General features: G+C 36.7%; 5 protein-coding genes, 1 long non-coding RNA gene and 1 pseudogene across 7 annotated transcripts; 4 read left to right on the forward strand and 3 right to left on the reverse strand.

The window, feature by feature from the left end:
- The first annotated feature begins 2,564 nt into the window (after positions 1 to 2,564).
- LOC133867024 (G-type lectin S-receptor-like serine/threonine-protein kinase LECRK1) lies at positions 2,565 to 5,290 on the forward strand. The gene has a single exon (XM_062303695.1). It carries the CDS (start codon positions 2,745 to 2,747, stop codon positions 5,097 to 5,099), a length of 2,355 nt encoding a protein of 784 aa, XP_062159679.1. The 5' UTR covers positions 2,565 to 2,744; the 3' UTR covers positions 5,100 to 5,290.
- A 1,494-nt stretch (positions 5,291 to 6,784) lies between these two features.
- On the forward strand, positions 6,785 to 11,233 carry LOC133866068 (G-type lectin S-receptor-like serine/threonine-protein kinase LECRK2; annotated as a pseudogene).
- Positions 11,234 to 13,130: 1,897 nt separating this feature from the next.
- On the forward strand, positions 13,131 to 30,768 carry LOC133866699 (RNA-binding protein 2-like). The gene is made up of 7 exons (XM_062303317.1): positions 13,131 to 13,300; positions 13,386 to 13,476; positions 28,394 to 28,530; positions 28,620 to 28,911; positions 29,039 to 29,100; positions 29,223 to 29,304; positions 30,379 to 30,768. The coding sequence occupies exons 2-7, from the start codon at positions 13,395 to 13,397 to the stop codon at positions 30,480 to 30,482; spliced, it is 759 nt and encodes a 252-aa protein (XP_062159301.1). The 5' UTR covers positions 13,131 to 13,300; positions 13,386 to 13,394; the 3' UTR covers positions 30,483 to 30,768.
- A 6,048-nt stretch (positions 30,769 to 36,816) lies between these two features.
- LOC133865537 (uncharacterized) lies at positions 36,817 to 37,369 on the reverse strand. The gene is made up of 2 exons (XR_009899767.1): positions 37,153 to 37,369; positions 36,817 to 36,999 (listed from the first exon to the last, which is right to left on the reverse strand). It is a non-coding gene; the product is annotated as an uncharacterized LOC133865537 (long non-coding RNA).
- Positions 37,370 to 44,804: 7,435 nt separating this feature from the next.
- Positions 44,805 to 47,098, forward strand: LOC133865670 (extensin-1-like). Its single transcript, XM_062302100.1, has 2 exons — positions 44,805 to 46,646; positions 46,831 to 47,098. Exon 1 carries the CDS (start codon positions 44,846 to 44,848, stop codon positions 46,622 to 46,624), a length of 1,779 nt encoding a protein of 592 aa, XP_062158084.1. The 5' UTR covers positions 44,805 to 44,845; the 3' UTR covers positions 46,625 to 46,646; positions 46,831 to 47,098.
- Positions 47,099 to 62,359: 15,261 nt separating this feature from the next.
- On the reverse strand, positions 62,360 to 93,904 carry LOC133866008 (serine/threonine-protein kinase STY8-like). Of its 2 annotated transcripts, XM_062302557.1 has the most exons (17): positions 93,426 to 93,904; positions 92,057 to 92,171; positions 86,723 to 86,835; positions 86,440 to 86,547; positions 82,957 to 83,029; positions 82,668 to 82,778; positions 82,097 to 82,147; positions 79,498 to 79,637; positions 79,311 to 79,418; positions 76,813 to 76,886; positions 75,413 to 75,588; positions 73,828 to 73,923; positions 63,547 to 63,627; positions 63,369 to 63,419; positions 62,765 to 62,935; positions 62,602 to 62,679; positions 62,360 to 62,507 (listed from the first exon to the last, which is right to left on the reverse strand). In XM_062302557.1, the coding sequence occupies exons 1-16, from the start codon at positions 93,608 to 93,610 to the stop codon at positions 62,650 to 62,652; spliced, it is 1,683 nt and encodes a 560-aa protein (XP_062158541.1). In that variant the 5' UTR covers positions 93,611 to 93,904; the 3' UTR covers positions 62,360 to 62,507; positions 62,602 to 62,649. The 2 variants fall into 2 exon arrangements, with proteins under 2 accessions (XP_062158541.1, XP_062158540.1); XM_062302556.1 differs by having other exon boundaries at positions 62,360 to 62,679; positions 93,426 to 93,903.
- Positions 93,905 to 110,636: 16,732 nt separating this feature from the next.
- Positions 110,637 to 112,007, reverse strand: LOC133866751 (SKP1-interacting partner 15). The gene has a single exon (XM_062303381.1). The coding sequence runs from the start codon at positions 111,882 to 111,884 to the stop codon at positions 110,769 to 110,771; it is 1,116 nt and encodes a 371-aa protein (XP_062159365.1). The 5' UTR covers positions 111,885 to 112,007; the 3' UTR covers positions 110,637 to 110,768.
- Between the last annotated feature and the right edge of the window lie 7,690 nt (positions 112,008 to 119,697).

Below are 119,697 nucleotides of genomic sequence, written 5' to 3' on the forward strand. Positions count from 1 at the left end.
ATATAAGTAATTTCAATCCTAATAACTTAATTTGGAATTGTATGAATCACATTATTATTATATATGAATAATATGATTAAGTTTCATAAGTGTTATTATATCATATGAATAATGTGAATTCATACTTGCCGTAACTTACATATGTAATTTATGTACATAGTCACTGCAACTAAATATTACTAATAATTATTAAATATTTAAAATCATAAATCATACTTATTAAGTGTATGAGTGTATCTAAATACTAAACTATTATATTAATATGAATTTGTATACTATACTCAATATCAATATGACACTATGTAGCTATAATTATATATGTTACTAATATGTATATATATTTATGATTATGAATTATGAATCGTATCATATCACTTGATTTATGAGATTATCTATGAATCTATAATAAGTAATTAAGTATGATCATTATAAATTTATGAGGCATAAATTATAATTCTCAAATTTATCATAATTCATAACTACCTACTAATAATACTAATATTATATGATCATATGATTTAAGTATTATCATATGATAGTATATTTAACATATTAACATGATCTAATAATCCGTATGTAATTATTATTAAATATTTAATATAATACTCATAACATATAATAAAGTGATTACATATGTTATATTTACATGTCATATGGTAGTATGGTACAATGTTATTATATGATCATATAGTCTTATAAATTATAATCCTATTATATTACATGAATAATTTGATTAAGTATTTGGATTGTCATTATATCATATGACTAACAATTAATTATTGATATTATTCACTTTTACTATTTATATACATATGACCAATTAATATATATTGATTAATAACTATTGTTATTTGTTACTTAATCTATGCTTACATAATACACATAGTATATTATTCATTAATATAAATATAAATATATATATATATATATATATATATATATATATATATATATATATATATATATATATATATATATATATATATATATATATATATATATATATATATATATATATATATATATATTAACGAGTCGAGCCTTAATAAATGAGTCGATTCTTATACGAGCGAGTTCACGAGTTTTAGTCGAGTTGAACAGAGTTTATACAAGTTTGCATCATTTAATAATCGAGTTTGATTTTCGTGTTCACGAGTAGCTCATTTAATAATCGAGTCGAGCACGAGTCGAGTTTATTCGAGTCGATCTCGAGTAAGCTCACGAGTAGCTCAGCTCGTTTACACCCTTATATATACAAAAAAAAATTCTATTCATAAAAAATTAATCAATGATAAAAAATTCTCCGTTGCCACCAATCCACGGACCCAAATTCAGATTAGATGCACGGCTGTAGCACTCAATCGTAGCCACCACCTCATAATTAACAACAAAAAAACTCTAGCATGACAACCTTTAGAGTGTTTCCATCCAATTATATATGTCTTAATCTAAAATAATTAATTAAAACTAATTTTATCTAGTTTAGTTAATGAATTTAAAAGGCATCCTTTATTCAATTATTTAAATTTTCTTCTATTTTATTTAACTAAGCATTTTTATAATTAAATATTCTTTTAATTGTAAAAGAAGACAAAAGGTGAAAGAAAAAAGTGAAAGAAAAAAAATAAAATAATTTTAGATATGTGAATAGTGCAACTCCACATGTAGAGTTGCACTTTTCACAAATGGATGAGAAATCTATTCTAACTTTTATTTAGATAATCCAATAAAGTGGATTTTTGAGATTTTTGTTATATATTCTAGCCTAAAGGTGAAAATAGATAATCGGATGAGAATGCTCTTATTACAGATTAGTCCTTAATTATTATTATTATTATTATTTTGGTTTTTGGTTGTAAAATTGAATTGTATTGAATTGAAGACCATATATAATTAATCTAACGTGTCTCTGTCTCTCTTGTCACTATTATAAAACCTAGTCCTTGATGAATTATTATATGGAGACAGGGGGAAAGGAAAAACGGACAAGGGTATGCCAAAAAAAAAAAATCACTCAATGCAATCAAATTCCATAATTCAAAGTGAAAGTTCACGCTTCTTCAATTTTATATATGTTATACAAGAATTCAACAAACTGGAAATTTCATTATGTTAATACTAAAATAAAAGATATTTCAAGATATTTTTCTTTATGTGTATAAACTATATATATAATGAATAAAAAGGAAATCCTTGTGCCACGTGTCAACCTATGATTGGCTTAGAGGGATATCCTATCTCTATCCTTATCTTTTGTACCTAACCTCACGAGTCATGACACACTAATGGTTCATAGTATTGAACTTTTGAAATTAGAATTTAATTTTTATTTGGTGAATTTGAAATTTTACTTTTTTTAAAAAAAAAAAAAATTGAATAAAACATTATTTGTTTAGAAAAAATTGAATAAAATATGATTTATTTTTAAAAAAATTAAAAAATATATAATTTGTTTTTAAAAAAAGCAAAATCAAAATCATATTATTTTTTAGAATTATGTTATCGAACACACCATAAAACCGAGTGAATATGGTGAAGTTGCAGAAAAGTCATCTAAAAGCCAGTTCACTGTCCCGTCACCCACGCAATTCACCATTCCGCATTCTTCGCAACTATTGATTACTTCTACTTCTTCTCGCCTCTACTTCTTTTATACCAAGCGTTTGTTTTTCAAATGATAAAATATCAATCAAAAGCAGCGGTTTGGTTGCAGTAATATTGATACCACCGAGGTTCCAACAACTATGTCGATCATTGCTTCTACTATTCTTTTTCTTTCTGCGCTTTCAATAGCAACTGCTCAACCAAAAAGCCTCAACTTGACTCGAGGCTCTTCTCTCTCTCCCAGTGGCAACTCATCATCATTACTCTCGCAATCCGGCCTTTTCGCCTTTGGGTTCTTTCCTTTTGGTGATGGTTATTCAATAAGCATATGGTTTGAAGGAACTCCACAGAAAACTGTCGTCTGGACAGCCAACCGGAATGACCCTCCACTCTCCCGCAATGCCAACATTGTTTTTAAGAGCGATGGTAGGCTCATCTTGCAAGAGTTGGGAGGCCAAGAAAAATCCATTGCCAATACCACACAGCCTGCTGTGTTGGCTTCCATGCTCGATTCTGGCAACTTTGTTCTCTTTGCTTTGAATTCAACAATTATATGGCAAAGTTTTGATCACCCAACGGACACCCTTTTGCCTAGCCAACTCCTGCGAGCTAGGAGTCAGCTCGTTTCTAGCAACTCTGAAACCAATCACTCAGAGGGAATCTTCCGGATCAAGATGCAGAATGATGGGAACATTGTTCTGTATCAGTATGCAGTAGGTATTCCTATGCCTGATGCTCAAGAATATGCTTATTGGTCGGCAGTTACAAATTTTGTTGGGGCTAATGCAACGCTGACGCTGGATGAAAATGGCCGCCTATACATGCTCAATAGTACTGGTGTCAATGTAAAGAACATTACCAATGAAAAGATTCCCTCTGACGGGAAGAAGTACCGTGCAACAATTGACGCAGATGGGATTTTCCGGCTGTATTCTCATGACTTGAATGGGAATGGCAATTGGTCGATCGAGTGGCTTGAGCCAGGAGATGCATGCGCTCCTAAAGGCATATGTGGCATTAATGAGTACTGTTACCTCGAAAATCAACAAGCTGTTTGCACTTGTCCTGCAGGGTTTGTTTTCATCAACCAGGAGCAAATGAATTTGGGTTGCAACAGAAACTTCACTGCAGAAAGTTGTTCGTCCAAGAATGAAGATACCAAGTACGATATTCAAGAATACCAAAATAGTGTATTGGATGATAGCGCATACGCCTATTTGTTCTCTGCGACGAAAGAAGAATGCAAACAGGCCTGTTTAGAGGATTGCGACTGCGAAGCTGCTTTCTTTGAAAAACAAGAATGCAGAAAACTAAAGCTTCCATTGACATTTTGGAGGACTAATCTACAAGTGGGTGGCTATTCAACTGCTGCATTTGTCAAATTTGGCAGCGGTATCGACGGTATGGTCTCAAAAGATATAGAAAGTAAGAAAATATTGCGAATGGATATCTTAATCATTGGTGTTGCATGTCTAGCTTTCGCATTGATTCTCCTAGCATTTTTCGCTATTCTTATATGTAGACTTAGAATATGGACATACAAAAGGTGCCTCTCTCATGAAACCGCAACCGAAGGAATATTGATGGAGGATGTGTCTTTGCGAGCATTTACTTATAGTGAACTCGAAGTTGCAACAAATGGCTTCGTCGAACAATTGGGTAGAGGTTCTTTTGGGACTGTCTTTAAGGGAACCCTGTCAAACGGGCAGAGGACCATTGCTGTCAAGAAACTGGAGAAAGTAATGGCTGAAGGAGAAGAAGAATTCAAAAATGAGATGAGGTCCATTGGACGAACCCACCATAAAAACCTTGTCCGGTTGCTCGGTTATTGCCACGATGGTTCCAATCGGCTTTTGGTGTACGAGTACATGAGCAATGGAACACTCACGGACTACCTCTTCAAATCCCAAGTAAAGCCGAATTGGGAGGAAAGAATTAAAATCGCTTTGAATATAGCTAGAGGGATCCTATATTTACACGAGGAATGTGAGACCCAAATCATCCACTGTGACATAAATCCCAACAATATACTGATAGACGAGAGTGGATGTGCCAAAATTTCGGACTTTGGATTGGCAAAGCTATTGATGCCCGACCATTCTAAGACGCACACTGGGATAAGAGGAACAAGAGGGTATGTTGCCCCAGAATGGCTCAAGAATTTGCCCATCACTGTGAAAGCGGATGTGTATAGCTTCGGTGTCGTATTCTTGGTAACTATATGTTGCCGGAGGAGCATTGATATCAATGCTCCTCAGGATGAAGTTGTTCTTGTAGACTGGGTCTACGATTGTTTCAAGTCCAATGGATTATGTAAGCTGGTTCCCGAAGAAGTTAACGCTGAAAGCTTGGAAAGGATGGTGAGGATCGGGCTTTGGTGCATTGAAGAAGAGCCAGCAGCCCGTCCATCAATAAAGAAGGTGATTCATATGTTGGAAGGCGCCGTAGAAATACCCATTCCACCGTGCGCTCGTTCTTCAGTTGAGAATAATTAGTTCTTCCAGCAACGCCATCTTGTCATGTCCACTTTTTTCCCAATCCAGTTTAATTTGTAATTGAATTTAAATAAGTTATCAAGCTAATCTCATTCTTTTCCTTCTACTGTCGTTAATTCCCTTTTTCTTTTCCTGTTAAGCTCTCCCTTACCACTTGTAGTACTTTTCTCTTGGAAATACATTCCCAATCCCCTTGCAGGGTTATATCATTCCATTACAGAACTTCTATTTAGGTGCTAACACCATTTATATCTTTATTAAAGTGTCCAGCGCACCCACACATGTATAGCGGTAGTCAGTAGAAAAAATAAAGGGCTAAGATTTAACTTGGCCTTTATAACTCGAACTGTGTCGTTTCATTTTTAACAAACGTGATTGTCTTTTTCACCCCAATGAAAAAGTAAAAAAATAAAAAATAAAAAATAAAAAAAATAAAGGTTTTGACTCATGAGGGTGGTTGAACCATCTCTAGGCTAAATGGGAGTGGCTCAAGCCAAATGAAAGTGGTTTCGGCTACCATCATTTTGGCCCTTGGGGGTGGTTGGGCCATGGGTATGATCCGGCAATCCCCAAAATTGGCCTTGGGGGTGGCCCTTGGCCAAAATGGGGATGGCCGGCCACTCCATGTGGCCCAATTTTTTTTATATATATATATTTTTTAAAAAAAGGCTTCAAATTAAAAAAATTGAAAAAAAATTTGTAGCTACATGTTGCAATTTCAATTGTGCCACGTGTTGCTGACGTGGAAATCTGTCAGTTTTGGATGGAAAAATTGAAGGAGATATCATTTTCAACTTTTCGCATAGCACAGGTACCACGTATGAAAAAAAAAATAAAAACTAATGAAGCAAAAAAATAAAGTTTTTAAACCACAGGAGTGTGTAAGGTATTTAACCCTTTATAGTATTACTCCTAAGTTTTATGGACTCTTTATAATTTTTTTTGGTATCATCAAGTCATTTATTGTCGATTTTTTTGGCTCTCGTATCGATTGACTTCATCTAAATGATCAGGATTCTCTACAATTACTAATTTTTATTTGGTCAAGTGAGTCTTATAAGTAATCTCTCACAATTACCTGTTCGAATTCTCTTAAATTTAAACAAATAATTATAGAAAATTCTAACCTTATCTAGATATACGAAGGTATGATGATACGTGACTTTGCAATATATATATTAATAACAACTTCGGTTTTGAAAACAGCTTTTTCACATGTATTGAGAATTTGAATCTTTTTTTGCAAATCGCGCGTTGATTGTTTATGAACGCGCGGTTGAATAATCAACCCAGTAATTTGCTCTCTAAATTTTCAAAATTTAGTGCAAACGGGCCTAGATCTTCGATCTTAAATTCAATCATTCAATCAAAATGATTTGTCCAATACTTGACTGGCCGGTAAAGATCAAAACTACTCATGTCGTGTAGACTGGGGTCAACATTTTCTTTTTGAAAATTTATATAATTTATTTCTTCAAAGACTTTTAGAATCAAAAGAATAGAAGCAAGAATATTGACTGGCTCTTTCAACTGAAATCTTCTTCCCGTCACTTCCTCCTTGGATTGAGGACTTCAAAAACTGCAACGTGTCTCATCTCTTATAGCTGCTAGTTTCTTTGTTTGCTGCTATAGAAGTAGGAGTTTAGCTTATATGGTCTTCTCTGTCTGCAGCTAAGCTGCTTGAATAAATAAAATCTTAATTCATCAAGAAAAAGAAAAGTAATGAAAATGGTTGCAATATTTATTTTTCTCTTTCTAATTTCTCAATTCCCTCCTGGAATTGCGCAACAAAGAGAGTCCATCGTTAGCCTGGACTCTTCCCTTTCTCCAAACAACAAGTCATACTGGTTATCAAGTTCTGGCCAGTTTGCTTTCGGCTTCTACCAGAAAGATAATGGCTTCGCCATAGGCATCTGGTTTGAAAAAATTCAGCAGAAAACAATCATATGGACCGCAAACCGAGACGACCCACCACTTCCCAAAGATGTCGAATTGCTTCTCACTAATAATGGCAGGCTTGTCTTGCGGTCAAAGGATGGCCAACTGACTTCATTATTAAATGCTTCACTGCCCGCTTCCTCAGCTTCCATGCACAATACTGGAAACTTTGTCCTACACAGTTCTGATTTAAGGATCATATGGCAGAGTTTTGATGTTCCAACAGACACCATTTTACCCGGTCAGCGTCTCCCCCCAGGGAAGCAGCTTGTCTCCAGCATCTCTGGGACAAATCATGCGAGTGGAAATTTTCAACTGCTTATGCAGAATGATGGGAACCTGGTGCAATATCTGGTAAACGGTCCAGGGGAACAATATTATAGTTACTGGGATTCAGAAACATTCACCGCCGGTGACAATGTGACTCTAAATCTTGATGGTAATGGATGGCTTTACCTGCTCAATGCTACTGGCTTCAGTATAAAAAATTTTACTGCCCAAAGGAACTCTTCTTATATTGCTTTCTATCGTTTCACTATTGATTTTGATGGCTTATTGCGATTATATTCTCATAGCTTGAATCAAAGTGATGATTGGATAACCGAGTGGGCATCGTCTACCAATAGATGTGATCCTCTAGGCGTCTGTGGCCCAAATTCTTATTGTACTCTCCTGGATCAGGAACCTATTTGTGAATGTTCTCCTGGTTTTGATTTCGTTGACCAGAAGCAGAAGAATTTGGGCTGCAAGAGAAATTTCGTCACAGAGGGTTGCATGAGCAAGAACGGAGAATTTAACCTTCAGGAATTGGAAGCTGTTGCATGGGAAGACAATCCATATTCTACTTTTCCATCTACGAAAGCCGGTTGTAGAGAGGACTGCTTGAGATTGCAACTGTGAAGCTGCAGTGTTTAAAGACCAGCAGTGCAGTAAACAAAAACTTCCACTAAGATTTGGGAGAATACGACCAAAGGACTCATGGACAACTATAATCAAGGTGGGCAATGGGAGTTCTGAGACAAGAAAGGTAAGTAGGGGAAAGGATTTCTTGTTAGAGGATAAATCAGTAGCTCACCTCTCCTCCAGCATGAAACTCAGCAAGCAAGAGACTTCCACATTTCCTGCTGACCAGTCCCCTTACAGCACCAGCTACACTACAGGCTAAGCTCGCAATCTCTCCTGGATTCCTGCTGAATCTTGTGCTCCATGTTTTCCGGATGCTCTCTCTATGCCTCAAACTCAGCACTCACCTTTTTTTCCTCTTTTGTATTTTATTATGTTTTCTATGTTTTCTTAGGATGTAAACCTTGTATTGATATCTCTTAAAACTCATGTACATGTTACTCTATAAATAAAAGACAATTCTCTGGTTTTGGTAAGTTAACCAAACCAGTTCTTCCATCAATTCTTTCATGGTATCAGAGCAACTTTGGCTAACGCCCTGATCTTGTGTTCTTCTTCCTTTGGCTGCAGCACAGCCCATGTGAGCATGGCTCACACGGGCAGTGCCTTGAGAAAGCTCTACAAGAGCTTTTCTTACTCTGCTCTCTTTCAGAACCTTTATCAAACACCTTAGCCACAGACTCCAACACACGACCTGCATCCCCTTCTCCCAGATTTGTCCTCCTCTGTTAGATTCTCACCGCACCTCATCAAGTACTCACAATCCACCTCTTCCAGACAGATCCACCATTTCCCTCAACAAATCCCACAACAACCCAATACCCATACGGCCATACAAAACTGTCCTTTCCCTTATCTCATTTTTCTCTTCAGCCCTTTTATCAAACACGTCTAACCCATCACCTGGTTCGGCCTCTCTACTCCCACGTGCTCCTCCTTCACCTCTATTTCACCTCAAAAACAGAGCTTCATCTCAGGATCTTTCCCCAAATAACCTCTCTTTCACCTTCTCTGCCCTCTCTTGAGCCACTTTCTCCAAAATTCTCCCAAAATCTCTCCTCTTCCACTCAAAAAAAAAAAATGCTTACTGGCAGAATCCCTGGCGCACTTTTTCAGCCTCTTCGTCGCCGTCTCCGTCGGTGCCAAAAACTCCGGCAGCCATGTCAACTCAGAGTGTTGCGCTTTCTCTTCTCCTTCTCTTTATTCTTTCATGGTATAAAGTACTCTTTATCTCTTTATTTTTCACATTGGTCTACCGTCTGTATCCTTGAAGATGCAGACTTTTTATTTGCTTTGTTTTGATCTACGTGTCTAGAAGATGCTAGACTTTTCTTCATTTTTGTTTTGGTCCAGAAGCATCAGAAGATGCTAGAAGTTTATCAAAAAAAAATAAAAAATAAAAAATCAAGAAATTACTTGAGGTATCTAGTTGGCTATTGTTGGCCCAAATTTCTTGCTTGAGGTAATGTTGAAAAACCTAAGCAAATGTCCAGGCCTTTCCTTTCTATTTCTGGCTTTGTGGTACTGTTCAAAAACTCAAGCCTATTTTAATTTTTTTTTTTTTGGCTCATAGTTGGCTCAATCTTTGGCCTTGTGGTACGGTTAATATGCTCGGGCCTTTCTTTTAGCCCTTAAGTGGCTCTTTTTTTGGCCTATAGTTGGCCCTAGGTTTGGCTTTTGAGGCACAGTTTAAAGACCCAAGCCAATCCCAAAAAAAAAAAAAAAAAAAAAATTGATGATGAGAATAAAAGTCAAACTGATGGAAGTTCCTCCCATCAGTTTGCGGGGGGTGTTAGAGGATAAATCAGTAGCTCACCTCTCCTCCAGCATGAAACTCAGCAAGCAAGAGACTTCCACATTTCCTGCTGACCAGTCCCCTTACAGCACCAGCTACACTACAGGCTAAGCTCGCAATCTCTCCTGGATTCCTGCTGAATCTTGTGCTCCATGTTTTCCGGATGCTCTCTCTATGCCTCAAACTCAGCACTCACCTTTTTTTCCTCTTTTGTATTTTATTATGTTTTCTATGTTTTCTTAGGATGTAAACCTTGTATTGATATCTCTTAAAACTCATGTACATGTTACTCTATAAATAAAAGACAATTCTCTGGTTTTGGTAAGTTAACCAAACCAGTTCTTCCATCAATTCTTTCATTTCTTAATTGGCAGTTTTGCAGTCTTAGCTTTTGCATTTATTGTCCTAGCAATTAGTGGTATTCTTATTTTCAAATCTTATCGTGTTTGGAAATATAAAAAGATTACAAATCATGGGAATGATGGGTTAATTGAAGATGTCACTCTACGATCATATACATATGATGAGCTTGAAAAGGCAACAAACGGTTTCACGGATGAAGTGGGTAAAGGAGCTTTTGGGACAGTTTTTAAAGGAGTCCTATCAAATTGTGGGGGGGTAGTGGCTATCAAGAGACTAGAGACAGTGGTGGCTGAAGGCGAGAGAGAATTTCGAAATGAGATGAAATCGATTGGGAGAACTCATCACAAAAATCTGGTGAAGTTGTTTGGATACTGCCATGATGGAACTCATCGGCTCTTGGTCTATGAGTACATGAGCAATGGTTCACTAGCAGATTTCCTCTTCAAATCTGAAAGAAAGCCAAACTGGGAGGAAAAAACTGGAATAGCTTTGAATGTAGCTCGAGGCATCCTCTATTTGCATGAGGAGTGTGAGACCCAGATCATCCACTGCGACATCAAGCCTGAAAATATACTAATGGATGAGCATAAATGTACAAAAATTGCTGATTTTGGTTTGGCCAAGCTGCTGATGCCTAACCAAACCAGAACATTCACTGGGATCAGAGGAACACGGGGGTATGTTGCACCAGAGTGGCACAGAAACTTGCCCGTAACAGTGAAAGCAGATGTCTACAGTTTTGGGATCCTGTTGTTGGAGATCATATGTGGCAGAAGGAATGTGGACATGGATTGTCCAGAGGATGAAGTAGTTCTTGCAAATTGGGTCTATGATTGCTTTGCGGCTGGTGAGCTTGATAAGCTGGTGAAGGATGAAGAGGTGGACAAGAATAAGCTCCAGAGAATGGTTAGGGTTGGAATTTGGTGCATCCAGGACGAGCCATCTTTTCGCCCTTCAATGAAGAAGGTGGTACTGATGTTGGAAGGGACAGTGGAGATACCAGCCCCTCCTAGTCCTACCTCAATTATAAGTTCCATATGAATTTAATTGAGCCTTGCACCTATGAAATTGGACGACTTCCATTTCAAATGAAGTAAAGAGGATCGATTTTAAGATTTATAGTTAGTGTATTTAATAGTGTATATAATTTTATATTATTTAAAGTTTTTAAAAGACATGTTAATACTGACTTCATATACCTAGTTAAATATATCTATTTTAAATTTTGACAATGAAATGCATACTATCCATATTGAGTAATGTTACGTACTCATTTTCTATTCCTTTCATGCCATTAGGTTGATGTATCAATGCCTTTTCGGCTATTTGGACTAATATTTATCAAAAACAATGAAGAAATTCAGTAAGTAATAGACATTGCCATATCAGTCTAAATGCGAATAATATAAAAATGAAATGAGAGATGAGTATTTATAATTATTCAAAATTCTTGTCAGATACCCAAAATCACTATGATTAGTAATTATTTTAACCGATTAATAGACTAGTAAAAAATAGTTTTCTAAGAAGATTCTTATGCTTTCTTTGGTCAATGCCCTCCAAATAGCCCAAAAGGTTAAAATGATTAGTAATGAATAGAATTTGATGTTGCTATTAGAGATAATTTCTTTATTGGTGCAATTGTAGGTTATAATTCCAAAGGATCCATTATGTTTACTAGCATCGTAGTCTTTCCCTTGCAATCCGACCTTAGGAGTAGGGGTGTGCATGGGGCGGGGTGGGGCAAGTTTCCGCCTTTTTTGGCCCCGCCCCGCACCTTTGCGGGTTGAAAATTTTCAACCTGCAAACCGCACTTGATAAAGACTAACCGTGCGGGGCGTATCACTGCAGGGCGGGTTCGCGCGGGGTGGGGCGGGTATTTTGAGTGGCATTTACGTAATTTTGATTTTATTTTGTAAAAAAATAAAAATTCAAAAAAATATTGGTTTTATAAATAAAAAATTATATTCATATTTCCATTCAAGAACATTTTCTATGGAATTAGTCTTTTAAACTAAAAGCCCTATTAATTATAAGATAAAATTATAAGAAACATGATTTCTATTTTCTCCCATCAACAAAGCATAATTGAATAAATGTAAAGAATAAAAAGTTATAATATTTCACTATTCCGTTTAATCAATTTTCTTGTCTTTTTTAGAAGTAATGAAAAGATTATTTCAAATAACAATACAATAAAAATGTGTACACTTTAACATCCCATGAAATTGAACCATAAAAATTGTATTTCTCACACAATGAAATGAGCTAGTGGACCCCTTTTTTATTTCTTTATTTCTTTTTTTCTCTTTTGTGCGGTACGGGGCGGGGCGGGGTGGGGACTCGCATTTTTTAAAAGGCTAAACCCGCAACCCGTCCCGCCCCACATAAATTTCTCAAATTAAGACCCTAACCCGCAAAAAAACTTGAAAACCCGGTCCTCTGCGGGGCGGGGTAGGGCGGGTGCTGCGGGGCGGGACGGGGATTGCGGGTTTTGCACACCCCTACTTAGGAGAAGCTTCAGCAACTCTTCTAGCAGTGTCTGTAGCCCGTGATCGCCATATTGATAGTATTATCATGAAAAGAGACTCACTGCGACACAAAGACCTTATAATAAATTGAAAGATTGCTCCGTTGAATTCATATACCCTTAGAGGGTTACTTCCTTCAGGATTGCCTCAAAAGTTTATGGAAATGCGAATTTTTAAGCACGATGTGCCTCTACAACTATATTCTTTGTAGCATTTCCAATAGTATTCTCTTTTACTAGATCTTCCTCTTTTTCTTCTTTCTTTTTTTATTGAGAGGAACTAGATCTTCCTCTTTATACGGGGGAAAGAATCGTCATTGTAATTTGCACGGTTTGTAACTTTGTATGAAGTTAGAAAATCAAAGGTAAACACGCTCGCGCTTGGCCACACAATGGGATCACGTCTTTCGCACGTGATGACTACCCCTAACGTGGCGGGACACAAATGCCCTCACCATCTAGGCGAGAGTGAGGCCTACCACACTGAAGTACTGAACCCATAAACACACCGGGTGCGTTTTTGTAGAATTTTTGTTTGAATAGTAGTAAGAAGTGATTGAGCTGAAACTCGCCCCCGAAGAGCGAAAAACAAGAGAGGAGAACAGAGCAGAGAGACTGTGCTTTTGCATTTGCAGCTAGGGTTTCCGCCAATCCCTGAGTTCCACGCCAAAGGTCCTCTCAAAATTTAGGGTTTTGTTTTGGCTGATTATTTCTTTTTACACTCTCTCTCTATAAATTTGTCTCGCTGAAATTGCAGAAATACGATATGGCGGATGGGTACTGGAATCGGCAACAACCACCTCTGCTCCCCTCAGCCGGGCTGGTTAAACGACCTCGTTCTGATTATGGTTCGCCCTTTACTTCATTTGTGCTCTATTTCTTATTTTATTAGGTTTTACTACATTTTTGTTTTTTGTTATTTAATACCACCTTCGAGCTTTGGTTGCCACTGCTTATGCGAGAGCTACTCGATTAGTCTCAGTGTGGATTGTGTTCACTAGTGTGTTATCTTAAAATTAGCTTCTAATTTCTTGGACTGGTCGTGGAACCCTTAAAATATATGAGTAAAGGGGATATAATGTTTAATCGCTTTATCATTTTATTTGCAAATTTTTTACTTAATGCGTTTGGGATTGAAGTAAAACTTCTGTGCATTTGTTTACATTGGAGTCGTTAACGTGATGCAAAGGCTTCGGTTGATTTTTTCGATCCTCACTGCTAAACCATTTCTTTTCTGTGATTTGTATGCGGTTGGATTGCCAATTAGCATGATTAGATGGGTTTAAGCTGTATACGAAGTGATTATACAGCTTTGCAGCATTGTGATCTTGTCATAATCTAACCTTTTGCATCTGTACGTCCTTTGATGTCGTTCAGTCATTCCTAATGTTAGCATTTGTATTTTTTGGCATCAGAGACTAAACTTCCATTTGCGTGTTCCTTGTTCCTATTCTCCATGTTGTCTAAATAGGCACCGAATGGATGAGTTCACACCAAATTTGCTCTGCTGATACACTGAAGATTTGAATACCTATTTCTAGAGATCATGAAGTTTATTGACTGGTGAATAATTGATTTAGATTTTTTGCAGCATTTATGATAGATAACTCCATATATCAGCTGTCACTTATCAAAAAAGATAACTCCATATATCAGCTGTTAATAATTCCTTTGAATATTCAGTTTTTAGATGGTAACTAAAGTAATCTATAAGTTCTGTTGAATAAGGGCTGCCTTCAAGTTCATGTTTTTATTTTTTTGAAGTAATTAAGCTTGTTGATGTTACCTTTTTTCACCGGTAAATCCCAACACCACAGTTTAGTTTTCTGTCAGGAATTGTCAATCAGTCAATTACAACTCTTGAAGAGTAGATTTTATTATGTTTTGGGTGATGAATTTTGCTTCCAAGTATATCCTCTGATTTTTTAAGAAGATAACCAAAATCTATTTTTCTGGATGCCGGGTGTTATCTTTTATTTGTTTTGACCTATCCTTACTCCTTTTGGTTTTATCTTTGCACATAATGTTGCGTCTTTCATGCCATATTATGCTTATGCAATGTGTTATATTATGCTTATTCATCATGTTTTGGGTGATGAATGTTGTGTCTATAATTTTAGTCTTTCATGCCATTTTTCCTTAAGCTGCGTCTCTGCTTACGCTTCTTATCTTTTTATTGAGATGTATTTTGTTTCTCATTTGTCCTTTTGTTTTTTTTTTTTTTCAAAAAAAAAAAATCCCCCTTCGTATGTTTTGGGTGAAAATTTGAGTTAAACACTTATTTTATTTTTTTGGTTAGTTACAGTATGGGAGCAAAATTTAGATGTTAACATTTGACTAGGGAAAGTTTTAACTTAGAACTCAGTGGATGTTATTAAAGTTTGGTCAAGGCAGGGAGAAGTTTTCCAATGGTTGATAGTTGACTTGTTTGAATTTATTCACATCTTGTCTTTGAAGGTGGTAAGAAATCAGTGAATATTGCAAACGAGATCTCAAAGTTACAAGGAGATGGTTTCTGTTGATTGGTGCCTATGAATTCCAATTTATATGGATTGTCAATAAAGCCTCGAGTGTAGTTAGTTTTCTACTCAAATGTTTTTTAGTAATTGACATGTAGAAATTTTGTTGATGCATATGTATTTATTATGTAATAATTATCCAGTTTCTTTTTTCTTGTTTTTAATTGATTATTCTTATTCTTGCTTCTACTATTATTATGACTAGTAATACTACAGTTTGGTTTTCAAGTTACAACCTTTAAACATATCTCATTTTAAACCTAAAATCTGGAATGCATCCAGGTTATGTTAGTTGTTGTCCACTAGGGCATTTCAAGTGTCATAATTTTTTTTGTTTCATCCTACCTAGCTTGTGTACTCTTTTGAAGAATATTGATTGACATGCTTCATACTTTGTTCATTGGTAATATATACAATATTAATTGGTTAATAGGGTTTTTATAGTCTTCATGTCAATGTTAGCTTATTCAGACTTACCACCAACCTTCTTATTACTAGTCGAGTGGTACTTATTGTTTTCTTCTGTCTCTTATCTTTGTCCTCTAAGATGTCGAAGTAAAAACTTCAGAATTTTTTCTTGGAAGGACTCTTGTGGCCACCCAGGACACAATAGGTTGATGGTACGATGCACTAACTGTCGAGGAGGGACTAGGGAGGTCTGTCCAAGTTTTTCGCTATAGGCAGTTGTCAAATAGCCTGCGTGGCAGAAGGGGCGAGTGGCTCAAGGGTGCTAGAAGAGACAAATGTGTTTGTTGTGATATGTGAGCCTAGATGGCATGTTTGAGAGAAGAGTTGGACCGTGCGTATGGATGTAAGCCTGGGTCTCACTAGGTTAAGGGTTTAATTTAGCCCAATAGGGGAAGGTGTGGCGGGGCTGAAGCCTAGCCTAGCTTTGAAGGCCTTGTCTAGTGCTTTTAAACCCAAACCTTTGTTGTTGGGTCAAACAAAAGGCGAGGGTAGACTCTAAGGGATAGTTCAATCGGCCGAGGACCACGCTTTATAAAGCAGATGATAGTAGTTCGAATTTTTCCTTCCCCCTTCCCTTAGGAAAAACATATAAAAAAGGCACGGGTGATAAGGTAAGGCCCGTTAGTGGTCCATGTTAAAAGCACGACCTGGCCCAGGGTCAAACCCACCCTTAAGTGGAACTTGAAATTGCGGGCTGGGGTTTGTGCTAACTTGGGGTTGGTCTCGGGTACTGGTGTGGGTTGTGCAGGTGCAAGCCTGGGCTCCATTCGGGCTGATGTACTTCTGAGTGCTTCGCCATTATGTTCAGTGATGATGGTGTCGGCTATGTTGCCGAAGGTGTTCTATCTAAGGTCTCATCGGAGGACGCTCAATCACAGTCTCTTGTTCAATCCCTAAGATTAGATTTCGCTAGCAGTTGGGTAGCGAAGGTCTTTTTTAATGCTAAGTTCCCAGTCATGGCTTCTAATGATGAATCTTGTTGTTTGGCAAGTTTATCAGGTTTGGACAAGACTTAGATTTTGGCGCAGATTCTATCCCCAATGATAATACTTGTGGGTGGGTGGTTGGTTTGGTGATGGAAAATGAGACTTTAGTGTTGGATCCTATTAACGCACATAGTGGGCCTTTTTGTTGATGAGGTAACCCTTTAAATGCTTCTGATTCTGATTGGACAATGGAGTTAAAAGGGGTAAAAGGATCTCGTTGGGCTTGGATATGTTTCCGTTGTCATCACTTTTTGAGCAACTTCTTGTTTTGGGGGGGGGGGGGGGGGGGGGGGCTATCTTAATGTGGGTGAGGAGGTAGGTCACTCAATCTGGGTAAGGAGAGCGGGTTGGTTCCTAGGGAGGAGATGTTAGTTTTTTGGGTGTTAAAGATTCTGCCACTTTCGTTGGGCTTGATGATGGGAATCATCTACCATGTTCAGAATTGGTTTTATGCTCTTGTGGGGAACCCATTGTTTGGGAGCCTTTGATTTGTTGTCCCCTTGGTGAGAATGACAATTGTGAGTGTTCAAGGCCAACAACATTAGGTTGGGTCCTGTTGAAGGTGAAAAAATCCGCCATTATGATGGATTATCAAGTGAGTGGTTTGAAGGGGAGCTCATGGCTTTGTCAACAGTCATTGAAGTGAGTCATAACTGGGAGGAGTTGGTTTCCAACTCCAAATCAGCCAAAAAAGTAGAATTAAAAAGATTGTCTTCCATTCTCTGAGCAGTTCTTGGATTTTTCATGAAGCCTTGATTGTTATCCTAAAATCTAAGTGAGTTAAATGAGGGTGATAGGTGCCTTAGAAATTTACTCAGAGAATGGAAGGCATATCTTATTTGTCTTCAGGAAACTATACGGCTTATGTCTTGTAGTATTGTGTGTAGCTTGTGGGGTTGCCGTCATGTAAATTGGTGTTGTTTAGATTCAAGGGGTCCTTGGTGGTATTTTGCTTATGTGGGATAGGAGGGTGGTGGAAAAAATCGAAGAGTGTGTGGGGGAGTTTTTTTAAGGTGCTTGTTTTCTTTAGGGCTTTTTTAGAGAATTTGGAGAAGAAAGAGAGGAAATCAAATGGGTAAAAAACTGGAATTCATTAAAAGGATAGCATTCGAAAGCTCTAGTCTCCTGGATACAATTTAGCAACTCAGAATTCTTTTTCATATCCATTCTCCTCCTCTAGCTCGCCTTAAGTAGCCGTTGCATTCGGTTAGGAAATCTAACAGAATGTACAGCTATGATATTCCTTCTAGAAATCTAAGGAATTACATAAAATGCAATAAGGGAAAAAGATGCTAAACGACAAGCTAAAAATACTGGAAAAGAAATAACATAGATTCGGATGATGTTCTCCACCAACGTTCTAGACTATTCCTTGCCACGTGTGAATAGATGAGCTGGCTCAGTGATCCTACCACCATACTCGCCCTCTACCTCTAGCTAGGGCATTCCTCAAGTAACAGACCCATAACAGTTTTCTGTTGCTTGTTCTTTTAGAAATGTCGAAAATCAATTTTCTTGGGCTTTTGCAAGTGTTTATGGCCCTAATTACGATTGTGATAGAAGGCTTTTATGGGATAAATTAGCTAATTTGCTTAGTTGGCGGAACTTGCCTTGGTGCATTGGGGGGATTTCATCGTCACTCGTCTACCTAGTGAGAGATGGGTGAAGCTCGTCTCGGCCCAGTTGTGGTAGAGTTCTCAGATTTCATTTTTGAGTAGGGACTCATGGATATTTCTCTTATAGGAAGTTCTTTTACGTGGTCAAACAATGGGGACCGTCCCCTTTGGTCTAGAATTGATAGATTTCTTATTTCTTCTTATTCGGAAGTCCAGTTTCCTAAAGTGACCTAAAAGAGGTTGACTAGACTGTGCTCAGATCATTTCCCTATCCTTTTCAATTGTGGAGGGCTTCATGGAGTAAAATCAGAGTGTTTTCTGGATAGGGTGAAATAGTGGTGGACTTATCACTTTCAAGGTTCTTCAAGTTACATTTTGGCTCGCAAACTTATGGCATTGAAAGTTTGTTTAAGAGTTTGGAATGAGGTGTTTGGCAATGTAGAGAGAAAGAAAAAGCTTCTTTTGGATGATTTACGGGTTCTTGAGGGTTTGGAAGAAGAGTGTTAAAAGTGAGGATGAGAAAATGAGGAGGGCTATAGTGATTAATGATTTGGAGAGGATAACTCTTTTGGAGGAGGTGAGTTGGAGGCAGAAATTGAGGGCATTGTGGTTAAGAGAGGGTGACAAATGCACAAAGTTATTCCATCGAGGGGCCAATTCAAAAAGAAGGATAGTTCCATTGAACAGTTGGTTAATGGTATAGTTTCTTAAGATCATATTGAGATCAGAGAACACATTGTGCAGTCGACGGTAGCTTGTTTACCGAACGGTTCAGTTGGTGGCCTTGGTTGGATGACCATGCTTTTCATTCCATTGGAGAGGATGAGGCCATTTGGTTGGAGAGAGCTTTTGAGGAAGATAAGGTCTTTGAGGTGGTGAAAGCCCTAAACAGTGACAAGTACTCAGGCCTTGACGACTTTACTGTGATTTTTTCCAAGCTTGTTGGGATGTTCTTAAAGTTGATATCATGAATATTTTCCATGATTTTCATGCCAAAGATGTTTGAAAAAAGCCACAATGCCACTTTTATTGCTCTTATTCCAAAGAAATCAGGGGTCGTTGATATTATGGACTTTCGACCTATTAGCTTAATGGGTGGAGTTTACAAAATTATTACCAAAGTTATAGCTAATAGGTTGAAAATAGTAATGGAGAAAATCATTTCCAAGCTTCAAAATGCTTTCATCAAGGGTAGGCGGATTCTAGACTTTGTTCTCATAGCCAACAAGTACCTTGATAGCAGGATCAGATCCAGGGAACCAGATGTGATGTGTAAGTTGAAGATTGAAAAGGCTTATAATCATGTCAATTAGGATTTTTTGTTGCATATGCTGAATGGATGTGGTTTTGGGGAGAATTGGTGTAATTGGATAGCATAGTTGTATTTTTTTGTGCGCTTTTTTGTATTAGTGAACAGCACTCCGATCGGTTTTTTTAGTATTTTTCGTAGTTTGAGATAGGGAAACCTTCGTCTCCCTTGCTATTTGTTATTGTTAAGGAGGCATTAGGGTTTGGGAATGTTGGTTGCCTTTTACATTTTCCACCTTTTGTTTGCGGGCGACACTTTGATATTATGCGGGGCAAACTTAGATCATCTTTGTAACTTGCGTTGTTTGTTCTTATGCTTTGAAGCGGTCTCAGGTTTAAAGATAAATTTGGCTAAATTAGAGTTGGTTCCCATTGGCAATGTCAATAATGTTGAAGGCCTGGCTAATATTATAGGTTGCAGGGTCTCTTATTTGCCTATGAAATACCTAGGTCTTCCATTGGGAGCTTTGTTTAAGTCTAAAACCTAAACTTTAATCTGAGGAGCCAGGTGTGCTTTGCAAATTGGACTGAGGAAAAGCTTATAATCATGTTAGTTGGGATTTTCTATTGTAGATGCGAGGAGGAGCGGTTTTGGGGGAAAATGGTGTCCTTGGATAGCCCATTGTATCTCTTCAGTGCGGTTTTTTTTTTTTGTTTTGGTGAATGTCACTCTCACTGGTGTTTTTTAGTAGGTCTTGTGGCTTGAGACAGTGGGATCCTTTGTCTCCACTACTGTTTGTCATTGTGATTGAGGCTTTGGGTAAGATGATTTATGCTGCAGTGAGTGGGGGTTTGTTGTCTGGTATTTTTGGTGGGGATTGGAGACGGTGCTTTTGATATCTCTCATCTTCTGTTTACAGATGCCACTTTAATTTTTTGTGGATCAGACCTAGACTACCTCTGTCATTTGTAATGCTTGTTCTACTTGGAAAAAAAAAATTGTGATGCTTGTTCTTATGTTTTGAAGTTGTCTCAGGCTTGAAGATCAATTTGGCTAAGTCAAAGTTGGTTCCTGTAAGTTTGATCAATAACGGAGAAGGTTTGGCTAGAATTTTGGGTTGTAGGGTCTTGTCTTTGCCTATGAAGTGCCTTGGTCTTCCTTTGGCTGCCTCTTCTAAAGCCAAACCTATTTGGAATGGCATTATTTTTTATTTTTTATTGAGAAGGTGGAATGTTGTTTGGCTAGTTGGAAGCGGTTGTACTTGTCTAAAGGGGGTAGGATTACTTTAATCAGGAGCATTTTATTTAATTTCCCTACCTACTTGTCTTTGTTTTCCCTTCCGCCTGGCGTTGCTAGTTGAATTGAGAACTTGCATTGAGATTTTTTGTGGAGAGCTATGGGTGAAGAGACCAAATTCCACTTGGTGAGATGGCCCAAGGTATGTTCTTCGATCTTTGAGGGGGGTTTGGGGGTTCAAAATTTGCATATGTTCATTCGAGCCCTTTTAAGGAAGTGGTCATGGCGTTACACCTATGAGAGAAAGGCTCTCTGGAGAAGGGTAGTGGCAGTGAAATATCGTAGTCAGTGGGGTGGGGTGGGCGGTGCTCTAACGAAGTCTTTCATTCTTATGGGGTGGGTCTGTGGAAGTTCATTAGGAGGGGATGGGAGGAGTTCTCTAGATTTTCTAGATTCAAGTTGGGTGATGGCTCCAAGATTAGATTCTGGCACGACGTGTTGTGTGAGGAACGGCCCTTTAAGGCAGTGTTTCCAGAGTTGTATAGCATTGCTTGCTTTAGGGATGCGTCCATGGCTGATCATCTTCAGTTCTCTAACGGCTCTCGTCGGTGGAACATTAATTTTGTTAGACCGGTGCAAAATTTGAAGTTGGAATTCTTTATCTCGTTTTTCAACCGATGGTATTCCATTAAGTTGGTTCAAGATGGTGCTGACAAGCTTTGTTTGAACCCTTCCATGAAAGGGTTGTTTGATGTAAAATCGTTTTATAATGTCTTGATCCCCCCATGACAATCCCTTCTCATAGAGGTTTGTTTGGCAGAGGAAGGTTCCTTTGAGAGTGGCTTTCCTCATTTGGTCTGCCGCTTTAGGTAAGATACTTTCAGTGGACAATTTAAGAAAGCGAAATATTGTTGTAGTAGATTGGTGCTGCATGTGTAAGAAGTGTGGGGAAACCGTTGACAATCTTTTACTCCATTGTGAGATAGGTAGTGCCTTATAGTACTTTATCTTTGGTTTATGCAACTTAGCGGGGGTCATGCCTAGGTGGGTGAGAGATCTACTCGTTTATTGGAGAAGAAAGATTGGTAACTCTCAAAGTGAAGCTTTGTGGAAGATGATCCTGCTTTGTTTGATGTGGTACATAAGAAATGGCTGGAGCTTTGAAGACAATGAGAGGACAGTGGTGAAACTGAAGGCTTTTATTTTTATTTTATTTTTATTTTTTTAATAATACCTTGTTTCAGTGGATAGTTGCTTATGATTGTTTTCACATTTTTAGTTTTCATGACTTTTATGATCTCTTTTCTTTTTCTGTTTACTCTAGTATACTTCCTGTGTACTTGGGTGCACTAATTGGTTTCTAATGAAATCAATTTACTAATTAAAAAAACCCTTCACTTAAATCAAAATACTAATAACGAATTCAAAGGTGGATTGATGTTTTGTTAAAAAAATTCACAAATCCAGATTGGTGGTTGTATCATAAGAAACAAAATCTTTTTTATTGTTGTATTATTTATCATATTATTGTATTTTATCTCACACACAAATCCAGATTGATTGGTACATTATAAGGGGGGAAAAAAAAAATTATTGTTGTATTTATCATATTATTGTATTTTATCACACACACACAAATCTAGATTGATTGTTGTATCATAAGAAAAGAAAATCCTTTGTATTGTTGTTGTATTTATCATATTATTGTATTTTATCACTCACACACGTGTCCATTTGTGTGTCTACACGTGTTCCTACACAAGCATACTTACTGTGTGTATTTTTGTATGAATACATTACTAAATTATTGGCATAGGCTTTGACATTCAGTATTTCTTCATTGAATCACCGTACTGTCAGAATGCTAATGATGGTGTAGGAAAATATCATTTTTTTTTGACAAGTAGGTGTAGGAAAATATCATAGATAGCCTTTCCTGTTGGATTTGTTATGTAGGACAAAGGGCTTTGATGTCAAAGTGTAGGGTAGCAACAACAGAGCGAGTCCTGGATTGGTAGCAAAGTTTATAAGAAAGAATTTGGCTTTGAAGGTCTAAAGTTTTGGAAAGGTGATCTAGGGTCTACAGGTCAACTTAGGAAAAGATCAAATGTTGATGGCTTTTAAAGTGGCGGGAAAATAGGATTTAAGTCGCGTTTTAGGTTGCAGGGTTTTTTTTTGGTCAGCGGGTGTTTTAGGACATTGAAGAACTAAGGTTAGGGTTTCATGGTGGAGAAGGGTTGGCAAAAAATTTAGGGAATTTTATGCTTTTTAAGTGGATAAAGGAGATAGTAAAGTTTGAAGGAGAAACAAAGAAGAAAAGAGAAGAAAAGAACCCTTGGACAAATACAACATTTTCCAACTGGCCAAGCGACGCTCCATCTTAACCACGATACCATCCCAGATAGACTTAGCCTTGTAACACGCCCCAAGCGGCATACCAAGGTACTTCAGGGGCAGAGAGGAAGTCCTGCAGCCCAAGATGACAACCAACTCAACAGCATTATCCACGTTGCCAATAGGGACCAAGAGGGATTTGGCCAAATTGACTTTAAGCCAAAGACAGCTTCAAAGCATAATAAGAGAACACGTAGGTAGCGAAGGTGGCTAGGGTTAGCCTCATAGAAGACCAAGGTGTCATCCGCAAACAACAAGTGTGAGATGTTGCCCACGGGAAGCTGAACCCATAGAAAAGCCTGAGAGACGACCACTGTTAACAGTAACAAAAAGCATTTTGCTCAAAGCCTCCATGACAACTACAAATAGGAGGGGAGAGAGAGGATCGCCCTGTCTCAGCCCTCTAGAACTATTAAAGAAGCCAGCCGACGAACCGTTAACCAAAACTGAGAAGCACACCGAGGAAATGCAGTGTGATATCCTAGAGACCCATTTTTCCCAAAAACTGCATCTTTTTCAACATGTACAATAAGAACTTCCAGTTGATGTGGTCAAAAGCCTTCGTAATATTCAGCTTGCAAAGCACCCCAGGAATACCAAACTTGATACGGCTATCCAAACATTCGCTGGCTATGAGGACCGAATCCAAAATATGTCTACCTTAAACAAAAGCGTTCTGAGGCTTTGAGATAATCTTCTCCATAATGGGACTCATTCTATTAGCAATAACTTTAGCAATGATCTCATAAACATCACTCACGAGGCTAGTAGGCCGAAAGTCTGGGAGATCAGTTGCCCCAAGAGACTTGGGGATTAAGGCAATGAAGGAGGCGTTGAGGCTTTTCACAAATTTGCTATAAGCATGGAAATCAGAAAAGACCCCCATGATATCAGATTTGATCACGTCCTAGCAGTCTTGGAAAAAAGCTATGGGGAAGCCATCGGGACCTGGAACCTTATCTTGGTTCATACCTTTCACCACCTCTAGGACCTCCATTTCCTCAAAAGGAAGCTCCAATTGATAGGCCTCCTCCGTAGCTAAAGAGTTGAAAGCAACGCCATCCAACCTAGGCCTCCAGTTGTATTGCTAAAAAACAAAAGGACTCATAAAATTGAATAATATGTTCTCTGATGGCCAGTTGATCTAAAGTGACTGAGCCATTAACAGACAAAGATTTATGGAGTTGGATCTCCTGTTCGAGTTAGCAATCCGATGAAAGAACTTTGTGCATTTGTCACATTCTTTTAGCCAAAGGACCTTAGACTTTGCGGTGTGGGGACATGGCTCTTAAAGTAGCTTTTTCAGCTTTATTTGGTATTGCCCGTGTAAAGGACGCCACTGTTTCGGATGATTTGGAGCATTTGGGCGACTCCAACCATTGGAACGTGAGCTTCACTAGGGAGGCTTGCGATTGGGAGGTGGATGTTTTTGTTTCTTTCTTCAGAGTATTGCACTCGGTCAAAGTGAGAAGAGACGGTGAAGGCAAGTTGTGGTGGCTCTCCTCCAAAAAAGATGTGTTCAAGGTTAAGTCCTTTTACTCCTTAGCTTGCTCTGGAAGTAGCAGCTTTCCTTGGAAAAGTGTTTGGCGCACTCAAGCCCCCTCAAGGGTTGCCTTCTTTGTGTGGACCGCAGCTCTTGGCAAAATTCTTACCCTGGACAACTTTAGAAAATGGCATGTTATCGTGATAAACAAATGCTATACGTGTAAGAAGACTGAGGGGTTCATGGATCATCTCCTTCTTCACTGCAATGTGGCTTCTGCTTTGTGGAGCTCTCTTCAGTCGTTTCGGGATGTCTTGGGTTATTTCCAGACGGGTTATCGACTTGCTTGCTTGTTGGTGGTCCTCTGGAAGGCCAATGAGCGCTGTGGTTTGGCAAATGGTGCATATTTGCCTTTTTTGGTGCTTATGGAGTGAAAGAACAATAGGAGCTTTGAGAACTTGGAAAGTACATTGGAAGAGATTCTTTTCTCGTTCTACCTTTGTACTTTTGGATTACGGCTTATGTCCACTTTTTGTCCTTTTCTTTTGTTGACTTTCTCGTTTGCTTTTCTCTTTCTAACTAGGTGTTTTCTTTGTATACTTCTAGTGTACCAAGCGGCGCCTTACACTTTTTTTAATAAGATTGGTTTATTACTTATAAAAAAAAAAAAGTAAGTTTAAGGCCACTAAAGGAAAGATCTTAACTCATGACAATTTACGTAGGCGTGGTATTGTAGTGGTTTAGTGGTGTGTTATGTGTAAAAAGCATGAGGAGTCCGTTGATCACCTTCTTTTTCATTGTGATGTGGCACGGGTTGTTTGGAGTTTTTTTTATAGCTTGTTTGGGGTTGAGTGAGTTATGCCTAGTAGTGTTGTGGATTTATTGAGGGGTTGGGGCTCTTTGTTGGGTTGTGGTCCTGTTTTTCGTATTTGGAAGCAGGTTCCTTTATTTGTTTTGTGGGGCTTGTGGTGTGAGAGAAATTCTAGGTTTTTTGAGGATGTGGAGTTTTCAGTTGGGGCTATTTGTAGAAAGGTGCTTAATTTGTTATATCTTTGGGTGTCGGCGCATAGCCTGAGTAGTTTGTTGTTCGCTGACTTTTTACTTTCTTGTTCTTTTCTTTCCTCTGTTTAGGGGCACTTTTGTATACTTCCTGTGTACTAGGGTTGCGCCCCTCTGCGCTTTTTAATGAATTCTTACTTATCAAAAAAAAGAAAAGGAAATGTTATCCTTTGTAGGATTTGGGATTTTAGTTTGATTTTGTTGCATGTTTTTTCCTCTATACTCTTGTTGGATTCTTCAATTGGGTTGCTCTTTAGTTGTCTTTTTCTTTAGCTCTACTTAGGTTTCTTTGTAATTAGATACATTGTTGATAATGAAAAGTTACTCATTCATAAAAAATAAAAAAGAAGAAGAAAAGTCAAGTTTTGGGCTGCTGTTCCGGGGCACTGGAGAACAGTAAATTCAATTCTTGGGTAGTATAGAATCTACTTGATTGATGGTGATATGTTTGTTATTTTAGGATTCTTGGGTTTGAAGGGAAATAAAGTTACTGGATATCAACGAGAAGAAGATAATCTCAGTATCAGAGCATTCTTATTAGCCTCACCAAAATAGTTTTTTAGCTATTTTGGTGAGCCGATTTGTTGAAAACACTGAAAAACCACTTCCAGCAGCTTCACCATTTTAACCAAAAAAATTTGATGACTAAAATTACTCACCAAATTAGATGAGGCATTTTCATTCACCAACCCACTCACCAATTTTGTTTCACATTTCTCTCTCACATGATCAGCACACTTTTTTCCTTTTTTCTCTCATTTTCTTTTCCCATCTCCAATCTCTCACACACGATAATGTCCTTATTTCATAGACATGAAGGATTCTTTGTAAAAAGATTAAATAGAGAAAGAATAAAGAAATATTAAAAAAATATTATTTAAATAGAATAGTGATAGTAAATAGTTAAAAATGTGAGGCTGCTAGGAGAATTTTAAAAAAGTGGCTCAGCAGAATAGAGAAAAATGATTTTTAGCTACTTTGATGAGTAAAATTTGATGAGGCTATTAGGAATGCTCTCACATCTATTTTTCTCAAGCATCATGCTTAGGGTTTTTGCAGTATCACGCCTCAGAGAAGGATTGCATTACACAAATCTCAAGATCATAATTGCTGCTAAATTTTCATTATTCTCTGATTAGTTGAAGGCGTTATGGTAATATTTATAGAAAACTAAACTTAATCCTAGTAGGACTTGGACTCTATAGGTTTTGACAATTAAGTGCAAACTAAATAACTAATAGAATCCATTAATTAAAATCCTAAAACACAATAAAACCCAAGATAAGACTTGATGGACCAAAACTACAACTCATTTTCAAAGATTTAAAATTATAAAAATACCCTTGACTCTTAAAATTAAATAAAGCTAAATTTCAAGAAAACTGGCTTTTCACTTACTACATCAGTTTGATTTAGTTTAAGAATGGGGTTCAATATCAATAACCATATCATTAGCAGTACTCAGTTGAGCAGATACAAACCATTTAACCATCAGTGATTGTGCTGAAAATTCGGAGTAATGCTATAAGTCCCTATTGTATCCCTCCAATAATGATGTGGCTTTTAAAATCATTATTGAGCTTATGATTAATCATTATTGAATTTTGACCAAATAGTAATTTTGAAATCCACCTCATTTTTTTAGGGACATAATAGGAACTTTTAAAATTACTCGAAAATTCGCAATATGTGTTTAACGAATAATTCTATATGTACATTAAGTGTTTATCAAGTGTCCATAAAAAAATAATGTAGCTTTTAAAATTATCATTTGATTAATCACTCGCCCAATGGTGATTTTAAAAGTCACATCATTTTTTTATGACACTTGATGGACACTTAATGTACATGTAGAATTACTTGTGTATAACTGTATTGCATTACTCACACCTGTCTCAATTGCTTCAAGGTGCGACCTTTTGTTTCTGGATTGGCTGTGATTAGTTGTTTGTTGTTAATAGTCCAAGATGTGTTCAATATGAGTAAAAAACTTCGAAGTTAGTTCCACGGTGCTAGCTGCTCTTTGTAATGCATCTTGTACCCAATATTAGATTCCAATTTTTCTTTTCCCCAGAGCTTTTTGTTGTACCACATTGATTTTTATTGTGTGTATCATTTTTTAGTTTCAATTTTATCTGATCGTGGCTGAGAGGCATAGCACGCATCAGCTGGCAAGATTGTCAATTTTAGGTGTATTTTTGCTACTTTCAGCCAAAGCTCTCTTGAAATGAGATTGGCTCACATTTATATATATATATTTTATGATGAGGAACCCCTCTAAGGTAGGGCCACTTTCATGTACCCACCATTGACAAGTAAACCTTAGATTCGTGTAAAGCGCCCCTTTCACACAGATTAAGTAAAACTCCGGCTTCGCTGGCAGGCCGGCCCCAATGAATTGTTTGCACCCAAGGGGATTCAAACCTTGGACCTTATAGGTGATTGGCTCACATGAAGCCCACCAGATTGTCCATGACTATTTCTACTGTGTATTAGAAATATATAGATTATCTAGAGGAGATAATATCTAAAATCCTAATCAAAGCGTTAATCTTCCTGATGTTTCTAAAATCAACAAAGGGTTTCTATTTTCTTTGAATTGGTCTCTGCCATTTTCTTTTATGAATGATGTGTCTATAAATGTATCTACAAATGTCTCTACAAAATTAGTTTGAAGACTTTGGCTTGCTGCATGTCTGCATCTTGTGTCAGACAGTCCATTGAATTGAAGAACTTTCTTATCCGTAATGTGCAGATCTTGGGCCTTCTGGGATGCCTTCAGGTTATGAGGTACATGCCTATCTAGCACGAGATGATGATCGAGGTGGACCTCGGGCAGTAAAGGATACAAAAACAATTGGGTCCGCTTATGACCGCTATCTCCAGAACGCGGTAACTTCATAACCCCTAACCTGTGCTTATTTTTCTTTTCATGCATCAACCTATGTGTCCACTGAAGTGCACCATAATTGCTTTTGAAGCAACTTTCTTCTTTTACTTCTGGAGAAGCCAGTACACTTCGTGGAGTTGGTTTGGGAAGGGCCTCTGCTAGTGGAATGCCTGCTCTTCCAATAGCTGATCCTGCTGTATTGGGTCGTCCTCGGGCTGTTGCTCCTGATCTAGCTCCAAATGGTAGAAATGTTGGCCTTGGTGGTCAGCATCCACTGGATGCACCTAGGCCGGGACATGAAACACAACCTCTACCTCCAGATGCCTCCAACACTTTATATGTTGAAGGACTTCCTCCTGACAGCACGAAGAGGGAGGTAGCTCGTATCCTTTGTCATGTGGTGATCTGCTAAGATAATACACTCGTTTTTGTACCTCCATCTGGGTCTTTTAATCTGCAACCTCACTTGTTTCTGATTTAGTTGTTCACATTCCCTTTACCTCACCTTAGATATTTTCCGCCCTTTTGTGGGATACAAAGAAGTGAGACTTGTGAGCAAAGAATCCAAACACGTAAGTGAACCTTGAATTGTAATCCATTTGTGCTGTTTAGTTTGACTCGGTTTGTCACACTATCATGGCTTGTAGGAAGTGTGACTTCTTCATGCTAAACTGATGATCCATTCATAATGCAGCGTGGTGGAGATCCTCTTATCCTTTGTTTTGTGGATTTTGTAAACGCAGCCTGTGCAGCAACTGCTATGAGTGCCTTACAAGGTGATCACTTTACTTTTCTTCTTCATTCTTTACAGTACCAGTGTTGGGAAATTAAAGTTTATCTTATTATTATTGTATTTTCTTGTCAGATTCATCTGGCAATTAAGACATCAGAGTGATAGTGTCTGCTCTGTGATTCTTTGTATGTTTGTTGTGCAAAGAAGCTTATTTTTTCATAGTTTTCAGTTGCGCACCAATGACTGCTATAAATGAGTAGTTGTCTCAAAATTGCAATTCTGGATAATGATAGCTTTTTGGAGGGACCCAACAAAATGTAGGTTTAAACCCCTGCTTGATTTATTAGCCTACCTGATAACTGTTTATCTAAGTGCCTGGATACTAAAACGTATGCTGTGAGCTTCTTCATCAAGTTCTCATGATTTTAGTATTTGATTCCGTTACGTATGCTAAGCATGCAAGGTGTAAATAGGGAATTGGGGTTTGAGGGCAAAGAAGTTTAGTTTACATGTTTCCAGATTTTACTAATGAATGCGATAGATGGGGTAGTTGTGATCAAAATTATTATTGTAGATATACGAAGCATGAGAAGTGAAAATAGAGATTAATGTCATGTGTGCAAAGAAGCTTATTTTTTAATATAGTTTTGAGTTGCGCACCAATGACTGCTATAAATGAGTCATCAAAATTGCAATTCTGGATAATGATAGCTTTTTGGAGGGACCCAACAAAATGTAGGTTTAAACCCCTTGCTTGATTTATTAGCCTACCCGATAACTATTTATCCAAGTGCCTGGTTACTAAAACGTATGCTGTGAGCTTCTTCATCGAGTTCTCATGATTTTAGTATTTTATTCCGTCATGTATGCTAAGCATGCAAGGTGTAAATAGGGAATTGGGGTTTGAGGGCGAAGAAGTCTAGTTTACATGTTTCCAGATTTTACTAACGAATGCGATAGATGGGGTAGTTGTGATCAAAATTACTACTATTACTAATGATCGCTATTAGACAGGGCTAATCAAAATGTATGATTAAATTCCCAGCTTTATATATCTTAGCCATATAACTGGTTATCTCAACTGTGTAGGTGCTGACCTTATATTTGGATTGCACAGGTTATAAAATGGATGAAACAGACCCCGATTCTAATTACTTGCGGCTGCAGTTTTCACGATTCCCAGGTCCAAGGGCTGGCCCTGGATCTCGTGGTAAGAGGTGAACGGGCGTCAGTTAGGTATACCTAGGTTATGCAGATGACATTGCTAGTACATCTCCTTTAGGAAGTGTGCTTGTCCATGATTATAATGTAACGAGCAAATGGAATTTAAATTGCTCAATCCTAACCACACTAATTACAAGGACGTGAGGTGCTGATAGTCTTGAGGTGATGAGTTGAAGAGGAAATCCGTAGTTTATGCAATTGAACAACAGAATTTTGGATGTTCACGTCCATGGTTGTCTTCAGGAAAAAGTGCTATATGATTGTTGTTGGCTTCTAAACTCAAGCTCTTTGAATTTCTGTGCTTGACATTATATTAGCATCTACATACATAAGTTTGATGTTTGAATGAGTATAGTGGCATTCAAATATCATGCTGAACATATTTTGTGGTTCATTATTATGTTGCCTATTTACATGCATGCATACATTCACTCACACACAGCTGTGCGTGAGAGTGGTTGAAGGCTCATCGTGTCTGTCATTGGTGCCTAGCATCTGTTTACTGTTCGTTTCAGCCAATGACCTTAGCATTTGCCGTACCAGATCAAGATCCATTCAACTTGCCATAAAGATAAATATAAAAAAGAGACGATGACGCTTGACTTGCATTTGCTTATTGTGTTTGGTAATAGAAATGGGTTTATTCAACTTGCCATAAAAAGATCTGATGACGCTTCACTTTATTTGCTCTGTGTTTGGTATTGTTTATTTCTTATACAATAATTTTTTTTTGAAAGAAAAGAAAGGGGAGCAGGTGCGATAACCTTTGATGGATTTGTTTGGAAGTTCTAGTTTCGCTTATTTTATTTACTCCCCTTGACGGTAAAGTGGACACTACACTCAGCTATAACTCTCGGGGTCCATCTTACCAAACCTTGTGCCTCGGGTAATGTGTACTCTCTGCTGCAAGTTTGCAACTTTCAGGGCCCATGTTACCAAACCTTCTGGCTTATACAGTGTGTCCGTTTAGTTGGGGTCAGGATTTAGATTTAGGGTTATCAAAGGTCAAACAGGCTCCACTTTTGTAAAGTGGTCCCTGACTCCATGATTACTAGGGTTTTTTTTTTTTTGGTGGGAGGGAAGGTGTAGGGCTTTGGACATTTATGGAGGAAGGCGTTGCAGGACTGTCATGGTCCTCAACAAGAATAGGGGAAGGGCTACATGTGAATGTGGGCGTCGTACCAATACTACCACTAAAACTATCCTCCATTTAATACTGAAACAAAGAATAGACTTTACTGCCAATCAAAAACTCAAGCAGGTGGTAGTAATAATGTAATATATGGCAAGGGTAATGGAAAGGAAACGTATTTTTTAGAATAAGAAAAAAAATAAATAAATCAAGCTTAATGTGAATTGTACAGTCCTAATTAGGAATGCGTAGTTGCATGCTAATTCGTGCCTTAGTTGGGCTACACTTCTAGAGACTAGAGAGTAGTCTATAGTAATTGCCGCGGTTTTCGGGTGAACAGCTAGGTTTCAATTAGTGAACAGCCCTAATTGAAGAGTAATAGTGAAGGACGTCACTTCCTACTTATTAAGGCCGCTTTTGATGGAGCTTTATTTATTTTATTTTTCTTTTATGAGTGTTTAAGGTTTTTAAAAGTAGAAGTTACACTTCGTCCGATAAATCAAAGGTGTTATAGCTCTTTGCCAATTTTGTCATCAATTTTTGCTTTCGTGTAAATCAAGATTTTTATATTTTTCGTCAATTTTGCGGAGCAATTTATGTACTTTACACGGATTTTGAGGAGTTTAATCATATGTTCATATATTCTCACACACACAGAATAACTCGTTTGCAAGAGATTATGTTTATTTACACAATGCATCACAAATCGAACCGATCGATCTTTTTTTTCAAAACTTTATTATGATTCAAGAGCCCACCAGATCTGTTTCTTTTTATTTGTATTAATTGTGTTTTATTGTTGAGAGAGGCTCAATGTCTACTCTTTGTATATTTGTTTATTATTTAGATAGTTGTAATTTTTGTATATTCTTGTTCTTAGTTATAGTCTACCATTAGTAGTTGCTTTAAGTCAGAATATTTTTAACTTAATAGATAAAAATTCTGCATCTCTAATTACTGTAATGAAATACGAATAGTGGATTTAGCCTTCGAACTTTGTTTTAGCCTTATGTGTTAATGTATGACCTTTGGTCATTTGTAATCCCATTTGGACTTATTTCCATAATAATGAAGGTGCTATTTTCTTGGGTTCCAAAAAAAGAACCCACCGTAAAAATAAATGAAATAAAGAAAGAACGAAAGAAGTACGATGGTGGAAGGCCATGTAATTGACCAGAGAACGTGATTACATCGTCACAAGTCGTAACGTATCACATGCTTGAGGAGCCTCCTGTCGGTCATCAAACTGACCACTCCATGTCTGATCCTCTACGGACGTCTTAGACGTGCCCCATCAAATCATGATTTTTACACGTTGCACCCTATTATTCTCATGCAACAATATTTTTCTGTCGGTAACTTGATAACGTTAAAAAAAAATAAATAAAAAAAAAAACCAAAAATTGTGTTAGGACGAGGATAAAGAAAACGACTGATGAGAAAGCACGTGATGTCGTTTAAAGGAATGCACCAAAACACAGAGAAAACGTTAAGATAGTATTAGTAAAGCTGTAAAGCATCCCATCTTTTGTAATAATCGCCTCTGGCCCAATGATATAGTGCCGCGTATGCGTGTATCATAATTATTATAGTCACCGCACACAGGCTAATTATATGTAAAGACAAAAAGGAAAAGAATAGCGACTCGTATAGTTTGGAGGGGATCCAAAGGAAAGAGTAAAGAGTAAAGAGGCTCCTTAACATTGCCGGGGAACGAGGACTGAGAGGTCCCATCGGTGTTTATGTATATTGTCTATTTATTGACTTTAAAGGATATTATTTGTATTTTTATGGTCCTAAATGACCTCCCAAGTTATGTTGTTTCAACCTCGTGGGCTCTGTGACAAGATATTTTGAATTTCACTGTTCATGAGGAGTCCGCAAATACTTCCGCCATTGACGGGCAAATTGATGACTTTTCAATCGTTTTTGTGATCTCTAGGTGTTTTTTGCGATTCTTCGAGTCTTTGGTTTTCGATATTGTAGATCTTCTGTTTTTTTTTTTTTGTTTCAATATTGTAGATCTTAACACGTCCGTCTAATAAATTAATGGTGAAAATGAGCGTCTGAAAGGGATATCATCTCTGTGCATGACCTATACTTTTTTTATATATATAATCTTTTTGAGTACTAAATATTTTTATTAAATCAAGCTTATCTCAAAAACTTAAATCGATAGAAAAATAATAAATTTAATTATTTAATTTATATTGTAACACTCTCTCTTGTGAGAGTTCAAACTCTCTTAATAAGTAAGGTCTAATATATGGAATGTTTAATTGAAATGAGATGTAAATAACGAAGATAAGTTTCGAACTCAAGACCTTGACTCTAATCCTTTGTTAGAAACCATATAATAATAATAAAAAAAAAAAACGAAAAAGTTAAAAACTTGGGATATATAATTTGTGTGTGAATTAAATGTGTGATTATTTTATACATGGAAGATACTTTCGTAAAAGGAAGGTAATATCTTTTTTTGTTGGTGAGCGACGTAATTCTTGGCTAGAGTGCTTTCTCAATTGATTTGTGGCAGGTGAGTGGAAGTTGCTGATCTTGCTTTCCTTCTTTGCTCATATTTCCTTCGTTAACACTCTCCCTCAAGTTGGATTGTTTGAGGCCATATAATGATTTATGAACCTTGCAAACTCTGGTTTCCCCTTTCATCCGAATCCAGGCCGAAGTTGCATATAGACATCCTTACATAAATTGCCATTGTTAACGTCAAGTTGGTAAATGTGCTAACCACAAGATGCAACAATGGTAGGGATGGTGTGAACAGTAATCATTTTAACCACAGGAGCAAAAGTTTCAGTATAATCAAGACGTTTCATTTGATTGGAGCCTTTCGTCGTTAGATGAACATTATACACAGAACCATCAAGGTTGAGTTTTACTTTTGTATCCCATTTACAACCAATGAGTTTCTTTTCGAGAGGCAAATCAGTGAGAGACCATGGTGTCGATGGCAGAAGGCTTCAAAGCATCAATTTCAATGCCCATGACATCACACAACTTGGGAGCTTACACTACAAAAAAATAAAAAACTCAATTATTGATGGTTTATTTTTTACGACAGTTTTAAAAACCGTCTAGAATTAAATTTTTACTGACGATTTTTTGAAAACAATCCTTAAAAAAATAAATTACGACGATTTCAATAAAACCGTCTATAAATTTACAGACGGTTTAGATTAACCGTCTGGAAATGTAAATTTCTAAACGGTTTTAATGAAACCGTCTGCAATTTGGTTTTTAAAAAGGAGTACTCCACCCCACACACTCATTGAAAATACCACTCATCCATATTCCGAGACATCGATCCGCACCACAAAATAAAGTTCACATCTCAACTGTCTCTTTCAAATTTATCAACGACTCATAACACCGTACAATCACACAATCTCTCTTTACTTTATTCACAGAGTACTTGGCCAAAGAAGTCCCAAGAGGTCGGGCGCGCAGGTCTTGTTCTTCTTCTTCTCTCTCCGGCCGGCGAGTATTGAAGACGGGCGACGGGATTTGGACAAAATGGCTGGATCGGGACGACGAGAACAGAACGGCGGGAGAGAGTGCCAAAGATGGAGTGCTAGATCTATCAAACCCACGCCGGCGTGCGTGGGTTTCCGACCAATCTGGCGAGGTTGTCAGGTTCTCCGGCTAAAATCAGCTCTGGGTCGTTTTGGGTTGGAGCCGACGGGTTGGTAATTGAGGTGGGTTTCAGTGTTTCTCGGTTATTTTATAATTTTAATGGTTATTTAATTTGGGTTATGGAATTTTAAAATTCATTATCGATTGATTGAGGTACATCCTTTGTTTGTTTTGATTGTTTGAGGTACTATATATTTTGGTTGATTGGTGAAAGGGGGGTGTTTGGCTATGATTGTGGTTGTTGGGTTGTGCAATGAGGGAGATATGATTGCGACTTGTCTCTCCTAGTTTCTCTCGGAGTGGAAGAGAAACTGAGGAAGACTTCTAGCTTCGATGGGGGTTTGGTGCGGCTGAACGACTGGATTGTAGATGGTGGTGATCAGAGCTGATTTTTGGTGGATATTTTCAGACTCTGGTAGAACATAGAAGCTTTGAGTCTTTGACCGTTGGACCAACAAAAAAAATTATTATTATTATTATATTAAAAAATATTATAATTATAATTAAATTAAAAATTTAAAAAAAAAATAACAAATTCAGGACGGTTTGGCCCAAACCGTCCATAACTCAAATTAGCGACACATTTTCCTAGACGGTTTCAAACCGTCTGGACCTTTTTCTAGACGATTTTTTACAATTTCTAGACTATTTGAATTATTGAAATTTTTATAGTGTTACATAGCATGGGAAAAGGAATGTGGCTATTGCACAAGGGAAAGGGTAGTTGTAAAGCACGGTGAGTATGAGACAAGCGAGAATAAGATTAAGAAAAAAGGAAAATTGTACAATTGATTCCTGTGATTGGCCTAAATTACAAATAGCTCTATTTAATATCAAAATTAATTCAGAGATCATTGTAATTGACTTAATTTATAAATCGCTTCCTGGAGCTAAATTCCGTTAAAATTTTTGACAGAATTTGTTACGCGTCACACTAACGTCAATAAAATGGCGACACGTGTCGATCATAATGAAAAAATATAAATATTTGAATAATTATTTAAAAAATAAAAAACAAAAAAAAATTAAAAGAGAAAAAGGGTGGTCGTGCGCCACCCACGACACCTGGGGATGCAAGCCACCACTAGATACCTTTGGGAGTGGCCTGCGGGCCAGCCCTAGATGCCTTTGAGGGTGGGCTTCGAGTTTGCGATGTTTGCGTTCAACTAATACGTTTTGTTGTGGAGTTGAAGTGCAACTTTGATGAATGATGTCTTTATTCGATTAAAAAGAATGAATATCAAATTTGGAGTCATTATCACTACAAATGATTTAACTTTGGTTGAGAACTTGTTCTCAACAAAATAGATGAATGCCAGTAAAAGGGAACGAGTTTCTGACTTCTGGCGCATGAGATAGACCAATATGTACCGAGTGTAGTCATCAATAATAGTCAGAAAATAATAAGCCCCGATGGTAGATGGAACATGGTAACTACCACAAATATCGACATGTAATAATTAAAATGATTATGCGGTGAAAATGGAGCTTTGGGAAAAAGACGTGCGCTTGTTTAGCTAGATGCCAAACAAGGCATATGTCAAAAGATCAAGAAATTTATAGAATTTTATTAGAAAGAAGGGGTAACATTTTATTTAATTTGAGAAATGTCGTAATCAACTATGCTAGAACTAGGAGATACATATACAAAGATGTCGCCACCTGACATCTAGCGATCTCCATCTCGATGAAGCTGTATAAGCCATCTTGCTCTGTTCCCATCCCAATCATCTTCAACGAGCCAAGGTTTGAATGAGACAGAAATTAAAGGAAAAGTTAATTAGGCAATAGAGATGTTTGCATAACCGACACACTGATATTTAGTTAAAATGAAATGTTGGAATAAAAAGAACATTAGTTAATACTAAAGAGGATGAAAATTACTTGATGTTTGCATGCGACTCATCAAGTAGTAGTACTGTGTGGTTACGAACAAGGATAGAATGGATCAATGCAGTTAGATCACTGATCTGGTCAGTTCCACCACCATCGAGGATCCAATGTGTAGATGTGAAAGAAATAGATGATCAATGACAAGTTACTGCTCTAACGCATAAGGATTAAGACAACCTATTTGTGAAGAAGGATTCCATGGCCAGCTTTAGCATATGCTTTTGAGTAGTTTCATATTTGGTGTATTATTGCTTTTATTATATTCCTACCACATCATACCTTGCTCTCACATGCAATAGTTGTTCAATTATTTCAAATTCGGTACGAATTTTTTCATTTTAAATAAATAAATTAAATAAACTAACCTACCACCTGACAAAAAAAAACAAAAAAACATGCACCAGCAGGTGTGTGTCGCCTCCTGATCAATCAACCTCACTGACGCAAGAGGCCGGGGGAATTAAAGTGAGGGAATGGCAAAACTAATTGATCCTTTTAATTCATGCATCAGGAGGATCTTCTTAATTCTAAGTGAAATACATGCAAAAGAGTTATTTCATAGTAAAAAATTTGTTTTGTTGCATCTAAAATTTTAAATTTAATGTAAAATTTATTTAAAAGATAACACGTCATTTGAAATTTTTAAATAACATATAGTAATATATATATATATACCAATTTATTTGTAAAATATATTCTAACTATAGAATCACTCTTCTATATGTATTTCACTTAAATTTTATACGGACACAAGTAAAAGATTAAAGGAGGAATGGAAAAAATAAAATAAAATAATATATATATATATATAAAATTAAAGGAGAATAGAAGGGGGTAGGGGATCACTTCAAATTCTCTACCCTTCCACGCCCACCAGAGTACTGAACTGATGGCGACAGTCGAAAGAGAAAAAGAGAAGTTTTTTTTTTTTTTTTTAACCCCTCGTTGAACGTACGTACCTATGCTCGAAAAAATCATTGTATATGTCATCAGTCTTCCGGACTAATGACTTTTTCAGAAATGAATGTGAGCCTAATGCGATTTCATATAATTTAAGTTTTTTTTTTTTTTTTTTTTTTCTTTGGTAATCAATAATAAAAGATTGTTCTTTGTTCTTTCTTTTTTGGGGTGTAATGTTAGCTATTGAATTCTTTTGCATTCTAATCAATTGTTGAATCAAAATTCTAGCGTACGATCTCCAATGATATATGTTACATGTCTCTCTGTATTATTTCTTTCTTTTCTACTTCTTCTTCTCTCACTCAATCAGAAGTCAAAGTAAATCCTGAAACTGGTCAATATATGGTAGCACAATCCTACTTTTATGATTTTTTATTTTTTAATATTTTGTATGCTTGCGCAATGCAGTGGTAATTATATATTAGAGTATACTGAAAGTTCAAAAATCTAAGTTACAGTTGAAGATTGTAGCATAACTACAATTGAAAACTATCACATAGTCAGATCGAGTTAAAAACTATCATCTAGTCGTAGTTAAAGCTTATTTGTATTATTTCATTTTCTTGTAACAGTAAAATCTATAACTAGCTAGGTGATAGTCCTTAACTTTGACTAAGTGATAAGCTTCGATTGTAACTATGTCACAGTCTTTAACTGTATTAGGTTATAGTCTTCAATTGTGATAGTCTTCAATTATACCTTGAATTCTTAAATTCTTGATATATTCTAACATCTCTATCACTATAAACTCCGGATATACTCTACCCGAAGGTCATTATATTGGGAATTTCCGTTTGAGAAGGCAAATAACTAAAGAAATTCTACGTTTTGACTGGTGGCAATTCAATCTAAAAAAAGTATTCTTTCGTATTTAGCAAGTGTCTCTTTGCGAGGACATCGATCATCATTAATATTCTTCAAGCATATTTGACTTTTAACTATTAATTAGGCCGTATCTTCAGAATTTACATTCGCGGTGGTATATATTGATTGCACTTTCACACGTACACCTTCTGATGAAGTTTCGTAACATTTGGGAGATCTTTTGTTTTCGTTTATATTAATTGTTGTTTCTTTTGTTATTAATTTATATAATTTTTTTATTTATTTATAGATGTTAATTTATATAATTGATTGTCTATCACTCTCTTCTGTTGACTTGGGATACCATGTTCATGCACTCGCTACTTTTTGGTGTTGAGAAAAGTAAAAGGAGGCCAACATCTTGATTACTGATTAGTCCGCTGGTCCCCATGAGCAGTAGTATTCATCCACCTTTCAATCTTTGCATGGCATCTTCAAAAGCATATGCCTAAGTTCCTAACCCTATTATTCTATGTTATCTCAAATCTCAATTGTGGACTAGAAAAAAAGGAACTGTTTTTCTCAGTCGTGAAAATTTCTGGGCCAAACAGAAATTAAACTAGTGAAATTTTATTTTGCATATAATTAATTAATTGCCTCGCCACCTACTGGTAGACTAGTCATCTAATATTTTTGAAATGTAAAGATAAAGTCGTATATATATATATATATGTGCAGTCTCTGTCAACAATAATGTCATCAGATAATGTTTGGTAGCTCTCAGACCCAAAAGTTTTCAGGGAAAAGACAGACACCGAGACACACACGGATTTAAAAAAAAAGAAAAAAAAGAAAAGGAAATGAGCAGTATTCATTGATGATTATTATGTACTTTTTTTCCTTTTTCTTTTTATCGGCTTGATGATTACGTTCTTGACTGTATGCCGTATGCATTCGCTTGCGGTGCAAACTCATTTCTCAGCCAATGGTTATTTTTGTTGGGAAAATTGCTGAAAATATTTATGGTGCACAATAAATATATTATTTTTATTTTATTGTGTTTGTGATAGTGTATTTATTGTGCATCATAAATGCATGTATCATTCTCTTATTTAAATGAATAACAATATTTCTCTTTATATTCATTTATTATATTTATTTTATATTAACTAACGTAAAAAAAAAACAAAAAACAAAAAACTTAAATTAACATGAAAAATCATTTAAAACATATTACGTCAGCCAAATGTGTAATGAGTACGAAGAATAATGTCAAAAAATAAAAATAAATAAGTAAAATAACAAATGTAATATATTTTGATTTGAAAAGTGGATAGTTAAAAAAAAAAAAAAAACTTTATTTAAAATTTAGCTAAACTTTTTTATCGGCCAAATACGAATGTTCAAATGCTTGCAAGTTGCAACTATATATATGTTGTATCCAAGAGAGTGCCACCTGTTCGACCATCACTATACGTCCTAACGCCATCTATATCCCTGTCACGCTATCCTTTTCTGGTTGTCTAACTTGTCTCTATGAATATTTTCCTGACACAAAAAAAAATAAAAAATAAAAACCCCGGAAAAGACATGGTGACATGCATAGTTGACTGCAGATTGATAATAATACAAAAAGACATTTAATGAATTTATGGATCTGTCGGTGTATTTCATCGTGTTTAATATTAATTTCGACTTGGGATCAGTGCGATGAGCTTCCATAGTTCCATCCATGTGCTCTCTTTTTCTAAAATGGCTGCCTTCACGTTAGTATTTGCTTAGAGCTTGTGAAGGAGGTTAATTTACTTCCTAATCTTTCATGTACTTGCAACAGTTTTTCTTAAACGTTTTTTTTTTGAATCCGCATGTATGTATGTATGACTATACATGGGCAAACGGATAATTTTATTTCGAATCCGATGCACAAAAAATCCGATCAGAAAATCAAAATAAAAACAAATAACTATGTCATACCATAAATCCACAACTAGATAATCAAAACAAATAACCAAGTGGAGTTTGGCGAAGTGAGATCTTGCTCTTCCTTTAAAATCCAGTTTTTCTTACGATGCTCAGAGATCTAAGAGAAACAGAGAATGAGAGAGGTATACTTGAGAAGAAATTAAGGCAAGAAAATAAAACACAAAACAAGCAAGATATTGGGTTAAAAAAGCTGAAAAATAAAAATAGAGTCTTGAGACATACATGTGTGATTATGCGAAGATTTGAGAAAGGGAAAAAGCGATTAGTCAAAAGAAGTTGAGAGCAAAAGAGCGTTTTTTTCTTTTCAACGGCGCAGAGAGAGAGAGAGAGAGAGAGAGAGAGAGAAAGGGGAAATGGAAAGTGAAATGGTTTCTAGAGAATTCCTTTAACTTGTCAAAACGGCATCGTTTTGGTATTGAAGAAATATCATCATGGGCGTCTTGGTAAAAGGGGGGAAAACTGATTCATACTCCATTCACTTCTACGTTTTATATATATAGCAATTTGATACGCAAAGATAAAACACACAAACAACGGTCATGATGCAATAGGGCCAGCAATGAACAGCGATAAGACACTTATCACATTGTACGAAATCTGTGACATGAATTGACCCTTTCTCTGTCCCGATTGTAAGCAAACGCATATCTTGAATTGCGTGGGTAACCATCGATCGATCACTTCTCCAGCTCTGTGTGATTCTATACCGAATCCCGTCCCAATGCACATACCAACTACCCTGCCAAATTTTGGGCTCGTCTTCCTTTGTTTTTCGATAACTAGAAAAAAAATAAAAATAAAAAATCTCTGGATGCGACCCTACTTGACTTTTCCTGCTCAGCAGCTCAGAGTATTGACATGATCGCAATGCCTACTGGAAATTGCCAAAATTTTTAGATCAGGTCAGGTCAGGTCAGGTCAGGTGTGTGACATGATATGAATTAATTTACACATGAAAAATTTACGTATATACAAAAATATACATAAATAACATATTTGGTTTCATCTTCTGATTGCGTGCAGAGTCGGAGGGAACAATCTCTCTCTCTCTCTCTCTCTCTCTCTCTCTCTCTTGTGTGTGAGAAGGATTTTCTTCATCTTTGGTTAGCAGAGAACGGTCAAAGAGGAAATCCTGATTCTTTTCCACGAACATCTCTCTCGAATCTCTTACCAAAGGGAAAGAGAATTCTGAGTTGAATATGATTTCATCGTTGGATCCAATCTTCACCTACTCCAGTGAGAGCAACAAAGTGGTTGATTGGCACGTGAGAAGCCACATGCAAGAGTGCTACTAGCCTATGATAGTGATTTGTCAAGGATCAAGCATCGTTCCCGACGGCCCTAGCACTTGTTCTAGCTTTTAATTAGTTCAATTTAAGGTTGGGTATTTGCATTATCCCACGATTATGTTTCGTGCATTTACACAACATGATTGCATGGAGACGTGAAATAAATAAAACGTGCATTATTTTATGGCACCCAAGGCTTGATTGGAACCTAATCTTTAAATATTACAATACATGAGTCCAATGTCATAGTCATTAGTCATGCAATTGACGAAACAAGTCAGCATCCAACAGCTAGCCAGCCAGTCAATAGTTAGAATCTGGGGAAGTTCTTTTCTGTGTGCTTGAAACAATTCGATAATTCTAACTTGTTTGGGGCGTAAAATATTTTTTAAAAATATATTTTACATTTTTTTGGTGTTTGGTGCAACTGAAAATAATGGCCAACGAAAATTATTTTTATTTTAACCATAAAAGTCTATTTTAATTTTTTGAAAAACGATTTATGGTTTTAAAACAAACAAGAATTCAGCCGATGCCAAAATCTGACAGTACGGCCGTAATCTGGTCAGTTTGTCGAAATTCGACACAACTAACTAGATTTTGGCCACTTTCGTCAGAATCCAACGAACTCAAATTCTGGCAAAACTGGCCGGAATTTGGCCATTGTCGCCGGATTCCAACCTTCATCGCTGGAATCCAGCAACAGTAACCAGAATTCGGTAAAATTAGTCGAAATCCTGTTGGCCAGTGATGGAATCTTGTCCATTGTAATTTTTTACTGGTGATAATTTTTTCGTACGAATCAAATGTTAAAAAATATTTTCAAAGAAAAATAAATTTTTTTAAAAAATAATTTCGTTAAAATATTTTATATCGAAACAAACCGAATATAAATTAAAACAACCAATTTTGTAGTTTAAAGTTTTAAAATTTGAACCCTATGAAGATTGGGACACATGCCCAAAGCGTCAAATTGTCAGGTTTATCAAAAAGTTAAAAATTTTAGAAAAGAAAAAGCTGATTTTTTTTTTTTTTTTTTTTTTTTTTTTTGGGGAAAATCGACAAGCTGTTTTATCTTCGTTACGATTGTACAAGTTGATTCGTAAAATAATATTAAAAAAAAAAAAAACGACAAGAGAAATTAAAGAAAAAGGAAAAGGCAAAGGTACACTTTTATTTTTATCCGAATTTCTAGGCCCACAGAAATGAGTAAATCCATGCAGGGAAGATGTGAAAATAACAGAGTAGAGATTAAAGGAAGAAAGAGACAGAGGCAGAGATTAAAAAGTCGCGCCGCCTGGTCCTCCTACCCAAATAAATCATGGAAAGTTACGCAACCACACGTTTGGAGCTCTCTCTCTCTCTTCGACTACGAAGATAATTACATATAGATTAAATTATTGCATTATAATTTAATTATATATAAAAGCCAATTTTTAAAAAAGGTTCACATGCAGCAATATTTTATTCCCTGCTTAGCTTGCAACCTCTATCGAGCATAATCCACCACAAATTGGTCCAAACATGGGCGCTTGTATATTTTATTTCATTTTAATTGTTTTAATCATGTGCGAGATATTATATTAAAGTCCATTATTTTTTCTTTTTCTTTTTTGCCTTTTTCTCACAGCTCACTTTTATATAAATAATACAGAAAAAGTAGCTTGAGGGAATCGATGACTGATTTTTCATCATGTGAATAGACTAACTTTTTAGTTTTTAGATAGATCGTTTGATTTTCTTTTTACACTTGATTTTCATTATGAGATTCACTTATAAACTCGTCCATAATTGGTTCATTAAAATGTGTGGATCCATCTTGAATCTCATATATTATTTTTCATTTAAAGAAAAGTAATCATGATATTTATTACATTGAAACCTTTTGAGTTGGCATCTAAATTTTATGACAATTCTTTATTTTTATTTTTATTTTTACACCTCATTTTTTTTTAACATTTATTATTTTATTCTGTCTAACATTTCGAACTCTATTTAATTTAAGATGGCACATTATTATATGAATTTAAGTTTCAATCTGTCATCAGTGTCATGTGGGATGCCTAGAACATTTCTTTTCATTTTGAACTTTTATTTCAAGCAGCTCCTTTATCTCTCATTTTTAAGTTATTTTCTAGAGGGAAAATGTATTAAGTGCTATGAAATTAGTCGTGACGGGTATTTTAATTAGTCATGATGCCTAGTATTATGAACAATTATGTCGGAATATTAATTAACAACATCGATCACTATATTATTTATAACGATATTATTATCGGGCATCTGAAAATTGAAATTAAATCACATGATATAAAATTATAAATAAGGGTTGTCGGTTGATTTCTAATTTGGGTATTGTTGTAAATATGAAGCTCTCATATGGGCTTATTTTATTTATGAGTATACTATATCAATCTTTTGGATACTATTATAACGTACGTACGCGGGCCTAGCTAATAGCGGGCTCAAAAAAAAAAAAGGGTAATAATATATTGAAAAAATTTTCCTGCAAGAGATGAATACTATTGTAAAGTCATTTACCAAGATGAGTTAATTAAGCTAGAGTGGAATGGTAAAAGACAAAAGCTATATAAAGGGAGCGAGTGGGTTGGTTAGGAGCAGAACTACAACCATTCCTTGTAGTGAAGATGGGAAAAATGGGGTCTCCAATGACCTCTCTCATTCTGGCTGTTTTAGTAGCAGTCTTCTCTCTCAGCTTGCCATCAGAAACCACAGCAAACTACCCGTACTCATCCCCTCCACCTCCCCCAAAGAAACCTTACAAGTACTACTCTCCTCCTCCGCCGGTGAAACCATACTATCCACCACACCATCCGGTGCATCCACCACTCCATCCAGTGCATCCACCGCTCCATCCGGTGCATCCACCACACCATCCAATTCCACCAGTGCATCCACCATACCATCCAATTCCACCAGTGCATCCACCACACCATCCAGTGCATCCACCGCACCACCCAGTGCATCCACCATACTATCCACCACACCATCCAGTGCATCCACCACACAAGCCAGTTCACCCCCCACCGAAGAAACCCTACGTGTACAAGTCTCCCCCACCACCACCACCTAAGGAGCATCACCATCATCATCCTCCATCACCACACTATCCACCACACTACCCACCACATCTTCCACCACACCATCCACCTTACAAGTACAAGTCTCCTCCCCCTCCTCCTCCTGTTCCAGTTTACCATCCCCCTTACAAGTACAAGTCTCCTCCCCCTCCTCCTCCTGTTCCAGTTTACCATCCACCTTACAAGTACAAGTCTCCTCCCCCTCCTCCTCCTGTTCCAGTTTACCATCCTCCTTACAAGTACAAGTCTCCTCCCCCTCCTCCTCCTGTTCCAGTTTACCATCCCCCTTACAAGTACAAGTCTCCTCCCCCTCCTCCTCCTGTTCCAGTTTACCATCCCCCTTACAAGTACAAGTCTCCTCCTCCTCCTCCTCCTGTTCCAGTTTACCATCCCCCTTACAAGTACAAGTCTCCTCCCCCTCCTCCTCCTGTTCCAGTTTACCATCCCCCTTACAAGTACAAGTCTCCTCCCCCTCCTCCTCCTGTTCCAGTTTACCATCCCCCTTACAAGTACAAGTCTCCTCCTCCTCCTCCTCCTGTTCCAGTTTACCATCCCCCTTACAAGTACAAGTCTCCTCCCCCTCCTCCTCCTGTTCCAGTTTACCATCCCCCTTACAAGTACAAGTCTCCTCCCCCTCCTCCTCCTGTTCCAGTTTACCATCCTCCTTACAAGTATAAGTCTCCTCCCCCTCCTCCTCCTGTTCCAGTTTACCATCCACCTTACAAGTACAAGTCTCCTCCTCCTCCTCCTCCAGTTCACCACCATCCACCTTACAAGTACAAGTCTCCTCCTCCTCCTCCTCCTGTTCCAGTTTACCATCCACCTTACAAGTACAAGTCTCCTCCCCCTCCTCCTCCAGTTCACCACCATCATCCTTACAAGTACAAGTCTCCTCCCCCTCCTCCTCCTGTTCCAGTTTACCATCCACCTTACAAGTACAAGTCTCCTCCCCCTCCTCCTCCAGTTCACCACCATCATCCTTACAAGTACAAGTCTCCTCCCCCTCCTCCTCCTGTTCCAGTTTACCATCCACCTTACAAGTACAAGTCTCCTCCCCCTCCTCCGCCAGTTCCAGTCTACCATCCACCTTACAAGTACAAATCTCCTCCCCCTCCTCCGCCAGTTCCAGTTTACCATCCACCTTACAAGTACAAGTCTCCTCCCCCTCCTCCGCCAGTTCCAGTCTACCATCCACCTTACAAGTACAAGTCTCCTCCCCCTCCTCCTCCAATTTACCATCCACCCTATGTGTACAAGTCCCCACCACCACCACCACCACACCCGTCGTACATCTATGCATCTCCCCCTCCTCCGCACCACTACTAGATAATGGCTTTATTGCATCATGGTACGTAAGCTTCTTAATATTACATTACATTTTACTAATTTTCCCATACCATTTCATTGCAGCATCCCATTTTTAGTTTTCCAACCAAGGAAAGTTAATTCTTCGGGCCACATTATATTTAAGCTTGTCTAAGTATTCTTTCCTACACTTTTTAAGTCTTCTGAAGCACAACATTTTCTTGCAGGAAAGCAAAAGAACTTTGTGAAAATAAAGAACAGCCGGGTTGTTTGAAGAAGTAGTATACTTACAAAGGACAGCGAGTTTCGGATATGAAGTATTGTTGAGTTTGTGCTGTCGGCGTTCCTCTTGCTCATGATGTTAATTGTAGTACGTAGTACTGTAGTGGTAAATGTATTTATGCAAATTGTGTTTACGAATGTAGTGGTTTCGACCTTTAAGCAAACGCGGAGGTTGAACACTTATAATAAAATAAGCATGTTTCTCGATCGACATATATGGGTCCATTGTGAATTATTTATTTATTTGTTTTTCTTTCCTTTTTAGTTTTGTCTTTCTGGTGAGAGATGTGAATGAATGCGACATGTCCATGAGCGCGTACGTTGATTTAATTTTCCATGCAACAGAACCAGAAACCGATTCGCAAATAAAGAAAATTAGAAGTGGGTCAACAAGGAAATCTCTCAACTATTCATGCAGATATATCGGATTCTTTTTATGGGCACGCAGATTGCACTTTAATTGAACCTTCAACCCTACCTCTCTTCTGTGTTTATTCGTTTATGCTCCATCGTTTAATGGAAGACGACTTACCAGACTTACCAGTACCAGCAAATGGCAACAGACCCGGCCAATTCTTTTGACCATCATCATCATCATCATCATAATAATAATAATAAAACCCTGCATAATTGCAGTTGTATGGATTGAGGACTTTGATTAATTAGTTTATTGCCTAATAGTTAGGAATACATATTTTGAAATGGAAAATAATAAAATTACAACAAATACACTACAAACACATTGAAAAATTCTTTAAATTGTGTATCTATGATGCATGTATCATTTCCGAAATACTTCAAACTGCATGAAATAATAATGGTGACAGACAAAGCAAGTGAGACCCGAGATATGTACAAGATCAGTTTGTCGTCTTCCCTTTGTTTTCCTCGGTTTTTGGGACATTTGACGTCTTAACGTGTGAGAACCCATTGTTTGTGGAATATTTTTAAAGAAAAATCTCATTTTATGCGTAAAGTACTCTTTATTTAAATTAAAGTTTGTAATTAATGATTTAGATTAAAGTTAAAGGCATGCATAAGATTCAAAGCATATACAAAGAAATTATCCGCATATTCATTACTAAATAAATTCCTCTCGCAACTATTTACTTAGCAATGCACTATCAGTTCACTATGTGGTGGGTGCTTTTTCGAATACCAATTGAGTTAAAACTAGTTAACGTTGAATAATCTCTCTCACATATATCCGAGTTCATTGTAAAGAAACAAGAGAAATCATTCATTTGTGTGTGATAGCATGGACTTCACATATTTAATGTTGATTTTAAAAAATTGGACAATATGAAAAGAACCAAGAAATTATATATACACACATCTCAAGAAAAATAAAAACTCGCTAAACTTGCAAAAAAAAAAAATTTGATTGTAGATTTTACTTTTTGGTTATAACGTGACACAAAGATGAAGCTATTTTGTGAATAATTTTGTTTTATTTTTTTTTTTTGTTAAAAAACAAATTATCCTTAAAAAATGTTGTCAAACGAGCCGACACCATCATGTAAAGTGGGCACTTTACCTAACATGCACTTTTTAACTTCATTGTTAAAAAAACAGTACTTCAAATTTATTATTGCAACATTAACTATAGTCTGCCACCGGCGGAGGCTCAACTTTTTTTTCTTTTTCTTTTTTTCTTGAAAATATATATATATATATATATATATATATCCAACGCCAAAGCTAACGGGGATTTGAGTGGGCACTTTACCTAAACATGCACTTTTTACCTTCATTGTTAAAAAAACAGTACTTCAAATTTATTATTGCAACATTAACTATAGTCTGCCACTGGCGGAGCCTCAACTTTTTTTCTTGAAAATATATATATATATATATATATATATCCAACGCCAAAACTAACGGGAATTTGAGAAGGGTTAAGCCCCGTTTGACCACCTCCTATCTTTTTATTATTTGTACTTCTCTCAAAAAAGAAAAAAATTTATGCACAACAGTTGTGCAGCTTTATAGAGACATGGAGTGAATCCCACCTCATGTCTCTACAAAGGTGCACAACTATTGTGCACTAATCAGATCTTCTAAAAAAATATCAACTTCAAAACATTTTCACTTTTTATACTATATATATATAGATACACACGGAGATTTGAGAAGGGTTAAGGCCCCGTTTGGCAACCCTCCTCCCCTTCTCTTATTTTTATTTCTCTAAAAAAAATCAACTTCAAAACATTTTTACTTTTTTATATCACATCAACAATTTGCGAATTGAGGAAATTGCTAATAGTATTTGTCAAATCTCCTTAGGATCCATCCACAATGAAAATCATCATATATGGAGAAGTACCGCAAATGGGGAGTTCACAGTAAAAAGCACTTATCATCTACAAAAAGAGATTCTCATACTTGATCAGGGCAAGTGCTCACAAGCAGGTAATCATAAAATACCGTGAAAAAATATATGGACGATGAATGTCCCTCATGTAGTGAAAGTATTCTTGTGGAGGGCTTGCTATAATGCTTTAGCTACAAAAACCAACATTTTTAGACGAAGAATTATAATACCCTCTGTGCCCTCTTTGTGGGGTGGAGGCAGAGACAACATGACATGTTTTATGGGTGTGTCTAGCTAGCTGCAAGGGCCATATGAGGCATGTGTGGTAGCAAGATCTAGAAACATTGTATTGTGAATGAAAATTTTGCTTTTATTCTTGAAGAGTTTCGATGATTTCATGAAAATGATGATGTGAAGCTAGTAGCTAGGGATTGTAGTACGAAACATATGGCTTTAACGAAATGCAGTGGTCCATGGGAAACTAAATAGCCCGCATAATACAGTTGTAAGCAATGCTTATAATTCTTTGACGGCTTTTAAAGATGCCAATTTTCAAGAATTCTAAGGAATGATAGCGGAGAAAATGGAGTTATGTTGGAAAGCCCCTATGGATGGTTTTGTTAATATCAATTGGGATGCAACTGTGGATAAAACTAAGAAGAAGATGTGTATCAGTATTATAATCAAAGATAGGAAAGGTGAGGTACTTGTAACCTTTGCCGAACCTAAGGATCATATCATTGTACCTGATGTTGCAGAAGCCATAGCGACTTTAAGGAGAGTAAACTTTATTTGCGAATTGAGATTTTACAAGATTATTTTAAAAGGTGGTGCTCTTCAAATAGTGCAGGCGTTGGGAAAAGGTGGTACTCTTCAAATACAATATTACTATTGAATTTATGATAAATTACTATTAGATTTTGATCAAATAGTAATTTTAAAAGGCACATCAATTCTGAAGGACAAAAAAAAAATTACAAGAGTAATTTTTAGCATTACTATTGTTTTATTGGTTGTGAAACTCAATCCTCCATCTACTACTCAGACCCTTTAAATTTTGGAGAAGGTTAGCCTAAAAAAGCTACTATTTAGTATTTAGTCTCCACGGTAGCTTTGATCTTGATTGTTGTGGAGACCACTAACTAGACGATAAGCAAACTACTATTATTACTGTGTAGCATCTATAATCCATTGGGCTGTGATTAATTAATCAGTACATGTGTATTATACAATTATTCACAAAACACACATTTCTATGAGCCGACGTAATTTATAATTGACCTCCAAACTTCTAATAATTCTAGGGCCATCACGCATTTGCTTTACCCGTACGTGCAGATGGACTAGGTAATAAGATATATATATATATATATATATATTTTAGCGGAATCGAGCGCATATTATAAATAGACAAATGAAGTACAACGGTCAGTACCTAAAAAAACAAGAAAAGTGCAACACTCAATAAAAATAATATTAAAAATACAATGTGAAATTTCTTAAAGAGAACAATGAGTTTTACACAAAGATAAAGCTTCATTTGCAAGTTGGGGAACCTCACAATTTAACAATTTTTTATACTACGTACCCACAAACCTAATATAAAATTAACAAATTAACGTTAAGGAGCCTGACCCATTTAATTAATTTAGTTAAATTAAAATTAACATATTTAAACTTTTACTCATATTTCGACACCATCTAAATCTGACAAGCAATAATGACCAATTGCCACCGTAACTAATACCTTTGTAGTTTTACTATCTGTCAAATAATCTATTAGCTTTGTTGAACGTTGTGATTGACATTTACAAATGGGGTGAAAGGCTCGAGGGAACTTGAAGAAAATAAAAAATGGAAAGGAATTTAAAATGGAATAAAGAAAGAAATACAAAGATTTATTTTGTTGGATTTATGACCTAAGCCTTAATTAAATGTTTACAATACTACTTGATAATATTTACTCTTATTCACATGCTACATTTTATTTTTATTAACTTGTTTCGATAAAGTTTACAATATCGATAATCTTTATCTACGTGAAGAAAAAAAAAATTATAATATAAAAATACAATATAAATAAAATAATCAAATCACCAAACACAATTATATATATATATATATATTCTAACACAATTCTCAAATTTTTTTTTTTCAACCTTATCGCTTATTGAGATATCGGTATGGCTGCTTATCTGTCCTTTGCTATCTTTTTTTTTTTTTTTTTTTTTTTTTTTGGGAGACAGTGTCCTTTTTAATCTTTAAAATGATGAAAGACATGTGTTTCGAATTATGACTTTACCTAAACATAGAAGATTTGAGAATCGAGTATATAATGGAAAGGTCAGATCATACAATAGTGGAGTCTAATTTTAATCAAATTGTGGGGCCTGCGGACGAATTAGAATTAGCAGGGAATATTTTAGAAAATTATTATAATGGTTTGATAATGAGAAAGCGAAGCTCAGGAAAAAAAAACACACAGAAAGCATAATACGAGGTCACTGGTTAGGGTCAGATACAGTGGAGTTTTACTCCAGTGAGAGAGTCACTACTCTCTAATTCTAATTAAATGGTGGGGCCGTTCGATTGTTATTGTTATCATACTATCACCCTGTCAGCACCAATACTGTTAAGTCAAAATTTACAAAAATAGTTAAAAAAACAGATCCATTCCGAGCAGACTAAATCTAAGATAAGAGTGGTCAAATATTTTAGAAAAATTTATTTAAACCGACCGTGAGAGATAATCCCTCACACCTAACTATTCAGGCCGTGAAAGAAACCACTCGCACCTAACTAACTTTCATCTTATAGATCATCCATGAGGACAGACTTAAAAAGAAAAAAAAAAAAAAAAAAAAAAAAAAAAAAAAAAAATTCTTATTCAAAGCAAAAAATACAACCAGCAAACAGTAACAAACCAAAAGAGAGACAGAATTAAAGTGGTTCGGTATATGACCTATGTCTATATGTCAAAACCTTTTGTTGACTACATTTTTCTTTGATTGAAACAACCGTTTATTATATATGAAAACATTTTTGTAAAAACCATTTACCAAATCAACAATTGTATCAATAATGGCATGATAAAGACAATATTGATATATTTCTAACACTTATAGTGCTAAAAATTGACACATAGGTAAATAACTAAAAATGTATGTTAACCTAGCTAGCTATTACTCCACATTCAAAAATTAAAATAGAAATTGTAAGTGGAAAATTCTGCTTGAAGTGGATATATTGGCCTTTTCTCACCTAGTGATCATACATGCTTGAATGCTATCAAACATTAAGAACATTATCCTTTTTCAATAAGTAGACAAAAATTTAAATAAAACAAAAAGGGAACTTGACAGCTGGAATGAGAGGACAAATAACTATGGGAGTTCTGCTTGTTCAGATTCGTGCAACATGGAGAGTCATGATTCGTATTTTAAGATTCGTGTACTCGCCGGAAATTTGAGGTGTTTTAGATAAGGATTAGGATTTCTTTGCGCTAACATTGAGAAAGTGTTGGGTCATTTCTTCCAAGCTATGTGCTTGTTTCAAGTTTCAACAAACCGGCTTTGAATTCTCAGGCAGCAGGAGGAACGATGACAAATAACTAATGAACTATGGAGTAAAACTGACCAGATTAGGATAACCCATTAATGAGAAGCTCTAGATTCTCGTCAAAGAGATTGGATTGAATATATATTTCTTGATAAACCAAATTTCAGTCAATCTTTTCCTGCTCCTTTCATATCCATTTTCCTAGACAACTACTTTTACTCCTCAATCATTTGATCCTTGTCAAATTTACAGCTAAGAGGCTAAATCGAGATTATTTTAACTTAAAGTCAATTCAATGAATAGAACTACTCCAAAGATGACAGATTAAGATGTTACGTTTACCACACACACACAGAGAGAGAGAAGGCAATAGCACATCACCAATTAAATAGTAAATTTGTTTGCTAGCTAATGAAACCCCCCATCTCTGACTTTCTGGGTCCAACATTTTTATAGTATAATCGGATTCTTACGTAATTGTACATGTGTATCATCCAATGGCAGCTGTTGCTTCTTGCGGTCCAGACAGTCATTTTCTTCTTCACCAACATGTATGAGTGGAATCACATGGAAAAAGGACATGGGGCCTCCATCTACAGGCAGAGTATTAAAAGGATAAGGGGCTGCTCTTCACCTAAAAGAGCCAGTGACCCGGAATAATTGAAAAAATAAAGGACAAGGCACAAAAACTTTATTTAGAGATCCATATAAATCTCACTAACCCTCCCCAGCTCCAACCCAATTGTCATATTTTATGAAAATTCTCTCTCAGACTTCCACCAACTTGTTTCTTTCTCTGACTTATAATCAATTGCTTTCATTTTGATTGTAGACGACATAAATATGATGCCAAAAAATTTCCCCACAAATAATATATGTATGGTTGTCATATTTAATGAAGTTTTTTTTCGGTCGCTAACCAAACTGTTTCTCCTATTGACTTTTCTTACATTCAGTAGGGTACCCATTATCTTCCGTGGGGGGGACGACACATATATTGCCCTACGTAACCTCGAAATTTGGGATCGTTCTTTCTTTCCATCAAAGCGTAGGACCACTATTGCATGAATAACCAAGAAAGACAATTGCATGTATGATATATCTTTTCCTCTCTCCCCACACATGCATCATGATTCATATGCCCCTCTTTAATTTAGCATATATAATCTACAGATCGATCATAGCCCTTGCACAATGCTTCTAGGAGCTTTTCCTTTTCTTTCGTTATTTATTTATTAAAATAGAAAAAGAAATCCTCGTTAACATACAAGACTAGATTTTTATACATAAAAGATTTTACTTACACACTCTTGGGATATTTTTTGAGCTTAATTTGTGTCCCTATCACACTAATCAAGCATTGGTCATGTGCATATCATGTATCATGTGTCACCAATAGTGTATAATCATGGGTGGCGGAACTACGAAGGGACTTGGGGCCTTCAATCCTCCAAACTTCAAAGTATTCTCCATTTATTTTTTGTTAAAAAAAAAAAATGCTTTTCTTATTCTTTTAGAATCAAAATTTTATTTAATTAATTTATTTCCTTTCAATTGCGTTCTACTATATATGTAATTGCGTTAATCGAATATGCTAAAGCTTTGCCCCACCCGGGTGTCATTTAGGTGATGGTGAGACAGATCGATGCATGTAGCTAGCCAACTGAGGAAAATTATCAGACACGTGTTAGTGCATTCTCAATTACCAGTCCAAACCTGTCCGGGTCGACCACCAAGCGCCCTGTCTCCTCGTGTCTTCGATGGTGGGAATATTTTTTTTTTTTGGATGAATTCGATGGTGGGAATATTATAAAAACCTCTTCATCAATCGAACATCACATTCAACAACAATACTTATTATTTAATTTTAAATTTGTATATATCTTAACGTACGTGGATTAGGTGGCGATTGATTTAGCTAGGCCTGATTCTTTTCTCTTTTTTTTTGGATGAATTATTTAGGCCTGATTCTTTGCAGTGTCGGTTGTATGAATATTTGAAGAGGACTAGCTACTTGTGCATGCATTATGGCACGTGCAGTCATGTGATCAGTTCATCTGTATTATGTTAGAAAGATCTTTAATTTCCTTTTATGACATTATGGTGTACGTGTAGGGTTCATGACATTGTCTCCCCACCAAAAACTAGAAAGATCTTTAATTTCCTTTTTAGGGAATCAGAAAAACTGAATCTGGACGTCTTGTTCGCTGAAATACATTGTTTTTAAGTAGTCTTCGATATATTCCCATGGTAATTTAAGAAATCATTAGGGTGCACTTGGCCAGGTTCTTAGGAGGAATACATCTTTTGTCAATCTCAAGCTTATGGTTAGAATCCCTTATCCTTCCATCTTTGTTACGATAAAAATGAGTTATATTGCTATATATACAATTGTCATACGTACGTAGAATTAAAATGTTGTAATAGTAAAAATTAATTTACCGTCATATAATTCTAATTTTCTAACAATTGTATAGTATACTACTAATTTAATAACATTTTTTTTCATAAAAATAATGAAAATTACTTTTGATTGATTCTTGGAGTAATAATTGTGCACAACCTTTCATGGTTGTATCTATCAAAGAAAGCAAATTAATGAAAAGCCATTCATTTCATGCTTAGGATTCCCTCATCAATTTGTTACTCTGCTTTGAGAAAGGACTATTGTTTTCAACAACTTCTACTTTAAGAGCACTAATAGCATGAAATATTAGTAGCAGTTATTTTATATTGGTTCTCTTCTTTATATTTAGGAAAAATTTCATAAAAAAATTAAAAAACCTCTCACAGCAGATACCCTATATTTAGATGAGGGGGTTGGGAATAAATAGTAATTTCCTATGTATACATGTCTACTATTCCTTCCCTATGTATTATTTTAATATAAAAGAAGTATAATTAATTGATAGAGGGAAGAGAGAAAAAGAATAAATTAAGAGTAAAAAAATAATATTTAATTGATATAGGGAAATGAAAGGGAATTTATTGTGGGGTATTTTTTTTTTTTAGGAAAGCAAAAAGTAGTTTTGTTATTTAGGAAAAATGGTTGGGAATCTGCTGCTAGTGCTCTAAGCAAAACTAATTGGCCTCCACGCGCCTCTCCGTCAACGTTTAAGCAAAACTTCTCCGTTTGTTTCTATGATGTATCTTTATAATTTTTTCTATGATGTATCTTTATAATTTTTCTATTGTATTGTATAGTATTTTTTATTTTTTTGTTGTAACTTTTGGTAGCTAGGTTATTGGTCTTGTTTGGCAAAGACATGTACAGTACATAGTAGTGAGTTGTTAATTTTGAAATTAGTAAAAAGTGATAATGTAATATAAAATAAAAAGAATTTGTATGAAAAAAGTAAAAAAGTTTTGTATTGTAGTGAATTTTTTTATTTGAATAATAACAAAAAATTATTGGTGTGATATAAAAAGTGAAAAAAAAAAAAGTGAGAATGTTTTGATGTTAATTATTATTGAAAAATGTAAAAAAATAAGAAAAATAATAAGAATAATGCCATGCACTACTCTGTTCCGTTCATGTCCTTTGCAAATAAGGCAATTACCTACCAATTTCTTTATGGTTTGATCTTGTAGAGAAAATACCTTTTGTAACCGGAGTTCGTAACTCTTCAACGGTTCCTAATCGGTGTACTACTCTGCAGCGCCTCTCCCTCAACTTCTTTACGGGGTTGTTGGTGTTTGCTTGTGAGGCCATGGGAAGGGTTTAGGCCATTTTCAATGTTCCTTTGCTTTTGGTTACCGCTTTTTGGAACCACCGCATATATAGGATTAATTGAGTCGTATATAATTCTTTTGGAATCATCTGTGCACCCATTTTTTGGTTATTGTTCTTTCTTTCAGCATTGCTTTTCTTTTTGGGTATGCCATTGGATAACCTATTCCATTTGATCTCATATAGCCCCTTTTCCGTATTGATTAAGAAAAAAAAAAAAAGAAAAAAAAAAAAAGCAAACTAAATAATTGGATATACTTTAATGATCATGACGGCAATAATTTTTCTATTCCCTTCTGTCTTTATTTTTGTCTCTTAGCTTCTCTTTTTCTTTCTTTCGTTCTCTTCGAGTTAGGCTTTGATGTTGCTAGGTTCTTCTTAGCTGTCAGGCACAATATCACATACGACCAGCCAGCTGCTCCCACGTACTTATGTCGGATGTTACATTGTTACTTGGAATTTAGTCGGATAATCGGGGTCAGAGTTTCTCCATATGCTCAGCAGGCCGAACCGCCTTATTAGTCGGAAACAAAATAAATTACTATATCTTGACAATTATACAAATATATTGGTCGCAACTAGGGTCACACAAATTAAAGAGGAGGTCGTTATACGTCTAAGCTAGCATTATTCCATTCTAAACTTAATATTAATATAAATTATTATATAATTACCATACAATCTGATTTGATGATATATAGTAAAATAATAATAATAATAATAATAATAAATTAAAGACTAATTTGAACGGCTAGATAACTGTATACACCCTCATTCATAATGCTATGAATTTCAAGCATATTTATTTCTTACGCTTGTTATTTTCAAATTCAACCAACCCTTATATATCACATATGTATCACTTTTTATTTAGGCACGCAATGTGGCACATCAGTAGTAATTACTGTAAGATTGTTGTACTTCAAAGAGGAATGTAGGCTAGGGGAAGGGTAGGCGAGAGTTTGATTATGATACTCGGATGGAGTTTTCTGGGGTGACATCTTTTTATGAGCAGGCTAGCCAATTATATGGGGGCATCCCTTGGAATTTTCACGAACAAGTAAGAATATTAGGTAGAGGCGTAGAGCTTCTCAGTTCTCAAGGAGAAAGTGAAAGAGTCCCTTTATTTCAGTAGGTTGAAAAGAGAGAGAGAAAGAGAGCAGGTCATTATGAAGGAGAAAATGGGTCCCACAAAGTTTACCAACACGTCTGTGCTCAATTGGTGCAAACCAACCCCCTGCCATCACCAAAAGAATTAAAGAAACAGCTCGGTTCACACAAGCCCACCACCAAAAGATTCCTGCTATTATCCATGGTGTTTTTTTTTTTTGATGAATATCCATGGTGTTTTCACTAGTTTCAATCCAAAAGCAAAAAGATAAATAAGAAAAATGCTCCAGTTTGCCGTCAAACGTCTAGTTATTGAAAAGATGAACGTCTGAAAATGGGGTTTGGACCAGACGTTCATCAAATCACGAGAGCATACACAGGGGAAAGAAAGAACAAAAGGTGGCTTGCAAGTTATTTGAGTGGCCGAATAACCTTCTGTGACTATTTGTCAATGCCCAACAACAAAATCAAAATTTTTTATCAGAAGGATAAGTCTAGAGATCATATATAAATATATATATATATATATAGTGTTGAGGTTGTCCCACATCGGTTGTGGAAGGGGTTGATGGTCAGTTTATAAGTGTGAGGAAAAGCCTCACCTCATAAGCTAACTTTTGGGGTTGAGAGAAGCCCAAGACCACCTAACATTGGTATCAGAACCTAGGTTTACCAACAAGTTTTAGGCCCTATAATATGCAGGAGAAACGGGTTGTCCCTGCTCCGACCCAAGGCCCGATGTGTGAGGGGGAGATTGTTGAGGTTGTCCCACATCGGTTGTGGAAGGGGTTGGTGGTTAGTTTATAAGTGTGAGGGAAAGTCTCACCTCATAAACTAACTTTTGGAGTTGAGAGAGGCCCAAAACCATCTAATATATAGTATTTAAATATATAAATATATAAACCATATAATATGTATAGTCAAAACAAGAGGAGGGAGGGAGGGCCATGGCTTTACTTGGCCCCCATGTGGTTTCATCATTGCTAAATGCTAATGGCTGGTTTAAAAGTGTCTGAACAATCTCTATAACGAAAGGCAGAGTGGTTTGTCTACTCTTAATGGTCGAGGTGGCCAAACACTCAATGGCAACCCCGGTGGCTTGCATGCCACTCTGATTTGCAACCACATTTTCTCTCTTATATATGCTGTCGCGATTTGAATTGTTCATTTCAAATTGATGGCTCATAGTAGAGTTATTGCATCTAAAATGAGTAATAGCAGGATAGAGGCTTAACTCTTGAGACTTGGATGATAATGAAAGGCCATTAATTATCTTACGTTTTCAAGAGGGAAATTCATACACTTGCCCTCGGAAAGAAAGAAAGAGAGAAAGCAAAGGGAATAGAGACTAAAGTAAAGATAAGATATAGCGAATCCTTTGTTGAAGTAAGAGAGCGAAAGAAATGGAAATGAAAGGGCCCATTTTCTTGTTAGGCCCACAATTTTCTTTCCTCCCCAAATTGCCCATGGGGGGAAGAGGATAGTGAAGACCGCGAAGTGGAGTGAAATTCTTCCTTTCCGGACACAGATTTCGTAGAGATTTGTAAGAAATTTCCTGTAATTAATCCTCCAAAAGTGAGGTCCCTTCCTTTCGAGCATTCTTAATTCGCTCTCTATATTTGGCTTCACTCTAAAATTTGATGAAAAAAACATCAACAGGCTCTTTAGCTAATGTTATATTTAACGTTGGTCAAAATTATTCTTTAAATGTAAAGAGCTCAAAAAGTAAAAATTTATTTATTTTTAATATTATTTCCTCTCTATGCACAGATAGAGTATGAATTAAAGTTATAATTAGGCAGCGAAATTAAATTCTTGCAGTTAGTTTCACTAATAAAAAAAATAATATTTAGTTAAAGTAGAAAAATATTTAAAGAATTTGATATTTAGTGTGTTTAAAAAGTAGCTAGCTTAGTAGTTTTTTAAAGTTTAATTTAGAGAATTTGAGAAGCCCATTGTGACTTTTGAAAAGTCCATTGCTTCTTACATTCTTTTTTAATAGGTTAAAAGACACTCGCTTTTAGAATGTGAGTTTTTAGAGTTTCTTAGAGCATTCCCATCAATTATGTAAAATTTTATCGACAATAACTAACAAAAATCTACTTTTTGCTAGTTTAGCTAACTACTTTTAAAACTACCTTTCAACCGATTATCTAAATTTCTATCTATTTTATTAAAATAATCATTTTTAATATATTTTTTTTCGTTAAAACCTCATATCCACAAACCCGAAATCATCGTGTTCCAAGTAACATCTCTCACAGGCATTTCATCAAACAAACAACCTGCACTTCAAGCCAGTCAACCTTCACCCATTCAGAGCTTCAAAACCCGAAAACATCAAATACAGAGAAAATGTAGAATTATCACATAGACACTATAATTCACCACGCAATTTCATAAGTACAGTGCTTCAACGCGAATTTCACCAAATTTTGCTTGAAAGATTACTTTTCTTCTAAAATTTCTTTTATGAAAAAAGTAAAACTTGAGGAAGCATACAACAAACAGGATTGAGTCGTCGCTAGTGAGAGAAGAATTGAAACCAAAGCGGCAGCGACTCGAGTGGGTCTAGCGACGAGGCCAACCCTAGCTGCCGATTCGTGCAACGACAGAGCTTGCACCAGGCCGCGCAATTCCTCCAGCAAGCCAGCAGTGGCACTGGCCGGCAGGTAATGCACGAGCCACGGACAATAAAATTTGTGGCTGATGAAGGCCAACGTGTCTTGCCTTTGTAGATGATGAAGGCTCAGCATCTTCAGGTGCAGCTTTGCAAGGAACTTGGTTCTGATAAATGATGGTGCACAATACCATCAATTTTAGCAGAAAAAAAAAAGAAAAAAAAAAGAAAAAGAAAAAAAGACGAGAATAGTACGAGAATAGTACGAGGGAGAGAGGTGGAGAAAACAAGAGAGAAAAAATCTGAAAGAAAAAATAGAAAATATAGGTAGATCCGTGTACACAAATCTTCAGCAACGCCAGTTTGCATATGGTTTACAGAAATCGATGGAGCACTCTTTTACTGGGTATGTTACCTATTCTAGCCAAACAGTGGGTTTTACATAACCCACTGTGAATGCTCTTAGAGCACTTGTAGTGAGCTCCTCAAAATTTCAGCAAATTTTGACAAAAAATACCACTTTTGCTACTTAGTTTTCAAAAGCTCTAAATATCAAACTCTTCAAATATTCTCTACTTTAAAATAAATACTATTTTTTATTTCCTTTTCAACTAACCTACTTTTTTTTTTTGTTTTTTTTTTGGATTGTTCTAGAATTCATACCTCCCTTTCCTTTTTTCTTTCTCTTCTCTTCTGTCCTCTCATGCACACTTCTATTATTTTCTTCTTCTTTCTCTTCTTTCCTGCTTCCTCTAATCCAATTCCTCTTCCTTCTTCGCTCTCTACACCGAGAGACAGTGAGATAGTGAACGAGAGAGAGAGAGAGATTGAGATCAAGGGAGAGAGCACACCGGAAGAGATCAGACTCGAGAGATCGGGAGATAGAACCAGAGAAGATTCGACCGTCCAGAGGCGCCGATTTCCAGTGGGTTCCAAGGACTATCGCTGGAGGAGTAAGAGGCACTCTGCAACCCGTGACCAATCGAAGCCCATTTTCGAAGAGACTTGAGAGACCCAGCTCGATCGTGGAGGACCCGTAGCAATCCAACGAACCCAGAGACCCACGTCCATGGGTCGTTGGCTAGAACCCATCTCCGGTGGACGTGAGGTGATTTTCCGGTGAAAATCGTGGCATTCCAGTGGGTTTCCAATGAGTGTTTTCCGGTGAGTTGAGAGATGACTTTTGGTGAATTTTTCTGTGATTAAACAGAAAATTCTTAATGTAATTTCTTGTGTTTTTTATTTGGATTATTATTGATTAATTTGGGCTATTATTGATTAATGGGTTTTAATGAACCATGTGTATTTTTGGTGTTGATCTCCCTGCTCCGGCCGATTGTATTTCTTGTGTGTTTGCTGTGATATTTCCAGTTGTCTCCTTTGTGATTTTCGGTTGTCTCCCCTGTGATATTTTTAGTGTTGAACTTCTGCTCATCAACGACCTTCCCCGCGAAAATGGAATAAACAAATGCAAAATAACAACAGACGATTGACTTTGCCCTCTTCTCATTAGACGAGGGTTTCTGACAATCATCAATTTTACTGTAGAGGCGACGAGCTCGTTGGAGACGAGATTTTGAGCAAAATCGTCTAATTTTGGTGATTTCGTCTATTTGACGACTTCACTACGAATGCTCTTACATACTAGTTTGTAAAAAATTTCTACTAGCCTATATGTCATCCAAAGTTAAACATCTCACCTGTGCTCAAGTAAGACAACTGCTAAACCAACACTAATTCACCCAAAAATAAAAACTTTTAAAAAAAAATAATAATAATAAAAAGAAGAAAGAGAAGAAAGGTAGGGGCATGTCTTGATGACGTATAGCTCAGTTCTCAACGTTTGGAGACGAGTGACTACTAACAAGGCCTCGGTCTCTGTTTGTCACAGAAATTGAGGAACAGCAATGGCTACTGCATGGGTAAGGAGTGGCCGACTGGTTGTGGAAGAATATGCAACTGAATCCGATTACCCATACTTCACTAATAATCACTGATCAACAAATGGAAAAAAAAGACCTAATGCGGGCAAGAGAAACAAGTTTACCAACCACATGCGGTGGCCAAACCCCAAAATGGCAATAATCGAAGACCTGGAGAGCTATTACAAAAAGCATGCAGCCATGCATTGGTTCTAGTGTATTCATTCCTCAAAAAGTGCGATCATTGCTCAAAACAATTTTCACAGTGAAATTTATCATGATGTTGCTTTAAGTCCGTGGAAGAGTATACATTAACTACACACATATCATGATACTCTTCTCCCTCTCACCTTGTATTGGACAGCCTTCTGAAATTTTTCTTCGCTCAGATGTACAAAATAACCTCACATCTAATTGAAGAACAAAAAAAAAAAAACAAAAAAAAAAAGGAAAAATCCTCACCCGAATGCCTGAAAATGAGCCGCTTTGAATATTGCGTGTTGAGAATGTTCAAGAGCTGCTCGTTACTTCTGAAGTTCTCTGAAATTTACATACTGGGATTAAATGTAGAACAAGACCAATTTATAGTGGAAAAAAAGAATGGAAAGGAGAATGAGAGTTATACCTCAAGGTGATTGTGGGTGGGTGTTTGCGCCTGAACATCTTCAACGAGATTTTCAAGTTCAGCTGTTATCTCGGAGAAGGAAGGCCGTTTCTCTGGAACTGCTTCCCAACATCTCTGCATTAGTTCTAACAGCTTGGGGTGTGCATTTTGGGGAATATCTGGACGCAGTCCCTAGAATGTAGAATACATAACTGTTAGGTACAGATATCAGAAGCTTTTCTTTTGTCTTGAGTCAACATTTGCGAATCATATATTACAGACTCTTAAGAGGCGTGATAAAATGCTAATGGAGTTGAAACCGTATATACATGGGGAGGGAGGTGCACACTGAAATTTAATAGTGTCATTTCAGAAGCAATTTCTCTCATTTAGAAGTTGAAACATTTAGCAATGAACACTGGATAACCATGTCAATTCATTAAATTTATATTGGACGAACCGTTAAATCATTATGCAAGTACAACATATCACTATTAAATGGCCTGCAGGGAGGGGGTGTTGAAATAGTTTAGGTTGCCAAGAAAGATCGAGATTAGTTGTTTGATACAGAGATGCCAAAATTTTTAATAGTAAAATCATGGCCCAGCGATACAGATGTTCAAACCTGTCTCACACCCAGTGCAGCTTGTAACGGAGTCATGGTATCATATGGAACCTGCCATACAAAAAACCTTACATAAATGGAAGTTATATTGACTTGTACGACCTTGAAATCTCTCAAAGGATTGTTTTAGAAAGAAAGGAAAATTTAAATTGAGGCTTGTTGTCACTGCAGGACATGCCTTGGCTGTCACGAGCTCCCACAGTACTATAGCAAAACTGAATACATCTGCTTTCTGATTATATGGTTGATGATTTATAACCTTGTGAAAATACAAGATGTAAACAGTGAGCAAATACAGCAAATGGCATATATGGGCATAAAACTGTAAGAACGTTAAAATATGAATATAAAATCAGAGATATTAAAGTTCATTTTGTTCTGATAAACATGAAATCAAGCAAAAGAAGTATATATCTGCCGCTGGGTAAGGTATGCATCAGCTTGATGCAGTGCCAAAGTGGCAACCGTGTCATCATCGTGGATAAATTAGCCAAGTTATAACATTAAGAGGGTAAGGAAGCATACAAGAGATGCACTTAACCCATAAAAGAAAAAAATTAAGTAAAACATGCAAAACTAGAAATATTAAAGTCAAAGGCAGCTGCCAAGTGGTAAGTGTCTGGAAGAAAAAAGCCTTTAATTCCACTACTGTCCGCTCACGGTCTTCAAAGCTCCAATAATTTCTTTTCCTCCAAGACACCACATTAAGCAGGATGGAACCATCTTTCACAGTGCGGCATTCTGAATACTACCCAATTGCCCTCCTCTAGCAAGCGAAAAGGTCTACTACTCTTCTAGACATAACCCAAGCTAAAAATACACGACGGAAAATAGTATTCAATAGAGCACTAGCAATCTTATAATGGAGTAAAAGGTGATCCACTGACTCCCCACTCTTCTTGGACATATAGCACCAATCAATCACTATGACATGTGAGGATCTTCCCTAAAGTAGCCGACCAAGCAAAGAATGTCACTCTCATGAGAACCTTATTCCGCCAAATACTCTTCTGAAGGAAATGAGTACTTTCATGGGGAACAAGGACATTGTAGAAAGATCTAATATCAAACAACCCTTTCTTGGAAGGAATGCAACTACACTTTTCTTCACCTTCCAGTCTCACTCTGAAAGAGTACAACAAATTCAAAAACAAGGTGAAAAAATCCAACTCCCAATCATGACCTACTCTGATAAAGTTTACATTCCACAGCTGAGTCTCACTAGAAAACTCCCAAGTGATTTGCCACAAAAGCATCCTTAAAATGGGCAAAAATGACCAAGTTTGAAAAAGCTACCTTGAGGGCCGCACCACACGTCATGCGAAAATCTAATTTTGTAACCATCACCTACCTCAAATCTCATATGACTAGAAAACTTTTTATTTTTTATTTTTTTTATGAGTAAGAATTCATTAAAAAGCGCAGAGGGAAGCAACCCTAGTACACAGGAAGTATACAAAACTGCCCCTAAACAGAGGAAATGAAAGAACAAGAAAGTAAAAAGTTTGTGAACAACAAACTACCCGAGCTATGCGCCGACACCCAAAGATATAACAAATTAAGCACCTTTTCTACAAATAGCCCCAACCGAAACCTCCACATCCTCAAAAAAGCCTAGAATTTCTCTCACGCCACAAGCCCCACAAAACACATAAAGGAACCTGCTTCCAAATACGAAAAACAGGACTACGACCCAGCAAAGTGCCCCAACCACTCAATAAATCCACAACACTACTAGGCATAACCCACTCCACCCCAAACAAGCTATAAAAAAAAACTCCAAACAACCCGTGCCACATCACAATGAAGAAAAAGGTAATCAACGGACTCCCCATGCTTTTTACACATAACACACCACTCAACCATCACAATACCACACCTACGTAAATTGTCATGAGTTAAAATCTTTCCTAAAGCCGTTGTCCAAACAAAGAACGCCACCCGCTTCAGAGCTTTAACACGCCATATACCCTTCCAAGGAAAAAAGGCTGCTTCAGAGCTTTAACACGCCATATACCCTTCCAAGGAAAAGAGGCCGCCTCGTGACAAACTAAAGCTTTGTAGAAAATCTTTGCTTCAAAATTCCTCCTCTTGGAAGTATTCCACACCATCCTATCAACCTCTCCATGCCGAACCCGAGTAGAGTATAACTGATCAAAGAAGGACATCACCATTTCCACCTCCCAATCCTGAGCATAACGCGTAAAGAGAACATTCCAATGAACCACGCCTCCAACCACAGACAAATTATCCACCACCCAAGCATCAGGAGAACGTACAATAGAGTACAAAGCTCGAAAACAGAGCTTCAGAGGCTTGTCCCCACACCAAAGATCATGCCAAAAGCAAATATGAGACCCATCACCAACCTCAAAACGCAAAAACTTGGCAACACTATCCCACCCCCTTCGAATTAACTTCCAAACATTGACACCGTAAGGCCCCGTAACCGGTAAAGAACACCAACCTTCTCTCACTCCCGTACTTCACCTCAATCACCGATCTCCACAAAGCATCAAGCTCCTGAGAGAACCTCCAAATCCACTTCCCCAATAAGGCTTGATTAAAATTAATAACATTACGAACACCTAGACCACCAGCCTTAATTGGAGTACAGACTCGATGCCAATTGACTAAATGAAATTTAGTCTCATCACCCAAACCACTCCACAGAAACTCTCTTTGAAGCCGCTCCAGTTTCTTACCTACACTCACAGGAATAGGAAACAGATATAAATAATAAGTAGGCATGCTAGAAAGAGTACTGTGAATCAAAGTTACCCTACCACCCTTGGACAAATATAGTTTCTTCCAACTAGCCAACCTTCGTTCCACCTTCTCAATAACTCCATTCCAAATAGAAATAGATTTGAACGACGCCCCCAACGGCATACCCAAATAAGTCATCGGCAGAGACCCAATTCTACAACCCAGAATATGAGCCAAAGACTCTACATTTTCCACCTCGCCAATAGGGACCAATTCGGATTTGCCTAAATTGATCCTCAACCCTGACACCGCTTCGAAACATAAGAAGGTACACCTCAAATTTCGAACATGCTCAGCTTGAGCTCCACAAAAAATTAAGGTATCATCCGCAAACAGTGAATGATTCACCACTAAAGCTTCATTACCCATGAAGCCCACTGAGAAGCCTGAAAGCAAGCCTTGGAGCATAGACGCATTCAACATCCTGCTAAGCGCTTCCATTACCACCACAAACAGCAGAGGAGAAAGAGGATCACCTTGCCTAATCCCCCGCGAGCTCTGAAAGAAACCAGAAGGGACGCCATTTACCAAAATGGAAAATTTTAATGTAGAAACGCAAAATTTAATCCATTTCCTCCACCTCTCCCCAAACCCACACCTGTGAAGCATGTAAAGGAGGAAATCCCAATTCACGTGATCATAAGCTTTCTCCAAATCTAGTTTGCACAATAATCCGGCCTCCCCTGACAGCCTCTGGCTATCTAGACATTCATTGGCTATAAGAATCGAATCCAAAATTTGCCTACCACCAACAAAAGCATTCTGATAGTTCGAAATAATTTTCTCCAACACTAATTTGAGTCTATTAGCAAGGACCTTAGAAATAATTTTATAGACCCCTCCCACCAAACTGATAGGCCTAAAGTCCTTAACCTCCAAAGCATCAGCCTTCTTAGGAATAAGGGAAACAAAAGTTGCATTCAAACTCCTCTCAAACTGGCAACTATTATGAAATTCTGAAAATAACGCCATAATATCTTTTTTGAGAACCCCCCAACATTTCTGAAAGAAAGCCATAGAAAAACCATCTGGACCCGGTGCCTTATCCCCGTTCATCTCCCGCACCACTTCCCACACCTCCTGCTCCTCAAAACCTCGTTCTAACCAAAGACACTCATCCTCATCAATGGAGGAGGAAGAAATACCATCCACCCTTGGCCGCCACGAACTCTGCTCGGTGTACAGAGAGTCATAATAATTTACAATATGATCCTTAATTACCACCGGATCAGAAGACAAAGCCCCATTGATCCTCAAAACTCCCACATGATTGTACCTCCAATGCGAATTGGCCACCCTATGAAAGAATTTAGTGTTATTATCCCCTTCCTTCAACCACAGAGCCCAAGATTTTTGCCTCCAATTAACCTCCTCAAACAGGAGAGTTTTTTCCAGCTCCCTGATCATGTCTGACTTCTGAACCCGCTCCTCCTCCACTAACCCCCAAGCTTCTTCAAAACACCCTAGCTCTTTAATACCTTCTAATAATTCCTTCTTCTTCTTCCCTACATCACCAAAGACCTCCGCATTCCAAATCTTCAAGTCCACTTTTAAAGCTTTCAACTTGCGAGCCAGCACAAAACTCGGCAGACCTTGAAAATCATAAGACTCCCACCAACGTTGCACTTGTTCTACAAAGCCAACAGATTTGAGCCACATGTTTCCAAATTTGAAGTATTTTTTCCCCTTTATGCGATCCACAATCCAACATCAAAGGAAAATGGTCTGATAAAAGTCTAGGCAAATGACTTTGTGACACATCAGGGTAATGTTCTTCCCACTTCGGCGATAACAAAAACCTATCAATTTTAGACCATACCTGATTATTGGACCAAGTGAACTGTCCTCCTTGGAGAGGAATATTCGCCAAACTCTGCCCATGTATGAACTCCGAGAAATCTTCCATAGCAGCAGCAAAACCACCAACCCCCGATCGCTCACTCGGAAACCGCACCACATTGAAATCACCCCCAAAGCACCACGGTCTATCCCACCAACTCATCAAGCTAGCCATCTCATTCCACAATACCCTCCTCTCCCCATCATCATTAGGCCCATACACACCCTCAAAAGCCCATAAGAAATTATTTTCAACGTTACGCAAAGAAACAACTAAAGTATACCGTCCCATGCATTCATCCACCTTCTCCACAACCCTCTTATCCCACATAATCAAAATCCCACCTGATGCCCCACTAGCCCCCATAAAACACCAATCCACATGATGGCAACTCCATAAACTTCGAACCACCTCACTAGTAATGACTTCCATTTTTGTTTCCATCAAACACACCAAATCAACCTTCCATTCTCTAATGAGCCCTTTAATAAGCAATCTTTTATCCAGCTCATTAATCCCCCTTACATTCCAAGAAAGAAGTTTAAGCTTCATTAACACAAGACACACCCTTGCCCTTTCCTCTCCTTCTATAAGATTACTCTCCCTTCTTTTCATAGTTAATGGAACAATCCAGCCGCTTAATCCCCCTCTGGCCTTTTACTCCTGATACAGAGGTAACCAAAGCCAAAGAATCAACCAAGGATTGGTACCGCTTGGCTTCAATTTGTTCAAACAAAGCCAACAATTTATCTTCAAATTGGTCACAAGACACTCCTACTAGTTTGTAGTAACCCTTCACCCTCTCCATCACCCATCTAGGAGACACATTCGAAGCAGAATCCTTGTCCAACTCCATTGCCAAAGGCAAAACCGATAATGGGCCCAAACCCTCCACCTCATCCCCTACACCACCCTCCACATTTACAGACCTGAAATCAGAATGGAAACAGAAAGAGGACAACTCCTTTGAGCCCTCCTGCTCTCTTGGAATGCCCACAGAAGAAACACCCTCCCCCTCAGAGATCGAAACAGAAACCAGCCCATTCCTAGACCTCAAACCGAGAGGGCCAGAAACCAAAGAAGGAGAGGGAGAAAAATCCGAAACAACCAAAGTGTCCGATGGGTCTGAAATAGCCCCCACCACCAGCGCATCTTCTGCCTTCATCGGAGAGTCGACCACAGCAAGATTGGCCTCCGGACCCTCCAGACCAAGAACGGAAGACACAGCCCCAGAAAAAGGTTTCGGTTGATAGACCAATCTAACCAAATCGTGGACAGCAATAGAAGAAGACGACCCACCGAAACCCTCTGGAGTCACCGGAGAAGTACCCATCCTCACCGACGGACCCGCTCCATCCTCGCTAGCCGCTGCGACAGAATCAGGCCGAGGGCCTTGCACGGGACTGGAAAACTGATTCTCTGGAACAGAGAGACCGGCAATTAACATGGGACACGACCCACCTAGAGGCTCAGAGACTGCCGGAGGATTCTCAGACCCGCCGCAGTCCAACGTCAACAAAAGACCCACCTCAGGACGCCCTACCGATTCCGCTAACGGGTCAAAAGAGCTGGGTTTCGGGGCTTTCGGAACCCAACGCAGTCTTCTCTTCCTATTCTTAATTTTTTTCTTCCGCCCAACACACTTGGACTTAGACCCAGGCCCAAACGAGAAAAGCCCTTCGCAAACCCTGCTAAGAGCTTGATCCACATCAGCCTTCAGCTTCTCCAGTTGGCTTTTCCACAACAAAAGAGAGGGAAACGTGTGCTCTTCTCCTGTCAGCTGATAAACTACAGAATCACCACAGAAGCTACCACCCTTGCCTCGAGCAACAGACTTCAAAGGCAACAGACTGACACCCATCCCATCCTTCACGTTCTCTGCGCCACAACGGTCACAAAAATCCTTCTCCAATGGCTTCTCTGTTCGGGACTGCTCCTTCTCCTCAACCGAGTGATCACGGCGCTTCTCACCTACCGGAGCCACTGGATGAGGCAGCTTCTTCTCCACCCCCGGACAATTGGCACCTCTACGCAGTACTTCCACGAAGGAAGAAACTCCATTTTTGCCGGGAGAACCAACCGGGATAAAGGGGACAGAAACTTCATTGACATCCACACCTGCTCCACGAATCCTCTCTGGAACTGAAGCTAAACGAACCATGCCATGCCCATCCGGAATATTGAGAAAATCTTTGACCTTACCCAGCTCAAGAACAAATTTGCTCCAACCCCGCCCCTCATATCCTTCAGGGATGCAAATAAACCCTCTCCGACCCCCCACAACGTAAACGGCCACTTCGAGGAATCTACCAGCTACATTACCACCTCGTCTAACAATGAGAACTTTGACCCCTCCCTGAAAGACCTAACAAAATCCTTATCCCCCGGAAACCACAACAGACTCTCCATCGTCGAAACTAGCCACCTAAACTTTGAGCACCAAGCAAAACTAGTCCTGAAAAGTTCCTCCTTTCTTCCACTCTCACCACCGATGCTCCTTCTACCACCGTAAACACAACCGACTTCGCCTCCACCCAGCACCACCTTTCCATTGAACTTATGACTCAGCTCATTGGAAGCGCTCCGTGCGAAAAAGAGAATAACAGGTTTCAAAGCTGGTAGCTTTCGCTCCAACCCCTCTTGATATTTTTTCATAATCTCACCTCATACGACCCATGAACCTCATTTGAACACCACTCGTCCCACTAGCTATCATATTTAGAATCCACTACCACCCTCCACAAGGTCTCTTCCTCATGAACATAGCGCCATAGCCACTTCCCCAATAGAGCTCAATTGAACAAAAGTAAATTTCAGACCCCTAACCCTTCTTCAGAGATCGAAGAACAAACCTTAGCCCAGCTAACCAAGTAGAATTTGAATTCTTCACCGAACCCTTCCCATAAAAAATTCCATTGTAAATTTTCTATGAATGGCAACACCAACAGGGAGAGGAAAAAGAGACATGAAATAAGTAGACAAATTGAATAATGTGCTCTTAATCAAAGTTATACCCCAACCCCTGGACAATTACATCCTCTTTTAGCTAGCCAAATGACACTCAATCTTCTCAATAATGTCATCCTAGATAGACATGGCCTTAAAAGAAGCTCCCACAACAGAAGGCCAAAATACTTCATATGCAAAGAAAAAACCCTGCAGCCTAGGATACTAGCCAGCCAGACCATCAACGTTTATTGACATTATCAATAGGGACCAATTAAGATTTTGTCAGGTTTTTAAACCATATACAGCTTCAAAGCATTAGAACAAGCCACACAAGTACCGAAGATGATCTGAATTTGCCCCACAGAATATCAAAGTGTTATCCACAAGCAAAGGTGGGAGATATGCACACTAAGATTCCTAGACCCTACAAAAGAACCAGATGGAAATCCCCCATTCAATGTAGCCGAGATATTTTTTCTTAAAGTCTCCATAATGATGACAAACAAAAAAGGAGACAAAAGGATCTCCCTATCTTAGACCATAAGAGCTATTAAAAAATCTCGTAGAAGTGCCATTCACCAAAATAGAAAAGCGCACCAAAGAAATACAATGCGTTATCCAGCTATACCATTTCTCCCTAAAGCCGCACATCCTTAGCAAATATAATTGGAAGTCCCAATTGACATGATCATAAGTCTTTTCAATATCCAATTTGCAAAGCACACCTGACTCCTCAGATCTAATCTAACTATCCAGGCATTACTAAATCTAAGGATCTGCCTACCCCTGATGAATGCATTCTAGGGCTTGCATAATTATAATTAGAGAAAACTTCACTTAACCCCTCTGAACTTCTATCACTTTTGCAATCTGCCCCCAAAGTTAAAAAAACTCTCAATTTATTGTATCAAACTTTCAAATTTTTGCAGTCTCACCCGTCCCATTAGGGTTCGGGATTAAATCAGACGACCAAAGTGTAAAATACTTTTATACCCCTGAATAATTTATAAAATTAAAAATTACCTTAAAATTACAATTATTTTTTTAATAAAAAATGAGGTCATTTTGGGAATTTCACACCCTTCCATTATGGTATTTTGAGATTGCAAATTTTTTAATGTTTGATACACTAAATTAAGAGTTTTTGAACTTTATGAGGGAGATTGCAAAAGTGATGGAAGTTCATGGGAGTTACATGAAGTTTCCCCTTCTAATTATTTTTCCTAGTAATAAAATTTTGGAAGAACATCACTCCCTCTTCCTTGTCCTTCTTTCGGTCTTAGATTGTTGTTATACATTCTTGCTTCCTCCCTCTTATCAAACCACATGACAGCTATGCCACCCAAGCAGTAGCAACTACAAGATAATGAGAACTGCAATACTGGCATGTCTGTATTCTTGCAAGTGGCATGCCAGAATCCCAAGTGAAGGGAATCCAACATCCTTCTCTTGAAGGCATAATTTATTGCAATTAATAAAATATAAACTTTGTCAACTCAATATATAATATAATTCTAGGGTTTAATGCTTAAAACTGGAATTGAATGGAGCTGGGCAGTTGGAAAAGGTCAACAGGGTCTCTATAAGATGACTAAGAGTAAAAACCTAATACGAAATTCTCCACAAAACAAGCACTAAGAAAAAACAAGTACATAAGTCTTTAAAGAACAAGCAGAAGAAAGATATTCTCCACAAAAGGGTAAAACAATCAATTAAGAGTTGAAGATTGGAGCCATCATTAGGATCTGAAACTCTAGGATCAGTGGTGGAGCCAAGATTTTTCTCTTGAGGGGGCTAGACTAATAAAACAATACTATTAGAAATGAAGTTCCAGATCCCCAAAATGCTAGAAAGCACCATATTTGAAATTGAGAATTCTAATGGTCCAACCAGAACTTTCAATTTTTCAGTATGATATACATAAAAATTCAAAGATCATTGTAAAAGAGAGAAAATAAAAAATAAAAAAAATCAACATTATTCATGTAAAAAATAAAAAAATAAAAAACTGTGTCTACTGGTCAAAGAACTTCTTGTTCCCTAGCAGACTGAATTAGAATTTAACATTATTAGACAAAATAAATAGAAGCATTAGTTTGATTGCTCATAAAAGATTATCTCATGGTATTTTTCAAAAACTAGTCAGAAATAAATTCTAACTTTCAGTCTAATATTATTAGACTAGTTTTTCTGCCGCTTTGTGTTATCTTCCATAATTATAAGAGAATGCGCCTTTTTTTTTTTAATTATTATTATTATTATTTCAAGTTTTTCCAAATGATTCTTTCAATTTCATCAAATAAATTATGCATGCAATTATGGGGGTTAAGTGTGGGGGGGGGGGGGGGGGGGGGGTGTCAGGGCTTAACAGAGTGACCTAAATCCAATTTCAAAATAATACTATAAGTCTATAATAGAATAAAATAACACTATAATAGAAGAAGAAGAAGAAGAAGAAGAAGAAGAAAAGTTTTATGTCGCCATTCTATTTCTGTATATTGTATTTTGGGAATTTTTAGGGGGCAAGCCCAGTTTTTATTTTTATTTTTTGAATTTTGTAGACAAATTGTGGGGCCATGGCCTTGCCAGCCCCACTCCACCACAATCTAGGTGTAACACACTGATCCCATATTGAGAAGAGATGAATAGCTCACATAGAGTGAGTGGTTTATAAAGATACTCATAGGTGCTAAGTCTCACATTGCCTAGTTACTAGGTGAAACTGGACTTTATAAGAGATTCTAGGAAAGTTTCAAATTGACTAGTCCTTTTGCGGTGATAGTGCAGATCTGGCTAGCGCTTTTCCCTAAGTCGTTACACTAGGACATACACATAAACACAAAATTTTAACAATTGAAAGCTCAAAAACCAAAAGGAAATATCAAACTTAATAACACAGACCTCAGGTGCCATCCATCTGTATGTTCCAGTCTCTGCGGTCATTACTCCCCCTTGATTTTGGAATCGGGCAACACCAAAATCTGCCACCTTAACAGCCTTGAGACCAAAAAACATAGATTTCATTGTAAAAAATATGGAAAACCTTGCCTTTCTTTAACTGAATGGAGTAGAGATTAAAGCAGGGAGAATAATTAATTACAATTAGAAGTCTAACCATCCACAGTTTAATACTTATTGGTAACAAGTCATTATCCAGAGACAACGATAAACATGAGGATGGATATGGCAAACCAAGATTCACTTAATTCATCAAAAGAGACGAGACTTCCTATGCAAATCACATCTAGAATCAATCAAAATTCTAATGACCAAAACTACAAAATCATGGACCAGAACAATAACTTCATAAAAGTAAATTCCATTAAACTTAAATCCTACTAATCACTATAAGACTGTATGCATAACTTTTGAAACCCAAAAGTTAGCTGAATATGAGCAACTCGTGCCAAAAAGATTGAAAAAAAAAAAAAACAGAAAATAATCATTCCTCACATCAACATCTAGATTTAATCACAGAAAATGGTACTAAATTTCTTGAAACTGGAACTGCACCATTGGGCTAGATGGATAAAAATCAACATCGAGTTGCCACACAGTTTCTGAAAATTTCTCTAGGACTGTCTACAATTGTCCTTAACCACTTAAATTAGAATGAGGATAACTATTTTGGTTCTTGAAGGTTGTTTGCACATTGGAATTTTTTAAAACCTATGCAGCAAATTCAAATTTAATATCTCAGGACAAGAAGTCCAACCCAATCAAACCAGTAGCCAAGGTTTTCTGGTTGATGATTATGCATGCAAATCTAAACAACCACAAATTTAGACAATTGCTGCAAAATTTGAAACCATAATAATAGAATCATATTGCAAATAATGCACATAATATTGGAGTAAAAAAAATCCACCGACATTCTGGGTAGCAGTGCTATTTATTTCTTTAAGACACTCAAGACTGATCACTCTTTCAGCTACTTTGATAATCCAATCATTGTTATGGCAGATTTCCACCGAACCAGGTCACTACTCCAAACCTAAAATGCTTTTAGTAAATTGAATCATATCTTCAATGAATCTGAAGCCACATTCAGATGTCAACAAATAAATTTTAACTACTAGGACCTCAGTTCTTAGTAGAAGACTGCATATGCTATCTATCCAACTAGAGAAGGATCACTAGAAGAATGTCAACAATGGATTGATACAAATTCCTTTTCTCAATTGTAACAATATAAGACTTGGTAATTTAAAAATGAAAACATTTTTTTTGTATTCAAATCCAATATGAAAAAATTGAGAAACGATGACTAGTTAGCTGCTTCAGTCATCTCAGGCCTACAACTAAAATGTTCTTTTGCCACCTCATACACTTTGTCAAGTGAAATACATGGATCATCACGTAATATAGCATCTAATTATATTTATCCTTTCGTCAAAAGGGATAACTAAATCATTGTGCATTTCATTTACTTTGACGCTGCTTTAGCTGTCAGCCAATAGAATCAATAATATTCATAAATTCTTACATTATGATTGTCCATTAGCAAATTTGCCGTCTTCAGGTCCCTATGAATTATGTCGCTTAGATGCAAATACTCCATTCCCTTGCTGACATCAATTGCGAACTTTAGCAGCTGAGGGAGTTCCAAGACGTTATGATTCTTATGCAAGTAATCATACAAACTTCCTCCAGGCATATACTCTGCAAACAAGATAAAAATCCATAAAATTGTATTGCAATTACTAAGAAGGAAAAATCACAGAAGACGAACAAAAAAATAAGCAACCAAATTTTTATTAAACAAATCCCTATAGTGAAAGCCAAGAGCCCAAATTTTTATTTAACAAATCCCTATAGTGAAAGCCAAGAGCCAAATCCCAAAGGTGGAGAACATGAAAGTAGAAACTAATTCCAAAAACAAGTCAAAATACATGCAAAAGAAGTGTGGTTACAAATTTCGTCGTACGTGACAAAAAGAACAGAGAGAATTGCTTCAAGTAATTGAAGGAGGAGATCTCAAGAAGTCCTGATTAAATTAAGGGCCAAATAACAAATTTCTCATAAATTCAACTTCATAATGCACCAATCTTATAACAGCTAGAAGATTTCAATGAATCATATCACACCCCCCCCCCCCCCCCCCCCCCCCCCCCCCCCCCCAAAACACCCCCACAGAGAATAAAAATCCAAACTAAAGAAAAGTGGAATTATATTTTGACCCTCCAGTTTAGCATTTACATTGTGAATTTGGGTGCCCACAGGTGCACCAATCTTTGTTGTCTTGTTACTGAATTGGCTGCTTTGCACCACAGATAGAAACAAAAGAGATGCTATCAAATGATAGCTTCGGATGAGTAGACATTATTATGACACAAAGGCTCAGACTCCATAACACCACAATTAAAATAAAGCAAGAGGTATGCAATCTAGACCATTGACTGAGTGATAATAGTGAAAAACCCCTAATGTTGCCAGCCACCAGAGAGACACAACACCCAAACAAATTTAGACAAGTTAGGATTAATTTTCTCAAGTTACACCACGAAAGCAGGAATTTCTTCCACATGGATCCTTCTGCATCAATACATTATACATCTGTTAGGATTAGTTGCGCCCAAAAAAACTTCTTTGAAAAAAGAGAGGAGAGGGGGGGGGGGGGGGGGGGGGGGGGGGGGGATAATTTCTTGGGTGAATTATGCTGATGGAAATAATGATACGGAACTTGGAAAAGTTTATCATATCTTTTCAACTCACTTCCAAGGAAAACTACTTTTCACATTTTAAATTTATTCGTTCTCCCTTACTTGCAGTGTTAGCCATAAATCTGCTAGGGAAGTCATAAGAAACCATCAAAGAAGCCAAAGAACTAAGCAATACTAGTCTAACCCAAAGAAAAATATCTGAGTTTCCAGTAAGAGATCCTACCTGTTACTATGCACATTTCTGAAGGCTTGGTACAAGCACCAATAAAACGAACAACATTTTTGTGCCGGACCTCCCTGCATTCAGATAAACAAAAGCCAAAAAGAAAAAAATGGAAGTAAATAAAAACTGGCTAACAAATATATGATAATGGTGAGCAGTAATCTTGACAATAATCCTAAAGCAAACCCATAGCTATAAGAATGCTGAGAATACTAGAAACAAAATAACTCAAAATTACTACAAGGTGGAAACAACGAGAAGATGAGGAACAACACATGGAACAACAAACATACTGGGCTTCAGAATTAATAACTGCTGAAAAAAACTAACTGGCTTTCATTATTACTGAGTTGCTAGAAGGTTTGATGAATGCCATAACTCTATTAGGCTGATTGCATGATTTTATTTTGTTACTAAACTATAACCAGGAGATGTTTCTACCGTTAAAAATGAGAAATTAAAGGAGATCTTCCATCTTCATATCATACCTCTATTTCCAAATTTCCTTTCATGTCTATTTCTCAAAATTTATAAGAGGCAGTTAGTGATTCAAAGTGGAGGGAAGCAATACAAAAAGAGCTGAGAGCCCTTCACAAAAATAATACATGAGATCTTGTTGAATTGTCTGATGGGAAAAGTCAGTTGGATGCAAATGGGTGTTTACTGTAAAGCATAAGAAGATGGTTCTGTGAAAAGATACAAGGGCAGATTGGTTGCAAAAGGCTTTACACAAACCTATAGGATAGTCTGTGAGAAGACGTTCGCTCCGGTAGCAAAGATGAACTCTATTTGAGTCTTACTCTCGTAAGTAGCAAATTTTAAATTGACCACTTCACCAATTTGATATAGAGAACACATTTCTTTATATGTGTTCTCCTTTTTCTCAATGAAGTGTTTTTCTTGTATACTTTCCACGTACAGGGTGCGCCCCTTTGCGCTTCTTTATGAGATTAGATTGCTTATTAAAAAGAAAAAAAGAATGAATTTCTTTATGGAGACCAAGAAGAATAAGTATGCATGGAAGTCCCTCCTAGTTTTGAATTTCCCTCAATTAATGGTGAAGTATGCAAGCTAAAGAAAGCAGTATATAAACTGAAACAATCCCCTAAGTACGGTTTGAGAGGTTTTTCCGAACTATGTAGAGATGTGGTTATAAGCAGTCTGGTTGATCATACACTTTTTCATCAAGCATTCTTCACAAGGAAAGGTAACTGCTCTTATTGTTTATGTAGTTGATATCATATTGACGGGAAATAATGATGAAGAAATGAGAAGGCTAAAGAATTATCTTGCAAGTGAGTTTGAGATAAAAAAAAAATTGAGCGGTTTAAAGTATTTTTTAAGCATTGAGGTAGAAAATTTGAGACATGGTATATTTATTTCTCAGTGAAAGTATGTTCTAGATCTTCACAAGGAAACATGGATGCTCGGGTGTGAAGCTGTTATAATGTAGTAGAGCATAATGAGTTGAGAGAAAGTCAAAAGAATCTTCTGGTGGAAAAAGGCAAATTTCAACGATTGGTTGGCAAATTAATTTATTCTCTCATACCCCTATTAGGCATTGTTTATACAATTGGTGTAGTTAGTCAATTAATACATTCACCACACAAGTCTCATATGGAGCTAGTCTACCTGATTTTTCACTACTTAAAATCCGTACCTAGTAAAAGTTTGTTGTTTTCTCTACATTATCGCTTGAAAATAGAAGCATATACAGATGCAGATTGGGCTGAATCGGTTATGGATTAACAGTCTACTTCAGGATATGACAAATTCATGGGAGGTAATTTGGTTACTTGGCGTAACAAAAAAAATCGGTGGTTGCTAGATTGAGTGTGGAAGCAGAATTCTAAGCCAAGGCCCAAGGAGTATGTGAAATATTATGGTTGAAGATCTTGTTGAAAGAACTTGGGCATGATTCTAAAGATTCTATGAGATTTTATTGTGACAATAAAGCAGCAATTAATATTGCTAACAATCCAGTCCAACATGACTGAACCAAGCATGTTGAGATTAATAGACATTTTATTAAGGAGAAATTGTGTGCGGGCTTAATCTATATACCATATGTAAAGACAAGAGAACAACCTGCAGATATTTTGACAAAAGGAATTTCTAGTAGCGCCTTTCACACAATCTTAAGCAAGCTGGGATGCAGGATATCTTTTCCTTAGCTTGAGGAGGAGAGTTGATGTACTATGTTTACTTTTATATTATTATTATATTGGAGGGCACTTACGTAATTGTATAATTTAATGCTAATATAAAAAAAACATTAGTAGAGTAAGAACCTTAAATTTGATCCTCTCTTTCTGAAAGCCTATCTCTCCTCTCTTTTCTTCTATATTCTTCAATTAAAAATGTCATGTCAACTTGGAGAATGATTACGTGCTACTAAATAGTAATATAATTTCTCACCAAGATGCATCAGAAAAGCAATCAGATTTGAATTTAAAGTAAAACATGAATTACATACTAACAGTTGATAAACTATTCACCTTAGAATTGCCACTTCTTGAGCAAACTCATCCTCCAAAGCATCATTCAAATGCTCAGATCTAAGAATCTTAACAGCAACATCTTGATTAAGATAAACTCCATGATACCTTCAGATAAAGAACAAAAGAGTGGTAAGTGTCATAAAGAGAACTATTTTCTTTTGTGGGGGGGAGGAAGATAACTTACAGATCTCCACAAGAACCAGATGCAATTCTTTCTCCTATCTTCAATAATCTTCTATCTATTTCCCAATCTCCAGATTTTGCTTCTGTTGCCAATGCTTTTTCCACAGCTGAATGAGAACTTGAAAAACGAGACCATGATCCCTATATTTCCAAAGAAGGATATTTATTACACTTCTATTGGCATTCATCTTTCACTTATATGAGAAGAAAAAAAGATCAAATAGATCGTGATAGAAGTGCTCTACTGGGGCCAGATGATGACCAAAAAGCAAAGGCACTATACATCACAACTACACTAACCAACATCTAATAATGGAAAATTGGAGAGATCAGCTCAGTAACTTCAGAACATTAATATAGTCAAACGAGTAAAACGACAGACATGAACAGTACACCCAATAGTGGCTCCATCAAGGGCTTTATAAGATAAGTGAAGGTACAAGTGTGATTGGGGATTTGAACCCAAACACTCAACATTAAGAAGTCATACCCCCCAACCACTAGACCAAGAGAGTTCAATAATGTTTGATAAGATATACAGAATACATAGACACTAACATATTTTATGGCACAGTAGTAATTAAAATCATGTGAGTCAACATCGAAAAAAAAAAATGAAAAGCTGGAAACGTCTATGTAATATTTCAATGATATCGTATTAATTTTTTAAAAAAATTACAACCAGATTAACAAGGAGATAAGAAGAGATGATGGACCAAAAATCTGAAATAGGGAAAACAAAAACTTATGCTGTTACATTTTAATACATGCAACAACCTAGAGAGAGAGAGAGAGAGAGAGAGAGAGAGAGAGAGATTCAGGATTGGTGAGCACTGAATTAATTTAAACTATAGGGTTTACTTCTCAGCCTTAAAATCCATACGATAGTAATAAACTAAGAAGATCCTATGAATTGAGTACCAAATAGGACATCTCCGTTTTAAAATTTTGTGATTAAGGTGTTTAGACAACAAAGAAAGAAGGGATTAAGGGTAGTAAACCATGGACAAATATCTGAAGCTTATACCTTATTACTGAGGTAACCTAAGACAACTTTTGATCCATGAATCATTACGGACATAAGCCATAGGTGTTATTATCATGAGTTAGAACCAATTGTATTAGAGGTTGCCAAAAGTGAGCAGTGCCCCCCCCCCCAAAAAAAAAAAAAAAAAAACTAGTATCTTTGTGTCACTTACCCGGTTACTAGTTAGGTGCTTTCTCTTGTATACTTCTGGTATACTTAGGGGTAGCTTACTCTTTTAATAAGACCAGTTTATTATTTATTAAAAAAAAAACTTACCCGGTTACCCCTCTAATTTGCTGCAACTCGGATCCTATTTTAAAGTTTGGTGTCAATTTACCTCCTCCATCCAAATCAACCGTTAAGCTGGATTCAAAACAATATGTAAACTGACTAAATTACCCTTTTATGAGAAAATGGAGTCTGAAATGTTTAAAGGAAAAAAAGGACCACGTCACTCCAAAAGTAATGTTTTGACTTTCAGAGCCATGGAGGAAGGTGAGGAGTATAATGATTGGAAGAAGATGCTATCTCTGCCTAACATAAAGTTGAAATTGTAAGCAAAAGGAAAAAACCAAAGCACTTAATTGCCAAAAAAAAGGCTAATAGATTCAAGCATCATAAACAGCTCCATGTGGCCCAGTACCCAGATAAGAAAATATAAATTATAGTGACAAAACCCTATACTATGACATTGTAGCAATACTTAGTAAAATCTTTAGATAGTACCCAGCGGTGTGATTTTCAGAGCCAAAAAGTGTTGTTCCAGAAAAAAGACAATGCTGTCCGTAATTAAGTACTTATGATTAGCTTATAATAGACTTTGTGATCAAACTGGAATTCCTCAAACTGATAAAACTAACTGCTAACATTTAGCATTTCAGATGAGAAGCACATAGTTATGCGTGATACAAACATATTAGCCCCTTTGTATGGACTAGGCAGTAACCAATTCATGCGTTAGATCCTTTTCCCTTTATTCACCTGCCAAATGCAGCAAAACACAATCCCTCGGACCCTTCACTTCAGATTGGTGAAACCGTGTCAACACAACATGACATTGTCAAGGTAATAGGTACTGACTACTGAACACTCAAAAATGATCAAAATCTTTCTGAAATGTATGGATCCAATACTTGGACCTGCACCTGCACCTGCACCCATCTACTTTTTCTGATAAATTAGAGAATTTATTCAAAAAGTGCAACAAGATGTGCAATTATATGGTGGATCTATACCCTAGTCCTTTCAACAAGAGCAGCAGAAAATAGCAATTCTGAGAGATAAAGAAACAAGGAAAAATATTATATCTAGGAAAAATATCCCAGGAAAGTCCTCTTAGTTGGACCATTTTAACTTCTTTATAGAAGGGGCAGCACCGACACCTTTTCAAGACTCATATGAAAGGTGATGTGCATGTACACTTGATATTAACTGGTTTTATGGTTTTATGATCACTGAGCACAAAAATCAAAAGCCATAAAGAACAATTCATCCAGGATATGATTTCAAGATCCAAAAATAATCTAGAAATGAAACCAAATAACTAAATAATGATCACAAAGAGACACATTACCTCACTTCTAGCAACTGCATTTTCCATAGCTTTATACAAACCATCTGCATCCTGGCCACAACATTGCAAAGTCAGCAACATTTGGACTCAGCAAAGATCCCTGTCATAAAAGAAATATAATCACAATGCTCCTTAATATATTACAAGGTCACTTTCCTGGGATAAGCCACAATTTGTTTAATTTAACCAGTTTGAAACACAAACATGATAGATACATAAAATGCAAGGGCTTGAAATATTATTGTTAAAACTTCAATCTTGTATGACAATGCCAAAGAAGTTCAATAAGAAGCTGAAAAATAATTACTGATACAACAAGTGTTTGCTGCACATAGGCAACAAGTAATAACATCACTGAAACCTTTTTTTTTTAGTCTTTTAAATGGCATCAGAAGTGAATAAATAAAACCACAACAAAGTGCGCATCCACCGATGTAATGGTATATGGCAATGACACTAAGGAATGATAATAACTAAAAGCATCATAACAAGAAATATTAGGGCATTAAAGTTGAAGAAACAGCAAAGAGAACTGATAGGAGTAATAAAACAACAGAGAATGACAAAGTACCTCAAAAGGCCACCCATCCACCACAAAAACATCAAGGGAGTAGCCGTCAGTTGTTGAGAACACATGTGCTTCACGGATATTCAGTCCTATATCCGAAAGCAATGCAGAAAGCTAGAACAAAATAACACCTGGTTATAAAACGTCATAGTCCTGATGTTTTTCCAGTCACTTCATGAGGATTGCCAGTTCATGGAAGTATAAGACAAGACAATGATGAAAATAAACTGAAATTAAGTCTCCAAAAATTAATACGATTTTTGATATCACTATATTTACTTCTAAAATATACCTGACTAAGAAGCTTGGGCTTGTCAATGGTAGAAAATATTACTTCATGTACCGGAACATGTGAAAGTTCTTGCCTGCATTGTATTTCACCAATGGTCAACTACGTTACTGATAGATGCTAAAAATGTGTGTGATATCATAATCGTACAGCCAAAAGTTCAGCTAAATAAAGACTAGAGATACTTCAGCCACAGAATAATTAAGAATAGTTAATGCAGAAAAAACTTGACGGGATTACGGGTCAGATGTATGCAAATATGCCTTCACAGGCATAATGGAACACAAGGCTCTACTATTCATGAAAGATACATATTCTGGATTTTTATGTGTTACATATAAAAGTAGCGGTTCAAACACATAATACTGTTCACACAATTTTAAATATCAGTGGAAGAGGCCTTAATTCACTAATTGAAAGCATTGTCGGAAAAAGGTAGTTGCACTTTTTCAAATTTCATCAACATTTAAAAGAATGAATAGATAGAACTCCAAACAAATAGTCCAAGTATACGTCTGCTCTCATAGTAATTGATCAAAAGAGAAATTCTATCCTCGTGTTAAAGTACAGAAACATAACAACCTGTCTTCTAAACTGTTCCTCCCACAAGTTATTCCATATTTTTCCTATTATGTTTTCATTTACACCGACTTTTGATTAGTTTTCACTAAAATACATAAAGAAATTTCAAAGTAGATTTTATTTTATTTTATTTTTTTAATTTCTAAAACAGATAAACACAGATATTATACAGAGATACAGACACGTGTTTATGACTAATCCAAGAATGTCGTATCAAATATGTTAATTGTTCATTTTCTTAAGGGATTTACACCTAATCCATTTTATCATTCCTGTTTCAACCCAAGAAATTCATAGCTTGGTTTGAATTGTAATAAAAATATATCAATCAACTTCCACGTTCTATTGATGTTAAGGTCATAAACAATGGATGCAGTAATGACATATATCACATGCCACACAACTTACTGCCAATAGGCTCCAAGGTCCTCTTTCATATGATGTGAGCATTGGTCATGTAAGGCTGTAACTATATGTAAAATTTCTATAAATTGAAAGTAAGATACTAAGACAATGTCACATTAAAGTAAATTGATCAGAGTAAGATGCAATCATAATCTGGTAAGTCGTTATCTTACCAGACTATGATTGCATTAAAATGATCTTTAACTGTCTTGTTCCTAATTATATCTTACTATATAGTTCTCAATTCTTGGTGTTTCAAAGCAAAATTTGAGGCCTTTCTCAATTTCAAAGAGTGAAACATTCAAACTGAAACTTAAAATTATGATAATATTGTGTCAAGCATGAGTAATGCAGAACGAACTTTTAATGAACCTAGCTGAGACACATGGTAGCCGGGGAAAACCAATTATCCTTTGTCGAGATGGCATGGTAGCCATAACATTTGTAAACCACTTCATGTACTCCCTGAAACAACAACATTGGATTGCAGCAGGCAGGCCAACTCCCAGAGAGAGGCCTCACTAAACGCCTAAAAGTCATCTAAATACAGAGAAAAGAGATTACAGATTCAGGAAATTGATTGACAACCACCGACAACTACAACCACCAAAGAAATAACTGACCGCCTCTACAGACGTGGCCAACTACCACTACAACACATAAATGACCAATCAGAAACAATCAAAGACCACTGCAACACAAGAGATTTCACCACATAACCGACAGACTTTTCCAGCCAGCGCACACAGCCACTGACTGCCCTGACCACAGACAATAACCACCACAATGATGAGGCCAATAACTACGGCATCTCCACTGTTACAGTGATGACGTCGTCATCGACCTCCAACCATGGGCATCGGGCCTAAGCCTTCAACCACAGCACCGCTGAAAACTGCAAGAAAGAAGACAAAGAAAAAAGGACAAACTAGGAGGGACTGGACTCTTTTTTCTTGCTTAATTCTTATGCTTTGATATCATGTCAAGATTACCGTTTTCACAGAGAAGCTCAGTATCTCTTTGGCCCTCACCACATGTTACTTTTTATAGGAGCAACATACATCATTCTAAAGAAAAGGACAACTGGTACAATGTTCTAGAAATAAGGACACCTAATGGGGACACCTGTCCTTTCTTTTATTACAATATTACCCTCATTCTCTAACAATACCGAACCAAATCTGAGGATGACCTCATGTATGAGCTACTAAAAGGAACTTTCATAACTCTACTTAATGTAGGAGAGAAGACTCAGAGACTAGATGGCACCAATCTGGATACAGGAGACACTATGCCACAATACGAACACAATGATATGTCAAATATTAAAAATTTAGGAGATGTTACGCTGGGATACTTTAATTAATCAATGCCAAAATACATATTATACTAAATTTTAGTTTTAAAGATAAACAACATTACTAAAAGACATAAAATATGTCTAAATAATTACACTAATTAAGAGCTATTACTTACAAAGAGATAGAGTGAGAAAGAGAAAAGGCGTGAGTGAAAAAAAACATAGAGAAGTATTGTTCCATTATCCAGGAGTATCCATATTGATACGGCTGCTAATTTGAAGTATCCGTGCTTCCCAGGTCAGAGAACTTCTCTCCCCACCCCACCCACCTTCCCCCCCAACCCCAAAACATAGGGCAGTGACATTTGCTTTATTGGTAGTACAGGCACAGATCTAAATAGTGAACGTCCTAAGCATGTTAAATTGTTAAACCTTTAGTACTATATCCAGGCACTGTCTTTGTCACACTGACAATGCTTCAATATTACTTTTCATTAGGATAATAATGGTTACTGAAGAAAGAAAACCCCTAAATTCTGAGTACTAAAAAGCAATGTATTGGAAATTATTGATGAACTAAATATTAAAACCACCTTCCTAACAAATAGTTAGGTTAATGGGTAATAGCAGTGTGACGTAAGCGACATGTATTTCCATCAAGTCACGTCACTTTGTGGGGCCCAATAGTTTTTCTTCTCCTTGTAGAAGAATAACTCTCTGTGTTAGCCAACTTGCTAATTTTTCTCCCGCACAACTTATATTCCCTCAACTAGCCAATTTTGCACAGCAATATAAACATCTCATTCGGCCATTCACTGAGAATTGAAAAGAGAGAATGAAAGGGAGTGTGCAGCAAAAAGTGTCTCATACTTTTGTGGTGTCGCAGAGCACAGAGAGAATAAGAGAAAAAATTATTTTTTATCAGAATTTTCTTCTGTGTAAGAGTGAGTTTTGGATGTGTTGGGGCTTTGGGTTTTGAATGGTTTTTCTCTTTACTACTCTTTGTACTCCTTATGATAGTGGATTTTCTTTTGGTCGTCTCTGCCACATAAATCTTGGTATCCTGTGTGATTGGCTTGTTTTATTCTGTTCTTTTTTGCTTTGTTGTGATCCAAAAAATCATTTGTCACAACAAGCATAGCCTTAAATCTTCAGAAATAACAGAGAAACAGAATAAATGCTAACATTTGCTCAGGTACCTTCTGGAAAAATTCCCTGTAAGATATCTCTCCTCCATGTCTCTGGTATCCAAATTTAGGTCCTCAAGCTTAGAGCAAGGTTCAAAGTCAGTCGCACAATCCCTGATTCTAGTTACAGAAATGACATTAATAAGTAACAGGAAAAAAAAACCACAACTTGAAAAGAAGTGCACTCACTGGAACCCCTACCAGGAATGCAAATATAGTACCATTTCATTGGTTTTTTTTTTCCTTTCTTTTTCAGGCAGCACTCACATAAGTAAAAGCAGCATACATTAAGTACCTCTTATGTGATGGCCCGGCTCCTTCATTTTCAGTATCACAAGATGGCCTTGGGGTAGAGAGAGCACTTACAAATTGTTGATCATCATTACCATCTGTTCTAGTAAAAGTATTCTACCCAGCAAGACACAGAACCAAAAAGAAAAAGAAAAAAAGATGAAGAAATAGAGAAGCCAAGAAAAAAATAATAGAGCTAAAAATGTTAAATTATATGGCTTGAAACAGAATAGAAGAGAAAACCAAAAATTGATAAATAGTGGGTAACAATATATAGATGTTCATAAGAGTATGATTGTTCATAGTTAGATTACAACATGGTAGACCAGAATTCTGAACTTAAAGGTGAACAAGTATATGCAATTAGATTAGGGCAATATTACTAACATAAATCAAACTGAACAATACTCGAGTAAAGGTGCATATGACATGTAAATTTTGATTTGTTCCACAAAGGTTTACCATATAAAGATTACTCTTACCAATCAATCAAAACAAATAAAATATCAGGTATCAAATGTAGAAAATAGGCAAACTTTGAGGTTGAGAAGTAGGGCTTAGGTAACAGAATTTCCAAAAACCTATAATAACTGTTGTTACAAATAATTTTTCAGATCACAAAGAAGCAAAAAATAACAGAATTAAAATAAACAAATCACACAAGACGTCAAGATTTACATGATTTGGCTTAACAAGCCTACTTCGACAGGGATGGCCATAAGAAAATCCACCATCAAAAGATGGAGTACAAATAGTAACAGGGAGAAAACAACTCAAAACCCAAAATTCCAATACACCCAAACCTCACACTTGACAAAAGAGAATTATAACAAGATAAATATTTCTCAAAATTCTCTATGTTGTGCGGCACTACAAAAGGTGAGAAAAACTGAAGCTGAGCGGCGACGCAATCTCTCTTTTGCTCTCTATTTTTTCACACACAAGCGGTGCGGCTTTATCTCTCATTCTTCAGGTTGTGCGAATAGGAGCTTTATAAAGAGATGAAAGGCAGTTAACAAATCTCCCAATTCTGACAGAATAAGGACTGACAGTCAGACTATGTGATTCCCAAACCATTATGAGAGACTAAAAAACCGTGAGCTAACATAATTCTCTTTCAATGCTGCTGGGTCACACTAAGAGACATGACTTGATAAGAAGTCAAGTAACATTACAAATCTTCACCTTGACTTGAATTCCATCAAGTCTCCAATGCAGATCTCCTCCATGAAGTCTCCTCCAACACCTCTAAGGGTAGTCATAAACTACAAACACCAATCAAGTCCAAGCAATGCTTTAACTTGAGAACCAAAATTGGTTTAATCAACATGTCCACTGGATTTTTTGTCGTGGCAATTTTCTTCATTGTGATATTACCTTGTGTCACAACCTCCCAAAGAAAATAATATCTAACATCAATGTGTTTGGTCCTCTCATGATATATTTGATTTTGGGTCAACTGTATTTCGCTCTGCCTATCGCAAAAAACTGTAGTCACCAACCCCAAGTTACTGACTTTTGGTCAACTGTATTTCACTCTGCCTATCGCAAAAGACTCTAGTCACATTCTGCTGCAACCCCAAGTCACTAACCAAACCTATTAGCCAAATTGCTTCTTTCACCACCTCTACCGCTGCCATATGCTATGCCTCTGTGGTGGACAACGCAAATGTCGACTGTAATGTCACCTTCCACTAATGACATACACAGTTATCATCTACTTCTAGTGTAACCATGTCCAATCAAAAAGTTGTCAAAGCGCTTGTACCACTGACTCAGAGATTGTTTCGAACCGTTTAGTAATCTCCTTAACTAATAAACACGATCTTCTTTTCCTACAACAATAAACCCATCTGGTTGATGCATATCGATAGTTTCTTCAAGCTCACCATGTAGAAACGTTGTTTTCAAATCAAATTGCTCATGCTCCAAATCAAATAAAGCAACCATGGCAAGCAACATGTGAATAGAGCTATATTTCACAACAGGAGAGAAAACTTCATTAAAATCCACACCCTCTCTAACTATAACCCTTTGCCAAGAAACGTATCTTGAACCTAACATCCTCTACCCCTGGGAGTCCTTCCTCGCCTCCCTAGAAATATACTCCAATTTTGCCTCTAATAAACATACAATGTCCACCTTCCAATTCCTGAGAAGCCCTCTAATCCTCAACCTTTTATCCTTCACATTCAGCCCTCTTACATTCCACGATACTAACCTTGGTTTCATAATGAACAATTAGAACCCCTCCCCTTTCCTTTACCTCTATTAGAGTGCCCTTCCTTCTTATCATAATTAACTGAACAATCCAATCTCTTTAACTCACAGTCTCCTTCAGTCCTTGGCTTAAAACTTAACTCTTAACGCATTACCCACAAAATTCTGATGTCTACTTGCTTCAATCGCAGAAAACTCTGCCAATATTTGATCCTCAAAACCATCACACGATAACCCTAACATGACAAAAATTCTTCACCCTTTCAACCACCCAATCTAAGGACACCGAATTTGGAACACCCAGTTCTTCAACCAAAGCAAGCAGATGGACTATTATCAATTTGCTTACCTAAACCTCCTCCCCAAAGACATTCACCAGAGCCAAAGAAGGATTATTCATGTCCCCACACAAGGCTAACGAATTGTTATTTGATTCAACTACATTCGAATCATATTCCTACACCTCTTGAACAATCTGACCCCCTATACTTCCCTCCCCATGCTCATCCTCCAATGGTACCAAAGCAGTTCCTGGCCCTCCACTCAACAAAAGCCTTCTAAACCCTTCACCATCTAACACCTGAAGTATACTATGTCTCCCCCTCCCCCCCCCCCCCCCCCCCCCCCCCACAAACTTTGACTCTCCCAAACTAGTCCTTGACCCATCCTCATATTCAACTTCCGAAGGAATCCCCTCAAACAAAAATCCACTCACTTGAATAGTTAACCCCATGTCACTGACACCCTTACATCCTTCGGCCTTGTTTGTACAAACCCGAGATGATCTCACCTTTTCTACTGTTGTCCTTTGTGTCGTAACCACCCTTGTCAAAGCACCCATAACTTCTTCGGCCTTGTCTAAACAAGACCCAAATAAATGTTTCAGATGCTTCTGCCAGCTTTTTCTGACCACTAACCACACTTGCTGCTGTTTCCCTCCTTTCATCTTTCTTATTCAAACAAAGGCTAACATTAGCAACAGTTTATTCAACTACTCATTCACCAACCTAACTCCATCATCGAAACCCTCCTAGTCTCCAGCAATCGCCTCAACTAGACTTAGTTCAGCTGGAATAGCCTCCTTCTAAATAGACTTGCTCGACCCAGCACTCGAAACCACCCCATTTTTCTTCAGAAACAAAGCACGTACTCTATTTGTTTGACCCGTTGTTGGTAAACAGCCTCCATTTTCCTAGCCGACCCTTCACCATTCTTCGACAAGCTCGGGGCTTCCACACGGATATTGGAAAATGCCTTTTCCTTGTTCAACCCAATATTAATAACCCCTTTCCCACCAATTCCTTTTCCCTCCAGCCCATTTCGCTTCCTAAATCACACAGGCCCGACCCCTTATGCCCCATCGGGCTGTATATCTTGTAATTTCGGCTTAACCTTTAACATGTCAGTCTCAAGCCCACCTTGAATATGACCCGCTTCCAGTTTCCTAAGCCATTTGTCTACTTCCCTTTTAATTGAAACCGACATCTCTTTAACAGTGCTGAAATCAAGGAAATTTTCCTTGTCAATTGAAGGGAATGTCCCAGTATCACCGCCAACTTGATTTCCGGGTAACTTCAAAAAATATTTCTTACCAAAACCACCCATCTTCCTCAACGTTTGGTTCTCAGCATTATCCAAACTCTCTCTGCTTAAATTTTCTATTTCCTTCTCATGTCCCTTCCCTACCAGAGCCTCCATAAATGTCCGCGTACCCTCATCCACCAATCACGTCACCGATGGAAGACCATATATTTTCTTGATCCTGCTTCTAGCATCTCCAGAAGGCTAAAAAACTAACCACCTTCCTCGACAACGCAGCACAACCCACCCAACCTCTTCCTTCTATGCCCTCCGGAATAACTATGAAGCTTCTCCACCCGCCAACGCCATACTTCGATAACTCCAAGAACCTTCCAAGGCCATTTGCACGCCTCTGTGCAACACATACTATGCACCCAGACCTAACCGACCTGTAAAACTCTCTCAACTCTATCCCTCTAATCAATTCTAAGATGGTACTCTTTCAACTCTGCAAAAAATTTTATGGATACAGTATCATCTTAGAATCAAAGACAATGCTGCAAGGATTCTTCCAAGATTCCATAAGTTACTCTAGATCACTGGTGTATTAATCTCATCAAAGTAAACATACAGCAATCTGATTTCCCGTGTTTGTTAACCAGACAGTTATAGCACCCTCCACATTCACTAAGCTGCTTTTGAAATTCTAGCTAAATGAAACCAAGTCACTGATAAAAGTGACAGACACGTATAAAATCATAGCCAGTATAAACATTAGAAGTAAACTCATTGCAGATCATAAATCCTACACCAAGCCACTGTCTAGCCTGACATTTGTTATCTTTATGGTACTCAAAATAATGCACAATCTTTACCTTTTTTCTTCTTTTCCTTTTCCATTTCAGACCCTCCTCCATTCTGGTATTAATTAGTGGTCATGATACACTATTAAACATGATTTTCAGTCTTTCTTGTTACCCTTTGGATTCACAGGGAAATCAGTAAGGTAACTCACCCAATGCAGAGTGGAGTTCACATCCACTGCCACCAATGCACCTAAGACATTTGGCATTAGTGCCTCACTGATTGCAGGCTATTATTTCCAAACCTACACCCCTTTTCACTGACTTGCCACTCTAACTTGCTAAGATCCACATAAAATCACCAACTCTTTGTCCATATTGCTAACCAGATTTTATTATATAATCCAATTTCTGGGGAGTGAATGTATAGTAATTACATGCATACATCTTTGTCACTGTAAAGTGCTCAGATGTTATGCTATCTAATACTTTAGCAAGTGTTGAGGCTACACAGATTTAGGATCATAAGCATATGTCTATATGTGTACATCATATGGGAAAAAAGAACTTGTGTAAATCGCAATTTGAACTTTGCTCATATTTTTCTTCTAATGATTATTCAATGTAAAAGACAAGTAGAAGGAACCAATCAAGCCATCTTATCAAAAAATTTGATATTGCATAACAAAAGTGTAAAAAAAAATATATATAGGTTTCCCTCTTTAACTTGAAGCAAAATTGGTCAACAAAATATTTTCCAAACATAATTGTTTGAATCCGATGAAAGGTTTCACCTCCAAGAAACGGATATGATATACAGGTCGCTTCTCTGGGTCCTTTGCCAATGCAAGAATCCTTTGATGTAACAAAACGTCTTCCACTCTATCAATATTTACGTCAAGTCCATAACTGACAAAAAAGAAAATGCACGGCTATAAGTTTATCACCCTAGAAGACAAAAGGCTATATCCAACGTTACATATTTAATTCACTCTTGGAAATATTTTCCTTAAACTTAAAAAAATAAAAATTAAAAAAAAAAAAAAAAAAAAAAAAAAAAAAAAAGCAGCAAAATGTTCCTCCATGTGAACACACATCTGGCCTCTTTGTTGGTTGTTTATGGGTTGCTTGGATAAAAACCTATTTTGAGTTTAGAGACCTGCTAAACAGTCTAGAGTTTCAGGAAAATGTTAAAACTAAGACAAATTGCTAGGGAATTAGCGAAAGACAATGGTGGAAGTGGGATTTATATATTCCTATGGCATGCCAATTAGGTCCTCCGGTCTTGAATTTTAGACAGAGGATAATGAAGATGCAGCCCTTCCTCTCAATTCCAAACTGTCCAGAGTTCTTCATATCAACGATTGAAGTTGCCTACTAGCAAGATCTGAAAGTTTTGAATTTTTCATAGAGACACAGAGTACCTTTAGTTAGGGCATTTTCCACTGAACAAAACCTGGAAGCTATCAGAGGGAAACTTCCTTTAGCTCCCTGAATTAATATTATCTGGCTCCCAAGGGAAATCCTTACGCTTGCACTTGTAGCTTAGTTGGTTATTAAAGGAAATCAAGGGAAATATTCCTTGCACGTCTTAAGTGCTTTATAAAGAGGGATCACTTGTACAATGGCTTTCCAAGACGTATTTCAATGAGAGTTTTACAGCCGAGTTTGATTTTCAGACGACCATGTTACGGCAGTTCTGAGTTGACTTGGGATATAACAAAAATGAAGGGCACAAGCTGTCAAGTCTTATTATGTTCAGCAACTCAAGAAATCAATGTTGTACCAATCAGCAAGTCACTACACCCCCAGAAAGTTTTAAGAGAAGAAGAAGAAACATGATAATCAAAACTATAAGCAAGATAGCATTCCACAAACAGGATGCAGACATATATTCCAAATGATCGAATCCGAATATCATCTACAGCTACTCCGAATCTTACATTCAAAATAAACCACTAACAACTTAACACCTACCTACCTAGCGACAGGCGCGCACACGTATATACACTCCGAATCGACTCACAGAGTGATCGCAATCAACTTTTACAGCGTTAAAGGCACTCGAAAATTCGAGAACGAAGAATTGAAATCTAAAAAGACAAGAAAAATAACGAAAATAGAAACTAAAAAAGTGAATTTAGAAGCAATCACAACGAGTACCTTTGAGGCAAGCGATTGAAGTGAGCGTCCAAGAGCTCGCGAAACTCCGGATTAGAGACGACCTCGTCGAGCCCGCTCTCCATCAACCGATTGTACACGTCGTTTCGCACATCGGTGCTGCTGAAGCCTCCGCCGAAGCTCCTCGGCGGCGACGAGCTCTCTCCCACTCCTTCGATCAAATCCATGCGGTTTCGCGGTATGTGTCAAGCAAGGAGCTGAGATTTCATGGCCGAGAAAGTGAGGGAAAATGAGAGAAAGTGCGGTGAGAGGCAGAGGATCTTTGACTACGGGTAGAATCTAAAAAGACAAGGGAGATGTTTGGAGTTTTGTAGGAAGACGGAGGGTGTTTTCGTCGTAAAAATTGTAGCAGAGAGAACGGGAGCCCAACTGCTACTACTTTCTATAGAGAGAGAGACGTTTTGGAGAATGTCAGGAAGTTAGTAGAGAGAGAGAGAGAGAGAGAGCCACTGTCCTCGGTGTAGAGGTAGACAAGTTTTTTTTTCCTATAAAAAAGGAAATTTTGGTAATTTAATTAAATCGATTGTGCAGAATTTAATAGAAATAAAAGAGGTGGAGTGGATAGGGTTGTGAATTTTCGGGAATTAAAATTTATAGGGCGGGTCCAAGATTGAAGGAAATTCACGAGAAGGCCATTTTGGTACCAAAAAAACTAAAAAGCGAAGGAAAAGGGTCTCGTGCCGTCACGCGCCATTTAGGAAATGGCTCATGCAATAAGCGTTTTTCAGAGGGGTCTTTAGAGTGACAGGGCCGTTTCCTAAGGCACTAGTCACAGTCCATCTCTCCTGTTTCAACCTGTGCTGATTTGGACATCAGGTCCGTGGCACGGACTGATTGGGTCTGTGCCCTCGAGCATGGACATCTTAGAGTTCCCTCGCACTTTACACCTGAAAATGGAATTTTGTAGCTTCCTCGTGAAAAATGCCACGGACAAAAACTTATAGTGGCGGAACAAAGGTGCTTAAGATTGGACAACTGTTAATTGGTGAGCTTTGTTTAGAATAATAATACGATTAGAGCAACATGTGAGAGAATCTTTTGATTCAACTCAATTAAATCGGATTCACTTACAAAAATTAATTAATTAAATTAAATTAAATCGGATTCTTTTGATTCTAAAAAAGCATTTGGTGTAGAATTTAATGGGAGTTTGGAAAATTATGGAAATAGAGAAACCATACTTATTTAGACTTTGAGAACATCCTGCTTGGATTATCTACTCATCTCCACAACCATCTTTGACAACTAGTCATTTTCAATGCAACAATTTGGTAGCACAGTGGATTAGTCTAAATGCAGCAATTAGATCTTCAATAAGTTTTTTCATGCTAGTATTACTAGATCTATTATATGTTGAAGATTCACTAGTACGATCTAAATCTTTTGGAGGACTTAACTAAGTTGAAAGAGACCAATATACTTGATCTATTAAATTAATATTTATCCTTAAAACACGGAATAATGATATTTGCTTAAAAACTCAATAGGCTATACAGTTCGTCTATTATTATTTTTTATATTAATTAAAAAAAAAATAGAATCTTTTGTTTTTTCTTTATAAAGGCTTATTGGTCAATTGTCTGATTGAGGAAAATGCCCACCAATGGCTTAAAGTTGCTTGCAAGTTAACGCTATGTTGTTAAATAAACATATTATGGATGCTTGTCTTTGTTAAGGGTGTATTTGTCAATTGCCATGTTATTAGGCAATGTCTTAAAATAATAAAGTGCTTGCGTTTAGAGAGCAAGAGAATTTGTCGCTGGCCTTTGTCTAAGCCAGTTGTCATATAGGCACCCGAGCTTGTCAGAAAAGAATGTAACTATTTCTGAATATGTATTGCCAGGGGGTATTCTAATTCTAAACCATATTTGGCATTTAGCATATATGACAATAATGATATAATCTCTGTTATGACAACAAAAGGTCATGCTTTTCATTATTTCAATTCCTCTTATCGATTATGCAATGATGAAGTACACGAATTTAATTTTCATATATAACACAGATTACATGATGAAAAGTATGAATTTAATTTTCATAACACAGATTACATCATATGCCAGGGCTGAACTAGAATTTTAGGAGAGGGAGATAAGACTAAATTAAATAAATAAAAATAATATAAAATAAAATTGTGAGGTCAAGTAAGCAATTAATTTTGAGGAGTCCGTCTCATAAAAAATTTTAAAATAAAGGAAATTTTCAAATTTTAAGGGCCTTTTAAAAATTTTAGGAATATCAGGGGTGGTTCCGCCCCTGTCATATGTTAAATGTTGTTTGATTGCTTACTAATATATATTCTCTTCTCTTAAGTATTGTGTTTGGTTTTTTATGTTCAAAACGTGTGGTTTAAAAAAAATTTACAATTTCAAAACACAATTAATGAAAATGTAATTTCCAAAACGCAATTATAATAATTGTACATTTTTAAAAACACCCATTGCCTGTTGCATGAAAACGTAGATTTATCATATTTTTCAAATGCACTCTCAAACGTGATAGTTATTGTGATTTGAAGCACTCTTAATGTAAATAAGAGCTGAAGAACTATATGTACATAGCCTCTGAGTCCTCAAACATGTCATTACCTTCCCATATACCCCCTCCCTCCTCTCTAAATCCCAATAAAAACCCAATAATTAACGATCAAATGAAGTAACTAAGGAAGGAAGGAAAGAAAGAAATATATATATATATACTGCTTGGTAGTCATCGTCCCCTTAATCTGGATGTTTATTTCTATATTATTAATGTTTGTGGAATATAGATTTAAGCATTGTTTTAGCAATTGGGTGTGTATTTAAGAGTATGACTATGACTTGGCGATTAGTACAACTATGACTTGGCGTATTTGAACAACACAATAAATATAGTCAGGTATTATGAATTCATTGAATTGTCTCATACGCTTACCATGAACTGCTGCTCTGATCATACTCTCATTCTCATGCAAACAAATTTTGTAACATCCTTTGATGTTGAACTTATGAGCCTCGTGTACGTGTTGGTAAATTCAGAGAAAATTGAAAAATTAAATCAATAGGCTCTGCAGCAGGAGGACAGTGGCTTTCTAGGTAGCCTTTTTCTTTCCAATTGTTATGCCAAAAAAAAAATTTATACAAAGAAAATAAAATTAAAAAAAAAAAAAAAAAAAAAAAAAAAAAAAGTTGACCTATATAATCTTATATATATATATATATGTCTCAATACTATCCAAATTGGCCCTACACGCGAAATTAAGGCAACCCACAAAGTTAACATGAAATTAACTGATTAGGATTGAGAAATATAACTCGTTTAATTAAATAAATCATATTTTTATTAATCTCTTTTGCTCATTTTTTTGACTTGATCCCAACGCAACACAGTTACACAAACACAAATATATTGTGACCTAACATCTAACAGAGGAAACATTCCACCGAACCCATATATTATATTACAAGTTGCTCAAATCTCTTACGTCACTAGCAGCAATTAAAGAATGTTGACTGAGTCATTGCGCAAAACACAGCTTCGCGTACAAGACCTGATCAGTTTCACTATTCTGCTATAAAAATGGGCCCAACCCAATCTTCATTTACAGATTTTAAGCTAAGCATGGTGTAAATTGGATGGTCCTGATCATAGTATATATACAGATGATCAGCTTCAATACATGCTGCACTGCAAATATTAACATAAAAGTGATAAGGTCGTTGGGTGCTAAATCTACTCTATACACAAACTAAGATTTCATTCTCATTAAAGTTTCCTTTCTAAGATACTAATCAGTGAATAGTAATCACCATTAAGAATATCTTAACTGCCAAATCCTTTCAATTAGTTTCATGCTCCAAATGAATTTTTATAAATTTAATGATGAAAACGTTGCCACACAGATCTAATAAGGTGACACTTTACACAACATTAATTAAGTGCAATAAAATAGACAGGATTTTATTTTAAAAATAAAAAATAAACTAATTGAAAGTCCCATTACCTTTTCGGAATCCATTTATCCACCTGGAACAAGTTTTAATTTTAATAATAACCTACTTTTGCCACTCCTCTTAGAAAGGTAATTAAGCTGCAGTATCGTAAAATTTTGAAAAGGGCATGCAATCCCAAATCATTTTTTTCTTTGAATCCTCTCACAGGCTGGTGATCAAGTTTTTGTAATGAAAAGACTATCAAGAACCGGTAAGCTCTAGCTATATCCATTTATTACTTTGTACTCTTTTGAGAAAATTTCACTTACACTCTCAAATCATAATTTAAAAATTTTAAAATTTACGGTGTCGGTATTTCATATTCCAGTTATTTTTAATTTTACCACTTTTTGTTAAAATGCCCAAAAAAAAAAAAAAAAAAAAAACAAATGGCTTCACCAGAATTTTCATTTTTTTAAAAAAAGAAAAAGAGGATAAAATTAAAAAGAGCGGCAACATGAGATACCGACATTGCAAATTTTTAAACTTCGAGGTTATAATTACAAAGCAACTTATAAAAAAAAGGGTTAAATACATATTTGCCCCCTCTGCTTTACTACCTTTATTTTTTGCCCCTCCAGTTTTACTTTTTATCAAATTTGGTACCTGTGGTATATGAAAAGACGGAAATGGTACCTCTGTCTAATTTCCCGTCCAAAACTAACGTCCACCTACGTCATTGGGTACCTAAAAATTTGAAGCCCAAAACCCAATTCTTTACACATCGTTTCCAACAACATGACAAAAAATACCGTGGATGGACGTTAGTTTTGGACAGAAAGACGAAAGTACCATTTCCGTATTTTCATATACCACAGGTACCAAATTTGATAAAAAGTAAAACTGATAGGGCAAAAAATAAAGATCGTAAAGCATAAGGGCAAATATGTATTTAACCCTAAAAAAAATATGGGTGGAGATGGATGGAAGAATGCTAGAAGATGGAGGGATAGCATTTCTCTTTTTATCTCCTAGCATTCTTCCATCCATCTTCACCTCAAATTCACCATTGTAAACCTGCATGTAGGTCTTACATATTTAATGATAAATACGAAGAAGAAAAAAAAAAAAAAAAAAAAAAAAAAAAAAAAAAAAAAAAAAAAAAAAAAAAGAAGAAGAAGGTGGAAATGGAGGGATAGCATTTCTCTTTTTCTTTAATTACTCTGTTTCTAAAATTATTGGTCCACTCTCTTTTTAAGTAACAGATATATAGAAAAAGCCCCACTTGCTCATTAAAAAAAAAAAAAAAAAGTGAATCAAAGATTATCCTATTTGAAGGACAGTGACTGTATCTTTCAAATTATAAAACAGGCTATTTCAGGTTATAGGCTTTTTCGCAGGTACTTCGACCGAGCTTCGTGGTGTACCCACACACCCAAACGGGTCTTTTTATATATATATAACAAAGAGGGGCCAGAGACGGAGAGCATAGATAAGTATTTATTAACATCTGTTTGGTTTAGTATTTATTTATTTATTTATTTATTTTGGAGATAGTTGAGTAGTTTTCAAAATGTCACAGTTTAAAAAAATGCGATTTTAAAATGCAGTTAATAAGAATGTAATTTGCAAAAAATGTAGTTAAATATTTAATAAAATCTGTAAAATCGTGCATTAATTTAAGAAAAGTGAAAATACGGTTCGATATTTAAAATCATGCGTTTTTGGAAAACAAAAGAGTGAATTTTTTTTTCATTTAAAACATGTTAAAAACCGAAAATTGATAAGAAAAATTGGATGGATTTGCTTTGGATCATTATTCTAACAGGACATAGATAAGCTCGATCGTTGTTGATGAGAAAATGGATTGGGTATTGATAAAATTCTTATTATTAACATAAGGGAAAAAGAAAAGAAAATGGGGAGACTGGTCCACAAATGTGATGATTATGTTGCCTTGGTTAACAATGGGGCAAGCATGACTCATAATGAAATGATGGTAGAAGACGATAAAATAGAAAATGCTTGAGTGACAAGCTGAGATCATATTAGGCATTATGTAGAGGAAGAGAGGAGGTCTACTTGCAAGCGTTTATTGTCCAAAAAGCAAATGCTCCATAATGCTGTCGATCGAGTGTCGTCGATCTCTCACAGTGGGAACTGTAAAGCAGTCTAAGCAGAGAAAGGTCGTACGCGGACTGTGGCATGAAATGATTCCACGTTCAAACACATGAATGGAAATTACCTAGAAACTAACCACAAATTCACAATGGAAATGGAATGGGGTCTCTTTTGTTTTTATTCTTCTTTCTTTTTCTTTTTCTTTTTCTATTTGATTGATGGATGGGCGTTAAGTTGTACTCACTCCATTATCAATGGAGATTACTTATTCTTTTAATTACTTCAGTTGACACATGGATGGACGATTGTGCTTCGCGCATGAAGGAACCTTCCGTGACCTTCACTTTTCTTCAATCCAATTAGCAAAGATTGTGATATATATATATATATATATTCCACAAAAACTGACATACGTACCGACATACCCACTGGCCAGCCCAAGTCGACAGTACGGGCTTCAGAACTCATGGTTTGGGCCAGCTTGATCATACCCAAGCCACGGGCTTCGTACGGATTAAGAAAGCTAACGTGTCAGCTCAACAATTTCATTATTGAAACAAGAATTACAAGTATTCAAGAGATAAGAATTACAAGCACTCAAGAGACAAGAGTTACAAAATGATAAATTAGATTTATTATTGTTAATATAAAAGTAAAAGAGATTTGTAATGTTCAAACTATTTCTTTATAAGTAGAGTATTGCATGTATACAATGAAATAATCAAGGAAAGATGTAACAAACAAAAGATTTTGACATACAAATATAGGTCATAAGCCGAACCACCTAAAATATGTGTTTTCTCTGTTTCTTATTCTCATATCTTTGCTAGATTATTAATTCTTACATCCGTAATGAGTGCATGGAGTAGGGCATAGAGAATAACCAACTTCAGTCTTATCGTAACCGCCGGCGAACGTAGAATCTTGTTCAGTAGCACTGCATCAGGTTACGCTGACAACCTGCTAATAAGTCATAATTCAGTGCCACACCAAATTATGGTTATAATTGAGCGTCACACCTAGTCAGAATTATATCTCATCAACAATTGACACGGCCAGAGCTATATCCTGTCAGGAGGTATTACTTAAATGGAGAATATATGCCATCATTTCGAGCATGGTCACATAATCATTCTCACTAGCTACTAAAATTTTAACCCTCATTTTTAGAGCAATTTTACTCGATATTCACAATTGCTAACTTAAGAATCAGAAACTTCCTCTATCAACACTCCTCACAGGTCTCCCTCTCTTCTTACTTCTTCTGTGCCTCCGTTACTAGAGTTTGACCGTATAATTAACTGCATCATCAAAAACAATCAGGCAATTAACTAGCAGGGCAAAGGGCCGTCGTTAAGCATTGTCATTTTATAAGTTGACCTGGTTTGGCTAATTGGCTTAGTCCTAAAAATAGAAAAAGATAAAGGGAAACATGACTGATCAACGTGAGGGACATGAAGGACAAAATGATCAGTACTCTCAAGAAGGAAGATGTATTTTCGAATTTATTTTGTTTGAGAAAATAATAGGGCTAGGGCACAAAGTTTGCCAACCTGCAGTACTCCACTCTAATTGAGGAGAAATGCCGTAGTGCTCGAGAGCAAGCAGCAAAATCAAGAGCCTATAAATTAGAAATTACGCAACTAATTGATTGTTTTTGTATCGCGCGATGTGCTTCAATTGTTTTTGTCATATATATATATATATATATATATATATATATATATATATATATATATATATATATATATATATATATATATATATATATATATATTTTATTTTATTTTTTTTCTCATAAACTATGGCCGATAATTATACCAACCGTTTCTAGAGATGACTTTGTCTCTAATCTCTCAACTTGTAGCGTAGGGAAGAGGACTTCTTTCACTGTCAACGAAAGCATCATGAAAAGCCCCATGATAGAGACGTTTTCGGTCTCACGCTATGTCACACGAAATTATATGTAAGTCTGATCAGTTAATTTGATTAATTTTAAACTTAGATTAACTGTTCATAAAGTATTCATCAACAAATGAAGTAAATTACTTCAGTTATTTCATTAAATTTTTATTTTTATTTTCTTTTGCCTACGTCTAAAATGTTCATCATTATCCAATTGAGTAATTCTAGACATTATATTTATGTTTTTTTTGTATTCGTCTAGTAATGATGTGACTTTTAAAATCATCATTTTATGATCAAAAGTCATATTATTATTAAAGAGACATAAAAAAAAAATATGGGTAACGTTTAAAATTTCTTTATCTTTAAAGATTATCGCATTTATAAACACACATAATATAGTTAGGCAATCATTGTTTTTAAGTGAGCTAATTAATTAGGTGTCTTCAATATGGTTGATGTCATGTTGATGTAGAGTGGAGACTTACACGGCAGCTAATGCATTATAATCCTCTAATGATCACTCGATCGACACAAATTAATAGTTTTACTTTTGCCCCTTTTTTTTGGTTGTTGGGTTATTGGACGTGTTACAGGTTGGCTGATAAGAAGCCCCCGGCCATCTCTTCCTTCCTAACGTTTGAAGCTTTTTTACTCTAGTTGAAGGTTCCTTCCACAACTTTGTTCCTGTACCCTTGGACGGGGACCGGGTCCGGGACAACACTTTCAGCCCTTGCTAATACAATTTAGCAACTGCATAAAGTGGGAAATTGTTACCAAAGTAATTACCCGCGCGTGAAATTCCAAACCACAATTTTTGCTCTGTTATGTATAGAGAATCGGCATTCACCCAATTGAATTTCGTGAGCCCAAGAACAAAACCTTAGTTTTTCATAAACATTTTTCTGAACTCATCGGCTTTTCATCTCCTTCCTTAAGTCTTGCGTTTATTTGCAGTCTAACCTCTCGTAACATTTCGATTTCATATTGGAAAGATGAATAGCTTACATAGAGGCCGATTTATAGAGATAGTAATAAGTGCTAAGTTTCATATTGCTTAGTTATTATGTGAAACTAGGCTTTATAAGGAATTCTAAGAGAATGTGGCTAGCGCTTTTTCTGGAGTCGTTACAAATGGTATCAGAGCCACCTAGTACCGCCAGGCCATGTGGTACTGGAGCGCTGCATGACGTGGCCCTGACAAGGACGTCAAAAGTTTAAGAGGGGAAGTTTGTAACATCCCGGTCCCATATTAGGATAATGAATAGTCCACATAGAGGGTGGTTTATAAAGATAATCATGTGTATTAAGTTCCACGTTGCCTAGTTATTAGGTGAAACTGGGTTTTATAAAGAATTTTAAAGGAACTCCAAATTGACTAGTCATTTTGGAGTGATAGCGCAAATATAGCTAGCACTTTTTTTTGGGTCGTTACACCTCCACTCCATGAACTAAACCTAAAAAAAAAAAGATCATATAAAATTTAGTGTTTTTAACGTTAAATCAGGCCAGACACAAACCAAACTCCACGTAGTCTAATACCCCTCCGGTGGGGTGGGGCCAGAGGTGAGGATGGGAGACCCACCTCAAACCATGAAGGGGGCTTTCTACCTCATGGAGACCAACCTCAATTTTATTTTATTTTATTTTTTTTAAGTAACAAGACCAGGTTTCGCATCTTAAAAAGTGAGCATAGGTTTTCAAAAATTCTTATACAAAGGTAGAGGAATTAGTTTCTTAAACATGATTTGTGGTTTGTTTTGAAGAGTGTATCAGCGGTAAAGAGTTACGTACATCTTAAAACATTTTTATAAAACTCATTAAAAATGTGTTTTTCAGTGATTGAAAACTGAAATTAGTTTTATAAAAGTTTACCAATCTAATTTTTTATTTTTTTGAAATATTATCCCAAAAGTCCTTGAGTTTTGTCTCTATAACAAGTAAGGACCTGAGTTTTGTTCAAATCACAAATACGTCCCTCCATCAAATTTTTTATCCCATTTTTAACGGAAAGCTTGCCACCTGTCATATTGTCCATGTTAGGCCAAAGAAAAGATGCACATCAACCAATTATGTAAGAAAAAAAGGGTTCACCGCTACCATCCACCCCACAGAGAGAGGTGGTGAATGGTGGCTCCACCCCTGCCCACCTTTCAAAGGGGTTGTAAGGGTTGAGATCCATCTCTCTAAGAAGTTGATATGGCTCCATCCCTGCCAAATGCTAACCTATGCAAAGATGGAGAGCCACTCTGACCCACCTCTGCAAGGTTGAAGTTATACCCCCGCTAAGAGGGAGACGGGCTATCCACCTCAACACATCTCTATTGTGGTAGTGCAAGCCCTACCGCCTTTTCTATGGGGGTGGAGATTCTCCACCCCGATAGAGGTGGGCAAGGATGAAGCCACTTTCACCACCCCCTATATTAGGGTGGTTCTCCACCACAACAAATGTGTGCGCAGATTGAGCTCCACAACCCCATTTCTTTGTGACTTAGATCTCTACCCATGTCGCCCCTTTTGTGAGGTGGGCAGGGGTGGAGCCACTCTCACAACCCCTCAATTGGAGGCAGAGCCACCCTCCATTACCTCCCTCTGTGGGGGTGGAGGGTGGAGGGTGGCGGCTACTATTGTTGATCTCCAATTTTTTTTTTTCTTATTTTAATTTTTTGGGTATAATTTCCTACGTATGTAGCAGGATGACATGAATCTAGATACTCGTATAAGTCATTTAAGATAAAACTAAAGGACTTTGCAGACAATTTCCTTCTATTTTTTAGTGATATTTTGAAGATGATTATTTTATACTATCATTCTCGATATAAAGAGTGTCCTTTTTCACGCAGGATTGAACTAATGAAGCAAATGAACTGAAAACTGAGGTGTGAACCCAACATAGAGACATAGAGAGAGTTCTCACAATTTTGCTCAATTCTAATCACCAAAACTAAAATTGAAAGGCAAGCAATACAAGGTTTTTCTCAAAAATATGTTCAACATCAAGAATTTCCTCCCGTTTAGTTGCCAAGAAAATGAGTAGAAAATAAAACGATCCAGCAATTCTCTATAGATCAGCAAGCAAGTAGGGGCTCTAATTTTCCAATAAATTACATCCACGGAACTTATATGACATTTCAAAGCTTAAATTTTTATCCCATTGGTTGAACTCCCAGAAACAAAAGCATCCCCAGAACTGAATTCTACTTCAACCAATACAAATTTTTTCGTCTTTTTCTTTTTTGTGCCCTTCTCTCACCTCAGCTACCAAAATTGAAAGTAAAGTTCCTTCCATAGATCCTCTCCCAAAAAAAAAAAAAGCAGCACAGAGACAAATACGTATATTTCAAAGAAAATACCAGAAGATAAGAGCAATTCAAAGCCCTTTCGACCATACATTAGCACATATTAGTCCAAAACTTTTTGGGGGTTGAGAGAGAGAGAGAGAGAGAGTGTAGTTCTAATAAACGAGTAATTTCAAAGAATAATAGGGTTATATTATATCTCTGAGTGTCGACTTCTATTATACAGGGGTCAATTTTTCTTATTTTGTGGTAAAAATTATACCTTCTGAATCTTTGATACACTTGCGTCGTCGCAGTTTAACCATCTCTAATCTCTAGTTGGTTATGTATAAAATAAATAGTTGTTCTTCATTACCAATGAACGCTTCCCTTGGGCCACAAATTTTGGAAAACAAATTAAAGTATATGATTATATGAATATAATACTTGCCCAATGAGCTTTTTGCGTGGGCTAACTCTTTTTTTTTTCTTTCTTTTTTTTTACTTGGCAAATAATTAATGTTGAAATTACATTTTCTTTCTTCTTCTTTTTGGGCCAGACTTGATGTACTTACATGACTTACAAGTTTGTAGTATTATTTTTATTGATGCACAAGCGGAGCCTCTTGTAGCATGAATATATAGGATACTTGAAATGGAGAGTAACCATTTCATAATTTAATTTATATTTTACAGCATCTACAGTAATAAAATCTTGTCCACAATCAAGGGAGGTTCACCAATAGAAGCAAGTATAAAGAAACTAATTAATTGCAGAGAACATGATTTGTCCTGCTTTAACCAGCAATCCAGAATGATAATCTTCCAAAGTAAACATTCTTAATTCATACCTCGTTTGCCTTAACTTCCACTTGACAATTTAATACTCATTAAAAGATGTCTAAGGTTTGTATTTTCAGCAATTTGTTGTCCGAATTGTTAGTAAATGTGAGAGAGCCGTATAGAGTTTACATTTCCGAACAAGTCTTGAGTTGCCCGCCCATCTGATCGAGCAAGTGAGCCACAAAGATTTCTAGTAATGACATAAGCATTTCTCCTTAGTACTACTAGGAGTACTACAACTTTTACTACGAGTTCTTTACAAATTGAAGTGACAATCTATAATTGATGAAATAATTAAGCAAATAAATCTACCTTGTCAATTTAATTAGTTAGTGGCTGACTTGTCAATCATACGCCCTTAGAGTCCTTCTGAGTACTACAACTTTAACTACGAGTCCTTTACAAATTGATGCAACAATCTATAATTGATAAAATAATTAAACAAAAAATTTGACTTGTCAATTTAATTAGTTAGTGGCTAATCGACTTGTCAACCATACATTCTTAGAAATCATTACTAGGCATTTCTTCTGAGTACTACAACTTTTACTACGAGTCTTTTACAAATTGATGCCACAATCTATATTCTATAATTGATGAAATAATTAAACAAAAAATTTGACTTGTCAATTTAATTAATTAGTGACTGACTTGTCAATTATACACCCTTAAACATTTTCCTTCGTTTCAATATTAGGCTACCTTGGTGTATATCTTTCCCAATGTAATGCTACACCTCTAAAAATTGGTTGTCCTTGATGAATATTTCGACAAAATTAACAGCTGCCTTTACATACCTTTTACACTTGCAAAATATCAAGACAATTGAAGATTAAGAACTATCTCATCTATAAAATGTTTAAATTTCAATTTTTATTTTATACTTCAATTTATTTTTATATTTTTAAAACACACACACAACAAAAAAGAAAAAAAAGAAAAAAAGAAAAAAAAAGAGAGTGAGAGAGTGTGTGTGTGTATAGATTACATGGTAAATGACATTCAATTAATATGCAATGTGAGAGTCATGTTAAGTATGAAGAGAAAAAAGTGTAATTCAATGCTGGGCTTGTCAAAATACTAATATAATTGATAGTTATTGAGTAATGTAATATTGTATAATGCATGAGAAAATTAACTTTGCAAACCTTTCTATTGGGTTTACATAGGGGTAAATATGTCCAGTTCCATGGTGGTGTATTCAGCTACAACCTTTTCCATTATTTCAAAGGTACAATTCTAACATCACCAAACCTCGGTAATGTATGTTAATTTGTAGCAGGTACCAATAATATCGTCTAATTATTTTTGCTGAACGTTTAGTCTTCTACATGACTACATACATTATCAATCCTTTTGACAAATGACAACGGCAAGGATTCCTGGTCTGACCAAGCCTGAAAAACCACTACTCTGTTTCCTCACAAGTTAAAAGCCCCAAGAAAACTAAATGGAGGAACATACCACCAAGAGAAGCATGAATTAAAACATAGAGAATGCATGAAAAACATTTTACTAGCCAAGGAAACTTGAAGTTAATTCTTTTTTTAATTAGTAAATAATCATTTTATTAAGAGAGAGGAGGATGCTCCAGCACACTGGATGTATACACTAGAGCAACTCCAAAAAATTACAATGAAATTAAGTTTAAAACATCAAGAAATTCTACAAAAGATGTGGAATAAAAACTGCTTAAGGCGCTCTCATGAATAAGGGTTTGATCCAAATCAATGCAAGTTCAACGTCCTAAAAAAGTATGACTATTTCTTTTTCTGCAAATCATTCACAAAAGACATAATGGAATGGAATCGAATGATAATAGAGTAACAACATGATGCCTTAACTAAGCACTCAAACCATGTCAATTTAAAAGATTATAGAGGAAATTTGAGCTTCAATTGGTTCAATCATTTGAGCAGTGTATAATGTATATCTATATTCTATAATTTCATATTTTTACAATATTTAATTAAATTATTAAATCAATAATTTTCTATCAGTTTAAGCTTTTGAGATAAATGATAAATTAACATGGTATCAAAGTAAATGTTCTAAGTTCGAACATTGTCTCTGTCATACACCTTCTATTTTAATTGAATATCCACATGTTAGGCCTCATTTATTAAGTTAGAGTTTAAACCACACGTGAGGGGGTGTTAGAATATCTAATTAAATGATTAAATCAATCATTTCTTATTAGCTTAAGCTTTTGAAACAATTGGTGATTTTACACATCAATCACGGATCTGACTTAAGTGTTGTAGTTAAAAAAAAAAAAAAAAGCAAAAAAAGGGAGGTTCAGATTTAACTCCAATATCCTTAAGCCATACGACATTGTGGTGCCAGCAAAAAGTTGAGGCAATTGACGCCGTCTGTTTTCAAGGCAAACTCCAAGACAAGAAGTTCTTCCAATTTGATCACAATCCGAATTCAACCGAAGCAACATCGAACTTAGAACTTGTCGAAGAAGCCGAAGTTGAAGATTTCGGTGAAATACAGAGAGAAGTATGGAGAGGGTGTGAGGAAAAAAAATAAAAAAGGAAAGAGAGAGAATCGAGAGAGGAGAAAGAGAGAAGCTGAGCAAGAGAGAGAGAGAAGACGTGAGGATAGAAAGAAACAGAGGTGAAGTCATGATAGAGAAAGGGGACTAATTCTCGACCAAGAGCAAAAGGTATAAAATTGCCTCATTTCTCTCTGTTTTGTTTTTTTGTTTATTGTTTGTGCAAATGATACCTTTGTTGCGACTCACTCCGAGTTTTATGGTAGTTCCAATCGGTGGAACATGAACTTTGCTAAAGCGGCTCATGATTGAGAGGTGGATGTCTTTGCCTCATTCTTCTAGGTGTTGTATACAGCTACAGTAAGACAATGAAGTGAAGATAAGCTACAATGGGTTTTGTCCAAAAGAGGGTTGTTCAAGGTTATATCTTTTTATTGCCCCTTGGTCTGTAGTGAAGGATGTTGAGAGTGTGTAGCAGACACCTTATGAGGTGGCACATCATTTTGGTGGATAAATGTTGCATGTATAAGAGGAATAGGGAGTTTGTAAACCATCTTTTTCTTCATTGTGACATGACTTATGCCATTTGGATTGCCTTCTTCAATCGTTTTGGACTGTCTTGGGTTATACTTAGACATATAGTCATTATGTATGCTTGTTGGTGGACTTCTAGCAGTCCGCAGAGTGCCATTGTGTGGAAAATAGTGCCTACGAGCCTTTTATGGTGTTCATGAAGGGAAATGAATGACAGAAGTTTTAAGGACCATGAGAAAACATTGGAGGAGATTTAAGTCCTTATTCTTCAAAACTTCATATCTGTAGACAACTGCTTATGTGTCTCCTTTGATGATTAGTTATAGTTATTTCCTTGTTTTTTTTGCTCTTTCTAGTTAGGTATTTTCTTTTGCATATTTTATGTGCACTTAAAGACACTTTACACTTTTATGATATATGTCGTTTACTCATATATTAAAAAAAAAAATGAAAAAAAGAAAAAAGAATGAAAAGAAGAAAGAATATAACTGAATGTGTGAAATTGTGCAACGAAAGATTGGTAGAATTGTTTTGTTGAATTCCCTCTACATCTGCACTATCATATCAAAAAGACTAGTCAATTTGGAGCTTCCTTAAAATCATTTATAAAACCCGGTTTCACCTGATAAGCAAACAATGTAAAACTTAGCACTCGTGAGTGTCTTTACAAATCACACATTTTATATAAGTTACTTATCTTTTCAATATGAGACTGGAATAATAGAGAAGCTCTATGCCCACGAAGAGCAAAGCTGTCTAGTGAAGGAATGGAAGAAATTTCTACTGCAAAAGATCTTTGATGATAAGTCTGCACCTCTGCTTCTCTCTATCCTTTCGCCTTCTCTCTCTTGCTCAGCTTCTCTCTTTCTCCTCTCACGATTCTCTCTCTTTCCTTCTATACTTCTCCTTGTTTTTCACTGAAATCTTCAACTTCAGCTTCTTCAACAAGTTCTAAGCTTGATTTTTCTCCGAATGAATTAAGATTGTGATCAAATTGGAAGAACTTATTGTGTTAGAGTTTGCCTTGGAAACAGACGGCATCAATTGCCTCCAACTTTATGGAGAGCACCACGACATCGTATAGATTAAGGATATTAGAATTAAATCTGGCACGTTATTATTTTTGCATGGATCTCCTGTTGTTTTTTTACACCACCTAAGCCGGATCCTATCAATCACAACCCACTGATTCTTAATCTAGCGTAAGTTCCTAGCTTTGTTTTCAAACCTATTTCTTATTTTGGTGAATATTTGGGAATGAGTTAACATCACACATAAGGCAGATGATGATGAAGCTCAAACCCCCGAATCACAATAATTTGAGAACAATATATAGCGTGGCTAGTTTATCAATGCCTTAATAGATTGGCTGGAACCATAGTCCCTTGATGTAGCAATGGTTCATGACTACCATAACTTCAAAGTCATCCATCATTATCAAGGTGCTTGAATCACATCCCTAGTACAACATCTTGATAAATCAGCACAAAATCCTATTCAAATAAATAAATTTGGATAAGAACTTCCCTATATGATACCAAGATGCATTCAGAGACGAGGCTTTTTTCTAGGTTAAGAGCCTTCCTATTGTATTGCAGTTGCTGAGAAATTGCACTGCATAACCGCTGCCAAATATGACACTAACTTGTGGTTTATAAAGGCAAAATGAAGAGAACTATACTGCAAGTAGACAACTTAAGGAAATGAAAAGGTGCTAATTTTGCATCGCGCTCAAGGAAAGAATTGACAATCAAGCAAAAAATAAAGGCATTTTAGGCTTCACCCTTCAAATCCACCGATCCATAGAGTCATCCTAAAAGTCACACCACTCACACAACACACTCTCCCCAATAAATGCAATCTCCCAATCCCCTATCACATTCCTCATAGGAGACCCGCATCATCCACAGGCATACAGAAGCCCCACTATTAAATTAACCAACTTTAAGTGTGGGTGTGCTGTTGAAGGCTAAATTACACGCCTTTAGCAGTTCCAACTGAAGCAGCGTCTAGAAGTGCAACAATCCCAAGATAGCAAGTTTAGCACAAAAACGGTTGTGTAACATAGATTATGTTAGGAGTTGCTGACACACGCCAAACATGATAAAGATACACTACACAACTCTCAATTGCCAGTAGAAAGGATTAAAGCATTTTGAGTATCCAAATACAACAATATGGTACAACATAATTGAATGCTATCACAAACACCAACCTCTAACTGGCATTGCCATCAGGGCAACGCCGTGAGCCTGGCCTCGAACACGAACCCCCGGCAGAGGCCGTCGCCGACGCCGCTCCCAGGCACCCCGTCGACCCAGCGCCACTCCCCTTTGGCCTCGCAGCGGTCCCAGACGGCCAGCTTCGCAACCCTCTTGGCCGAGAAGCATACCCTATCGGCACCACCGAACACCTTGAACTTGCTCGACTCCTGGAAGCACTTGAACATGTCCGGGGGCATCCGACCCGCCTCGTCCCACTCCAACGTGTCCAGGTCCAGCCTCAGGATCAGGATCGTCGAGGACGACGCGTTCAACGAAAACGACGACTTTAACCCTCCGATCATCAGCAGTCGGTTCCCGTTCCCTCGCACCAAACGCGGCCGTTTCAGTATGTCAAACACGTCCCCCCACTCGTGCCGCTCCAGGCGAGTCCACGTCTGGGAGCTCCTCAGCCTCCTGATCGAGCAAGAGAACAGCTTCCACTGGCTCCGCCAAGGCGAACCCATGTCACATAGCGAGTACACCGAGTCCGACACCAGGATTGGGCTTCGCGGCTTCGAGGGCAGGTTGGATGAGAACTTGAGCCACTGGTTCGAGCCGGAGAAGTACAGGGCCGCGAGCTCCGTCAGCACCATGACTCGGTTGGCCGAGTCAACAAGGACCGAGCCGTGGCGCGACCAGGCGGATCCCAGCTGGGGGAGGACTTTGAATTGCCGAGTCAAGGGGTTGCAGACCACGAGGGATTTGCTCGACTCGGGCGAGTGGGGCGAGTCGGCCCAGAGGTATACGAGCCCGAACGAGGATGCGACGGGGTGTGGGGACCGGAAGGGGAGGAAGTCGAGGGTCAATCTGAGCCATCGATCCTGGTCCGGATCGAACACGTGGAGGGAGGGAGGAGAGGAAGCGTGGCGATGATGGTGGTGGTGGTGGTGGTGGTGAGGTGGGCGGAGAGCGAGGAGGGTGGATGGTGGTCGGGCGGCAATGAGGTCTGTGAAGTACGGTGAGGTCAGAATCTGGTGGAAGTACTTGCAGACAGAGCGGCAGATCATGATCTGGCGGAGCGGGAGGCTTGAGAAGATCTGATGGAGAGTATCCTGCGGGAGCCGGTAGATCGGGCACGCGTCCATGTTTCCGAGGATCAGAGCGTCTTGGTAGTGGTGGTGGAGGGGAGAGGAGCCGATGGTTGGCTTGGGGGATTGCTGGGGATTTTTGGAAATGTGGGGTCGTGATTTCTCATGCTAATAGTTATTTGACACCTGTTCTTCTTATGGCCGGGTTGTGCCCTTTGCTCAATTACCTGATTTCTCAATTTACGTACAATATTTCATTAAATGTTCATTGACTAAAAGCATTATACCCTTATTATTTTTTTATTTTTTTTCTATAGGTGAGATAATAATATATCATTAATACCAAAAAAAAAAAAAACTAAACACCAGAGAAAGGAGTGCCAGTCCCAAAATCTCATAACAATTAATACATTGTAAAAAAATAATAATAATATAAATTGAAAATTGGCTAAAAAAAGCCTTTCTAACCGGAAAAATAAAACCCTATCTTACCGGACAGTGGACACCCTAAAAAAGCATTATCATGAGAGATAATATTTTGTCAATGACGCAATTTTTGGCCATTTTATTCATGTGGCAATGTGGCTCTTTATCTAATTTTAAGATTTTTTTTTTATTAAAAAAAAATGGTAAAAATAAAATTTACTACGAGAACAAAAATGATAAAAAAAAAAAAAAAAAAAAGTCTTAAAATACAATATATCATAACTCTTATCATAATAAGATGAACTTGAGGGAATCTAAATCCCAATTCCTTTAGCTAAACGTGAAAGAGGAAAAACTCAAATTAGTATTAACCCGCATGCGGTCAAACCTACCAACTTAATTTGAAGATAAGTTGTGTATCACTTTAAAGATATGAGATGAATCTCACGGATAAAATCCATTTGGTGAGTTCCACAACATGAGACCCACCCATATCACTAAGACTTTTGCACAAGACAATACCGTGCAAAAGTCATTTTCCTAATTTGGATTGGATTCTCTCTAACTTGGAGTGTGGGCCCAACGACAAAACTCATTGATCAGCTCCAAAACCAACATCACATGGCGATCCATGCTAATGTAACATCCATGTAGGAACCAAACATGCATGTACACAACGATGATGAGCCGATGACATGTTTTCAATCTTAGCTCAGCGATCAACTTGCCACTTGTTTCTGTTGACAAGATTCTTGGGTGTAAGAAACTAATACTCCATTTGTTTCGACGTAAAATGATTTTCGTCGTAAAATGATTTCGGCGAAATTATTTTCAGAAAAAATAATTTTCTTGAAAATAATTTTCGGTGTTTGGTTTGCACGAAAAAATTACGAAATGCAAAAATCAGAGTTTGGCAAATGTCGCCGGAATCCGGCAACGTCCGGTCGCCATTGCCGGATTCCGGCGAAAAAAGTTTGACCGGATCCGACCAAAATGGCCGGATCCGGCCATTTTGGCAGGATCCGGCAGGATCAATGGCCGGATTCAGTCATATCCGGCCGGAATTTTGTCATCCCGTGGCCGGATTCCGGCGCCGGTACAATTCCGGTGACCTGATTTCGGCGCCAGCAGGATTCCGACGACCGGATGTTCTCGGACTCTGGCGCCGACTGGATTTCGACGACCGGATGTTGTCGGACTCCGACGCCGACCGAATTCCGACGACCGATAATTGTTAAATTCTGATGATCGGATATCAAACATGCGTGTAAGGACGAAGAGTTTCATTTCGGAAAACGATTTACGGTTTTAAAAATCGTAAATCATTTTCCGAAAATTAAAGAAGCTTTTACGGTCAAACCGAAAATGATTTTCGTTGACCATTATTTTCGTCCCTACCAAACACCGGAAAATGTCGAAATCGTTTTCCAGAAATCATTTTACGCCGAAACAAACGGAGCATAAGAAAAACATTGTGCTATGGATTTGGCTTAGCGGTAAGAAAATAAAATAAAATACCTTAGATAGTCAAGACTCAATTTTAAATGTTTTACAAAAAAAAATAGAGAAAATGAAGTTAAATTTTAGCTATTGAAAAAACTACAGCATATATATTGTAATTTTTTTACAGTACCTATATTATAGTTTCATATCAATTTTAGTTATTTATGTCAAATCAATCACACCGTTTGAGAGGGAATGCGACAACAACAAAAGACAACGTAGAAATGTCGTTCGTTGGCAAATTACTTTTTGCTGCTCAAGCATTGCCAGTTGGTGTTTTGTTTTTTTGCTATTTAGTTGCGAGAAATAATTGTTGTACAACTTTAAACATAATATTCGTCCAACTTTATCTACATGACAGTTTATTTTTATTTTTTTTAAGAAAATGACCTAGCATTTCTTCTACAATGGTTACGTTGTTTTTTGAAAAAATAAAAAATAAACTGACACGTAGGCAAAGTTGGAAGAAAATTGTATCTCCGGGTTTGTACAACAATTATTTATTGTTAGATTGCTGTTAATTAGCTCCCAAGATATTATGCAAATATGAACTTTTCCTACCATTAGACTTCCACTTATTATCATATTGTAGAACAATTTGATCAGGATCTTTTAGAGCATTCTCATTGGTTAGCCCTAGCCAGAGTGCTAAAATAAGAGTAAAAAGATTTGCACTCAACTCAATAATTTGGAAAAAAAAAACAAAATTTGGTGGGCTGTTAGAGTTTCACTAAATTTATTGTTCACCTTACTAAATGTAAAATCAAAATATTTTTTAATTTCTAACATTCTCTCTCATTTCAATAAAGAATAAAGAAATTTTTAGAAAAGAATATTTAAATGTAAAAGTGAGAATTAATAGTTAAAATAGAAAATACGCAAGGCTAGCCCAGATCGAGCATCCAACGGGTTGCATACAGACAAAATAGAAACTAACAAAAGTAGGTCGAACAGACGATCTCTCCTAAGCCAGGATGCCGATACAGCCATTTGCTTCTCTGTGTTTGTCCAAAGTTAGTGTTCTAACCTGTTGAAAAAGCCACCTATAATTATGAAATGGGAAGATTTTTTTTATTATTTTTGTCAAGATTGATGGTCGCTTTTGCATCCATTTCGACAATGAGATTTGAAATTCCAAGTCCAGTTCCACTGGTTCATGGATGGCTGTCATCGTATCTTTACGAATAATGTTGAATATTATATTTTTATTTTATAATACTAATGTGGTATTATTAATCAACTCTTATTTTTATTTTTATTTTTAAAATAAAGATAGAACTAAAATTGATTAGAACTGCTATATCAACACTGTAATTTTTTTTTATTCTTCTATTTGTAGCTCCTCTAACTGCTATAATAATTTGCTAACTTTATAGCAAATTATTATTAAAAAAAAAAAATCTTAGAATTAAAATAAAGAAAGATAAAAAAATAATAAAAAAAATAATATTTAAATGATATAATGAAATTATAAATAATCGGATGTATGGTATATTTTGAAACCCATTAGTTAAAATAGATAAAATAAGTTTTAATTAATCATTTTACATATAAAAATACATAAGCCATTGAGAATAATCTTAGAACAAGCAAGAAATTGAGCTGTCCACTCTATAAAAAAGCCATTACTTGTTGGGAGAAATGAGAAAAAGACATGCTAGTAATATGAAATAATTATAAAATAAAAATATAGTTATTATAGCGTAGCCAGACTATGTGGAGATCCAATAAGAAGAAAAAGACTGTGGAGATCGAAATCGGCCCACTACTTAATTTGGTAAATGGGACTAGTCTTAATTAGCACAACAAAATTAGTGTACCTCGCCAGCGTATCTTATGGACAATGGGCCAGCCCATCATAAGGTAAGCCGAAAGTGGGAAATCAGGGCCCTTGCCCGTGCTCAAGATATTCATCTGCATGGTTGCAAGCTAGTAAAATCGGGCGAGCTTTAGCTTTGATAAGTCAAGCTCGATCTAAGCTTGAGTTGAGTTTAGCCTTTTCAAGATTGGGCTCTAGTTATCAACATAGTCGAATTATCTCTTTTTAGTGCATCTCTAGCAATGTTATACATTTTAGTTAATAAAAAAGCACAATTTTTTTTTTTACTTACTATTTTTTCAATATAAATTCCTATAATTTTTTTTTTTTATTTTTTTTTTATTTCATTCTCTATTTTATTTAAATATTATTTATTTATTGTTTTCTTAAACCATCGAGAAAGAAGAGAGAAATTATTAAAAAAAAAAAATGGGGTAATTACTTTTTTCCCCCATCAACTACCAGTCATTGTCAACATGCCCCTATGAACTGACACATCGACCAAAAGAAAGTATCCAACTACCAACTTTACATACTTTGTCCCCTACCTTCAGTTTAATTCGTAAAAAGACTTAAATACCCTAACTCAAATTCAAAAATGACATAAATGCCCTCAACTTTTTTAAACGTATTAATTTTAATATTTTTTTATTAATTACTGTTGGAGGGCATTTTGGTCTTTAAACCAAAATTAACGCCCCAAAATGAAATATTTCATCCAAGTTAACGGGATTTCCTAACGGAGGGTAACAAAGTATGTAAAGTTGGTAGTTGGATGTTCTCTTTTGGTCGAGGTGTCAGTTCATTGGGGCATGTTGACAATGATTGGTAGTTGATGGGGAAAAAATGTAATTAGCCAAAAAAAGAAAAAAGAAAATACATAAGCTATAGTGATTACCCAAAGTAGCTAATCAAAAAGCAAAATATGTGTTTTAGATAAGGAAATAACAAATTGTTGGATGTAATTTTTCCCTTATATTAGCTAAATTATACACAATATTGAAGTTTTAGAGCACCTGCAAAGAGATGCTCTTATTTAGGCATGATCAAATACCAACTTAAACACCACCCAATTCAAATAACAAATTGCGATCGGAGTTAGATTGGTAGACTTTTTTTATTAGTATTATTAAAGTTAAGTCGAAAGTCAAAATAGGGTTATTAAAATTTGAAAAACCCAACCCAAACTCAACTGGCGGAGGGGGAGATTTGCCTGTGAAGCTTGAGAACAACAATAAGGGGGCCAACATGCGTGAGTACTATGATGGCGAGGGGTTGTTGATGTCGCTAAAATCCATCACACGAAGAATTATAGATGGTTTGGTGTTAAATATTTTTGTCCACCATTCTGAATAGACTTTAGAGCTATATTGTGCTAATTAACTTGATTTGTCTACAATACAAATGTTCTTATTTATAGGGTATAGAGCAAATACAAGTATGGTAATCAAATCTCCATTATTTGATTACAATTAACTCGTAAATAACGAATATTTCAATATTAACCAAATATGAAATATACGAAAAATATAATTTATTTTCGATACATTCTAACAATCATAGTACCCATCATCATCATAGATTGGCAATGGTTAATAGTTCATTAACTCGTTGCTCTTTGCTCTTTGCCTCACTTTCTTTTTGTTTTTTTCCTTACGAATACAAAAGATATACATGTATAGATGATGTGTGTTGTTATTCCATTTATAACTTAGGTCTTGTTTGGTTTGCGAAATGAGTATTTTATTATAAAAAGTGAATAGTTATTATTGAGAATGAAAGAGAGCAGAATGAAATAGTTATACATATACTTCAATTGGAATCAAATCAAAATGACTAAAAACACCCCTACATTATTTATTTATTTATTTATTTTTTTTTTTAAAAAAATCAAATTAAAAAAAAGAAGAAGTGAAAATTGGTGGGCGATCGCGGCCACCCCGGAGTGGTCTCTGGGGTTGGTTGCGGCCACCCCCAAATGCATCGGGTGTGGTGCAACCACCCATTGAGGTGGTTGGCCAGCCAAAATATAACGTAGGTTTATAATTTTTTATTATAATTATTTTTTAAAAATAATATCAGAGAATAAAAAATAATATGAGTGGCTTTTTTTTTAATTTTTTTTGAAAAATTTAGTCTATTATTTGAGGAATAATTATTCATCTCATTTTTTAGAGAAATATATATTCATCTTTTTAGAGAATAATTATTTTCATTGTAATAACTATTCAAATGAATAGACTCCTACTAAATAAATATGAATCACCATTCTATTGCATAAATCTATTTTGCGAACCAAGTTATGCCACATTTTTTTCGGGTTGTCACGGCATGATAACTCTTTATCTTATAGGAAGCACCTATGAAATATCTTCTGGTTCCCCTGCAAATAAATTTGGTTACATTTTTAGGAAGTTAAATGTGAAAGGGAATAATGGGCATGTATAGGTTGAATGGCCGGTCCCTCTGGTCTTGATAATTTTTTTTGTTGGATTTGCCAAATGGTTTCGTAAGATCTCAGTTCTCACACAGCCTGCGAAACCCTGTTGTTCAATCTTTTCTATTGCTTCCATAATTGGAAACCTTTCCTGCAACCAGTTTTCTTGAGCAAAAAGCCCCTCTGTTTTCTCCCATTAAAAAATGAAAAAGAAAATCTGGCGCTCTTGTTTTTATTTCCCAACTAACTTCCCTAACACATGTTCCAACAGTTCCATTGTGAGCTTTGGTAGGGGCCACACGCTTGCTGGTGAAAAAATATCTGCCCAAGACGACAGAGGATAAGATTCAAATTGGTTCCACGTGATTCTCTATCCGTCCGACTAGGCAGATCACCTACCAAAAGAATCTTCATTTCTCTAACGTGGCCCTTCCTGGACCATGGTGAACGTCGTCGTTTAGCGGCGTCAATTTTCCACGATCTAGTTTTATGTCGCACTCGGGCGCACCTAATTAATAATTACTACGTCGGTGATGTGTACCAAAAACAAACCGCACTCTTTCTTGCTAGTTTTAGAGTCTCTTCTTTTTATTTTGATTTGGAAGGAAGGCAACGCAGAGAATCTTGAGTGGTTATTGAAGAACAGAACAAAGAGAAAACATGAATTGTGCGAGAGAAAACTTGGGAGGAAAGTAATTCTCTGATTGTATCGATGAAGATAAATAACTGTAGTCTGTAGATCACTTGCAGTATATATATATACTGGCTTATAAGACTTGCAGCCCAAGTTAGAGTCTAGCAAAATATCTGACTAACTAACAAAACAGGAAAGGATTACGTGTTTATACAAAATTATCACGTGGAAAATAAATCTAATATCTAGTATGATTTAGAGGTTATAATTCATTTTTGGACGTTTGTGTTGAAGTAGAAAGATTTGGAAGTTTCTACACGTGGCCAACGAAACCAACAACTTCAAGATTCCATTGGCGTGAGTTAATTATATAAGGTAATAGAGAAGATGCAGGATGTTTATCAACTTGATATACACCTTGGGGACGATCTTATCTCTTATGTAATTTTGTTATAATCAATTTGCTAAGTTCAAGAGAGGACAAATAGCCGGCCCTAAGAGGCAATTTTTTCCTTTGGAGGCAAAAATCTCTTTTGAGCGTGTTCATGGAGGAGGGAAGCGTAAGGCTTCCCTTAAATTTCTCTCTCTTCGGGCTTTGCCGGCTCTTTAGAGGTGAAGGGGTGGTGTTTTCTCGTCCTTTTCGGGATTGAGAAGTGGTTTTTTTCTTTTGATTTCTTGGGTGTAACGGCAGATGATTTTTCCCGTTTCCAAGTTTTGGTTCTCTTCCTTGGGCATCCGGTCTGATTTGTGGCGCCGAGGGTTTTTGGGCTTCGAATATGTGTTTCTTAAGTGGTGATGCTGGATTGGAACGCCACGTCGGAGCCGAATTCTTACAGGAGTCTTTGTGACGGCGCTGCTGGTCGGGATGGCCACACCGAGGTTATTTTCATTCAGTTGATTGCAGCAGCGGCGGCTTAGGGTTTCTACTGGAACGGTGGTTTAGGGTGCGGAGGGGCTCGGTTTTGGGGATCTACGTCTCCGGTAAACCGATCCATTTGTCGCCCGACACCTCCGCCCTCACCCGAAATGAGCGCCCAAATTTCCGGTTCAG

This window comes from Alnus glutinosa, chromosome 4, assembly GCF_958979055.1.
Source record: "Alnus glutinosa chromosome 4, dhAlnGlut1.1, whole genome shotgun sequence".
NCBI classification, from domain to species: Eukaryota; Viridiplantae; Streptophyta; class Magnoliopsida; order Fagales; family Betulaceae; genus Alnus; species Alnus glutinosa.

Bases quoted from the DNA above. Each gene is read 5' to 3' on its own strand.
- LOC133867024 (XM_062303695.1), top strand. From the start codon at position 2,745: ATGTCGATCATTGCTTCTACTATTCTTTTTCTTTCTGCGCTTTCAATA.
- LOC133866699 (XM_062303317.1), top strand. From the start codon at position 13,395: ATGGCGGATGGGTACTGGAATCGGCAACAACCACCTCTGCTCCCCTCA. The intron at 13,477-28,393 runs GTTCGCCCTTTA...CGTAATGTGCAG, and splicing joins ACGACCTCGTTCTGATTATG to ATCTTGGGCCTTCTGGGATG. The intron at 29,101-29,222 runs GTAAGTGAACCT...TTCATAATGCAG, and splicing joins TGAGCAAAGAATCCAAACAC to CGTGGTGGAGATCCTCTTAT.
- LOC133865670 (XM_062302100.1), top strand. From the start codon at position 44,846: ATGGGAAAAATGGGGTCTCCAATGACCTCTCTCATTCTGGCTGTTTTA.
- LOC133866008 (XM_062302557.1), bottom strand. From the start codon at position 93,610: ATGGATTTGATCGAAGGAGTGGGAGAGAGCTCGTCGCCGCCGAGGAGC. The intron at 86,836-92,056 runs GTGAAACCTTTC...CTTGCTGGGTAG, and splicing joins ATCATATCCGTTTCTTGGAG to AATACTTTTACTAGAACAGA. The intron at 75,589-76,812 runs GTAGGATCTCTT...TCTTGTTTGCAG, and splicing joins AGAAATGTGCATAGTAACAG to AGTATATGCCTGGAGGAAGT.
- LOC133866751 (XM_062303381.1), bottom strand. From the start codon at position 111,884: ATGGACGCGTGCCCGATCTACCGGCTCCCGCAGGATACTCTCCATCAG.